This window comes from Hypanus sabinus, chromosome X1 (genome assembly GCF_030144855.1).
Source record: "Hypanus sabinus isolate sHypSab1 chromosome X1, sHypSab1.hap1, whole genome shotgun sequence".
In the NCBI taxonomy this organism is placed as follows: Eukaryota; Metazoa; Chordata; class Chondrichthyes; order Myliobatiformes; family Dasyatidae; genus Hypanus; species Hypanus sabinus.
Genome location: NC_082738.1, coordinates 18,095,943 through 18,240,121, shown reverse-complemented (window position 1 = coordinate 18,240,121; position 144,179 = coordinate 18,095,943). Strand labels below are relative to the sequence as shown.

The window sequence follows — 144,179 nt, the reverse complement described above, 5'->3', positions numbered from 1 at the left end:
TCAAATCGGAACACACATAGGAGATCTTCCTTTTCTCACGTACACAGGACATTGTCCTATCCACACGCACACAGGATAGACTCCTATCGGCACGCACACAGGAGATCCTCCTATCCGCACATACACAGGATATTTTCCTATCTGCACGCACACAGGAGATCCTCCTATCCTCACGTACACAGGACATTTTCCTATCCACACGCACAGAGGATATCCTCCTATCCTCACGTACACAGGACATTCTCCTATCCACACGCACACAGGATAGACTCCTATCGGCACGCACACAGGAGATCCTCCTATCCGCACATACACAGGATATTTTCCTATCTACACGCACACAGGAGATCCTCCTATCCTCACGTACACAGGACATTTTCCTATCCACACGCACACAGGATATCCTCCTATCGGCACGCACACAGGAGATCCTCCTATCGGAACACACACAGGAGATCCACCTATCGGCACTCACAAAGGAGATCCACCTATCGGCACACACACAGGATATCCTTCTATCGGCAAACACACAGGATATCCTCAAATCGGAACACACATAGGAGATCCTCCTATACTCACGTACACAGGACATTTTCCTATCCACACGCACACAGGAGATCCTCCTCTTCTCACGTAATCAGGTTATTTTCCTGTCTACACGCACACAGGGTATCCTCATATTGGCAGGTAAACAGGATATCCTCCTATCCACACGCACACATGAGATCCTCCTATCCTCATGTAGGATATCCTCTTATCCACACACACACAGGAGATCCTCCTATCGGCAAACACACAGGATATCCACCTATCCACACGCACACATGAGATCCTCCTATCCTCATGTAGGACATCGTCTTATCCACACGCACAGAGGAGATCCTCCTATCGGCAAACACACAGGATATCCTCCTATCAGAACACACTCAGGAGATCCTCCTATCGGAACACACACAGGAGATCCAACTATCGGCACACACACAGGAGATCCTCCTATCGGTACGCACACAGGATATCCACAGATCGTCACACACACAGGATATCCTCCTATCGGCAAACACACAGGATATCCTCAAATCGGAACACACATAGGAGATCCTCCTATCCTCACGTACACAGGACATCCTCCTATCGGCACACACACAGGATATCTTCCTATCCACACGCACACATGAGATCCTCGTATCCACACGCACACAAGATATCCTCCAATCCTCACGTACACAGAATATTTCCCTATCCACACGCGCACAGGATATCCTCCTACCAGCTCGCACACGGCATCCGCCTATTGGCATGCACACAGGAGATCCTCCTATACTCACGTACACAGGATATTTTCCTGTTCACACGCAATCAGGGAATCCTCATATTGTCAGGTACACAGGATATCCTCCTATCCACACGCACACAGGAGATCCTCCTATCCTCACGTACACAGGATATTTTCCTATGCACACGCACACAGGGTCTCCTCTTATCAGCACGTACACAGGATATCCTCCTATCAGCACGCACACAGGAGATCCTCCTATACTCACGTAATCAGGTTACTTTCCTGTCTACACGCACACAGGATATCCTCATATTGGCAGCTACACAGGATATCCTCATATTGGCAGGTACACAGGATATCCTCCTATCCACACGCACACAGGAGATCCTCCTATCCTCACGGACACAAGATATCCTCCTATCCTCACGTACACAGGACATTGTCCTATCCACACGCACACAGGATAGACTCCTATCGGCACGCACACAGGAGATCCTCCTATCCGCACATACACAGGATATTTTCCTATCTGCACGCACACAGGAGATCCTCCTATCCTCACGTACACAGGACATTTTCCTATCCACACGCACAGAGGATATCCTCCTATCCTCACGTACACAGGACATTCTCCTATCCACACGCACACAGGATAGACTCCTATCGGCACGCACACAGGAGATCCTCCTATCCGCACATACACAGGATATTTTCCTATCTACACGCACACAGGAGATCCTCCTATCCTCACGTACACAGGACATTTTCCTATCCACACGCACACAGGATATCCTCCTATCGGCACGCACACAGGAGATCCTCCTATCGGAACACACACAGGAGATCCACCTATCGGCACTCACAAAGGAGATCCACCTATCGGCACACACACAGGATATCCTTCTATCGGCAAACACACAGGATATCCTCAAATCGGAACACACATAGGAGATCCTCCTATACTCACGTACACAGGACATTTTCCTATCCACACGCACACAGGAGATCCTCCTCTTCTCACGTAATCAGGTTATTTTCCTGTCTACACGCACACAGGGTATCCTCATATTGGCAGGTAAACAGGATATCCTCCTATCCACACGCACACATGAGATCCTCCTATCCTCATGTAGGATATCCTCTTATCCACACACACACAGGAGATCCTCCTATCGGCAAACACACAGGATATCCACCTATCCACACGCACACATGAGATCCTCCTATCCTCATGTAGGACATCGTCTTATCCACACGCACAGAGGAGATCCTCCTATCGGCAAACACACAGGATATCCTCCTATCAGAACACACTCAGGAGATCCTCCTATCGGAACACACACAGGAGATCCAACTATCGGCACACACACAGGAGATCCTCCTATCGGTACGCACACAGGATATCCACAGATCGTCACACACACAGGATATCCTCCTATCGGCAAACACACAGGATATCCTCAAATCGGAACACACATAGGAGATCCTCCTATCCTCACGTACACAGGACATCCTCCTATCGGCACACACACAGGATATCTTCCTATCCACACGCACACATGAGATCCTCGTATCCACACGCACACAAGATATCCTCCAATCCTCACGTACACAGAATATTTCCCTATCCACACGCGCACAGGATATCCTCCTACCAGCTCGCACACGGCATCCGCCTATTGGCATGCACACAGGAGATCCTCCTATACTCACGTACACAGGATATTTTCCTGTTCACACGCAATCAGGGAATCCTCATATTGTCAGGTACACAGGATATCCTCCTATCCACACGCACACAGGAGATCCTCCTATCCTCACGTACACAGGATATTTTCCTATGCACACGCACACAGGGTCTCCTCTTATCAGCACGTACACAGGATATCCTCCTATCAGCACGCACACAGGAGATCCTCCTATACTCACGTAATCAGGTTACTTTCCTGTCTACACGCACACAGGATATCCTCATATTGGCAGCTACACAGGATATCCTCATATTGGCAGGTACACAGGATATCCTCCTATCCACACGCACACAGGAGATCCTCCTATCCTCACGGACACAAGATATCCTCCTATCCTCACGTACACAGGACATTCTCCTATCCACACGCACACAGGATAGACTCCTATCGGCACGCACACAGGAGATCCTCCTATCCGCACATACACAGGATATTTTCCTATCTACACGCACACAGGAGACCCTCCTATCCTCACGTACACAGGACATTTTCCTATCCACACGCACACAGGATATCCTCCTATCAGCACGTACACAGGATATCCTCCTATTAGCACGCACACAGGAGATCCTCCTATACTCACGTAATCAGGTTACTTTCCTGTCTACACGCACACAGGATATCCTCATATTGGCAGCTACACAGGATATCCTCATATTGGCAGGTACACAGGATATCCTCCTATCCACACGCACACAGGAGATCCTCCTATCCTCACGTACACAGGATATCCTCCTATCAGCTCGCACACGGCATCCGCCTATCGGCATGCACACAGGAGATCCTCCTATACTCACGTACACAGGATATTTTCCTGTTCACACGCAATCAGGGAATCCTCATTTTGGCAGGTACACAGGATATCCTCCTCCCCACACGCACACAGGAGATCCTCCTATCCGCACGTACACAGGATATTTTCCTATGCACACGCACACAGGGTATCCTCCTATTAGCACGTACACAGGAAATCCTCCTATCAGCACGCACACAGGAAATCCTCCTCTTCTCACGTAATCAGGTTATTTTCCTGTCTACACGCACACAGGATATCCTCATATTGGCAGGTACACAGGATATCCTCCTATCCACACGCACACAGGAGATCCTCCTATCCTCATGTAGGATATCCTCTTATCCACACACACACAGGAGATCCTCCTATCAGAACACACTCAGGAGATCCTCCTATCGGAATACACACAGGAGATCCACCTATCGGCACACACACAGGAGATCCTCCTATCGGTACGCACACAGGATATCCACATATCGTCACACACTCAGGATATCCTCCTATCGGCAAACACACAGGACATCCTCAAATCGGAACACACATAGGAGATCCTCCTATCCTCACGTACACAGGACATTTTCCTATCCACACGCACACAGGAGATCCTCCTGTCCGCAAGTACACAGGATATTTTCCTATCCACAGGCACACAGGATATTTTCCTATCCACATGCACACAGGATATCCTCTTATCAGCACATACACAGGATATCCTCCTATCAGCACGCACACAGGAGATACTCCTATACTCACGTAAACAGGATATTCTCCTGTCCACAAGCACACAGGATATCCTCTTATCAGCACATACACAGGCTATCCTCCTATCAGCACGCACACAGGAGATACTCCTATACTCACGTAAACAGGATATTCTCCTGTCCACAAGCACACAGGATATCCTCATATTTGCAGGTACACAGGATATCCACATATTGGCAGGTACACAGGATATCCTCCTATCCACAGGCACACAGGAGATCCTCCTATCCACACGCACACAGGAGATCCTTCTATCGGCAAACACACAGGATATCGTCAAATCGGAACACACATAGGAGATCTTCCTTTTCTCACGTACACAGGACATTGTCCTATCCACACGCACACAGGATAGACTCCTATCGGCACGCACACAGGAGATCCTCCTATCCGCACATACATAGGATATTTTCCTATCTGCACGCACACAGGAGATCCTCCTATCCTCACGTACACAGGACATTTTCCTATCCACACGCACAGAGGATATCCTCCTATCCTCACGTACACAGGACATTCTCCTATCCACACGCACACAGGATAGACTCCTATCGGCACGCACACAGGAGATCCTCCTATCCGCACATACACAGGATATTTTCCTATCTACACGCACACAGGAGATCCTCCTATCCTCACGTACACAGGACATTTTCCTATCCACACGCACACAGGATATCCTCCTATCGGCACGCACACAGGAGATCCTCCTATCGGAACACACACAGGAGATCCACCTATCGGCACTCACAAAGGAGATCCACCTATCGGCACACACACAGGATATCCTCCTATCGGCAAACACACAGGATATCCTCAAATCGGAACACACATAGGAGATCCTCCTATACTCACGTACACAGGACATTTTCCTATCCACACGCACACAGGAGATCCTCCTCTTCTCACGTAATCAGGTTATTTTCCTGTCTACACGCACACAGGGTATCCTCATATTGGCAGGTAAACAGGATATCCTCCTATCCACACGCACACATGAGATCCTCCTATCCTCATGTAGGATATCCTCTTATCCACACACACACAGGAGATCCTCCTATCGGCAAACACACAGGATATCCACCTATCCACACGCACACATGAGATCCTCCTATCCTCATGTAGGACATCGTCTTATCCACACGCACAGAGGAGATCCTCCTATCGGCAAACACACAGGATATCCTCCTATCAGAACACACTCAGGAGATCCTCCTATCGGAACACACACAGGAGATCCAACTATCGGCACACACACAGGAGATCCTCCTATCGGTACGCACACAGGATATCCACAGATCGTCACACACACAGGATATCCTCCTATCGGCAAACACACAGGATATACTCAAATCGGAACACACATAGGAGATCCTCCTATCCTCACGTACACAGGACATCCTCCTATCGGCACACACACAGGATATCTTCCTATCCACACGCACACATGAGATCCTCGTATCCACACGCACACAAGATATCCTCCAATCCTCACGTACACAGAATATTTCCCTATCCACACGCGCACAGGATATCCTCCTACCAGCTCGCACACGGCATCCGCCTATTGGCATGCACACAGGAGATCCTCCTATACTCACGTACACAGGATATTTTCCTGTTCACACGCAATCAGGGAATCCTCATATTGTCAGGTACACAGGATATCCTCCTATCCACACGCACACAGGAGATCCTCCTATCCTCACGTACACAGGATATTTTCCTATGCACACGCACACAGGGTCTCCTCTTATCAGCACGTACACAGGATATCCTCCTATCAGCACGCACACAGGAGATCCTCCTATACTCACGTAATCAGGTTACTTTCCTGTCTACACGCACACAGGATATCCTCATATTGGCAGCTACACAGGATATCCTCATATTGGCAGGTACACAGGATATCCTCCTATCCACACGCACAGAGGATATCCTCCTATCGGCACGCACACAGGAGATCCTCCTATCCGCATATACACAGGATATTTTCCTATCCACATGCACACAGGAGATCCTCCTATCCTCACGTACACAGGATATCCTCCTATCCGCACACACACAGGATATCCTGACCACACGCACACAGGTTATCCTCCTATCCACACGCACACAGGAGATCCTCCTATCCTCACGTACACAGGATATCCTCCTATCCACACGCACAGAGGATATCCTCCTATCGGCACGCACACAGGAGATCCTCCTATCCGCATATACACAGGATACTTTCCTATCCACATGCACACAGGATATCCTCGTATCAGCACGCACACAGGATATCCTCCTATTGGCAGGTGCACAGGATGTTCTCCAATCAGCACGTACACATGACATCCTCCTATCGGCACGGACGCAGGAGATCCTCCTATCCACACGCACACAGTATATCATGACCACACGCACACAGGAGATCCTACTATCCTCACGTGCACAGGATATCCTCCTATCCGCACACACACAGTGTATCCTCCTATCAGCACACACACAGGAGATACTCCTATACTCACGTAAACAGGATATTTTCCTGTCTACATGCACACAGGATATCCTCATATTGGCAGTTACACAGGATATCCACCTATCCACACGCACACATGAGATCCTCCTATCCTCATGTAGGACATCGTCTTATCCACACGCACAGAGGAGATCCTCCTATCGGCAAACACACAGGATATCCTCCTATCAGAACACACTCAGGAGATCCTCCTATCGGAACACACACAGGAGATCCAACTATCGGCACACACACAGGAGATCCTCCTATCGGTACGCACACAGGATATCCACATATCGTCACACACACAGGATATCCTCCTATCGGCAAACACACAGGATATCCTCAAATCGGAACACACATAGGAGATCCCCCTATCCTCACGTACACAAGACATTTTACTATCCACACGCACACAGGAGATCCTCCTATCCTCACGTACACAGGATATTTTCCTATGCACACGCACACAGGGTCTCCTCTTATCAGCACGTACACAGGATATCCTCCTATCAGCACGCACACAGGAGATCCTCCTATACTCACGTAATCAGTTTACTTTCCTGTCTACACGCACACAGGATATCCTCATATTGGCAGCTACACAGGATATCCTCATATTGGCAGGTACACAGGATATCCTCCTATCCACACGCACACAGAAGATCCTCCTATCCTCACGTACACAGGATATCCTCCTATCCACACGCACAGAGGATATCCTCCTATCGGCACGCACACAGGAGATCCTCCTATCCGCATATACACAGGATATTTTCCTATCCACATGCACACAGGAGATCCTCCTATCCTCACGTACACAGGATATCCTCCTATCCGCACACACACAGGATATCCTGACCACACCCACACAGGATATCCTCCTATCCACACGCACACAGGAGATCCTCCTATCCTCACGTACACAGGATATCCTCCTATCCACACGCACAGAGGATATCCTCCTATCGGCACGCACACAGGAGATCCTCCTATCCGCATATACACAGGATACTTTCCTATCCACATGCACACAGGAGATCCTCCTATCCTCACGTACACAGGATATTTTCCTATCCACGTGCACACAGGATATCCTCGTATCAGCACGCACACAGGATATCCTCCTATTGGCAGGTGCACAGGATGTTCTCCAATCAGCACGTACACATGACATCCTCCTATCGGCACGGACGCAGGAGATCCTCCTATCCACACGCACACAGTATATCATGACCACACGCACACAGGAGATCCTCCTATCCTCACGTGCACAGGATATCCTCCTATCTGCACACACACAGTGTATCCTCCTATCAGCACACACACAGGAGATACTCCTATACTCACGTAAACAGGATATTTTCCTGTCTACACGCACACAGGATATCCTCATATAGGCAGTTACACAGGATATCCACCTATCCACACGCACACATGAGATCCTCCTATCCTCATGTAGGACATCGTCTTATCCACACGCACAGAGGAGATCCTCCTATCGGCAAACACACAGGATATCCTCCTATCAGAACACACTCAGGAGATCCTCCTATCGGAACACACACAGGAGATCCAACTATCGGCACACACACAGGAGATCCTCCTATCGGTACGCACACAGGATATCCACATATCGTCACACACACAGGATATCCTCCTATCGGCAAACACACAGGATATCCTCAAATCGGAACACACATAGGAGATCCTCCTATCCTCACGTACACAGGACATCCTCCTATCGGCACACACACAGGATATTTTCCTATCCACACGCACACATGAGATCCTCGTATCCACACGCACACAAGATATCCTCCAATCCTCACGTACACAGAATATTTCCCTATCCACACGCGCACAGGATATCCTCCTACCAGCTCGCACACGGCATCCGCCTATTGGCAAGCACACAGGAGATCCTCCTATACTCACGTACACAGGATATTTTCCTGTTCACACGCAATCAGGGAATCCTCATATTGTCAGGTACACAGGATATCCTCCTATCCACACGCACACAGGAGATCCTCCTATCCTCACGTACACAGGATATTTTCCTATGCACACGCACACAGGGTCTCCTCTTATCAGCACGCACACAGGAGATCCTCCTATACTCACGTAATCAGGTTACTTTCCTGTCTACACGCACACAGGATATCCTCATATTGGCAGCTACACAGGATATCCTCATATTGGCAGGTACACAGGATATCCTCCTATCCACACGCACACAGGAGATCCTCCTATCCTCACGTACACAGGATATCCTCCTATCCACACGCACAGAGGATATCCTCCTATCGGCACGCACACAGGAGATCCTCCTATCCGCATATACACAGGATACTTTCCTATCCACATGCACACAGGAGATCCTCCTATCCTCACGTACACAGGATATTTTCCTATCCACATGCACACAGGATATCCTCGTATCAGCACACACACAGGATATCCTCCTATTGGCAGGTGCACAGGATGTTCTCCAATCAGCACGTACACATGACATCCTCCTATCGGCACGGACGCAGGAGATCCTCCTATCCACACGCACACAGTATAGCATGACCACACGCACACAGGAGATCCTCCTATCCTCACGTGCACAGGATATCCTCCTATCCGCACACACACAGTGTATCCTCCTATCAGCACACACACAGGAGATACTCCTATACTCACGTAAACAGGATATTTTCCTGTCTACACGCACACAGGATATCCTCATATTGGCAGTTACACAGGATATCCTCCTATCCACACGCACACAGGAGATCCTCCTATCCTCATGTAGGATATCCTCTTATCCACACACACACAGGAGATCCTCCTATCAGAACACACTCAGGAGATCCTCCTATCGGAATACACACAGGAGATCCACCTATCGGCACACACACAGGAGATCCTCCTATCGGTACGCACACAGGATATCCACATATCGTCACACACTCAGGATATCCTCCTATCGGCAAACACACAGGATATCCTCAAATCGGAACACACATAGGAGATCCTCCTATACTCACGTACACAGGACATTTTCCTATCCACACGCACACAGGAGATCCTCCTGTCCGCACATACACAGGATATTTTCCTATCCACAGGCACACAGGATATTTTCCTATCCACATGCACACAGGATATCCTCTTATCCACAGGCACACAGGAGATCCTCCTATCCACACGCACACAGGAGATCCTTCTATCGGCAAACACACAGGATATCGTCAAATCGGAACACACATAGGAGATCTTCCTTTTCTCACGTACACAGGACATTGTCCTATCCACACGCACACAGGATAGACTCCTATCGGCACGCACACAGGAGATCCTCCTATCCGCACATACACAGGATATTTTCCTATCTACACGCACACAGGAGATCCTCCTATCCTCACGTACACAGGACATTTTCCTATCCACACGCACACAGGATATCCTCCTATCCTCACGTACACAGGACATTCTCCTATCTACACGCACACAGGATAGACTCCTATCGGCACGCACACAGGAGATCCTCGTATCCACACGCACACAAGATATCCTCCAATCCTCACGTACACAGAATATTTCCCTATCCACACGCGCACAGGATATCCTCCTATCAGCTCGCACACGGCATCCACCTATCCACACGCACACAGGAGATCCTCCTATCCTCATGTAGGATATCCTCTTATCCACACGCACAGAGGAGATCCTCCTATCGGCAAACACACAGGATATCCTCCTATCAGCACACACACAGGAGATCCAACTATCGGCACACACACAGGAGATCCACCTATCGGCACACACACAGGAGATCTTCCTATCGGTACGCACACAGGATATCCACATATCGGCACACACACAGGATATCCTCCTATCGGCAAACACACAGGATATCCTCAAATCGGAACACACATAGGAGATCCTCCTATCCTCACGTACACAGGGCATTGTCCTATCCACACGCACACAGGATATCCTCCTATCACTACACACATAGGAGATCCTCCTATCCTCACGTACACAGGATATTTTCCTATCCACACGCACACAGGCTATCCTCCTATCGGCACGCACACAGGATATCCTCCTATCGGCACGCACACAGGATATCCTCCTATTGCCACACACACAGGAGATCCTCCTATCCTCACGTACACAGGATATTCTCCTATTCACACGCACACAGGATATCCTCCTATTCTCATGTATACAGGATATTTTCCTATCCACACGCACACAGGATATCCTCCTATCAGCTCGCACACGGCATCCGCCTATCGGCATGCACACAGGAGATCCTCCTATACTCACGTACACAGGATATTTTCCTGTTCACACGCAATCAGGGAATCCTCATATTGTCAGGTACACAGGATATCCTCCTATCCACACGCACACAGGAGATCCTCCTATCCTCACGTACACAGGATATTTTCCTATGCACACGCACACAGGGTCTCCTCTTATCAGCACGTACACAGGATATCCTCCTATCAGCACGCACACAGGAGATCCTCCTATACTCACGTAATCAGGTTACTTACCTGTCCACACGCACACAGGATATCCTCATATTGGCAGCTACACAGGATATCCTCATATTGGCAGGTACACAGGATATCCTCCTATCCACACGCACACAGGAGATCCTCCTATCCTCACGTACACAGGATATCCTCCTATCCACACGCACAGAGGATATCCTCCTATCGGCACGCACACAGGAGATCCTCCTATCCGCATATACACAGGATATTTTCCTATCCACATGCACACAGGAGATCCTCCTATCCTCACGTACACAGGATATTTTCCTATCCACATGCACACAGGATATCCTCGTATCAGCACGCACACAGGATATCCTCCTATTGGCAGGTGCACAGGATGTTCTCCAATCAGCACGTACACATGACATCCTCCTATCGGCACGGACACAGGATATTCTCCTATTCACACGCACACAGGATATCCTCCTATTCTCATGTATACAGGATATTTTCCTATCCACACGCACACAGGATATCCTCCTATCAGCTCGCACACGGCATCCGCCTATCGGCATGCACACAGGAGATCCTCCTATACTCACGTACACAGGATATTTTCCTGCTCACACGCAATCAGGGAATCCTCATTTTGGCAGGTACACAGGATATCGTCCTATCCACATGCACACAGGAGATCCTCCTATCCGCACGTACACAGGATATTTTCCTATGCACACGCACACAGGGTATCCTCCTATTAGCACGTACACAAGAAATCCTCCTATCAGCACGCACACAGGAAATCCTCCTCTTCTCACGTAATCAGGTTATTTTCCTGTCTACACGCACACAGGATATCCTCATATTGGCAGGTACACAGGATATCCTCCTATCCACACGCACACAGGAGATCCTCCTATCCTCCTGTAGGATATCCTCTTATCCGCACACACACAGGAGATCCTCCTATCAGAACACACTCAGGAGATCCTCCTATCGGAACACACACAGGAGATCCACCTATCGGCACACACACAGGAGATCCTCCTATCGGTACGCACACAGGATATCCACATATCGTCACACACTCAGGATATCCTCCTATCGGTACGCACACAGGATATCCACATATCGTCACACACTCAGGATATCCTCCTATCCTCACGTACACAGGACATTTTCCTATCCACACGCACACAGGAGATCCTCCTGTCCGCACGTACACAGGATATTTTCCTATCCACAGGCACACAGGATATTTTCCTATCCACATGCACACAGGATATCCTCTTATCAGCACATACACAGGATATCCTCCTATCAGCACGCACACAGGAGATACTCCTATACTCACGTAAACAGGATATTCTCCTGTCCACAAGCACACAGGATATCCTCATATTGGCAGGTACACAGGATATCCACATATTGGCAGGTACACAGGATATCCTCCTATCCACAGGTACACAGGAGATCCTCCTATCTACACGCACACAGGAGATCCTCCTATCGGCACGCACACAGGAGATCCTCCTATCGGAACACACACAGGAGATCCACCTATCGGCACTCACAAAGGAGATCCACCTATCGGCACACACACAGGATATCCTCCTATCGGTACGCACACAGGATATCCTCAAATCGGAACACACATAGGAGATCCTCCTATACTCACGTACACAGGACATTTTACTATCCACACGCACACAGGATATCCTTCTATGCACACGCACACAGGGTATCCTCTTATCAGCACGTACACAGGAGATCCTCCTATACTCACGTAATCAGGTTACTTTCCTGTCTACACGCACACAGGATATCCTCCTATCGGCACGCACACAGGAGATCCTCCTATCCGCATATACACAGGATACTTTCCTATCCACATGCACACAGGAGATCCTCCTATCCTCACGTACACAGGATATTTTCCTATCCACATGCACACAGGATATCCTCGTATCAGCACGCACACAGGATATCCTCCTATTGGCAGGTGCACAGGATGTTCTCCAATCAGCACGTACACATGACATCCTCCTATCGGCACGGACGCAGGAGATCCTCCTATCCACACGCACACAGTATAGCATGACCACACGCACACAGGAGATCCTCCTATCCTCACGTGCACAGGATATCCTCCTATCCGCACACACACAGTGTATCCTCCTATCAGCACACACACAGGAGATACTCCTATACTCACGTAAACAGGATATTTTCCTGTCTACACGCACACAGGATATCCTCATATTGGCAGTTACACAGGATATCCTCCTATCCACACGCACACAGGAGATCCTCCTATCCTCATGTAGGATATCCTCTTATCCACACACACACAGGAGATCCTCCTATCAGAACACACTCAGGAGATCCTCCTATCGGAATACACACAGGAGATCCACCTATCGGCACACACACAGGAGATCCTCCTATCGGTACGCACACAGGATATCCACATATCGTCACACACTCAGGATATCCTCCTATCGGCAAACACACAGGATATCCTCAAATCGGAACACACATAGGAGATCCTCCTATCCTCACGTACACAGGACATTTTCCTATCCACACGCACACAGGAGATCCTCCTGTCCGCAAGTACACAGGATATTTTCCTATCCACAGGCACACAGGATATTTTCCTATCCACATGCACACAGGATATCCTCTTATCCACAGGCACACAGGAGATCCTCCTATCCACACGCACACAGGAGATCCTTCTATCGGCAAACACACAGGATATCGTCAAATCGGAACACACATAGGAGATCTTCCTTTTCTCACGTACACAGGACATTGTCCTATCCACACGCACACAGGATAGACTCCTATCGGCACGCACACAGGAGATCCTCCTATCCGCACATACACAGGATATTTTCCTATCTACACGCACACAGGAGATCCTCCTATCCTCACGTACACAGGACATTTTCCTATCCACACGCACACAGGATATCCTCCTATCCTCACGTACACAGGACATTCTCCTATCTACACGCACACAGGATAGACTCCTATCGGCACGCACACAGGAGATCCTCGTATCCACACGCACACAAGATATCCTCCAATCCTCACGTACACAGAATATTTCCCTATCCACACGCGCACAGGATATCCTCCTATCAGCTCGCACACGGCATCCACCTATCCACACGCACACAGGAGATCCTCCTATCCTCATGTAGGATATCCTCTTATCCACACGCACAGAGGAGATCCTCCTATCGGCAAACACACAGGATATCCTCCTATCAGCACACACACAGGAGATCCAACTATCGGCACACACACAGGAGATCCACCTATCGGCACACACACAGGAGATCTTCCTATCGGTACGCACACAGGATATCCTCAAATCGGAACACACATAGGAGATCCTCCTATCCTCACGTACACAGGGCATTGTCCTATCCACACGCACACAGGATATCCTCCTATCACTACACACATAGGAGATCCTCCTATCCTCACGTACACAGGATATTTTCCTATCCACACGCACACAGGCTATCCTCCTATCGGCACGCACACAGGATATCCTCCTATCGGCACGCACACAGGATATCCTCCTATTGCCACACATACAGGAGATCCTCCTATCCTCACGTACACAGGATATTCTCCTATTCACACGCACACAGGATATCCTCCTATTCTCATGTATACAGGATATTTTCCTATCCACACGCACACAGGATATCCTCCTATCAGCTCGCACACGGCATCCGCCTATCGGCATGCACACAGGAGATCCTCCTATACTCACGTACACAGGATATTTTCCTGTTCACACGCAATCAGGGAATCCTCATATTGTCAGGTACACAGGATATCCTCCTATCCACACGCACACAGGAGATCCTCCTATCCTCACGTACACAGGATATTTTCCTATGCACACGCACACAGGGTCTCCTCTTATCAGCACGTACACAGGATATCCTCCTATCAGCACGCACACAGGAGATCCTCCTATACTCACGTAATCAGGTTACTTACCTGTCCACACGCACACAGGATATCCTCATATTGGCAGCTACACAGGATATCCTCATATTGGCAGGTACACAGGATATCCTCCTATCCACACGCACACAGGAGATCCTCCTATCCTCACGTACACAGGATATCCTCCTATCCACACGCACAGAGGATATCCTCCTATCGGCACGCACACAGGAGATCCTCCTATCCGCATATACACAGGATATTTTCCTATCCACATGCACACAGGAGATCCTCCTATCCTCACGTACACAGGATATCCTCCTATCCGCACACACACAGGATATCCTGACCACACGCACACAGGATATCCTCCTATCCACACGCACACAGGAGATCCTCCTATCCTCACGTACACAGGATATCCTCCTATCCACACGCACAGAGGATATCCTCCTATCGGCACGCACACAGGAGATCCTCCTATCCGCATATACACAGGATATTTTCCTATCCACATGCACACAGGAGATCCTCCTATCCTCACGTACACAGGATATTTTCCTATCCACATGCACACAGGATATCCTCGTATCAGCACGCACACAGGATATCCTCCTATTGGCAGGTGCACAGGATGTTCTCCAATCAGCACGTACACATGACATCCTCCTATCGGCACGGACACAGGATATTCTCCTATTCACACGCACACAGGATATCCTCCTATTCTCATGTATACAGGATATTTTCCTATCCACACGCACACAGGATATCCTCCTATCAGCTCGCACACGGCATCCGCCTATCGGCATGCACACAGGAGATCCTCCTATACTCACGTACACAGGATATTTTCCTGCTCACACGCAATCAGGGAATCCTCATTTTGGCAGGTACACAGGATATCGTCCTATCCACATGCACACAGGAGATCCTCCTATCCGCACGTACACAGGATATTTTCCTATGCACACGCACACAGGGTATCCTCCTATTAGCACGTACACAAGAAATCCTCCTATCAGCACGCACACAGGAAATCCTCCTCTTCTCACGTAATCAGGTTATTTTCCTGTCTACACGCACACAGGATATCCTCATATTGGCAGGTACACAGGATATCCTCCTATCCACACGCACACAGGAGATCCTCCTATCCTCCTGTAGGATATCCTCTTATCCGCACACACACAGGAGATCCTCCTATCAGAACACACTCAGGAGATCCTCCTATCGGAACACACACAGGAGATCCACCTATCGGCACACACACAGGAGATCCTCCTATCGGTACGCACACAGGATATCCACATATCGTCACACACTCAGGATATCCTCCTATCGGCAAACACACAGGATATCCTCAAATCGGAACACACATAGGAGATCCTCCTATCCTCACGTACACAGGACATTTTCCTATCCACACGCACACAGGAGATCCTCCTGTCCGCACGTACACAGGATATTTTCCTATCCACAGGCACACAGGATATTTTCCTATCCACATGCACACAGGATATCCTCTTATCAGCACATACACAGGATATCCTCCTATCAGCACGCACACAGGAGATACTCCTATACTCACGTAAACAGGATATTCTCCTGTCCACAAGCACACAGGATATCCTCATATTGGCAGGTACACAGGATATCCACATATTGGCAGGTACACAGGATATCCTCCTATCCACAGGTACACAGGAGATCCTCCTATCTACACGCACACAGGAGATCCTCCTATCGGCACGCACACAGGAGATCCTCCTATCGGAACACACACAGGAGATCCACCTATCGGCACTCACAAAGGAGATCCACCTATCGGCACACACACAGGATATCCTCCTATCGGTACGCACACAGGATATCCTCAAATCGGAACACACATAGGAGATCCTCCTATACTCACGTACACAGGACATTTTACTATCCACACGCACACAGGATATCCTTCTATGCACACGCACACAGGGTATCCTCTTATCAGCACGTACACAGGAGATCCTCCTATACTCACGTAATCAGGTTACTTTCCTGTCTACACGCACACAGGATATCCTCCTATCGGCACGCACACAGGAGATCCTCCTATCCGCATATACACAGGATACTTTCCTATCCACATGCACACAGGAGATCCTCCTATCCTCACGTACACAGGATATTTTCCTATCCACATGCACACAGGATATCCTCGTATCAGCACGCACACAGGATATCCTCCTATTGGCAGGTGCACAGGATGTTCTCCAATCAGCACGTACACATGACATCCTCCTATCGGCACGGACGCAGGAGATCCTCCTATCCACACGCACACAGTATAGCATGACCACACGCACACAGGAGATCCTCCTATCCTCACGTGCACAGGATATCCTCCTATCCGCACACACACAGTGTATCCTCCTATCAGCACACACACAGGAGATACTCCTATACTCACGTAAACAGGATATTTTCCTGTCTACACGCACACAGGATATCCTCATATTGGCAGTTACACAGGATATCCTCCTATCCACACGCACACAGGAGATCCTCCTATCCTCATGTAGGATATCCTCTTATCCACACACACACAGGAGATCCTCCTATCAGAACACACTCAGGAGATCCTCCTATCGGAATACACACAGGAGATCCACCTATCGGCACACACACAGGAGATCCTCCTATCGGTACGCACACAGGATATCCACATATCGTCACACACTCAGGATATCCTCCTATCGGCAAACACACAGGATATCCTCAAATCGGAACACACATAGGAGATCCTCCTATCCTCACGTACACAGGACATTTTCCTATCCACACGCACACAGGAGATCCTCCTGTCCGCAAGTACACAGGATATTTTCCTATCCACAGGCACACAGGATATTTTCCTATCCACATGCACACAGGATATCCTCTTATCCACAGGCACACAGGAGATCCTCCTATCCACACGCACACAGGAGATCCTTCTATCGGCAAACACACAGGATATCGTCAAATCGGAACACACATAGGAGATCTTCCTTTTCTCACGTACACAGGACATTGTCCTATCCACACGCACACAGGATAGACTCCTATCGGCACGCACACAGGAGATCCTCCTATCCGCACATACACAGGATATTTTCCTATCTACACGCACACAGGAGATCCTCCTATCCTCACGTACACAGGACATTTTCCTATCCACACGCACACAGGATATCCTCCTATCCTCACGTACACAGGACATTCTCCTATCTACACGCACACAGGATAGACTCCTATCGGCACGCACACAGGAGATCCTCGTATCCACACGCACACAAGATATCCTCCAATCCTCACGTACACAGAATATTTCCCTATCCACACGCGCACAGGATATCCTCCTATCAGCTCGCACACGGCATCCACCTATCCACACGCACACAGGAGATCCTCCTATCCTCATGTAGGATATCCTCTTATCCACACGCACAGAGGAGATCCTCCTATCGGCAAACACACAGGATATCCTCCTATCAGCACACACACAGGAGATCCAACTATCGGCACACACACAGGAGATCCACCTATCGGCACACACACAGGAGATCTTCCTATCGGTACGCACACAGGATATCCTCAAATCGGAACACACATAGGAGATCCTCCTATCCTCACGTACACAGGGCATTGTCCTATCCACACGCACACAGGATATCCTCCTATCACTACACACATAGGAGATCCTCCTATCCTCACGTACACAGGATATTTTCCTATCCACACGCACACAGGCTATCCTCCTATCGGCACGCACACAGGATATCCTCCTATCGGCACGCACACAGGATATCCTCCTATTGCCACACATACAGGAGATCCTCCTATCCTCACGTACACAGGATATTCTCCTATTCACACGCACACAGGATATCCTCCTATTCTCATGTATACAGGATATTTTCCTATCCACACGCACACAGGATATCCTCCTATCAGCTCGCACACGGCATCCGCCTATCGGCATGCACACAGGAGATCCTCCTATACTCACGTACACAGGATATTTTCCTGTTCACACGCAATCAGGGAATCCTCATATTGTCAGGTACACAGGATATCCTCCTATCCACACGCACACAGGAGATCCTCCTATCCTCACGTACACAGGATATTTTCCTATGCACACGCACACAGGGTCTCCTCTTATCAGCACGTACACAGGATATCCTCCTATCAGCACGCACACAGGAGATCCTCCTATACTCACGTAATCAGGTTACTTACCTGTCCACACGCACACAGGATATCCTCATATTGGCAGCTACACAGGATATCCTCATATTGGCAGGTACACAGGATATCCTCCTATCCACACGCACACAGGAGATCCTCCTATCCTCACGTACACAGGATATCCTCCTATCCACACGCACAGAGGATATCCTCCTATCGGCACGCACACAGGAGATCCTCCTATCCGCATATACACAGGATATTTTCCTATCCACATGCACACAGGAGATCCTCCTATCCTCACGTACACAGGATATCCTCCTATCCGCACACACACAGGATATCCTGACCACACGCACACAGGATATCCTCCTATCCACACGCACACAGGAGATCCTCCTATCCTCACGTACACAGGATATCCTCCTATCCACACGCACAGAGGATATCCTCCTATCGGCACGCACACAGGAGATCCTCCTATCCGCATATACACAGGATATTTTCCTATCCACATGCACACAGGAGATCCTCCTATCCTCACGTACACAGGATATTTTCCTATCCACATGCACACAGGATATCCTCGTATCAGCACGCACACAGGATATCCTCCTATTGGCAGGTGCACAGGATGTTCTCCAATCAGCACGTACACATGACATCCTCCTATCGGCACGGACACAGGATATTCTCCTATTCACACGCACACAGGATATCCTCCTATTCTCATGTATACAGGATATTTTCCTATCCACACGCACACAGGATATCCTCCTATCAGCTCGCACACGGCATCCGCCTATCGGCATGCACACAGGAGATCCTCCTATACTCACGTACACAGGATATTTTCCTGCTCACACGCAATCAGGGAATCCTCATTTTGGCAGGTACACAGGATATCGTCCTATCCACATGCACACAGGAGATCCTCCTATCCGCACGTACACAGGATATTTTCCTATGCACACGCACACAGGGTATCCTCCTATTAGCACGTACACAAGAAATCCTCCTATCAGCACGCACACAGGAAATCCTCCTCTTCTCACGTAATCAGGTTATTTTCCTGTCTACACGCACACAGGATATCCTCATATTGGCAGGTACACAGGATATCCTCCTATCCACACGCACACAGGAGATCCTCCTATCCTCCTGTAGGATATCCTCTTATCCGCACACACACAGGAGATCCTCCTATCAGAACACACTCAGGAGATCCTCCTATCGGAACACACACAGGAGATCCACCTATCGGCACACACACAGGAGATCCTCCTATCGGTACGCACACAGGATATCCACATATCGTCACACACTCAGGATATCCTCCTATCGGCAAACACACAGGATATCCTCAAATCGGAACACACATAGGAGATCCTCCTATCCTCACGTACACAGGATATTTTCCTGCTCACACGCAATCAGGGAATCCTCATTTTGGCAGGTACACAGGATATCGTCCTATCCACATGCACACAGGAGATCCTCCTATCCGCACGTACACAGGATATTTTCCTATGCACACGCACACAGGGTATCCTCCTATTAGCACGTACACAAGAAATCCTCCTATCAGCACGCACACAGGAAATCCTCCTCTTCTCACGTAATCAGGTTATTTTCCTGTCTACACGCACACAGGATATCCTCATATTGGCAGGTACACAGGATATCCTCCTATCCACACGCACACAGGAGATCCTCCTATCCTCCTGTAGGATATCCTCTTATCCGCACACACACAGGAGATCCTCCTATCAGAACACACTCAGGAGATCCTCCTATCGGAACACACACAGGAGATCCACCTATCGGCACACACACAGGAGATCCTCCTATCGGTACGCACACAGGATATCCACATATCGTCACACACTCAGGATATCCTCCTATCGGCAAACACACAGGATATCCTCAAATCGGAACACACATAGGAGATCCTCCTATCCTCACGTACACAGGACATTTTCCTATCCACACGCACACAGGAGATCCTCCTGTCCGCACGTACACAGGATATTTTCCTATCCACAGGCACACAGGATATTTTCCTATCCACATGCACACAGGATATCCTCTTATCAGCACATACACAGGATATCCTCCTATCAGCACGCACACAGGAGATACTCCTATACTCACGTAAACAGGATATTCTCCTGTCCACAAGCACACAGGATATCCTCATATTGGCAGGTACACAGGATATCCACATATTGGCAGGTACACAGGATATCCTCCTATCCACAGGTACACAGGAGATCCTCCTATCTACACGCACACAGGAGATCCTCCTATCGGCACGCACACAGGAGATCCTCCTATCGGAACACACACAGGAGATCCACCTATCGGCACTCACAAAGGAGATCCACCTATCGGCACACACACAGGATATCCTCCTATCGGTACGCACACAGGATATCCTCAAATCGGAACACACATAGGAGATCCTCCTATACTCACGTACACAGGACATTTTACTATCCACACGCACACAGGATATCCTTCTATGCACACGCACACAGGGTATCCTCTTATCAGCACGTACACAGGAGATCCTCCTATACTCACGTAATCAGGTTACTTTCCTGTCTACACGCACACAGGATATCCTCATATTGGCAGCTGCACAGGATATCCTCATATTGGCAGCTACACAGGATATCCTCCTATCCACACGCACACAGGAGATCCTCCTATCGGCAAACACACAGGATATCATCCTATCACCCATAGGAGATCCTCCTATCCACACGTACAGAGGAGATCCTCCTATCGGCAAACACACAGGATATCCTCCTATCAGAACACACTCAGGAGATCCTCCTGTCGGAACACACACAGGAGATCCACCTATCGGCACACACACAGGAGATCCTCCTATCGGTACGCGCACAGGATATCCACATATCGTCACACACACAGGATATCCTCAAATCGGAACACACACAAGATATCCTCCTATCAGCAAACACACAGGATATCCTCAAATCGGAACACACATAGGAGATCCTCCTATCCTCACGTACACAGGACATTTTCCTATCCACACGCACACAGGAGATCCTCCTATCGGCACGTACACAGGATATTTTCCTATCCACACGCACACATGACATCCTCCTATCGGCACGGACGCAGGAGATCCTCCTATCCACACGCACACAGGAGATCCTGCTATCCTCACGTACACAGGATATTTTCCTATCCACACACACACAGAATATCCTCCTATTGTCAGGTCCACAGGATATCCTCCTATCAGCACGTACACATGACATCCTCCTATCGGCACATACACAGTAGATCCTCCTATCGGCACAGACACAGCAGATCCTCCTATCAGCATGCACACAGGAGATTCTCCTATCCACACGTACACAGGATATTTTCCTATCCACACGCACACAGGAGATCCTCCTATCCTCACGTACACAGGATATCCTCCTATCCGCACACACACAGGATATCATGACCACACGCACACAGGAGATCCTCCTATCCTCATGTACACAGGATATTTTCCTATCCACACACACACAGAATATCCTCCTATTGTCAGGTCCACAGGATATCCTCCTATCAGCACGTACACATGACATCCTCCTATCGGCACACACACAGGAGATCCACCAATCGGCACACACACAGGATATCCTCCTATCGGCAAACACACAGGATATCCTCAAATCGGAACACACATAGGAGATCCTCCTATCCTCACGTACACAGGACATTTTCCTATCCACACGCACACAGGATATCCTCCTATCGGTACGCACACAGGAGATCCTCATATCGGCACGCACACAGGAGATCCTCCTATCCGCACGTACACAGGATATTTTCCTATCCACACGCACACATGACATCCTCCTATCGGCACGGACGCAGGAGATCCTCCTATCCACACGCACACAGGAGATCCTGCTATCCTCACGTATACAGGATATTTTCCTATCCACACACACACAGAATATCCTCCTATTGTCAGGTCCACAGGATATCCTCCTATCAGCACGTACACATGACATCCTCCTATCGGCACATACACAGTAGATCCTCCTATCGGCACAGACACAGCAGATCCTCCTATCAGCATGCACACAGGAGATTCTCCTATCCACACGTACACAGGATATTCTCCTATCCGCACACACACAGGATATCATGACCACACGCACACAGGAGATCCTGCTACCCACACGCACACAGGAGATCCTCCTATCCTCACGTACACAGGATCTTTTCCTATCCACATGCACACAGTAGATCCTCCTATCCGCACACACAGAGGAGATCCTCCTATCCTTATGTACACAGGATATCCTCCTATCGGGACACGCACAGGAGATCCTGCTATCAGCTCACACACAGGAGATCCCCCTATCCTCACATACAAAGGATATCCTCCAATACACACGCACACAAGATATCCTCCTATCCTCACGTACACAGGGTATTTTCCTATCCACAAGCACACAGGATATCCTCATATTGGCAGGTACACAGGATATTCTCCTATCAGCACGTACACATGACATCCTCCTATCGGCACGTACACAGTAGATCCTCCTATCCGCACACACAGAGGAGATCCTCCTATCCTTATGTACACAGGATATCCTCCTATCAGCACGTACGCATGTCATCCTCCTATCTGCATGCACACCAGAGATCCTCCAATCAGCACGCACACAGGAGGTCCTCCTATCCTCATGTACACAGGATATTTTCCTATCCACACGCACACAGAATATCCTCCTATTGGCAGGTACACAGGATATCCTCCTATCAGCACGTACACATGACATCCTCCTATCGGCATGCACACAGGAGATCCTCCTATCGGCACAGACACAGCAGATCCTCCTATCAGCATGCACACAGGAGATCCTCCTATCGACACTCACACAGGAGATCCTCCTATCAGCACGCACACAGGATAACCTCCTATCGGAATGCACACAAGATATCCTCCTATCCTCACGTACACAGCAGATCCTCCTATTCGCATGCACACACTATATCCTCCTAACGGAACACACACAGGAGATCCACCTATCGGTACGCACACAAGATATCCTCCTATCCTCACTGACACAGGAGATCCTCCAACGGCACGGAACCAAGTGTTCTTCCCATCTATAAGTTGATCCTCCCATCTAGAAGGTAAAAGCCAGGATGTAATGTTGAGGCTTTATAAAGCACTTTATTGTGAGCAGTTTTGGGCCCGTTACCTTAGAAACTGGAGAGGGTTCATAGGAGGTTCATGTTTGAACGGCTTGTCATATGAAGAGCGTTTGGTGTCCCTGGGCACGTAGTCACTGTCATTCAGTAGAACGATGGGTGAGCTCATTGAAACCTACCAAAAGTGAAAGGTCTTGATAGGGGGGATGTCGAGGGGTTGATTCCTCTGAAGGGAGAGTTTAAGACCAGAGGACACATCTAGAGGGTGGTGAATCTATGGAATTCGCTACTACAAGCACCTGTGGAGGCCAAGTCTTTTTTGTATATTTAAGATGGAGGTTGATAGAGTTTTGATTGGTCAGGGTATGAATGGATACGGAGAGAATGCAGGAGATTGGGGCTGAGAGAAAAAAATTGAATCAGCCATGATGAAATGTCAGAGCAGACTCGATGGGCTAAACAGCCTAATTCTGCTCTTATGTCCTATGGCCTTACGATATCACTGCGTACACAAGTGCACAGGAGAAATCGGTGCCCACATGAACATAGCAGACTGCCACGTGCACAGGAGGTTGCCATGTCCACATACACAGGATCATCATGACAACACACACAGGAGATCGTCCTGTCAGCAGTCACAGAGATCACCACGTCCTCAAATCTACAGGATCGCCCTGCCCACGCACCGAAAGAAGAGTACTGCGTCCACGCATGCACACAAGAGGTTGCAGTGTCCACACACACACAGGCGGTCGCTGCGTCCTAACTGAAGGAGATCGCCATGTCCTCAAACGCACATGAGATTACTTTCTCCACATAGATACAGCAGAATGCCTCACCCAGAAATCGCTGCGTACACCAGTACAACCTAGAAATCATGTCTGCAAACACACATACCGACCCCGCCCCCCCCCACACACACACGCCATGTCCGTGTAAGTGCCATGTCTTCACTTACATAGGAGATTGTCGAGCCTGCACACACACACGCACGTGCACACACACACAGATCACCATACACACACGCACACACCCACACAGATCACCATACACACATGTGCGCGCGCACACACACACACACACACACACACACTCAGATCACCACATACACACAGGAGATCACCATACACATGAGCGCGCGCACACACAAACACACACACACGCACGCGCGCACACACACACACACACACACACACACACACACACAAGACGTCCCAGTGTCCGCAGACACAGAGGATATTGCAGCGTCCACAACAACAGGAGATCACCATCACCACACTCAAGGACAGCGCCGCGTCCACACGTTTATACCAGTAGATGCGCACACACAGATCACCGGGGTCACACATGCAGAGGAGATTGTTGTGTCCACACACACTGGAGATCGCTGTGTCAACATGCACACAGGGGATCACACACAAAAAGATTACCGCATCCAGAAACGCACAAGAGTTCACTGCGTCCACACACACAGGGTATCACGGCGTCCACAATTGCACAGGAGATCACCATGTCCGCGCACACGCAGGTGATTGCCTTCTCCACACACACATCAGGTCTCCGCGTCCACAGGCACATAAAACCCTGTATGCCACGCTCGCGCTCAGACATGGATAGCTGTGTCTGCACGCACACGGTAGATCACCAGACACACAGAGCAGATTCTCATGACCAGACACACAGACAGGAGATCCTCGTATCCACACTAAAATATATCCACAAGTGCACAGGAGATCACTGAGTCCAAACACCACAGCAAACTGCCACATCCACAAACACAAGAGACCACTGTGTCCACACTCAAGGAAGTTGCCACATCCATAAACACATGGAGATCACAGCATCCGCGCACGCACACAGACAGAAGACTGCTGTGTCCACACTCAAGGAGATCGTGATGTCCACAAACGCACAGCTGAACGTCATGTCCACACACATAGGATATCGGGTATCCACACTCAAGGAGATCGCCACATCCACAAACACACAGAAGATTCCCATGTTCACCCACGTAGAAGATAATGATGTCCACAGACACACAGGAGATCGTTGTGTACACATATACAGAGGAGATCACCGTGTCCTCACCCACATAACAGAGCATCGCATCCACACAGTCATGCAACCTTCTCTGCCATGTCCGCGCACGCACAATATGTAGGCTCGTCTAAGCACACACTGTTGCATGAGCGTGGCGGTGGATAAACCCAAGTGCAGAACACTGGCGCGGAGGCAGAGTTGGGTGGCGTTCTTGACATAACGAGTATAGAATCGGTATCCAGGAGCGATGCTAGACTTAGAACTGGCAGTCCTAAGAACCATGAAATGAGGTTACTCACACCTGAGTCAACCAACGAACTGGCAGCTCCTTGTTGTGATCACAGGGTTTTTATCCTGCATTTTCTGATGCAAAGCAGGTGTTTGTAGTTAATGGAACGTGGGAATGATTGGAAACTAAACAAGGGGATTGAGGCCCAATTCCTGAGGTAAATACCAAGGTGGGAGATTGTCAGGAGGGACTGTTACACACACAGGAGATCACCGCAGCTGCACATACAGACGGGACTTTCGTGAACACACGCATAGGAGATCGAGCTGTCGACATGTACACAGGGGATCACTGTGTCCGGGCACACGCACAGATGATCGCAGTTTCTTCACACACAGAGGCACCATGTCCACATTCAAGGAGATCACTGTTCACAAATACAGTAAAGCACCTTGTCCAGAGCAACACAGAATATCACATAAATACAACTAATCGCTGAGGGCACACACACAGAGAAGGTCAGCCGGTACACACATACACTAGTGGTAGCCATATCCACACACTCACAGATGCAGAAGGTCATCATGTCCACACAGACGGGAGATTGACATCTCCACACTCAATACAGATATGGCCACCTCTTCTGTGTGTGTGGATCGGACAACCCCGTGCACCTGTGTAGACTCTGTGATCTCTGTTATGTGTCCAGCAACAATGAATATAAAATTGAATCAGTTTTTATAAACAAACATAAACATTTATTAAACTCTGCTCAACAAAAGTGAAAAGTAAACAAATGACTAACTTAACCAGAAGTTAACTGCTATACGGCAATTTAACAAACAGCCAAACTCTGAAATAGTTCTTAAAGTGATAAATTCGAAAACTGTCTAAAAGTGGTTTATCCAGTCAGTAAGGAGACACTTTACTGCAACAATTCCTCCAAAGAAAATGATGAATCTGCCGATTGCAGCCGTGAGATGCCTTGTCCAAAGGATTCACAACGAAGGAAATGCCATTTAGGGAAGCAAGAATAGGTGAAAAGGAATTGAATTTACTGAAGAGGGTGGAACGCTGTTGAGAGGCCAACCAGCGGTCCTGGCGTCAGGAATGAAATCACTTGGCACTCTTAACGGCTGCCCGTATACCAGGTCTGCAACGGACCTCGAGCCGATCCTCTTTGGAGGCAGTTCTGAGCCCCAGCAGGACCCATGGGAGACGATCATGCCAACACTCATTGGTCAGGAAAGCCCTCGGGGCAGCCTATAAGGAGCGGTGAAACATCCCGCATAGATCATTGGACTGTAGGTGATACGCCGTGGTGTGATGTAACCTAACACCGAAGTTCTGGACCATGGCAGCCCAGAGGTCTGATATGAATTGGGGATCGTGGTCAGAGGATATATCAGGTGGGGTGTCAAACCGAGCAACTCAGGTGCTGATCAATGCCCGAACCCGTCCGTGTCTGTGGCTGTCATCCAACCACAAGCCTGTGACTGCTGTTCGATTAGCCTGGACCTCTGGGTCAGTAACCTGGTTGCCTGCTATTTCGGCATGGTCAATCCCTATGTGTACGGCCTTAACGGCTGGCTCGTCCAGATGAGTGCTGACACGTCCTGACGGCAGCGGCATAGTTGTGGAACCCACCAATTCTTGGTGAGCTGGATTAAGGTGATCTACTGAAATACATTCAGGTCTACCCTTCTTACTTATGATAAAAGTCTTTTCGCCCAGTTCCAAAATGTGGAACGGGCCATCGTAAGGGGGCCTAAGGGGATGTTGGTGTACATCATGGCAGACGAAAACAAACGAGGTGGCATGTAGGTCAACCGGAACCCAGGAGTGTTGTACGCCATGATGAGAGGTAGGAATAGGTGCAAAGGAATTCAATTTACTGAGGAGGAGGGAGTTGAGAGGCCGACCAGGCAGATGTGGCATCAAGAATTAAATCACCTGGCACTCTCAATGGCTGCCTGGTTACCAACTCAGCCACAGACGACTGTTCTGAGCCCCAGCAGGACCCATGGGAGACGATCATGCCAACACTCATTGGTCAGGAAAGCCCTCGGGGCAGCCTATAAAGAGCGGTGAAACATCCCACATAGATCATTGGACTGTAGGTGATACGCCGTGGTGTGATGTAACCTAACACCGAAGTTCTGGACCATCGCAGCCCAGAGGTCTGATATGAATTGGGGATCGTGGTCAGAGGATATATCAGGTGGGGTGTCAAACCGAGCAACTCAGGTGCTGATCAATGCCCGAGCTACGTTTGCGACTGTCGTCAATGCTAGAGGGACGACATCTAGGCACCTGGTGGTACCCGTAGCGAGCATGCGTTTGTGTGCGCCAAAACGCGAGTTGGCGGTGGGGTTTCTATACCACTGTGCTGAGTTTCTTCGTGAGAGACATGGACGAGGAAACGCATTTCAAACATTTTCGCATGTCGGCAGGTAGATTTGACGATTTGGTTCATCTATTTCGTATCGGTGTACACACAGCCTACAAACATGGCGGACAGTTGTTGCGGTCTGCGTCGCCGCGACGCGTGAGTAACTTTGGAATAATTTCCCAGCAACCTATTACATTTTTATTGCAATATATTGATTCTTTTAGGTCGCGGTCAAAGTAATTTAAAGTGCCTACAAATTAATATCAAATCAAAATAAATGGCCAAAGGCCTGAAACATGCGATATTTTGTTACCATAGTAAAACACGTCAGTTTGGGGAAAAAATTTAAAATGAAATCTTATACGAAATGTACCAATTTTTGTAGCTAAGCACTGAGGAAACACCCTCAACATCGAGCAGTCGCCCCAAATTAACGACACCACCCGAACTCCGAAGAATTAAAGCCTACATGGGACAGTTCCGGAGACAGCGACACCATCGGAGCTCCCAAGAAGTACAGCCTACTTCGGACAGTCCTCCAATACAGCGACACCATCCGAACTCCCAGAAATTACAGCCTAGTTTGAACAGGTTCTCGAGACAGCGTCACCATCTGAGACTCCAAGGAACTACAGGACGGGCATGACACGGACTCTACAGCGGACTCCAGCGAGTCAGGTGAGAATAACAACGATGAAACAACAACATTTATTTATTGGGTGATACAGCAGAGACTAGGCCCTTCCGACCCTTCAAGTCATGCTGCCCCAGCAAACCGCGGCAAATTTGATCATGGGACACTAACCTAATCGTGGAACAATTTACAATGACCTATTAACCTACTAGGTACACCTTTGGACTGTACGAGAAAACTGGAGCACCCATGGGGAAACCCACGCATTCCCGACAGCAATGCTTGGCCATTGCTGCAACAAAATTTGATATGGCAGAACTGAGGCGAGATGAGGCGGAGCCTAGGCCTAGGGAAAAAGCCAAGGTAATGAGGGTCCTTAATGACAGTGATGCAGCCTGTCAGGATTCTCTCCACAGTACATCTATAGACGTTTTTGAGTGTTTTAGGTGACACCCAAATCTCTTCAAACTCCTAATGAAATATAGCCATAGTCTTGCCTCCTTTATAGCTGCATCAATATGTTGGGACCAGGTTAGATCCTCAGAGATCTTGACACCCAGGAACTTGAAGCTGCTCACTCTCTCCACTTCTGATCCCTCCATGAGGATTGTTTCATGTTTCCTCATCTTACCTTTCCTGAGGTCCACAATCTTTGTTCTTTGTCTTACTCGGTGGTCCCCAACCTTTATTAATCAGGGCATGATTTCCTCACTAATAAAGCGAGGAAACGATATGATTTGGTGATATGAAACATTATGAGTCAGCTGCACCTTTCCTCATTCCCTGTCACACCCACTGTTGGACTTGAACACACGCGAGGTCATCATTCGGCTAAACGCAGTGACACCCTAGTGCCTGGGGTCACTGGTTGGCCTCGGGTAACCGGCCAGTGAGAAGTACCGATGCTACTGGCCTGGAGCGTGGACAGATGGGCGCCGCCTCTAAACCTGTTTAGCACACCGAATGTTCGTGGGGAGCTTAGTGCTAAAATATTTGCAGACAACCTAATTAGGCTCAGGGTTTCGTAAGTAGCAAAGCAGCTATCTCGCTGCAATCTACTGAAAGTCATCCCTCGAGCCAAACTTTTGTTGGCTGATAGATTCTACCTACCTACAAGGGGGGCAGGCACATGCCCTGTCGCACTCCTTGCTCAGTTGGTCACTTTCTCCAGACTGCGACCGCGGCGGCCCTGGTACGGGGACCTCGGGCCTTGACCTTGTCCTCCTCTCACTGGTGTGTTGCAATGATTTTATATGTTCATACGAGGAAAATATGTGCTGTGTGTTTAATATCCAAACATTACTTAAAATGTTATGATGCTATTGACTTATAAGTGAGTTATAATTGACTTACCACTATATTCATGCGAGGAAAATGTGCGCTGTGTGTTTAATATTAAATTCATTAGATAAACCCTTTTAGAAACAAAATTGAGTGTATTAGCCACTTTTAAGTGACTTATAGTTGACTTGTCATCTATATTATGGTCGTGATTACCACCCCCCCCCCCCCCCCACTGTTGGCCGGTCCGCTGTGCAAAAAAGGTTGGTGACCCCTGGTCTTACTGACATTGAGTGCCAGGCTGTTGCTGCGGCACCACTCAACTAGCTGGCATATCTCACTCCTCTCGTCACCACCTGAGACTCTACCAACGATGGTTGTATCGTCAGCAAATTTATAGATGGTGTTTGAACTATGCCTAGCCACACAATCTTGTGTATAGAGAGAGTAGAACAGTGGGCTAAGCACACACCCCTGAGGTGCGCCAGTGTTGATTGTCAGCGAGGAGGATATGTTATCACCAATCCACACAGACTGTGATCTTCCAGTTAGGAAGTCGAATATCCAATTGCAGAGGGAAGTACAAAGGCCCAGCTTCTGCAACTTCTCAGTTAGGATTGTGGGAATGATGGTGTTAAATGCTGAGCTATAATCTATCAACTGCACCCTGACATAGGTGTTCGTGTGGTGCCGGTGGTCTAAAGCCATGTGAAGGGCCATTAAGATTGTGTCTGCCATTGACCTATTGTAGTTATAGGCAAATTGCAGTGGGTCCAGGTCCTTGCTGAGGCAGGATTTCAGTCTGGTCATGACCAGACTCTCACGGTATTTCATCACTGTCGATGTGAGTGCTACGAGGCGATAGTCATTAAGGCAGCTCACATTATTCTTCTTAGGCACTGGTATAATTGTTGTCTCTTTGAAATAGGTGGGAACTTCTGACTGTAGCAGTGAGGTTGAAAATGGGCCAAATGTCCTAATTTTACTCCTATATCATATAAGCTTATACAGACAATAAAAAATCTAATGAGAAAATCCCTGCATTAATTAAACAAGTGAAAAAACTCCATGATAGTTGAATTGCAGTGCAGTTAATGCAGTTTCCAAGTGGTCTGATCCATTTCAAAAAGCCAAACAGGGACCGATACTCTTCTGAAGCTCCTCCCTGTGAAACACCCACTGGTTCAGCCAGTCAGCCAAGAAAGCGACACCATCCAAATTCCGAAGAATTGCATCCTATATCGGACAGCCTCTGAGACAGCGCCACCATTGGAGCTCACTAGAATTGCAGCCTACTTTGGTCAACCTCCTGATGCAGTGACACCACCCACACTCCGAGAAATTACAGTCTAGGTTGAACAGGCTCCGCAGCCAGTGCCACCATCCGAACTCCGAGGCACTGCAGGATGCTCATGGTGTGGACTCTACAGCGGGCTCTAGCGGCTCAAGCCAGAATGACAGCCATTTTTTAAAAAATGATGTATTTACTTAGTGATACAGCGCCGAGTAGGCCCCTCCAGCCCTCGAGCCAAGCTGCCCCAGCACACCCTGGCACACCCGATTAACCCTAACCGACTCAGAAGATAATTTACAATGACCAATTAACCTATTCAGTATGTTTGGACAGTGGGAAGAAACCGGAGCCCTGGGGAAAACCCATTCCTTCCACGTGGAGAATGCACAGATTCCTTACAGAACTTAACTCCAAACTCTCCAAGCTGTAAAAGCATTGCACAATACACTATGCTATCAAGATTGAAAGCGATATCACAGCTTGTTCTCCTGCTTTAATATGGTCCTGGTGAAGCTCAGCACCTACTTGCCAGTGGCAAACAAAACAAAAGCAACTAAATACTTTATTAATCACACACTTTCTAGTAAATGATCACTGCAATCAATAGTCTGTAACTTCCCTTTTGGAACTTTGCTTTTGACCTGCCAGTTTTTCAGTGTGAGCTGACGGCTCAAAGGTGCCCAACAGATGCAGTGTGTATGGGCTGTGTCTGGGCCCAAGAGTGGTATTGAGCCAATGTTTGGCCATTGCTACAGTGGAGTTGCAGGCAATCTGATGTGGCAGAACTGAGGCAAGGTAGAGTCAAGGCAGACCCTCGGCCTGAGAGCGGGGAAATACTCGAGGTTTGATCGATTTAACCGCTTTACCAAATGGAAAAGGTCAGGTGTGGGCTGAATCGAGGTAGTGGACTTGGGCCAGAGACTCCAGGTCCAAGAGCAAGGATCAGTCCAAGGATTCGACGATTTAAGGTCAGAGCGTCAGGGCTGGAGGCGTAGGACGGCCAGTGTTCAGCTCGGTGCTCGCAAAGTTTACTTGTCTCTCCGCTGAACTGAGACTGGCCCCTGCAACTAACAGGCTCCTGAATCAGCCACCTGTCTTCATGGTGTGTCTGTGGCCTCACGTTCATGAACTTCCCTTCTGAGGGCTGTTTGCTTTTATTGTTTGTACAATTTGTTTTGTTCTCTGCACCACAGGTGTTTTAAGGCTCTGCTGTTTTAAATGGATTCTATTGTGTTTCTTTGTTTTGTGGTTGCCTGTAAGGAGACGAATCCCAAAATTGTTTAAAGTATACATACTGCTATAATAATAAATACACTGTGAAATATTTAACTTTCAACTTTAAGAACAAAGGGGGCAAAGACGTGTAGGACTGAAGATGAAACCATTGTTAATGAATGTGTTGACAAACTAACCTATGCAATGACATATCCATCAACTTTTGCCCAATTACTCAACGATCGGCTGAAGGGCTGTAAGTGCTCAGATGGCCCTGAGACATTTAATGAAGAACAACTAAAAGTGCCTCACCTGATACAGGTAAACCGTTTACCATGTATAACAACGAGAAACACATGATGGCAGTCTTAACAACATGAACACCAATGGCATCCTGTTGGTTCTTACTCTGCCAAAGGTCTGCACACTGATGGCTCCTTACGACTGAGAGGAAATCGAATGGCTGGATGGATTGTTGTTTCTGACACAGAAGTGCTTGTATCAGGAACCATGGCTCCTGGCATCTCTGTGCAACAGACAAAACGGAAAGCTTTGACTGAAGCCTACAAATTGGCGGAAGACCAGTAAATTCAGGTAATTCTCAACTGACACTGATTCTCAATGTGCCATTGGAGTTGTTCTTGATTTTGTAAACTTATGGAGACAAAGAGGATTTCTTACACCTGGAGGAACCCCAACCAAGAATGAACAAGCAATACTTATGGATGTCGTACACCTGCCGTCAGAACTTGTGTAATAAAATGTACAAGCTGCTCCAAAATGACTGCAATGGAAAGTGGTGGAAATGTACTTGAGGATGAAATTTCAAAAATGGCAGCACGAGAGGAAATAAAGGAAATACCAAGAACAAACGCAGTGAACCCGACAATTGGAATTACGGCTGTGTCCACACGCACACAAGAGATTGCTGTGTCCACACACACATCACCAAGTCCACCATTTCTGCACTGATAGAGTACTGCGTCCCCTCCCTCACCACCCCCCCCACACACACACACACACGGGAGAGCGCCATGTTCACACAGACACAGGAGATTTCAACGACCACAAACACAGATCACCGTGCCCAAACCCATAGGGGATCAACATGGCTACACACACACACACACACACGGGAGAGCACCATGTTCACACAGACACAGGAGATTTCAACGACCACAAACGCAGATCACCGTGCCCAAACCCATAGGGGATCAACATGGCTACACACACACACGTGAAATAATTTTTTTCAGACACACAGAAGATCACCATCTCCACACATGGGAGAGTGCTATTCACACCCACGCGCACCACTGAGGTTGTCATTTCTGCAAAGACTGCCGCAAACAGCCCCCACTAGATATCAGCATGACCATGCATGTGCCAGATATCGATACGACTGCGCACACAGGTTGTCACTACAACTGCACACTCAGCGAGCATCACATACACAAAGAAGCGCACCGTTATCACACACACACGTGCGGGTGGTTGGAGCATCTGCGCACACACATCACCATATCTGCCTTGTCGCCACACACACACACACACACACACACACACACACACACACACGAGATTAGTGTGTCCGCACACGCATGCTGGAGATCACCGTACCTTCACATGCACATGCAAAATTACCATGACCATATACATGAGGTGAGCATCACATCAACACACACACACACATCATGTATATGCACACACACAAAAGAGATTGCTGTACCCACAGATGCAGAACACCACATCCACTACAGACGTGCACACACTCACACACAAAATAATGCAGGGACCATGGGCAACTGACAGAATCTACTTGGATGACTCCCAATATATTGAACATGCAGGGAGGCATGTTCCCAACTGCACAGGGAATGTGTGGATTCTACATGAATAAATCTCCATAGTACCGTGGAGTACACATGGGCAGCATGGATAGAGTCTTGAAATAAAGAAAAGTTGTAGGCATTGGTGCATGCTGGCTATGGATAAAGCATGCAAAGGGAGGGGGGGGAGAGAAGGGGAGGGGGAGAGAGGAGGTGAAAGAGGGTGAGGGGTGAGAGAGAGTGGGAAGTGATAAAGAGGGTGGGTGAGAGAATGGGTAGTGAGGGGGGTGAGAGAGAGAGGAGGGGTGTGAGAGATGGGGTGAGGGAGAAGGGGGTGGGGGTGAGAGGGAGAAGGGGATGAGAGAGAGTTGTGAGAGAAAAAAGAATGGGGTGAGGGGTGAAAGAGGGGGATGAGAGAGAGGGAGCGGGGAAAGGGAGGGGATGAGAGAGGGAGCGGGGAAAGGGAGGGGGTGAGAGAGTGAGGGGTGGGGAAGAGAGGGATTTTCAGAGAAGGGGAGAGAGGGGGTGTGGGGAGTGGAGGGGATGAGGGGTTAGAGAGGGTGTGTGTGTGTGTGTGTGTGTGTGTGTGTGTGTGTGTGTGTGTATATATACACACACACACACACACCAGGGCTCAAGAAGTAGCTTGAATGGTGCCTTCTGGTATTACACTGAGACTCACAGACTTTGAGCAGAGACATAGAAAACGTACAGCACAAAGTTGTGCTGAACATGTCCCTACCTTAGAAATTACCTAGGGTTACCCATAGCCCTCTATTTTTCTAAGCTCCATGTACCTATCCAAAAGCCTCCGAAAAGACCCTATTGTATCCGCCTCCACCACCGTTGCCAGCAGCCCATTCCACGCACTCACCACTCTTTGAGTAAAAAAAAAATTTACCCGACATCTCCTCTGTACCTACTTCCAAGCACCTGAAAACTGTATCCTCTCGTGTTAGCCATTTCGCCCTGGGAAAAAGCCTCTGACTATCCACATGATCAATGCCTCTCCTCATCTTATACACCGTGGCGTGCTGTCCTTCTGTAGTACATACAGTGTGGAAAATACTCAGACATACACTCCTCTTTGCATGAGTACCTCCACCCTCAGCAAGTCAGCTACAGTTAAGATAGCATAAAATGGCCACCCTTCTTGCCCATGGTGGTGGTCAAATAGAACAGAGTTAATGCATTTTCATTTCACTGTGGAATTATATATTTTCTGCCAGCATTTACCTCCGTCACCTGATTTTTGCATTGACCTGTACAGACATCAATGAAAATCAGTATCAGATTCCTGCATTGACTTTGCTCTGGCTCATAAGGAGCTGCCCTCATCATTGAGTGCTAGTAAGCTGCCGCTAGCTGTGGTTCAGGATGTGTGGTCCATCTTAGCAGTTAAGGGGTGCAGAAAACACTTACACGACTTGAAACACCAATAGCAGAACCTATCCTTTTGTGTGGCAACTTCCGTCCTATGTTTATTCATTCATAGAGATCTGGAATCCATGCAAGCTTTGGAAATTGTGAAGTCCTCATCATAAACAAGAGGTCTGTTTATCAGACCCTGAGCTATCTTAGCAAAAAGCCAAAGAACAAGAATGAAGTGAGCATTCCTTTAATATAGAATATTTGGCCGTTTACTTTGCTGGATTATACTTCAAGGGACAGGTTTAGTTGCACAGAATTAAAGTGAGACAATTTTATGCTTTAAAATTGGACTGAACAACAATAGACTTAAGCTGATATATAGGCTTAGAAGGGAATTAAGTCCTTCTGGGTTTAAAAGCAAACAGCTGAATTGATTATACATGAAATGGCACATTCACTAGAATCAGTTGAAGATGAGCTTTGGCTCTGTACAAAAGCCACACTAATGGCCCGTGGATGACAGCTACAGCTGTGAGAAGTGACAAGCTAATCAGAAAACACAGCGAGAGCACAGCCCCGAAAGAGGCTAGAGTTCATCATCCCAAGAAACGAGCTGTACACGTCTTGGTTATTCTTCATGTACGGGTACATCTCCCATGACGGAGGATGAGGTGGAGCGGTTTGCATTAGGTTCTGTGCCCGTTTGTTCATCAGATGCATTGTTTCTTCTGGCCTGCAAGCCCGCTCAGTCAAGTCACTGAAGTGATACACAGGTAGGCAACAAACTAGAAGACTCAAAGGAGAAAGAAAGATGCACTGTTTCATAGTTGCTGGAACTGTGATTCAGAGAGGGAGACATGCAAACAGTTCATGGTGTGCGGAGACTTCAGAGTAGAATGCCACATATTAAATACTAGTCACCTGGTAGGATCTATATAAACCGGCTGTTCACTAACAGCCTTGAGCAGCACTTGCTGTGTAATAGTGCCTAGCTCACGCTGTGACGACGGGGGTTGTGGCTGTGAGTGGGACTGTCGATCCACAGTCATAATCCAGATCCACGATGGTGTGAATATTTGTGTTCAGACTGCTCATGGATGTTCCTGTCTGCCGATCCCGGATACTCTGGATGTAGCTCTGGACAAACAAGAAGCAGGAATTTTAGTGGAATCTTGCAGCAAAAGTGGCCATTTGGTCCATCTAGCCTACGGTAGCTCTTTCTGATCAGTCACACTTGGTCTTTACCCACTGTCCTGCACCTTCTCTCCCTTCAAGTATTAATTCAAATTCAAGACCAACAGCTCTAACCTATGCCCTTTCATTGTCCATAAGCCTTCTGGGATGCTCTGATAGAAATGGCAGTAAAAACACAACCTCCTGAATATTTAGCATAACAAGCATAAATTTGGATATTGAAAACAAGCTTTGAAAAATCAAAAGGTCAAGATATTTGGTGAGATTAAGGTCATTGGGTAATTAGGCACTTGCAAATGGCCAACAAAAAGAAGTTTAAGCAGAGTGGCCATTGTTGGAGTGGGACAATGTTAGGGTAGTTTGAGGCTTTGGCTCAAGAGGCTTCAGCAAGGAGAGGTGGAGGCAAAGGTAAATTTCTGGCAAGTTTCCTTCATTCTGTGTGCTATTAGTGCCTAGCTAGTGTAGTGAGAATGTGTCCAGAGTTAGTGAGGGGTTCTTCATGTCATCCTTGAAAACTACACCTGCATAATGTGCACCCAGCTTACAGACAGTGTTTGGGAAATGGAGCTGCAGTTCAAAAACCTTCAGCTCATTTGGGAGAATGAGGAGATGATAGATTAGAACTACAAGGAGATAATCACCCCCTTGTTGCAGGAGGCAGGTAGCTGAGTGACTGTCAGGAGAGGGAAAGGAATAGGCAGCCAGTGCAGAGTACCCCTGTGGCCTTTGTCCTCAATAACCAGTATACAGCTTTGGATACTGTTGGGAAGGTGGGGTATGGTGGGAGAACGACCTACCAGAAGAAAGCCACAGCAACCAAGGCTGTTGGCTCTGTGGATCAGAAGGGAAGTGGGGAGTGCAGTGGTCATAGGGGATCTAATAGAGGAGCAGACAAGTGACTCTGTGGACATGGAAGAGACACCTGGGTGATACATTGCCTCCCAGGTGCCAGGGTCAGGGACATCTCAAATTGTGTCCATGACATTCTAAAGGAGGGTGAGCAGCCAGAAGTCATGGATCAAATTGGTACCAATGTCATAGGTAGGAAAAGGGATGAGGTCCTAAAGAGACAATATGGGGAGTTAGGTAGGAAACTGAAAAACAGAACCCCAAGCGTATTAATATTAATATATGCTGCCTGTTCCACATGTCATTGAGAACAAGAATAGGATGATTTTGCCAACGAATGCGTGGCTGAGGTTTGGTGCAGGGGCTCAGATTTGTGGATCATTGTGATCCCTTCTTGAAAATGTATGACTTGCACAAAAATACCAAATTACACCAGAACTTAAGGGGGACCAATATCCTTGCAGGCAGAATTGCTGGAGCTATTGGGGAAAGTTTAAACTTGCTTGGCCAGGAGGATGGGAGCCAGAGTGATAGGGCAGAGGAAGTAAGACTAAAGAGCTGATTGTAGACTTCAGAAAGGGCAAACCAAGGGAACATGAACCAATCCTCATAGAGAAGTGGAGAGAGTGACCTGTTTCAAGTTCCTGGGTGTCAAGCTCTGAGGATCTAACCTGGCCCCAACATATCGATGCAACTATAAAGGTGGCAAAACAGTGGCTATATTTCATTAGGAGATTGAAGAGATTTAGTATGTCAACTAAAACACTCAAAAATTTCTATAGATGTACCATGGAGAGCATTCTGACAAGCTGCATCACTGTCTGGTATGGAGGGGCTACTGCACAGGACCGAAAGAAGCTGCAGAAATTAGTCAGCTCCATCTTGAGTACTAGCCTCTGTAGTATCCAATATACCTTCAAGAAGTGGTGTCTCAGAAAGACAGCGTCCATTATTAAGGACCCCCATCACCCAGGACATGCCCTTTTCTCACTGTTACCATCAGGTAGGAGGTACAGAAGCCTGAAGGCACACACTCAGTGATTCAGGAACAGCTTCTTCCTCTCTGCCATCTGATTCCTAAATGGACATTGATCCTGTGAACACTACCTCAATTTTTTTTCAATATTATTTGTCTTTGCACTACTATTCTTAACTTAACTATTTAATATACATACTGTAATTCATTTTTTAATATATTTATCATGGATTTCATTGTACTGCTACCGCTAAGTTAACAAATTTCATGACATAGGCCAGTGATGTTAATCCTGATCCTGATTCTGAAGGGACAGTTGTTATATAGATAGATGAAGCTCTGAGGAAGAATACGCAATTTTCAGTCAATGGGATGGGGTGAAGAGTGTTATGAACAGAGACCATGAACAATTGAGCCCCTTAACTAAGAAAAGATGTGCTGGCACTGGAGAGGGTCCAGAGGAGGTTCACAAGGATGATTCTGGGAAAGAAAGGGTTAATGCATGAGGTGTGTTTGATGGCTCTGGGCCTGTACTTGCTGCAAATTAAGAGAATTGATTGGGGGAGGGAGGGGAAGATCTCATTGAAACCTATTGAGTGTTGAAAGGTCTAGACAGAGGTTGTGGAGAGGATGTTTCACAGCCTCAGAATACAGGAACAAAGATGTGGAGGAATTTCCTTAGATAGAGGTTAGATCGAGGGTGCTGAATCTGCAGAATTCATTGCCGAAGATGACTCTGGAGGTCAAGTTAAAGTGGAGATTGATAGGTTCTTGATTAGAAAGGGGGTCAAAGGTTACAGGGAGAAGGCAGGAAAATGGGGTTGAGAGGGATAATAAATCAGCCATGATGGAATGATGGAACAGACTCAATGGACAGAATGGCCTAATTATAGACAATAGGTGCAGAAGTAGATCATTTGGTCCTTCGAGCCTGCACCGCCATTCTGAGATCATGGCTGATCATCTACCATCAATACCCGGTTCCTGCCTTGTCCCCATATCCCTTGATTCCCCTATCCATAAGATACCTATCTAGCTCCTTCTTGAAAGCATCCAGAGAATTGGCCTCCACTGCCTTCCGAGGCAGTGCATTCCAGACCCCCACAACTCTCTGGGAGAAGAAGTTTTTCCTTAACTCTGTCCTAAATGACCTACCCCTTATTCTCAAACCATGCCCTCTGGTACTGGACTCTCCCAGCATCTGGAACATATTTCCTGCCTCTATCTTGTCCAATCCCTTAATAATTTTATATGTTGCAATCAGATCCCCTCTCAATGTCCTTAAATCCAGCGTGTACAAGCCCAGTCTCTCTAACCTCTCTGCATGACAGTCCAGACATCCCAGGAATTAACCTCGTGAATCTACGCTGCACTTTCTCTACAGCCAGGATGTCCTTCCTTAACCCTGGAGACCAAAACTGTACACAATACTCCAGGTGTGGTCTCACCAGGGCTCTGTACAAATGCAAGAGGATTTCCTTGCTCTTGTACTCAATTCCCTTTGTAATAAAGGCCAACATTCCATTAGCCTTCTTCACTGCCTGCTGCACTTGCTCATTCACCTTCAGTGACTGATGAACAAGGACTCCTAGATCTCTTTGTATTTCTCCCTTACCTAACTCTACACCGTTCAGATAATAATCTGCCTTCCTGTTCTTACTCTCAAAGTGGATAACCTCAAACTTATTCATCATTAAACATTAAACATCATCTGCCAAGTATTTGCCCACTCACCCAACCTATCCAAGTCATCCTGAATTCTCCAAACATCCTCATCACGTCACACTGCCACCCAGCTTAGTATCATCAGCAAACTTGCTGATGTTATTCTCAATGCCTTCATCTAAATCGTTGACGTAAATTCTGCTGCTATGTCTTCTAATAGACAATAGGTGCAGGAGTAGGCCATTCGGCCCTTCGAACCAGCACCGCCATTCACTGTGATCATGGCTGATCATCCACAATCAGTACCCCGTTCCTGCCTTCTCCCCATATCCCTTGACTCCGCTATCTATAAGAGCTCTATCTAACTCTTTCTTGAAAGCATCCAGAGAATTGGCCTCCACTGCCTTCTGGGGCAGAGCGTTCCACAGATCCACAACTCTCTGGGTGAAAAAGTTTTTCCTCAACTCAGTTCTAAATGGCCTACCCCTTATTCTTAAACTGTGGCCTCTGGTTCTGGTTCGAAATGAATACTTTGCTTCAGTATTCTCCAGTGAGAGGGACCTTGACGTTTGTGACAACAACATAAAACAGGTTGATATGCCAGAACATGGCGACTTTAAGAAAGAGGATGTGCTGAAACACTGAAAAACATTTGGATAGATAAGTCCCCATGGCCCAATGGGATACACCCCAGGTTACTACGAGAAATAAAGGGAAGAGATTGCTGTGCCTATGGCAATGATTTTTGCATCCTAACTGGGCAAAGAAGTAGTGTCAGATGACTGGAGGCTGGCAAATATGATTCCATTGTCAAAGAAAGGTAATAGGGATAATCCTGGGAATTATAGACCAATGGGTCTTATGTTGGTGTTGGGCAAACTACTGGAGAGAATTCTTAGAGACAGGATTTATAGGCATTTGGCGAAGCACAGTCTGACAGATAGTGGCTTTGTGATGGGTTACAAATGTTGCTGGCTTTGTGGATAGTTTCGAAGGTCGTCACAGGTTATAACGGGCCATTGACAGGATGCAGAGCTGGGTTGAGCAATGGCAGATGGAGTTCAGGCTGGAGAACAGTGAAATGATTCACTTCGGAAGGCTTCAGCAGCAGAGAGGGAGGGGTACAGACGGGGGTAGAGAGAGAAAGAGATGCGGAAGAGAGAGAGGGGAAGAGAGAAAGAGGTGGAAGGAGATAGAGGGAAAGAGAGAGGGGTAGAGACAGAGAGAGAGGGGAGAGGGAGGGGGCAAGGGGGAGGAGGGGAGAGGGAGGTAGAGTGATGGGTAGATAGAGAGGGTAGACAGAAAAAGGGGTGGTGAAAGAGGGCGAGAGAGGGGTAGAGAGGGGTAGAGGGGTAGAGAGAGAGGGTAGAGAGAGAGGGAGAGAGACAGGGGTGGTGAGAGAGGGGAGAAGGAGAGGGAGAGGGGTAGAGACAGAGAGAGGGGAAGAGAGGTACAGAGAGAAGTAGAGAGAGGGGTAGAGAGAGAGGCTGGTAGAGGGGTGTGGACAGAGAAAGGGGGAAGAGAGAGAGCGGTGGAAAGGGAGAGTGGTAGAGAGGTAAGAGAAAGAGATAGAGAGAGAGGGGCAGAGGGGTACACAGGTATACAGAGAGAGCGAGAACAAGAGAGAGAGGTTGAGCGATAGGTATAGAGGAAGAGAAAGCGAGGGGTAGAGACAGGGTGGAAGCGAGAGGGGCAGCAGAGAGAGAGGGGTAGAGAGACAGGATAGAGTGGGGTCGACAGAGGGAATGGAGAGAGAGGGATAGAGAAAGGGGGATCGAGGGGGGGACGAGAGAGAGGGGGGACAGAGAGGGGGGAGCACAGGGGGGAGTCAGAGAGAGAGGGGACAGATGGGGGAACAGAGAGAGGGGGTCGGGGGGGGTTGGAGAGAGGGCGGGATCAAGAGGGGGGAACAGAGAGAGGGGGACAGAAAGAGAAGGGGGATGGGGGGACAGAGAGAGAGTGGAGATAGAGAGAGAAAGAGTGAACAGCGAGATGGGGGGACAGAGAGGCAGGGGATAGATAGAGGGGAGGGAGAGAGAGGGGGAGGGAGAGAAAGAGGGGACAGAGAGGAGGGAAGAGAGAGGGGGACAGATGGGGGAACAGAGAGAGAGGGCGGACAGAGAGGGGGGAGCACAGGGGGGAGTCAGAGAGAGAACAGAGAGAAGGGGACAGAAAGAAAAGGGGGACGGGGGGACAGAGAGAGGGTGGGGACAGAGAGAGAGTGGAGATAGAGAGAGAAAGAGTGGACAGCGAGATGGGGGGACAGAGAGGCAGGGGATAGATAGAGGGGAGGGAGAGAGAGGGGGTGGAGGGAGAGAGAGAGGGGGGGAGGGTGAGAAAGAGGGGACAGAGAGGAGGGAAGAGAGAGGGGGACAGATGGGGGAACAGAGAGAGAGGGCGGACAGAGGGGGGGACAGAGGGTGGGATAGAGAGAAAGAGGGGACAGAGAGAAAGAAGGGACAGAGAGGGGGGGACGAGGGGCAGAGAGAGGGAGGGGAGAGAGGGGGGAATAGATAGGGGGAAAGAAGGAAAAAGAGAGGGGGATAGAGATAGGGGAGAGAGATGGGGATAGAAGGGGGAAGAAGGAGGGGTGGACAGAGGGGGATAGAGAGGGGAGACAGATGGGGGAACAGAGAGAGGCGGGACAGAGAGAGAGGGGATAGAGGGGGGAAGAGAGAGAGGAGGGGAAGAGACAGAGGGGATAGAGAAAGAGAGGGGACAGAGAGAGGGAGTGTCAAAGGGGGGGACAGAGAGGGGATAGAGAGGGGGGGATAGAGAGAGGGGAAAGAAGGGGGAAGTGAGGGGGGACAGAGTTGGGTGTATAGAGGGAGGGAGGGGATACAGAGGGGGGATCGAGAGGGAGGGCTGGGAAGGGGGGCTGGGACAGAGGGGAGGGGAGAGAGGGGGGCAGAGAGAGAGAGGATCGAGAGGGAGTGGCTAGAGAGGGGGATAAAAGGGTTAGAGAGGGAGATACAGAGGGGGAAGAGAGAGGGGACAGCGAGATGGGGGTCAGAGAGGGAGGGGGATAGAGAGGGGGCAAAGAAGGAGGGGGAAAGAGAGAGGTGGGGACAGTGAGATGGGGGGACAGAGAGAGGGGATAGAGGAGGGACAGAGGGGGAGGGAATAGAGAGGGGGGACAGAGAGGGGAGACAGTTGGGGGGGACAGAGTTGGGGGGAGATAGGGAGGGGATAGAGAGAGGGGGCTGGGACAGGGGGGGACAGAGGGTGGGACAGAGAGAGGGGGGGACAGAGAGAGGGGATGGAGGGGTGGAAAGAGGGGGGATAAAATGGGGTTAGAGAGGGGAGATACAGAGGGGGGACAGAGAGAGGGGGTTAGAGAGAGGGGGGAAAGAAGAAGGGGGAAAGAGAGAGGGGGACAGCGAAATGAGGGGGACAGAGTTGGGGGTATAGAGGGAGGGAGGGGTCAGATGGGGGGCTGGGACAGAGAGGGGAGAAAGAGTGGGGGCAGTGAGAGGGGGAACAGAGAGAGCTATTTCTACGATTCAAGACTCGCTGAAAAACTTGGACTCTCAACTTCAAACGCTTCAGCAGACTACAACCCGAATCGAGTGTGAGCATGATCTATTCAAGCAAACTATTAAAGATCAAGGAATGAAAATATCTTCAATGGAAAAGAAAATTAATGAAATTACCTCGGAACTATCTAAAACGAAGAAAAGAATGGTTGATTTAGATAGTAAATCTAAATCGGAGGAATCTGCATATTCCGGGACTGCCTGAAAATACTGAAGCTGGCGATCTGTTAAAATTCTTTTCAGGTATGCTGTATTCACTTTCCAATGAGTCCCTCGAAACTAGCCCCTTAATCGACAGAGTTTACAGAATTCCATTCTCTCAGCGTACACCCGAATTACGTCCTCGAGCAGTTGTACTTTCTTTACATTATTACACGACTAAAGAAGCTATTCTCCGAGAAGCCAGAAAGGAACGGAAATTACTTTTTAATTAAACACAGATTCGTATAGTTCAAGACTATCCTCCTGAAATCTTTGCCGAAAGAAAGAAATATCAAGAAGTTATGAGTGAAATGTATAAATTAGATTTACATCCTCCCTTCGCTTTCCAGCAAAGCTGACAATTTTTCCTGAAAAATCTCAACCATTGAGAATTTACTCTCCTCAGGTGGGATGGGAGTATATTAAAAACCTTAAAGTTAATCCCACTGAATAAAATATAAAAGTTACACCGATTATTCAAATGGCAATTTTGAAGTATCTGCTGTTTGTGTTGTTTTTTTGGAGATTTTGAGTTAAGTACATGCTATGCCTTTTCATTCTCTGGTATATATATATATATATATAAAACTGTTTTGTAGGGAACCTTTATAGTATTGTATTTTAGTGGTCCGTGTAGGACCTGTTTTGTATTAATCTTTTTATTTCTTTTATTTGTTTCAATACTTATAGTTTTAGGTCTCTTATATACATATACTCATTTACTTTTCTTTTTTGAGAGCAAGAATATTGTTTGTAACATTATTTGCTCGGATTTATTCCTTCTTTTGAATATGTGTTTAAGCTACTTTAGCAGATTCTAAGATGGCCGTTGTTGATTATGTTTTTATTAATGTTAGACACAACATTATAGTAGCTGAATTCTGTTCGTGCCTTTTATTATGGCTATTTGCCGTGGGATTTTTGCTTTTTTTTAAATATATGGAGCTGCAAGTTGGAGAACAGGGTCAAAGGTGATTAGTTAGCATGGGACCAGCCTATTGGTTCCTTCCTTTTTATCTATTGGGCGGGGGGACGGGTCTACTAGAGTAGGTTCCTTTCTTGATTGGGCAGTTCTTTTGATGGATTTCTCTTTCGTAAATGCGTCATTCCTTCTGGTTGTACCTGCGCCTTTTGGTTTAATCTGTATTTGCGTAACATTTCTTTTATATAATATTAAACTCAACTTTAAACATGGATGTTAATAAAATTAATATAATATCTTGGAATTGGAATGGTGTCAATCATCCCATTAAGTGTAAAAAGATATTTAAGAAATTAAAAACACTTAATGTTGGTATTATTTTTGCGCAAGAAAATCATATACGAAAACAGGATGGGGATAGATTTTTCACTTTTGGAGAGGGCCTCTTTTTCACTCACTGTCGGATAGTAAAACAAGAGGCGTTTCTATATTTCTTAGTCCCAAAACCCCTTTTGTACACCTTAATACTACTACTGATTTGATTGGAAGGTATTTAATTGTTACTGGTTTATTATGCGAGCGAAAGGTAGTTCTGGTGTGTGTATACACACCTAATGTGGATAATTCTGATGTTTTTAAGAAACTTTTTTCAGAGTTACCGAATCTCAATGAATATAAGCTGATCATGGGTGGTGACTTCAACTGTTGCTTAAATCCGGCGATTGACAGGTCATCAACCAATCTGTCGCTTCCTAATAAAGCAACAGCTTGTATTAACTCTTTTTTATTAGAATATGGCCTTGTCGACATTTTTGGAGATATAAACACCCCAATGATAAAGATTTCTCCTTTTTTTAACACGTCCATCACAAATATTCCCAAATTGATTACTTTTTTTTTTAGATACATGTCCGTCAAACTCCATTGTTGAATGTGCGTATGACATCATCGCGCTTTCAGATCACGCGCCTTTAAAGTTAACCCTTAAGCTCCCAGATAGATTTTTGAAAATCTCACAGTGGAGATTGAACCCCGTTTTGGTACAGGATCCAGCTTTTGTTACTTTTATTAAGGAGCAAATTTCTATATTTTTTGAATTTAATACAACCGAAGGAATGTCAAATCTGGTTATATGGGACACTTTGAAATCTTTTCTTAGGGGACAGATAATCTCATATTCAGCAGCCTTGAGAAAGAAAACTAAAGCGGAATTGTCAGTGCTTATTAATAAAATTAAACAGATAGATAAAGCGTATTCAGTTAAACCTACTGAAGACCTATATAAAGAAAGGGTCGAACTTCAATCACAGTATGATTTTACTTCTGACCTTTCCCATTGAACAGCAAATTTTTAAATCTAAAAGTTTATTTTATATACATGGGGAAAAATCTGCTAAACTTTTAGCGGGTCAGTTAAAGGCTGGGATGGTCAGAAGACAGATTTTAAAAATTTGCCAACCAGATAGAACAGAAACTTTAGATCCTTATGAAATTAATAAGATATTTATGGACTTTTATTCTAATCTTTATAAATCTGAATTCTCTGATAGTAATATCACTATGAATAGATTTTTGCAAAGGTTAAACATACCTCAAATTTCGATTCAAGATGTCAATATGTTAGATGCACCTATTAAACAAGAGGAGATAGCCAAGGCTATATCCTCTATGCAATTAGTAGAGCTCCGGGACCTGATAGTTATACAGTAGAATTTTATAAGACCTTTCACGAAACGCTTATACCACATCTTCATCAATCGTTTACCGATTCTACATCTTCTGGGAACCTTCCGAAAACTTTTTATGAAGCACTAATTTCATTGATTTCAAAAAAGGGTAAGACCCACTGGAATGTGTATCCTATAGACCTATTTCTTTACTGAATGTAGATTTTAAAATCCTCTCTAAGATTCTAGCAAATAGGCTTGAGAGTATCTTGCCTAATGTTATCTCAAATGATCAAACAGGATTTATTAAAAATAGGTACTCACATTTTAATATTCGAAGACTATTAAATATCATTTATTCCCCCTCAACCAAAGAATCTGAATGTATTGTATCTTTGGATGCAGAGAAAGCCTTTGATAGGGTGGGGTGGCCTTATCTATTTCAGGTTTTGAAGAGGTTCAATTTTGGTCCAGGATTTATCTCCTGGATTAAATTGATTTATCATGCCCGGGTAGCTGCGGTTCTCACTAATAACCAATAATTAATAATTAATAACTAATAACCACTAATTACTTTAGATTATATAGAGGTACCTGTCAGGGCTGTCCCCTTTGCCCTTTATTATTTAATTTGGCTTTAGAACCACTTGCTATTGCTCTTAGGGATTCTAATTCTGTGCAGGGTATTAGGCGAGGCGATAAATTACATAAAGTTTCGTTATATGCGGATGATTTATTTACATTTCAAATCCTAAGGAATCTATTCCTTCTATGTTATCTATATTTATAGAATTTGGTACTTTTTCTGGATATAAACTTAATTTACATAAAAGTGAATTATTTCCTATTAATAATTATTTTGATTATTATGATCAAATACCTTTTAATATTGCCAAAACCATTTTACTTACCTTGGTATCAAAATTACAAAAAATTTTAAAGATCTATATAGGTATAATTTCTTCACTTTAGTTGAATATACTCAACAGGCGCTTTCCAAATGGTCACCTATGTCGATGTCATTGATAGGTCAAATAAATGCTATAAAAATGGTTATTCTACTGAAATTTTTATATATATTTCAAGCAGTTCCCTCTTTTGTTCCAAAAACATTTTTTGATAAAAGAGACTCTCTGATTTTGTCTTATGTTTGGAATAATAAAAGCTCTAGAGTGAATAAACTTTTATTGCAAAAGTCAAAAAAAGATCGAGGACTGGCTTTACCAAACTTTAGGTTTTATTATTGGGCAATTAATATTCGCTATATTATTTTTTGGATTTATGATATAGACGATCAAGATCGCCCTTCATGGTTACAGCTGGAGGAAAATTCAGTAATGGGGTTTTCGTTAGCTTCTTTATCAGGAGCTCCTCTTCCCTTTTCATTCTCCAGAATAGGTAAACAAGCTCTTAACCCTATTGTTAAACATACTTTAAAAATTTGGTTTCAATTTCGTAGATTTTTTGAATTAAATGATTTTTTACTTTCTAGTAATATTTATTCTAATTTCTTTTTTAAACCAACCTTGGATAAGGCTTTTCTAACATGGAAAATTAAGGGAATAAAAACTTTTTCAGATTTATTTTTACAAGACTGTTTAATGTCTTTTTCACAGTTAATGGATAAATATGATATCTCTAATACACATTTTTTCAGGTATTTACAGGTTAGGAATTTCCTATGTGATTTTTTACCAAATTACCCCTTGATCTGCTCTTCAAATTTGGCTTATGTTGTTTTTCAGTTTAAACCTTTTCAAAAATGATTAATAGCTATCATTTATAAACAGTTAATGAATGCTCGCACATCGCCTAATGATAGGGTTCAATGCTCCTGGGAGGTGGAACTTCAACATTCACTCTCAGATAACCAATGGAGTAAAATTTATTATTTAGTCAATAATTCATCTATCTGCGCTCACCATATCTAAATTCAGTTTAAGATGGTACACAGGGCCCATATGTCCAAAGATAAATTGGCACATATTTTTCCTAATATAAGCCCTATTTGTGACAAATGTAACGCAGAAGTGGCTACTCTAACCTATATGTTTTGGTCATGTGTAAGTTTAAATGATTTTTGGAGGGATGTGTTTGGAATATTATCTAAAGTTATAGATGTGGATGTTCAACTTAGTCCACTTACAGCAATTTTTGGGATTTTCCCAGAGGAAGCAAGCAAAGTGTCTGCTTCCGCCCAACATGTGATAGCTTTTTCAACTTTACTGGCTAGGAGAGCTATTTTGCTGCACTGGAAAGAGTCTAACTCACCTACTGTTTTTTATTGGCTCTCCTCCATTATGTCATGTCTAAGCTTGGAGAAAATTAGAAGCCGGACATTTGATACATCTTTTTGATTTTGAACAAGTCTGGCGACCCTTTATTCAATATCTTCACATGATTTAATTTATCTTTATTTATTTATTTTTCTTTATTCTCTTTGGAGAATATCCTTGTCCACGAAGGTTCGGAGATGACTGGAAGGATGTTTTTTTTCCTCTCTCTTTTTTTTAAAGTTTATCCTCAATTGGACTGCCCAATCTTTCTTTTTCTTTCTTTTCTTTCTCTTTTTTTGTTTCAGTTTAGTTAGTGGGGTTCTTCTTTCTCTATTAATAAAATTTCCCATTTTTTTTATGATTGCCATGAGGAGTTGTAATTTCTTTCTGACTGTTGTATGTATAACAGCATAATATATTACCTATTTGATTTTGATATTATATACTTCCTGTTTTTACTATTGCTGTTTATATGTCTTTCATATTATCTATTTGTTAAACGCCTCTTTCGATTTGTATATTCTTTATTTCAATTAAAAAATTGAAAACTGAAAGAGGGGATAGTGGGGGGGGGATAGAGAGAGGGGGGACGGGGAGGGGATAGAGAGAGGGGGGACAGAGGGGGGACAGATTTGGGGGGGATAGGTGGGGGTATAGAGGGAGGGGATAGAGAGGAGGCTGGGACAGAGGGGGGTACAGAGAGAGGGGGACAGGAAGGGAAGAGAGAGAGGGGGGGAACAGCGAGATGAGGGGGATAGAGAGGGCTGGGATGGGGGGTACAGAGAGGGGGCACAGAGAGAAAGGAGACAGAGAGGGGGTAAAGGAGGGGGAAGAGAGGGGGTAAAGGAGGGGGAAGAGAGGGGGGGACAGAGAGGGGAGGGACAGAGAGAAGGGGACAGAGTTGGGGGTATAGAGGGTCGGAGGGGATAGAGAGGGGAAAGAAGCAGGGAAGAGAGAGGGGACAGAGAGACAAGGTGGGGACAGAGAGAGGGGGTACAGAGGGAGGGAGGGGATACAGAGAGAGGGGGATCGAGAGGGAGGGGATAGAGAGAGAGGGGGGGAGAGAGGGGGAGAGAGAGGGGGGAGAGAGAGGGGGGAGAGAGAGGGGGGAGAGAGAGGGGGGAGAGAGAGGGGGGAGAGAGAGGGGGGAGAGAGAGAGGGGGGGAGAGAGAGGGGGGGAGAGAGGGGGAGAGGAGGGGGATCAAGAGGAAGAGGGAGAGAGAGGGGGACAGAGAGAGGGGGATCGAGAGGGAGGGGGAGAGGGGGATTGAGAGGTTGGGAGAGAGGGGAGAGGGGGAGAGAGAGGAGAATGAAGCGGGGAGGGGGGACAGCAAGACGGGGACAGAGAGAGGGGGATCGAGAAGTAGGGGAGGGGGTACAGAGAGTGGGATCGAGGGGGAGAGGGGGAGAGAGAAGGGAACAGGGGGAACAGATTTGGGGGTATAGAGGGAGGGAAGGGATAGAGGGGGGGACGGGACAGAGGGGGGGACAGAGAGGGGGAGAAGGGGAGAGGGGGGAGAGAGGAGAAAGAAGCAGGGAAGAGAGGGGGACAGCGAGACGAGGGGGCACAGAGAGAGGGGGATCGAGAGGGGAGGGGGGAGAGACAGGGAAAGGAGGGGGGAAGAGAGAGAGAACAGAGGGGGGACAGATTTGGGGGTATAGAGGGAGGGAGGGGATAGAGAGGGAGGGGAGAAGAGAGAGGGGACAGCGAGACAGTGGGTCAGAAAGGGGTGGACAGAGAGGGGGTATAGAGAGAGGGGGACAGAGTTTGGGGTATAGAGGGAGGGAGGGGATAGAGAGGGAGGTATGGGACAGAGGGGGGACAGGACAGAGAGGGGGGACAGAGGGGGGACAGATTTGGGGGGGATAGGTGGGGGTATAGAGGGAGGAGATAGAGAGAGGGGGCTGGGACAGAGGGGGGTACAGAGAGAGGGGGACAGGTGGGGGAAGAGAGAGAGAGGGGGGACAGCGAGATGAGGGGGACAGAGAGGGCTGGGACGGGGGGTACAGAGAGGGGGCACAGAGAGAAAGGAGACAGGGAGCAAAGGAGGAGGGGGAAGAGAGAAGAGGGACAGAGTGAAGGGGACAGATGGGGGACAGAGTTGGGGGATAGAGAGAGGGAGGGAACAGAAGGGGGAGAGATAGTGGGGACAGAGAGAGGGGGAAAGGAGGGGGCAAAGAGAGAGGGGACAGAGGGAGGACAGTTGGGGGGACAGAGAGACGAGGGGGACAGAGTTGGGGTATAGAGGGTCGGAGGGGATAGAGAAGGGAAAGAAGCGGGGAAGAGAGGGGGGACAGAGAGACAAGTTGGGGACAGAGAGGGGGTATAGAGGGTCGGAGGGGATAGAGAGGGGAAAGAAGCGGGGAAGAGAGGGGGGACAGAGAGACGAGGTGGGGACAGAGAGAGGTGGTATAGAGGGAGGGAGGGGATACAGAGAGAGGGGGATCGAGAGGGAGGGGATAGACAGAGGGTGGGGGAGAGGGGGAGAGAGAGAGGGGGAGGGAGAGAGGGGGAGGGAGGGGGGAGAGAGGGGGGAGAGAGGTGGGAGAGAGGGGGAGAGAGGGGGGTGAGGGGGGAGAGAGGGAAAGGAGGGGGGAAGAGAGAGAGAAGGGAACAGAGGGGGAACAGATTTGGGGGTATAGAGGGAGGGAGGGAGGGGATAGAGAGAGGGGGACAGGGAGGGGGGGACAGAGTTGGGGGATAGAGAGAGGGAGGGGACAGGGGAGAGATAGTGGGGACAGAGAAAGGGGAAAGGAGGGGGCAAAGAGAGAGAGGGGACAGAGAGGGAGACAGTTGGGGGTACAGAGAGGGGAGACAGTGAGAGAGGGGGGCAGAGAGGGGGGGACAGAGAGGGGAGACAGTGAGAGAGGGGCAGAGGGGGGGGGACAGAGAGACGAGGGGGATGGGGGGACAGAGTGGGGGGGATAGAGGGACAGAGGGGATAGAGAGAGGGGAAGGAAGCGGGGAAGAGAGAGGGGGGACAGTGAGACGAGGCGGGGACAGAGAAAGGGGAGAGAGGGGGGACAGAGAGAGGGGGACCGAAAGGGAGGGGATAGAGAGAGGGCTGGGAGGGGGGGAGAGAGGGGGAAAGGAGGGGGAAGAGAGAGAGAGAACAGAGAGGGGGGACAGATTTGAGGGTATAGAGGGAGGAAGGGGATAGAGAGTGGGGGGATTGAGATAGGGAGGGGATAGAGAGGGGGATAGAGAGAGGGCTGGGACAGAGGGGGTTACAGAGGGGGGTACAGAGAGAGAGGAAGAGAGAGATGGGGCAGCGAGACGGTCAGAAAGAGGCGATAGAGGGAGGGGATAGGGAGAGGGAGGGGTTAGGGAGAGGGGGAGGGGGAGAGGGAGGGGGACAGATTTGGGGGTATAGAGGGAGGGAGGGGATAGAGAGTGGGGGGATCGAGATAGAGAGGGGATAGAGAGGGCTGAGACGGGGCACAGAGAGGGGGAAGAGAGAGATGGGACAGCGAGACGGAGGTCAAAGAGAGGTGATAGGGGGAGAGGATAGAGCGGGGAAAGAGAGGCGGGACAGCGAGACGAGGGGGACAGATTTGGGGGTTTAGGGAGAGGGAGGCAGATGGGGGATAGAGGGAGGGGATAGTGAGAGGGGGAGAGAGATGGGGGAACAGTGAGACAGGGATAGGGGGCAGATGGGGGAACAGGGAGAGGTGGAGGGGAGAGAGGGAGGGGAGAGATGGGGGATAGAGATGGGGGATGGAGGGGAGGGGGAGAGAGGGGGTAGAGAGAGGGGAGGGGTGAGAGAGGGGGAGGAGGAAAGATGGGGAACAGAGAGGTGGGACAGAGATGGGGGGACAGATGGAGAAATGGGGAGAGGGGCAACAGAGAGAGGGGGACAGAGTGGGGGGGACAGAGAAGGGTGGATAGAGAGAGGGATGGACAGAGGGGGGACAGTGAGAATGGGGTTCAGAGAGAGGGAGGGGACAGCGAGACGGGTGGGACAGCGAGGGAGGGGTTAGAGGGGGAGGACAGAGAGGGGGGAACAGGGAGACGCGGGGACACAGAGAGTGAGGGGACAGGGAGAGTGAGGGGACAGGGAGAGGGGGGACAGAGATGGGGGGATATGGGGAAACAGCAGGGGGGAGGGGGGGAACAGAGAGAGGGGGACAGTGAGAGGGAGGGGACAGAGAGGGACGGGGGGACAGAGGGGGACAGAAAGAGAGGTGATAGAGAGAGGGAGGTATAGAGGGGATAGAGGGAGAGGGGGACAGCAAAACGGGGGGACAGTGAGAAGAGGCTCCAGAGAGAGGGGGGACAGAGTGAGGGGATATAGAGGGGATAGAGGGAGAGGGGGACAATGAGACGAGTGGACAGCGAGAAGAGGGTCCAGAGAGAGGGGGGACAGTGAGACGAGGGAGAGGGGGGAACAGAGAGAATGGGAGGGAAGAGGGGTGGGGAAGAGTGGGGAGGGGGAAGAGGAGGCAACAGAGAGATGGGGGAATAGTGGGGGCAGTGGGGGTACAGAGAGAGGGGGTCAGATGGTGAAACAGAGAGGGGGGATAGAGAGAGGGGGTCAGATGGGAGAACAGAGAAGGGGGACAGAGAGAGAGTGGGACGGGGGACAGAGATAGAGGGGAATAGAGAGAGAGGATGGGGGGACAGAGAGAGGGGGACAATGAGGGGGTCTGATGGGGGACAGAGAGAGTGGGATATGGGGGGACAGAGAGGGGGGACAGAGAGAGGTTGGAAAGAGGGAGAGGGGACAGAGGGAGGGGACAACGAGACGGGGTGGGGGGGACAGAGAGGGAGGGGATATAGCGAGGGGGACAGAGAGAGGGGACAGCGAGACGGGGGACAGAGGGGGTGGGACAGAGAGAGGGGGGTCAGCGAGAGAAGGGAAGACGGGGGGGTGAGACAGAGGGGGGGACAGAAAGAGGGGATATAGAGGGGATAGAGGGAGAGGGGGACAATGAGACGGGTGGACAGTGAGATGTGGGGGACAGAGAGGGGGAGAGAGAGAGGGGACATAGAGGGGATAGAGGGAGAGGGGGACAATGAGACGGGTGGACAGCGAGAAGAGGGTCCAGAGAGAGGGGGGACAGAGAGACTGGGAGGGAAGATGGGCGGGGAAGGGGGGGGAAGATGGGGGGTTCAGAGAGGGAGGGGAGAGTGGGCAACAGAGAGATGGGGGAATAGTGGGGGGCAGTGGGGGTACATAGAGAGGGGGTCAGATGGTGAAACAGAGGGGGGATAGAGAGGGTGGGACGAGGGGAAAGAGATAGAGGGTAATAGAAAGAGAGAGAAAGGATAGAGAGGGGGGACAGAGAGCGGGGAGAGAGGAGGGACAGAGAGAGGGGAGGACAGAGAGAGAGGGGGATAGAGAAGGGTGAGGACAGAGAGAGGGGGGATAGAGAGGGGACAGAGGGAGGGGACAGCGAGATGGGGGGGTCGGAGGGACAGAGAGAGGGAGGGGTTAGCGAGGTGGACAGAGGTGGCGACAGAGAGGGGGGGACAGAGTGGGGGGCAGAGAGGGGGGATATAGAGGGGATAGAGGGAGAGGGGGACAATGAGACGGGTTGACAGTGAGACGGGGGGACAGAGAGAGGGATACAGAGGGGATAGAGGGAGAGGGGGGACAATGAGACGGGTTGACAGCGAGAAGGGGGGAGGGGGTAACAGAGGGGGAGGGGGAAGAGGGGGAGGGGGAAGAGGGGGAGGGGGAAGAGGGGAGGGGGGAAGAGGGGAGGGGGAAGAGGGGAGGGGGAAGAGGGGAGGGGGAAGAGGGGAGGGGGGAGGGGGAAGGGGGAGGGGGAAGGGGGAGGGGGAAGAGGGGAGGGGGAAGAGGGGAGGGGGAAGGGAGAAGGTGGAGGGTTCAGTGAGGGAGGGGTGAGAGGGCAACAGAGAGACGGGAACAGAGAGATGGGGGAATAGTGGGAGGCAGTGGGGGTACAGAGAGAGGGGGTCAGATGGTGAAACAGAGAGGGGGATAGAGAGAAGGGGTCAGATGGGAGAACAGAGAAGGGGGATAGAGAGAGAGTGAGACGGGGGACAGAGATAGAGGGGAATAGAGAGAGAGAGAGGATAGAGAGGGGGGACAGAGAGTGGGGACAGCGAGATGGGGGGGTGGGAGGACAGAGAGAGGGGGAACAGTGAGGGGGTCAGATGGGGGGACAGAGAAAGTGGGGACAGCGAGACAGGGGGACGGGGGGACAGAGAGAGGGGGATTTAGAGGGGATAGAGGGAGATGGGGATAGATAGGGGTTAGAGAGAGAGGGGGATAGAGAGAGAGAGGAGAGATACAGAGGGGAGAAGAGAGAGAGGGGACAGTGAGACGGGGAGTCAGAGAAGGGTGGACAGAGAGAGGGGGGTATAGAGAGAGGGGGACAGAGTTGGGGGTATAGAGGGAGGGGATAGAGAGAGGGGAGATTGAGAGGGAGGGAATAGAGAGAGAGGGCTGGGACAGGGGGGACAGAGAGGGGGTATAGAGGGGGGTATAGAGAGAGGGGGAAAGGAGGGAGGGAAAGCGAGAGAGAAGGGGACAGAGAGGGGGACAGATGGGGGACATAGTTGGGGGGTCAGATTTGGGGGTATAGAGGGAGGGAGGGGATAGAGAGTGGGGGGATTGAGATAGAGAGGGCTGGGACAAGGGGTACAGAGAGGGGGAAGAGAGAGGCGGGACAGTGAGCTGAGGGGGGCAGAGGGTGGGGCTGGGACAGAGAGGGGGGCAGATGGGGATAGAGAGGGAGGGGATAGCGAGAGGGGGAAGAGAGGGGGAAGAGAGAGAGAGGGGAAGAGAGAGGGGGGAAGAGAGAGGGGGGGAAGTGAGAGAGGGGGCAAGTGAGAGAGGGGGAAGAGAGAGAGGGGGAAGAGAGAGAGGGGAGGGGGGAGAGAGAGGGGAGGAGGAAAGATGGGGAACAGAGAGGTGGGACAGAGATGAGGGGACAGATGGAGAAACGGGGGAGGGGGACAGAGAGGGGATAGAGGGAGAGGGGGACAATGAGACGGGTGGACTGAGATGGGGGGACAGCGAGAAGAGGGTCCAGAGAGAGGGGGGGCAGCAAGACTGGGGGGGGAACAGAGAGAGTGGGAGGGAAGAGGGGTGGGGAAGGGGGAGACGGGGGATTCAGCGAGAGAGAGGGGAGACAGAGGGAGGGGGAATAGTGGGGGGCAGTGGGGATACAGAGAGAGGGGGTCAGATGGTGAAACAGAGAGGGGGATAGAGAGAGGGTCAGATGGGAGAACAAAGAAGGGGGACAGAGAGAGGGTGGGATGGGGGGACAGATATAAAGGGGAATAGAGAGAGAGAGGGGGGACAGAGAGAGGGGGGCAGTGGGGGGGACAGTGAGGGGGTCAGATGGGGAGACAGAGAGAGGGGGGATTTAGGGAGGACAGGGGGGGCAGAGAGAGAGCTGATAGAGAGAGGGGGATATAGAGGGGACAGAGAGAGGTGGGGACAGAGAGGTGGGGGTACAGAGAGAGGGGGATGCAGAGGGGACAGAGGGAGGGGACAGAGAGGGGGTCAGATGGGAGAACAGAGAAGGGGGACAGAGGAGGGGACAGCGAGACGGGGGGACAGAGAGAGGGAGTGGGGCAGGGAGGGGTGGGACAGAGAGAGGGGGCAAAGAGGGGGGGACAATGAGATGGGTGGACAGCGAGACGGGGGACAGAGAGAGGGGTAACAGAGAGAAGGGGACAGAGAGAGTGGGAGGGAGAGGGGCGATAGAGGTGCAATAGAGGGGCAGGAAGAGGGGGGTTCAGCGAGAGAGAGGGGAGACAGAGAGGGAGGGGTCAGAGATAGGGGGCACAGAGAGAGAGGGGCACAGAAAGAGAGGTGATAGAGAGAGTGGGTATAGAGGGGATAGAGGGAGAGTTGGACAGCAAGACAGGGGGGACAGAGAGAAGAGGGTCCAGAGAGAGAGGGGGGACAGAGTGAGGGGGGGATATAGAGGGGATAGAGGGAGAGGGGGACAATGAGACGAGTGGACAGCGAGAAGAGGGTCCAGAGAGAGAGGGGGGACAGAGAGACGAGGGACAGAGAGGGGGGGTTCAGAGAGAGGGGGGGACAGAGGGAGGGTACAGCGAGATGGGGGGACAGAGAGAGGGATATATAGAGGGGATAGAGGGAGAGGGGGACAATGAGACTGGTGGACAGCGAGAGGGGGTGGGACAGCGAGAGGGGGGACAGAGAGAGGGGGATAGAGAGGGGGGAAGGAGGGAGGGAAAGAGAGAGGGGGACAGAGGGCGGGGACAGCGAGACGGGGTGTCAGGGGACAGAGAGGGAGGGGTTATAGTGAGGGGGAGAGGGGTGGGACAGAGAGAGGGGGGACAGCGAGAGACGAGAAGACGGGGGGACATAAAGGGGGGATATAGAGGGAGAGGGGGACAATGAAACGTGTGGACAGTGAGACAGGGGGACAGAGAGGGGGAGAGTGAGGGGGGGATATAGAGAGGATAGAGGGAGAGGGGGACAATGAGACGGGTGGACAGCGAGAAGAGGGTCCAGAGAGAGGGGGGACAGAGACTGGGAAGGAAGAGCGGCTGGGTAGAGGGGGGGAAGATGGGGGGTTCAGAGAGGGAGGGGGAGAGTGGGCAACAGAGAGATGGGGGAATAGTGGGGGGCAGTGGGGGTACAGAGAGAGGGGGTCAGATGGTGAAACAGAGGGGGGACAGAGAGAGGGGTTCAGATGGGAGAACAGAGATAGAGGGGAAGAGAGAGAGAGAGAGAGAGAGAGAGAAAGGATAGAGGGGGGACAGTGAGGGGGTCAGATGGGGGACAGAGAGAGTGGGGGGACAGAGAGCAGGGGAGAGAGGAGGGACAGAGAGAGGAGGGGACAGAGAAAGTGAGGGACAGAGAGAGAGGGGGGATAGAGAGGGGACAGAGGGAGGGGACAGCAAGATGGGGGGTCAGGAGGACAGAGAGAGGGACGGGTTATGGCGAGGTGGACAGAGGGGGCAACAGAGGGTGGGGGGGACAGAGTGGGGGATAGAGAGGGGATAGAGGGAGAGAAGAACAATGAGATGGGTGGACAGTGAGACGGGGGGACAGAGAGAGGGGGGACAGAGGGGGGGACAGAGAGGGGGGAACAGAGGGGGAGGGGAAGAGGGGAAGGGGAGGGGGAAGGTGGAGGGTTCAGAGAGGGAGGGGAGAGTGGGCAACAGAGAGACGGGAACAGAGAGATGGGGGAATAATGGGGGGCAGTGGGGGTACAGAGAGAGGGGGTCAGATGGTGAAATAGAGAGGGGATAGAGAGAAGGGGTCAGATGGGAGAACAGAGAAGGGGGACAGAGAGAGAGTGAGATGAGGGGACAGAGATAGAGGGGAATAGAGAGAGAGAGAGAGAGAGAGAGGATAGAGAGGGGGGCACAGAGAGGGGTCAGATGGGGGGGCAGAGAGAGTGGGAAATGGGGGAGGGGGGACAGAGAGAGGGGGAAAGAGGGAGAGGGGACAGCGAGACGGGGGGGGCCGGGGGGACAGCGAGAGACGGGAAGACGGGGGTTGAGACAGTGGGGGAAAAAGGGGGATATAGAGGGGGACAATGAGACGGAGGAGAGATAGGGGGATAGAGGGAGAGGGGGACAATGAGACGGGTGGACAGCGAGAAGAGGGTCCAGAGAGAGGGGGGACAGAGAGACGGGGGACAGTGAGACAGGGGGAGGGGGGAACAGAGACTGGGAGGGAAGAGGGGCGGGGAAGAGGGGGGAGGGGGAGAGGGGGGAAGATGGGGGGTTCAGAGAGGGAGGGGGAGAGTGGGCAACAGAGAGGTGGGGGAATAGTGGGTGGCAGTGGGGTATAGAGAGGGGGTCAGATGGTGAAACAGAAGTGGGGTAGAGAGAGGGTGGGACGGGGACAGAGATAGAGAGAGAGAAAGGATAGAGAGAGTGGGGACAGTGAGGGGGTCAGATGAGGGGACAGAGAGAGGGGGGGACAGAGTGGGGGGCAGAGAGGGGGGATATAGAGGGGATAGAGGGAGAGGGGGACAATGAGACGGGTGGACAGTGAGACGGGGGGACAAGAGGGTCCAGAGAGAGGGGGGACAGCGAGACAGGGGGGAGGGGGGAACAGAGGGGGAGGGGGAAGAGGGGGAGGGGGAAGAGGGGGAGGGGGAAGTGGGGAAGAGGGGGAAGGTGGAGGGTTCAGAGAGAGAGGGGAGAGAGGGCAACAGAGAGACGGGAACAGAGAGATGGAATAGTGGGGGGCAGTGGGGGTACAGAGAAAGGGGGTCAGATGGTGAAACAGAGGGGGGATAGAGAGGGGTCAGATCGGAGAACAGAGAGGGGGATAGACAGAAGGGGTCAGATTGGAGAACAGAGAGGGGAGACAGATAGAGGGGAATAGAGAGAGAAAGAGAGGATAGAGAGGGGGGCACAGAGAGAGGGGGGACAGTGAGAGGATCAGATGGGGGACAGAGAGAGTGGGGGGAGAGAGAGAGGGGAGAGAGAGAGGGGGAGAGAGAGGGGGGAGAGAGAGGGGGGAGAGAGAGGGGGGAGAGAGAGGGGGGAGAGAGAGGGGGGGAGAGAGAGGGGGATAGAGGGGGGATAGAGATTGGGGGATATAGGGGGGAAGAGAGGTGACAGTGAGATGGGGACAGCAAGAGGGGGTTCAGCAAGGGGGCAGAGATAGAGGGATAGAGGGTGTGGATAGAGAGTGGGGGGATAGACAGTGGGGGGACAGCGAGGGAGGGTGGACAGAGGTGGGGACAGGAGGGGGGACAGAGAGGGGGGCACAGAGAGAGGTGATAGAGAGAGGGGGGTATAGAGGGGATAGAGGGAGAGTTGGACAGCGAGATGGGGGGACAGCGAGAAGAGGGTCCAGAGAGAGGGGGACAGATAGAGAGGGAGGGGACAGAGAGAGTGGGACAATGAGAAGGGGGTTACAGGGAGGGGGAATAGAGAGAGGGGGGATAGAGAGATGGGGATAGAGAGAGAGTGGGGATAGGGAGAGTGGGGATAGGGAGAGGGGGGATAGGGAGGGGGGATAGGGAGAGGGGTGATAGGGAGAGGGGTGATAGGGAGAGGGGGGATAGGGAGAGGGGGATAGGGAGAGGGGGGATAGGGAGGGGGGATAGGGAGAGGGGGGATAGAGAAAGGGGGATAGAGAGAGAAAGGGGGGGATAGAGAGAGAGGGGGGATAGAGTGAGAGGGGGTGTTAGAGAGAGAGGGGATACAGAGGGGGGTAGAGAGAAAGGGGGGCAGAGAAAGGGGGCAGAGAGAGAGGGGGACAGATAGAGAGGGAGGGGACAGAGAGAGTGGGGCAATGAGAAGGGGGATACAGGGAGGGGGAATAGAGAGAGGGGGGGATAGAGAGATGGGGATAGAGAGAGAGTGGGGATAGAGAGAGAGTGGGGATAGGGAGAGTGGGGATAGGGAGAGTGGGGATAGGGAGAGTGGGGATAGGGAGAGTGGGGATAGGGAGAGGGGGGATAGGGAGAGGGGGGATAGGGAGAGGGGGGATAGGGAGGGGGGGATAGGGAGAGGGGTGATAGGGAGAGGGGTGATAGGGAGAGGGGTGATAGGGAGAGGGGGGATAGGGAGAGGGGGGATAGGGAGAGGGGGGATAGGGAGGGGGGGTTAGGGAGAGGGGGGATAGGGAGAGGGGGGATAGGGAGAGGGGGGATAGGGAGAGGGGGGTTAGGGAGAGGGGGGATAGGGAGGGGGGGATAGGGAGAGGGGGTTAGAGAAAGGGGGATAGAGAGAGAAAGGGGGGGATAGAGAGAGAGAGGGGATAGAGTGAGAGGGGGTGTTAGAGAGGGGATACAGAGGGGGTAGAGAGAAAGGGGGCAGAGAGAGAGGGAGGGTAGAGAGGGGGGGACAGAGAGAGGGGGGACAGAGAGAGGGGGATAGAGAGTGGGGGATACAGGGAGGGGGCAGAAAGTGGAGGGAAAGAGAGAGGGGGGGACAGTGAGGGGGGAACAAAGAGGGGTTGGACAGCGAGAGGGGGACAGAGAGGGGGGGACAGAGAGAGGGGGGCAGAGAGAGGGGGGATACAGAGGGGGGTAGAGAGAAAGGGGGGCAGAGAAAGGGGGGTAGAGAGAGGGGGGGACAGAGAGAGGGGGGACAGGGGGGGGACAGAGAGAGGGGGAAGAGAGGGGGGGAAGAGAGAGAGGGGATAGAGAGAGGGGGATAGAGAGTGGGGGATACAGGGAGGGTGCAGAAAGTGGAGGGATAGAGAGCGGGGAAAGAGAGAGGGGGGACAGTGAGGGGGGAACAAAGAGGGGTTGGACAGTGAGGGGGGACAGAGGTGGGACAGAGAGAGGGGGATATGGGGGGTACAGAGAGAGAGAGGGGGAAAGAGAGAAATATCGAGAAGTTATGAGTGAAATGTATAAATTAGATTTAAATCCCTCCTTTCGCTTTCCAGCAAAGCTGACAATTTTTCCAGAAAAATCTCAACCATTGAGAAATTACTCTCCTCAGGTGGGATGTGAGTATATTCAAAACCTTAAAGTTAATCCTACTGAATAAAATATTAAAGTTACGCCAATTATTCAAATGGCAATTTTGAAGTATCTGCTGTATGTGTTGTTTTTTTGAAGCTTTTGAGTTAAGTACATGCTATGCCTTTTCATTCTCTGGTCTGGGACGTGGTCGATTTAATTTTTTTTACCTTATTAATAATATATAACTGTTTTGTAGGGAACCTTTATAGTATTGTATTTTAGTGGTCTGTGTAGGACCTGTTTTGTATTAATCTTTTTATTTCTTTTATTTGTTTCAATACTTATAGTTTTAGGTCTCTTATATACATATACTCATTTACTTTTATTTTAGAGAGAGAGAGAGAGAGGGGGGGGGACAGCGAGAGAGGGGGGGGGACAGAGAGAGAGGGGGTCAGATGGGGGAATGGGGGGACAGAAGGAGCGGTAGAGAGAAGGAGGCAGGCAGAGATAGAGAGTGGTAGACAGAGCAGGCAGTATACAGAGAGAGAGGTAGAGAAAGATGGAGGCATAGAGAGGGAGGGGTGGGGAGAGGGAGGGGAGATGTTTTGACCTTGCTTTACTTTTATTTGCTCCAGCATGTATTGATCTTCCCACTGCTGAGGCGCCAAGCACCGTTCTCTGTCTCTCTAAGGTGGGTACAGCATCGCAGGCCACTGTAGTGTCGTGTTCTATGTAAATATTTCTGATCATTTGTGTTCTAATAACAAAGAGCAGAAGAAGGACCTGAAGTCGAAGCATCCACCTGAACAAGTGGCAAAGCCTGGGATGAGAAGACTGGCTAAGCAGCAGGCATTCTGGTGGTAATCAAATTTCTTTCCTTTAGTTCCGTCCCATTGATCCAGAACTGGGGATTTATTTTAGAATGGTTTATTATCACTGACATATGTTGTGAAATCTGTGGTTTTGTGGCACAATGCAAGACATAAAAATTTACTATGAGTTACAATAAGTAATATTTTTAAAAGTGCATAAAAGAGTTAATGGCCATTCAGAAGTCTGATGGCAAAGGGGAAGAAGCTGATCCTAAAATGTCTGTTTAATTCTGTGTTATGTTGCTCTGGGATTTGTTAAAGGGAATCTGGGCGTAAACAAGGTAGAAAGAAATGGCAGGCGTTGTCTGGGGCAGAAACAGCGAAGCAGACATGTGAAGTTGAACTGCCTGTCCCAACTGCAAGTGAGGGAATCCAGTGTGGCACTGAGGAATGCTAGAATCATTCTTCAGCCTTCCCACCTCATGCTACGGGGAGAAGTGTTCAGCTGCGTGTGCATTACCGGTGAAAGGATGTCTCCAGCGTAGCGCTTGACTGGGTATGGCTTCCTGCGATACGTGCCCTCCGCCTGAGAAACTCTGCGTCGCTTCTTAGCTTCTTTCTGTCGTATTCTCATCAACTGCACACGCTTTTGTCGTTTACTGATGATAACTAACACAAAGTACATGCAATGAGTTTTTCAGCATTCCAGGTTTCTTCTCTCCCCCCCCCCCCAACCATTCCTCCCCTTTAACAAGTTGCTTACATCATGACTTGAATCGTGGAGCACTGCAGCACAGAAACAAGCCCTTTGAGCTATCTAGTCCGTGCCAAACTGTTATTCTGCTTAGTCCCATTGACCTGCACCTGGACCATAGCCCTCCTGTCCATGTTCTTATCTAAATTTGCCTTAAATGCTGGAACTGAACCTGCATCCACTCCACAGTCGCACAACCTTTTGAGTGAAAAGTTCCCCGCCCACCATGTTCTCCTTAAATATTTCACCTTTCACCCTTAAACTATGAGCTCGAGTTCTAGTCTCAGTGGAAGAAGTCTGCTTTTAATTTACCCTGTTGAAACCCCTCAATTTTATATACCACTATCTAAACTCCCCTCAGTCTCCTACACTCCAAGGGTTAAAGTCCTAACCTTTGCAAACTTTCCCAATAACTCAGATCCTCAACTCCCAGCAACATTCTTGCACATTTTCCCCATACTTTCTCAATCTTGATATCTTTCCTCTAGGTAGCCGACCAGAACTGCACAGAGAACTTGAAATTTGGCCTCATCAACATCTTGTACAACTTCAACATAACATTCCAATTCCTGTACTCAATACTCTGATTTACGAAGGCCAATGTGCCATAAAATCTCTTTGGAACCCTATCTAGGCCACCTTGAAGTAATTATGGACCTGTATTCCCAGATCACTCTGTTTTACTGCATTTCTCAGTGCCCTACTGTTCACTGTGTAAGACCTAACCTGATTGATCTTCCCAAAGTGCAACACCTCATACTTTCTGCATTAAATTTTATCTGCCAGTTTTAGCCCATTGATCCAGACCCCACTGCAAACTCTGATAGTCTCCTTTGCTTTCCACTATGTCCCCAATCTTGGTGTAATCCACAAATTTGTTGATCCAGTTATTCACATCATCATCCAGATCATTGATTTAGATGACAAAGGACCCAGCACCACTCCCTGTGGCATTACACTAGTCACAGGCCTCCAGGCAGAGAGGCAACCCTCTACTACCACTCCTTGGCTTCTCCCACAAAGCCAATGTCTCATCCAATTGACTACTTCATCTTGAATCTCAGTGACTGAACCTTTGTGACCAGCCTCCCACGTGGGACCTTGTCAGAGGCCTTGCTAAGGTCCATGTAGACAACATCCACTGACTTGCCTTCATCAACTTTCCTGGTAACTTCCATGAAAAAATCTAGATTGGTTAAACACGACCTACCGTGCTCAAAGCAATGTTGACTCTCCCTAATCAGGCCCCGCTTATCCAAATACTTATGCAGTATATCTAGTCCCTTTGAATACCTTCTAATAAGTTACCCACTACTGACATCAGTTTCACCAGCCTATAATTTCCCGGCTTATTCTTAGAGTCTTTCTGGAACAACATAACATATTATCAATCCTCCAGCCCTCCGGCACCTCACCTATGGCTAAGAATGTTTCAAATATCTCCGCCAGGGCCCCTGCAATTTCTGACCAGCGTTCCACAGGGTTTGAGGAGACAATTTGTTAGGCCCTGGGAACTTATCCACCCTAATTTGCCTTTAGACAACAAGCACCACCTCTTTTGTAATCCGGATACAGTCTATGACCTCACTACTGTTTTGCCTCAGTTCTATAGACCCTGTGTCTGTCTTGCAAGGAAATACAGATACAAAAAAAAATTCACTAAACATCTCCCCCATCTCTTTCAGCTCCATGCACAGATGAGCAAGCTTCATGGACCCATTTTGTCCCTCGCTGTCTTTTTGCTATTAATGTAGGAGTTCTTGGGTTTGCTTTCACCTTATGTCATCTTTTGCTTTTATTATACTGCTAAAGTACCTCATTTGTTCCTTCCTGCACCTCCTTCTAACCAGGGTCTCAATATTTCTCCAAAACCAAGCTTCCCTAAGATCATAAGACATAGGAGAAGAATTAGGCCATTCAGCCCATCGAGACTGTGCCTCCATTTCATCATAGCTGATCCCGGATTCCATTCAACCCCATACACCTGACCTCTTACTATATTCCTTGATGCCCCAACCAATCAGGAACTTCAGCTTTAAATATTCCCATGGACTTGGCTTCCACCACAGTCTGTGGCAGAGCCTTCCACAGATTCACTACTTTTTGGCTAAAAAAAAACCAACTCCTCCTTACTTCTGTTCTAAAAGGTCGCCCCTCAATTTTGAGGCTGTGTCCTCTAGTTCTGGATACCCCCACCAGAGGAAACATTCCCTCCACATCCACCTTATCTAGTCCTTTCGACATTCAGTAATTTCAGTGAGATCCCCCCCCACCGCATTCATATGTTAACCCCTTCATTCCCGGAATAATCCTTGTGAACCACCTCTGGACTCTCTCCAATGACAACACATCCTTTCTGAGATAAGGGGCCCAAAACATTTTTTTTTATTCATTCACAGGATGAGGGTGTTGCCAGCAAATTTATTACCCATCCCTAGTTGCCCTTGAGAAGGTGGTGATGAGCTGCCTTCTTGAACCACTGCAGTCCCTGAGGTGTAGGTACACCCACAGTACTGGTGGGTACTACAGTAGGAAGGATATTCTATGATTTTTGACCCGGCGACAATGAAGGAATGGTGATGTGTTTCCAAGTCAGGATGGTGAGTGACTTGGAGGGGAATTTCCAAGTGGTGGTGTTCCCAGGTATCTGCTGTTCTCGTCCTTCTAGATGGTAGTGGTCGTGGGTCTCGAAGGTGTTGCCTTAGGAACTTTGGTGTGTTGTTGTTGCCTTGTACTGGATGGTGTCAAGCTTCTTGAGTGTTGATGGGGCTACGCTCATCCAGGCGAGTGGCGGGTATTCCGTTACACTCCTGGCCTGAGCCTTGTAGATGGTGGACTGGCTTTGGGAAGTCGGGAGGTGAGTTATATGCCGCAGGATTCCTAGTCTTTGACCTGCTCTGGTAGCCACAGTGTTTATATATGGATAGACCAGTGCAGTTTCCTGTCAATGGTAACCCTCGGGATGTTGATAGTAGGTGATTCAGTGGTGGTGATGCCACTGAATGTCAAGGGACGATGGTTACAGCCTCTCTTGTTGGAGACAGTCATTGCCTGGCGCTTGCATGGCTCGAATGTTACTTGCCACTTGTCAGTCCAACTCTGGATATTGTCCAGGTCCTGCTGCATTTCAGTATGACCTGCTTCACTATCTGAGGAGTCACGAATGTTGCAGAACATTGCAGTCACCTGTGAACATCCCCACTTCTGACCTTCTGACGGAAGGGAGGTCATTGATGAAGCAGCTGAAGATGGTTGGTCCTAGGACACTTCCCTGAGGATCTCTTGCAATGATGTCCTGAGGATGAGATGACTGACCTCCTACCACCACAATCATCTTCCTCTGTGTCAGGTGTGATTCCAACCAGCAGAGGGTTTTCTCCCTAATTCCCATTGACTCCATTTTAGCTAGGGCACCTTGATGCCACACTTGGTCAAATGCTGCCTTGATGTCGAGGGCTATCACTCTCACCTCACCTCTGGCACTTAGCTCTTCGGTCCGTGTTTGGACCAAGGAGATGATGATGTCAGGAGCTGAGTGGCCTTGACAGAACTCAAACTGGGCATCCGTAACCAGGTAATTGCTGAGTAGGTGCTGCATGATGACCCCTTCCATTGCTTTGCTGTTGACTGATAGGGCGGGAATTGGCTGGGTTGTACTTGTCCTGTTTCTTGTGTACAGGAAATATCTGGGCAGTTTCCACATTGCCAGGTAACAGCTTGGCTAGTGGTGCGGCAAGTTCTGGAGCACAAGTTTGTCAGGACTTCAGGACTGTTGCTGGGATTTTGTCTGGGCCTATAGTCCATTTTATCCTGTTGATACTCCAAGTGCAGCCTGACTAGTGTATTAGTGTATCAGCATCATCTCCTTGCTTTTGCAGTCTATTCCCTTTGAAATAAATTGCATTTGCCTTCTTTACCACAGACTCAACCTGTAAATTAACCTCTGGGAGTCTTGCGCGAGGACTCCCAAGTCCCTCTGCACCTGATGTTTGAACCTTCTCCCCATTTAGATAATATCCGCACTATTGTTGCTTTTATCAAAATGCATTATCATACATTTCCCAACACTCCATCTGCCACTTTTTTTGCCCATTCTTCCAATTTGCCCAAGTCCTTCTGCAATTGCATTGCTTCCTCAGCACTACCTACCCCTCCACCTATCTTCATATCATCCACAAACTTTGCAACAAAGCCATCAATTCCGCTATCTAAATCATGACAAACAATGTGAAAACTAGCGGTCCCAATACTGACCTGAGGAACACCATTAGTCACTGGCAGCCAAAGAGAAAAGGCCTACTTTATTCCCACTCGCTGCCTCCTGCCCATCAGCCATTCCTCTATCCATGCCAGTATATTTCCTGTAACACCACAGGACTTTACCTTGTTAAGTAGCCTCATGTGAGGCACCTTATCAAATGCCTTCTGAAAATTTGAGTAAATGACATCCACTGCCTCTCCTTTGTCCATCCTGCTTATTACTTCCTCGAAGAACTCTAACAGATTTGTCAGGCAAGATTTTCCTTCACAGAAACCATGCAGACTTTGACATTTTATCATTAGTCTCCAAGTACCCTGAAACCTCATTCTTAATAATAGACTCCAACATTCCCCAACCACTAACTGGCTGATAATTTCCTCTCTTTTGTCTTCCTCCCTTCTTAAAAAGTGGAGTGATATTCACAATCTTCCAGTCCTCTGGACCACGCCAGACACTTCGATTCTTGAAAGATCATAACTAATGCATCTGTTTTCTCTTCAGCAACCTCTCTCAGGACTCTGGGATGTCGTCCATCTGGTCCAGGTGACTTGTCCACCTTATGACCTTTCAGTTTACCTGGCACTTTTTCCTTTGTAATAGCAATGGCACTCACTCCTGCTCCCTGACACGCACAGACCTCTGGCACACTGCTAGTGTCTTCCACAGTACTTATTAAACTCATCTGTCATTTCTTTGTCCCGATTACTACCTCACCAGCATCATTTTCCAGTGGTCCAATATCGACTCTCACCTCCCCTTTACTCCCTATTGAACTGAAAAAACCTTTGGTATCCTGCTTTATATTATTGGCTGGTTTGCCCTCATATTTCACCTTTTCCCTTCTTATCACTTTTTGACTGCCTTTTGTTGGATTTTAAAAGCTTCCCAATCACTTTCACTACTTTATCTGCCTTTTCCTTGGGTATGATGCAGTCCCTAACTCCCTTTGTCAGCCACGTTTGCCTAGCCCTGCCATTTGAGAACTTCTTCCTCTGTGGGACATATCTATCCTGTGCCTTGTGAACTGTTCCTAGAAACTTCAGCCACCTCTGTTCTACCGTTATCCCTGCCAGTTACCCCCTCCAACCCACCTGGGAAAGCTCCTCTCTCGTGCCTCTGTAATTCCCTTTTATTCCATTGCGATACTGATGCTTGTGACTTAGGCTTCTCCCTCTCAAACTGCAGTATGAATTCAATCATATTATGACCACTGCCTCCTAGGAGTTCCTTTGCCTTAAGCCTCATAAGATCTGGGTTATTACACAACACCTGATCTAAGATAGCCTTTCCCCGAGTAGGCTCAAGCACAAGCTGCTCTAAAATTCCCTCTCTTGCAATCTGGCAACAATCTAATTTTCCCAATCCCCTTGCATATTTAAGTCCTCCATTGCATTTGTGACATTATCCTTATAACATGCCCTTTCCAGCTCCCTTTTGCAATCTCAACCCCACATCTTGGCTACTATTTGGAGATCTATATACATGATTCCCATAATGTTTTTTTTTCACCCTTGCAGTTTCTTAACGCCACCTACAAAGATTCAACATTGTCTGACCCTAAGTCACCTTTTTCTAAAGGTGTAATTCTCTTACCAATAGAGCCTAAAGCTGTTAGCCTTGCCTTTTATTCTAACAGCAACATACAAACTCTGTAATCTCAATATTTCACTTTTGAAGATGAGAATAACAAGTTGGGGTCGCTCCCCATTGCATCCCTCAACTCCTCCAAAGTACTGGCTGCTTTTCATTCAGTTGGCGCAAATGATCAAAGGCATTGCCCAGTGTGTCCCAAATCATACCAACTGGCAACATGCCAGGTTTGATAGCTGCTCTGTACTCCATCCAGTCTTTAATAATACTGGAGACACAGCCATCAGTGCTCCTGACCTCAATCCAGTGACCCCTGGATGGCATTTACTTGCTTGGGATTTTCCAAGAAGAATGGCAAGTTGACAAAAGGAATCAGAGGGCCTTTAATATTCTTGGAACTACACATTAGAAGAAAAGGGAGGGGGAAAGTGAGCTCCTTTTGACAGAAGCTTTCCAAATACCTTTAAATATTAAAAGGAAACATCTTCCCATTCCATTTTCATGGAGGTGATGTTCACAGTAGAGAGACACCCTCAAAGGTGACCTTACCTTCAGTATGCGAGTAGCCCTCTGCTGTTAGTTTCCACTGGACCAAGATTCCCAACATACTCATCACAGGCCAGATTCCAAGGATTACCCAACTGTACCAACAAATGGGCAGTGAGGGAGCAATCTTAAGCCTCTCGTAGACATACTGTACCAACAGAAACAGCTCAATGAAATAGTCCACAGTCAGCGTAATGATGACACCACCAAAGACTGCAGTGGAGATAATGGTGAAAAGCTTTTGCCATTGTAAAGTTAGGACAGCAAACAGCATTCCAAGGCCAATGAGAAGCCCCACTGGAATCCAGATGGTGTGTGGGTGATAGAACTGTTCCATCACGATAAGGGTGACAATTGCTACCAGAAGGCCAAGTATGAGGCCAATCATGAAGAGGCCAACACTGCGGACAAGCATGGTGACCAGTCCGCACAGGATTCCAATGCCGAGACCAATGCCTGCACTGGCCTCCACGCTCAGCTGAATGTCCAGAACACGCTCCTTGTAACACAACAGGAAAATGATGATGGAACCAAACATCAGCCCACAGAGGAACATGACAGCCTTGAAACAGCGATAACCTGCAAAGATTTCAGAAAGTTACATTACAGTAGAAGAAACAGTGATTGTCATGTGATCAGATACATTAACTCTATCATTAAAGCAGTGGAGAGCGGAATAACCACAACAAATTCATTTGCCATTTCTACCGACAATAATATCTTAAAATTGTGGGACAAATGCGCTTACATACAAACGCATCTTCTTGTTTTGCACAAATTCTGTAAACTCTATAATAGTGGAGATAGGGTTATAGTTATTTAATCATTACAATGCGACAAGTTTAACAAAAAATTAAAAGATAGTCAATATGTTGGTGACAGAACTCATGTCCAACAAATGTTTGCCAGTCACAATTCTGTTTCGCTCAGCCAAGTACCTCTGATTCAGAATTATTTAAATCCCAGATCCATCCGAAACATCTCTTAATCATCTTGGACAAATTCAGGTTAAAAAGGAGAAACGATTTGCAGCAACTTAGGAAGCCTTCAGCTCAAAAACAAGCCTGGGACACTTTGCACACTGGTGTTTGGAAATCATTGCCAGAGGATTGAAATGTAGGTGCCTCCGAAGTGGAAGCAAATCACCCTCTGCAAATACACAGGAACAGATCACTAGGCTTTCCTCACCACAATTCCTTAGACAGTGTAAAATTCCTTACAGACAGTGGCAAAAAATGAACCCCAATCAGTGATCACTGGTGCTCTATAGCAATTGCAGTAACCATGACACTACTGTGCCACTCTCAAATGTTCCTTCAAGCTATACCTCATTAGGAGTTTGAAGAGATTTGGTATGTCAACAAATACACTCAAAAACTTCTATAGATCTACCGTGGAGAGCATTCTGACAGGCTGCATCACTGTCTGGTATGGAGGGGTTACTACACAGGACCGAAAGAAGCTGCAGTCAGCTCTGCTGCTCATTAAGATCTTGGCCATCGTTAATCATTTTCCTTGACTCCAAACAAACTATCGATCACTCCCAATAAATAACCATCCACCGTTAATCCACCTGGACAACACAAACACCTACGTCAGGATGCTGTTCATCAACTATAACTCAGCATTTAATACCATCATTCCCAAAATCCTGACTGAGAAGTTGCAGAACCTGGGCCTCTGTACTTCCCTCTGCAATTGGATCCTCGACTTCCTAACCAGAAGACCACAGTCTGTGCGGACTGGTGATAACATCTCCTCCTCGCTGACGATCAACACTGGCACACCTCAGGGTGTGTGCTTATCCCACTGCTCTACTCTCTCTATACACATGTCTGTGTGGCTAGGCACAGCTCAAATACCATCTGTGAAAAATTTGCGACAAGAGGGTGTACAGGAGGGAGATATGCCAACTAGTGGAGTGGTGTCACAGCAACAACCTGGCACTCAACGTCAGTAAGACGAAAGAGCTGATTGTGGACTTCAGGAAGGGTAAAATGAAGGAACACATACCAATCCTCATAGAGGGATCAGAAGTGGGGAGAGTGAGCAGTTTCAAGATCCTGGGTGTCAAGATCTCTGAGGATCTAACCTGGTCCCAACATATCAATGCAGTTATAAAGAAAGCAAGACAGCAGCTATACTTCATTAGGAGTTTGAAGAGAATTGGTATGTCAACAAATACATTCAAAAACTTCCATAGATGTACCGTGGAGAGCATTCTGACAAGCTGCATCACTGTCTGGTATGGAGGGGGGGGGGGGGGGTAGCTGCTGCACAGGACTGAAAGAAGCTGCAGAGGATTGTAAATCTAGTCAGCTCCATCTTGGGTACTAGCATACAAAGTACCTAGGACACCTTCAGGGAACGGTTTCTCAGAAAGGCAGCGTCCACTATTAAGGACCTCCAGCACCCAGGACATGCCCTTTTCTCACTGTTACCATCAGGTAGGAGGTACAGGAGCCTGAAGGCACACACTCAGCGATTCAGGAACAGCTTCTTCCCCTCTGCCATCCGATTCCTAAATGGACTTTGAAGCTTTGGACACTAACTCACTTTTTTAATATACAGTATTTCTGTTTTTGCACATTTTTTAAAAAATCTATTCAATATATGTAATTGATTTACTTGTTTATTTATTATGTTTTATTTTTTTTCTCTCTCTCTCTCTGCTAGATTATGTATTGCATTGAACTGCTGCTGCTAAATTAACAAATTTCACGTCACATGCCGGTGATAATAAATCTGATAATAAAGTTCCAAAGATTTCAAACTCTGTCAAAAGCTGACATTACCAAACTCCACCACCAGAGGGAGCCAATGTGCCTAGGTAGAAGTCAACTAACCATACTGATGAGCTGACTAAAACAATATTGAAAAGATCACACTGTATTTCACTTTGTATACTGTCTTGTCATTTTTCCACCTTTTATTAGGTGCTGTGGGTGTGATATTTGCAGCTAGGATAAAATGCAAGGCATCTGTTAAGAGACGGGAAAAAATTTCCAGTTTCTGCTTACAGATAATTCTTAACACAACAGATTTCTCTGCAGCTGTACACACTAAACACTTCCCCTGTTAAGGTTCCACATTTTTTCCCACTTCCCTTCTACAATGTTCACATTAATTGGCAACCCAGTAGATTTGATTCAGGATTGGAGGCAGACACAAGGGCTCAGAAGGCCCTGGAGTTTAGAGCTCAGTTAGGGATCTTCTTGAATTGGAATAATCTTAACTAATTTCTTGTTCAATTCCATGAAGAAAACAACTTAATCCTCCCCTGTCTTGGAGCAAAGTTCTTGTGTCATAAGTTTGTCCAGACCAGCCAGTTTGTAAAACCATAGCTTTAAAACAGAGGCTGTGAAATCTACCAATGAAGTCTGTTCATAATTAAGTGTTAATAATTCTTACAGTGATCGATGAAACTGCTATTTAAGGTGTTCAGATGCTTACTATTCAGTAGTTAGTCCTCATTTATGGCAATAAAATAAGTTAAAGGTTGATAGTGTTGTGGATAGTGTAGACAGTTGTCTTAGAGTAAAACAGGACATTGGACATCACGTGGGTGCTGGGCAAGATGTTAGTGGAGCTCCAACAACCCACCATGAAATTCTATCAATTAGAGCATATTTATCCCACCTTATCCCACCACATCTGTTCCACAGTTAAAAACCGTTTGTTTTTTTTCCACTAAAAAATAGCAACTTTGCGAGATAATTCGGTAGTATGCCAAGACCTTCGAAGAGTGCTACAGCGAGTCATGAGGCTACAAGACAGGGCCCGCAATCCGAAGCTCAGGGCACACTAACGACACAGACGGACCGAGGCTCCAACATGTAGAATTTACTGGCTGAGGTTAGTCGTATAAGTTCCATTCTGCTCGGGATGGCTACCAATGTATCTACAATTAAAGAAACGACAACGGAGTTGAAGAACTCAGTCAATGCCATTCAAGAGAGGCTGACGGAAGCCGAGGGTTGCCTCTCCAGTGTGGAGGTCACCACTGTGCAACTGGTGGGTGCCAGCGAGCAGAATAATAAACGCTCGGACTTGCTGTGGAACCGTGTCGAGGAGCTTGAGAACAGGAGCAGACGCAACAACGTCAGGCTGATTGGTCTAAAGGAGGGTGCGGAAACGGGCGGTCTGATGAAGTGTGTGCAAAGAATCATGTCCGAGGGATTTGGCATCAAACTGAACGCAGAGTTTAAGATTGAGAGGGCGCACCGGTCCGGGCTCCGAGGCCGGGCGAGGATTCCCCCCCAGGCTGGTCCTAACACGATGCTTGCACTCTTCGGCCAGAGAGAAAGTGCTGCAAGCGGCCAAAGCAAAAAGAGGAGTTGAGTGGGAGGGATGCAAAGTCTCCTTCTTTCCGGATATGTCCAGAGAATTGGCTGAAAACCAGAGGGAAATTACTACGGCTCTGAAAGTGCTGCAAAGAGTCAACATGAGGTATATACTCGCTTATCCAGCAGTGCTACGCTTCACGTGGAAAGGAAAGAACAAGTTCTTTACTACTGCTGCAGAAGCAGAGAAATTCATTCAGGAAAAGTGTGGCGCTGGCATTGACTGAGAGACAGTAATAGGTGGAGAAAACGTTTTAGGTACAACAGGGTGGGTGGGGAGCTGGATAAAGCGGTCTGTTTAGTGCGAGGCTTACTAGCTGGCACGGTACTTCACGGACCATGTCATGTGTCTGTTTCTTTGTAGAGTTTATCCTGCCTATTTGTTTTTATTTGTTAGTTAATCTGGCAGGAATATATTATCGCTATGTTTTTGGGTTATGTTGGTTGTTTAATTGTTTGAAAGCGCAGCATTGGCAGTGTTTGTTGGTAATAACTGAGCATGGGGATAGAGTACAGCAGGTTTTTTTTTTGGAGTTATTGCATTCCAGACTCAGCCATCCGGGAAAATGTATATTTTTGCAGATGTGTGTATGAAGTTTAGGACATGAGAATGGTTAATTTCATATCATGGAACATTAATGGGTGTGGAAACCCAATCAAGAGGAAAAAAGATTTTATCATACTTTAAAAGGTAAACAAATTGATGTTGCATTTGTCCAGGAAACACATTTTACAGATGTTGAAGCACTGAAATTGAGAAGAGATTGGGTGGGCCAGGTATTCTATTCATCATTTAATAGCAAACAAAATGGGACAATGATTTTAGTTAACAAAAAACTTAATTTTGTATTGCTTGGAGAATTTAAGGACAAGGAAGGCAGGATAGTTTGTATAGATGCACTTATTAATGGGGTGAAGGTAGTACTTTGTAACATATATGCACCTAATAAGGAGGACCCAGACTTTCTTAACAAGGTGAACGAAATTTTAGGTACCAAGGAAGGAAAAACAATTTTAGCAGGAGATTTTAATCGAGTAATGGACCCTGTTATTGATAAAAGCAAATTTCAGACTTTACTTTTACCTAGGGACAGGGCAGCCCTACATCAACTTATTGAGGATATCGGTCTGGTGGATATATGGCGATGGGTGAATCCATCCGGAAAAGAATATAACGTTTTTCTCTCATCGGCATAAATCCTACTCTAGAATAGATTTTTTTCTAATATCCAACTCCATTGTTGAACAGGTGATAGACTGTAAAATTGGCCCAATAGCATTATCAGACCGTGCACCGGTTGAAATTCAAATTGATTTAAATACTGAAAGGGGGAGAAGGGGTAGGTGGCGATGGATAGTATGCTGTTAAAAGATGAGGATTTCAGTGAAAAGCTGGCTGAAGATCTGACTTAGTTTTTTGAATTGAACGTAGGGAGCACAGTAAAGCTATCCTTGGTTTGGGAGGCATCCAAGGCGTATATAAGAGGGAAATTAATAGCACAAGCATCCAAAAAGAAAAAAGAAAGTATGGAGCAAATAAAAAATCTGGAGGCAGAACTAACCACATTGGAAAAGGTCTTACCAAGACAATATACCGATGTCTTATACAAAGATCTGTGCAATTTGAAATTCCAGCTAAATAACATATATAACAAAGAAGCAGAATATGCATTATTTAGATTAAAAGCAAGTTTCTGTGAAGGTGGTGACAAAGCTGGTAAGCTGCTGGCATGATATTTAAAACAGCAGAACACGAATAGTGTTATACCTGTAATTAAGAAAGGGGATACATTAGTGTCAAATGAACGAAGTCTTTCAACAGTTCTGTGAACATCCATATGCATCACCATTTAACCATGACCAGGAGGAGCTGAATCAGTTTTTTTGCTAATATAAAATTGCCTACATTATCCCCACAACAAGCTGAGTCCTTGGATGCCCCAATTACTGAGGATGAGGTCAGACGGGCTATTGTGGCTATGAAAGTGGGGAAATCTCCAGGTATGGATGGCTTCCCAGTTGAATATTATAAGAAATTTCTGGACATATTGGCTCCTATTCTAACAAAAGTCTATTCAGAAGCATTTAATTTGGAATCTTTACCTAATACATTTAATAAAGCATTAATACCGTTGATCCCAAAAAAAGACAGGGATGCAATAGACCCTTCCAGTTATAGACCTATAAGCTTAATTAATGTGGACTGTAAGATACTGACTAAAATACTGGCTTCGCGATTAGAGAAAGTATTGCCACCAATAATTAACACTGACCAGGTTGGCTTCATTAAAGGCAGATCCCCAACTGACAATTTAAGGAGATTACTGCACTTAACATGGCTGAACTCCCCAAGTAGTATCCCAGTTACTGGCATCTCTCTGGACGCTGAAAAGGCCTTTGACAGGGTTGAGTGGAGATTTTTAACCACGGCCTTGTCATTCTTTGGGTTTGGCTCTATCTTTAATCATGGATTAGAATTTTGTGTAAAAACCCTAAGGCTGCAGTTATTACAAATGGTATCATATCCCCATTTTTCAACATTTCATGGGGTACACGCCAAGGCTGCCCCCTCTCCCCACTGTTATTTACGATTCTTTTGGAACCATTGGCAGTCATGATTAGAGCAGATCCAAACATTAGAGGGGTGAAGGGAGGCAGAAAGGAGCATAAGTTGATGGTATATGCTGACGATATTTTATTACTGATTAGTGACCCTCCTAATTCCTTACCCCCACTAATGAAAACAATTCAATTATATTCTGAAGTGTCTGGTTATAAAATCAACTGCAGTAAACCTGAGGCTATGCCAATGTCAAAATTATGTTACTCAAATTCAGTATCTCAGTTTAATTTCAGATGGGTGCCAGTTGGAAATGAAGTATCTAGGGGTCAAACTCAGTCAGAATTTGGATGAAATAATTACTTTATATTACGATCCATTATTGAGTAGGATAAGAAATAATCTGGATAAGTGGGGGACGCTGAGACTGTCACTCTGGGGTAAAGTCAATGTAGGTAAAATGGTCATAGTTTATGAACGATCTTTCTATGATGCTTCCTTTAAATATTTCAGATTTGATCTACAAGCAATACAACAAAATTATTAGTGATTTTCTATGGGATAAGAAGAAGCCCAGAATTAAAATGAGTAAGATGTGTATGTCCAGGGACATGGGTGGGCTCAGTCTACAAGATGTCAGGGCATATAAATTATCCTTTGAAATGACCAAGTTAGCTAAACATTGGGACAGGGCTGATGTTGATTTAGACTGGGTAGTTATAGAATGAAGCATGGCTGCACCACTTTCTCCCCTTAACATTCTCTCACAACATGTGGAAAACAAGACTAATCTAAATCCTATACCGGGGGTCGGCAACCTGCGGCTCCCGAGCCATTTGTGGCTCTTTCACCTCTGTGCTGCGGCTCCCTGTGGCTTTGGGAAATAATTGGTCAGTATTTAATTAAAATGTATTTTATGTTAGTTTGTTAGCTTTTGAAATGTAATTATGGTGATCTTGTACAACCTAAGTGTAGCGACACATTTCCTGCCACATCCGAAACGGCTCACAATTAGCCAGCATTCCGGCTAAGGGAGATAGCCTACGGGGGTTTGTGAGTACGCGTCTTTTGCAGCATCTGCGTCCATGGGGGCTGGGTTGAGGGAGGTTTAAAAGCAAGGCTGTTTAGTTCGAATAAAGCTATCTTTGACTGCAGTTTACTGACACCGCTACAACGTGTTTTTATCGCTGGCTGTCCAGACGGAAGGTGCTGAAACGCTTTGTCGCGTGTCTGGAAGAAGTGAAAACTTTCCTGGGCAGCAAAGGGCTCACCTTTCCTGAGCTGGAACAGCCAGAGTGGCTGGAAAAGCTACACTTCATGGTAGACATGACAGCGCACCTGAACACGCTGAACACAGCTCTTCAGGGGAAAGGACGTACAGCCCTGCACATGTTGGAGGATGTTTTGGCATTCGAGCGCAAGTTGACAGTGCTTGCCAGAGATTTACAGAAAGGCACATTGTCTCACTTCCCCAATTTGAGAGAGTTCAAACAAGGTCACGACATGATAATTTCGGAGTATTTACATTCTGCAATCATCGCAATGCAAACATCGTTTGGGAAACGCTTCTGTGAGTTCAGAGAGGAAAAAAACACATTATCCTTCCCGGTCACTCCCTTAAGCATCGATCCTTCCCTACTGAATACGACTGCATTGGCAGGTGTGAGTCAACCTGATCTTGAGATGGAACTGGCCGACATACCCGACAAAGACATATGGGTGTCCAAGTTTAGACGCTTGACAGCAGACCTTGAAGATGTTGCCCTTCAGAAGGCCGTTCTTGCTCAGAAACACAAATGGAGTGATATTGAAAACCTCACAGATGACAGCTTGCGATCCTGTGTAAAGATGAAGGTGACATCATACAGCCCTGATGTGCAGACGCTGTGCGCCGAGGTCCAGGAGCAGAAATCCCATTAACCAAGTATGATAAATATTTTAATTGCCTATTATTTTACTTATATTCATATTTTTTCATTGTTCAGTGAAATAGTCCTTTCATTTTTCAGGATGACAGCTGGCTGACGTTATTTTTGGTTTGCTGCTGGCGGAAAATTTAAGTTCGGCGTTTTTCATAAATACAAGAAGGACTCAAATAGACATTGAATATTTTACTTAAAAGTAACTTTCAACCCAACGTCTTTTTTTCGGAGTTCAAAATGTTTTTGTTGCATGCAGAAATGTAATTTCGTTTTCTCTGCAGGAGTTCATCAATTTCATAAATGCAACACATTATAGTTTGTTTATACATAGCATAAAGGCAAAAAAAACGTTGTATGCAGTGTTATTTCATTTTAAATGTCAAACGGGTTTTGCGGCTCCCAGTGTTTTCTTTTCTGTGGGAAACGGGTCCAAGTGGCTCTTTCAGTGGTAAAGGTTGCTGACCCCTGTCCTATACTATTTCACTCAAGGAGTGGGTGGAGTACAATTGATAAAGCTTGTAGAATGTCACATTTAAATCAGTTATACTCCTTGCTCTTGAATAACCCTGAGATATGCATTGGGAAAAGGATGGTGTACTGGAAAGAATGGAGGATGAAAGTTGTAAATGCAGCAGGTGATCTCTATGAGAATGGGATTTTTATGTTGTATGTGGATTTGCAGAGGAAATATAACTTTGTAGATAAAGGGAATTTCTGGAAGTACTTACAAATAAGATACTGTGTTAGTAGCATATTCAAGAATGGTGGCCCACAAAGTAACCCTTTAACTGAATACTTTACACTACCACAGGAAGTTCATAAAGCATCAGTGTTTTATAAAATGTTCAAGCACTCTGTGGGTGAACCGTGTAACAATCTCAAAGCAATATGGCAGAAGGATCTTGGAAGCGATATTGAAGATAATGAGTGGTCATATATTTTATCAAATGTGGGTAGACATATCAGGGAAGCGAGAGGGAAATTTATTCAATATCAGATAGTACACAGATATTATTGGACACCAACTAGACTCTACAAAATGGGGATTGTTGATAATAATTTATGCTGGAAATGTAAAAATGAGGTGGGCACATATTTTCACATGATTTGGGAGTGTTCCATGGTTCGTCCATTTTGGTGTAAAGTTCTTGATTTGTTGGGGAATTGGTCGAGTTCTGCACTGCCCTTGTGCCCACGGCTTTGTCTCCTGGGTGACAGGACAATGATACCTAATGTAAACAATGACAAATTTACTATTTTAAAGGTGGGTCTCATCACAGCTGCAAGAATTATATTGCAAAACTGGAAAAATCCAAATGTCCCACTGTGAGGGAATGGTTCAGATTTCATCAAATGAACACATGTTGGGAAGAATTAACAGTGAGGGAAAAGTGCAAGACTCGTGGGATCAATTTTGGTTGTATGTTTATTTAAACTTAAATTAGAAGTTTTTTTCTGTTTCTTAGTTTTATATGTTTTCCTGTCATGGGATGGCTGTGTAAATATGCTGTACTGCATCTGCTCTATGATATGCTGTGCTGCTTTGTAAAATAATAATAAAAATTTGAATTACAAAATAAAAAGGACATTGATATGATGCAGAGCTGGGCTGAGAAGTTGCAGATGGAAGTCAACCCAGAAAAGTGTGAAGTGATTCATTTTGGAAGGTCAAACTTGATAGCAAAATTATTTAATTCTGCTAATTAATTAGTTAATTGCAGTGTGGAGGAACAGGGGGATCTTGGGTCCACACCCATAGATCGCTCAAAATTGCCATGCAAGTTAATAGAGTTGTTAAAGTGTATGGTGTGTTGGCCTTCATTAGGTCGGGATTGAGTTCAAGAGCTGCACGGTAATGTTGCAGGTCTATGAAACACTGGCCAGACCACACTTGGAAAACTGGGTTCAGTTCTGGTCATAGTTATTTCAGGTAACTGTCAAGAATTCACACAGAAGATCCATATGAATTTTCAACTGAAGAAACATACAAGCTATTGACCAAAAAGTCAGCTCTTGCAAATGCTCAGAAAAATTCCCAGTCAGGGAATTACACAAATAGGAGAGCAAGACTTGGACGGGAGTATAGAGGTAGCCCGGCCCACACTGAATCAGAGTAAGGCACAAGTAAAGACTGGCATAACTGTGGCAGCCTTGGGTCATCCCAAAGCACTTTGTGGTCAGTGGAGTTTAATGACTGCAATACTGTAAATAACTCTGGGGCTAATTTGACACAAGAGCAGGAAAATATCAGCCAGGCTCTGTTGAACCTCCTACTCTCATCCAAACTTGTGCTCTGAGATCAACTGCATTCATCTGAGCCAACCCTCAGTTTAACAACTCACCTGCCAGTCTGCGCATCCAAACAGACCAAATTTCTGTCAGAAAAGACCTCTTGCTTAAAATGATAGTCACTTTCACTGCCCCAGGGTACCCACTATGCATTTATACCAACACCAACAATTAAGTTCCCATGCAGAGCATCTGTTGTACTGCTTTTTCTTCAGGCAGAAACAATTCTCCCCACCTAGTCCATGCCAAACTATTAATCTGCCTAGTCCTCTCAACCTACACGTCAACTATAGCCCTCCATACCCCTCCCACCCACGTACCAATCCAAATTTCTCTTAAATATTGAAGTCGACCCTGTATCCAGCACTTCTGCTGGCAACTCGTTCCACATTCACACCACTCTCTGAGAGAAGACTTTTTCCCTCATGTTCTCTTAAACTTTTCACCTTTCACCCTTAACCCATGACCCAACCTCAATAGAAAAGCCTGTTTGTATTTACCTTATCTATACCCCTCATAATTTTGTATACCACTGTCAAATCTCCTCCCATTTTTCTACATTTTAGGGAATAAAGTCCTAACCTATTCAACCTTTCCCTATAACTCAAGTCCTGGCAACATCCTTAAAAATTTTCTCTGTACTCTTTCAACTTTATTTACATCTTTCATGTAGGTAGGTGACCAAAACTGCACACAATACTACCCATTAGGCCTCACCAGTGTCTCATACAAATTCAACATCCCAACTCCTGTACAGTATTTTGATTTGTGAAGGCCAATGTGCTAAAGCCTTCTTTACAACCCAATCTACCCGTGACACCACTTTCAAAGAATTACCTGTTTTCCCAGATCCCTCTGTTCTACCACACTCCTCAGTGCCCTACTGCTCACCATATGAGACCTACCCTGGTTTGTCCTCCCAAACTCCAACACCTTGCACTTGTCTGCATTAAATTCCATCTGCCATTTTTCAGGCCATTTCTCCAGCTGGTCCAGATTCCTGTGCAAGCCTTGATAGTTTCCTCACTGTCCACTACACCCCCAATCTTGGTATCATCCGCAAATTTGCTGATCCAATATGTCACATCATCATCCAGATCGTTGATATAGATGACAAACAACAATGGACGCAGCACCAATCTCCATGGCACTCCACTAGTCACAGGCCTCCACTCAGAGAAGCAATCCTCCACTACCACTCTCTGGCTTCTCCCACAAAGACAATGCCTAATCTAATTTACTATTTCATCCTGAATGTCGAGTGACAGAACCTTTCTGACCAACCACCCATACAGGACCTTCTTATAAAATACCTTGCTTAAGTCCACATCGACAACATCCACCACCTTGCCTTCGTCAACATCACTGGTAACTTCCTTGATGGGTTCGACATAAAGCCACGTTGACTATGCCCGTATATCCAAATACTGAAATACCTTCCAATAACTTTCCCACGACTGATGCCAATAATTTCCTGGCTTATTCTTCAAATCTTTTTTAAACAACTGAACAACATTAGTTATCACTCAACGTTCCGGCACCTCACCCATAGCTAAAAATGTTTTAAATATCTCTGCCAGGGCCCCTGCAATTTCTAAACTTACCTCCCACAGGGTTTGAGGACACACCTCGTCAGGCCCTGGGGATTTATCCACCCTGGTTTGTCTCAGGACAGCACTGTTTTCTAACCACCAGAGTTTGGCGCTCATTGAACAATCATTTTATGATCATCAGGATTAAGTTCTCTCAGCGTCACCCAAATTTAGCATTCTGCCAAAGTTTCTGTTCCAGTGTTTTATGATGCATTGTCACGTGGGGGCGTTGGTTTATTTGCCGGTCGAAAGCTGCTTCTATCGTGCCAGTCATCAATTGGCACATTTGAAGGATGCAGCAGCTCTTTCCCATTGGTAGCCTTGTTCGCCACGGCGCCAGTGCCCAGCTTCAAGCACCTCAGCAGTGTGAGAATAGCACATGTGGGAGGCTTGGCCTCTTTCCTTTTGTCTCCAGGGGTCAAGTGCTGAAGAACCACTGGGAAAGTATGCTCCAGACTCGTACTCTTAGCTAGCTATCTGTTTGTTGAATATTTAGTTTCGTTGTTTGTGTAACTTGGCGGGACTTAGATGTGTGGTCAAGTCTTTTACTGTTTGTAAATAAATGATTAATATGCTTATTCGTAGTCAGTGTCTTCTGTCTCTCTCACTTAACCCGTGAACCTGCTTTAAACTGCAGATTAGGACTCTTGTTGTTTAGTGGGTCAGTATTCAATATCCTTATCGAAGTTACAACGTCTGCTATCACTGGGTTGTTAATGCAATCCATCTGTTAAACCAGCAAACAAAAATACAAGGGACCACGAAAAAATGTCAACGGATACCTTAATGAAATCTCCTGAAAGTTAAGTGGTCTACAGACTATTGATGGGTAAAGGTTTTGTTGACTGACAATGTTTTAAAGTTCAAAGTAAGTTTATTATCAAAGAACATATCCCACCATGTACAACCCTGAGATTCATTTTCTTGTGGGCATACTCAGTAAATCCAAGAAACACAATCGAATAAATGAAAGACCACACCCAACAGGACAAACATCCAGAGTGCAAAAGACAACAAACTGTGCAAATACAAAAAAGAAATAATAATAATAATAAGCAAGGAATAAATATCCAGAACATGATATGAAGAGTACTTGAAAGTGAGTGCATAGCTTGTGGGAACAGCTCAGCGATGGGGCGAATGAAGACAGTGAAGTTATCCCCTCTGGTGTAACAGCCTGATGGTTGAGGGGTAATAACTGTCCCTGAACCTGGTGATGTGAGTCCTGAGACTCCTGTACCTCCATCCTTCCTGATGGCAACAGCAGTGAGGAGAGAGCATGACCTGGGTGGTGGGGATCCCTGAAGATGGATGCTGCTTTCCTGTGACTGTGTTTCATGTAGACGTGCTCACTGGTGGGGAGGGCTTTACCTGTGATGGACTGGGCTGTATCCACTACATTTTGTAGGATTTTCCATTCAAGGGCATTGGTATTTCCATAACAGGCCATGATGCAACTTGTCAGTATACTCTCCACTGTGCATCTATATACCCTCACAAGAATAAAGTGAGTAGAACAGGTTTGGGTCCTGAGACTCCTGTACCTTCTTTCTGATGTCAGCAGTGAGAAGAGAGCATGACCTGGGTGGTGGGGGTCCCTGATGGTGGATGCTGTTTTCCTACGACAGTGTTTCGTGTAGATGTGCTCACTGGTGGGGAGGGCTTTACCTGTGATGGACTGGGCTGTATCCATTACTTTTTGTAGGATTTTCCATTCAAGGGCATTGGTGTTTCCATACCAGACCGTGATGAACTAGTCAATACACTCTCCACCACACATCTATAGAAGTTTGTCAAAGTGTTAGATGTCATGCCGAATCTATACAAACTCCTAAGGAAGTAGAGGTGCTGGTGTGCTTTCTTTGTAATTGCATTTACATGCTGGGCCCAGACAGGGTCCTCTGAAATAATAATACCACTGAGGAATTTAAAGTTGCTGACCCTCTCCATCTCTGATATCACGATGAGGACTGGCTCATGTACCTCTGGTTTCCTCCTCCTGAAGTCAATAATCAGCTCTGTGGTCTTGCTGACATTGAGTGAGAGGTTGTTGTTGTGGCACCACTCAGCCAGACTTTCAATCTCCCTCCTGTATACTGATTCATCATCACCTTTGATTCAGCCAACAACAGTGCTGACATCAGCAAACTTGAAAATGGCATCGGAACTGTGCTTAGCTACACAGTCACAAGTGTAAAGTGAGTAGAGCAGGGCATTAACCCTGTGCTGATGGAGATCGTGGAGGAGATGCTGTTGCCAATCTAAACTGACTGGGGTCTACAAGTGAGGAAATCCAGGATCCAATTGCACAAAGAGATAGTGAGGCCCAGGTCTTGAAGGTTATTGATTAGCTTTGAGGAGATGATAGTTTTAAATGCTGAGCTGTTGCCTTAAAGAGCATCCTAATGTATGCATCTTTTCTGTCCAGATGTTCCAGGGTTGAGTGAAGAGCCAATGAAATGGCATCTGCTGTGGATCTATTGTGCTGGGAGGCAAACTGGAGTGGATCCAAGTCACTTTTCAGGCAGGAGTTAATATATTTAGTCACCAACCCCTCAAAACACTTTGTCACTGTGGATATCCGGGGGTCCCGGATGGTAATTTGCCTCCCTGGTGCCAGGGTTCGGGACGTTTCTGATCGCGTCCAAGATATCCTGAAGTGGGAGGGTGAAGAGCCAGAGGTCGTGGTACATGTAGGTACCAATGACATAGGTAGGAAAGGGGAAGAGGTCCTGAAACGAGAATATAGGGAGTTAGGAAGGCAGTTAAGAAGAAGGACCGCAAAGGTAGTAATCTCGGGATTACTGCCTGTGCCACGCGACAGTGAGAGTAGGAATAGAATTAGGTGGAGGATGAATGCATGGCTGTGGGATTGGAGCAGGGGGCAGGGATTCAAGTTTCTGGATCATTGGGACCTCTTCTGGGGCAGGAGTGACCTGTTCAAGAAGGACGGGTTACACTTGAATCGTGGGGGGACCAATATCCTAGCGGGGAGGTTTGCTAGGGCTACAGGGCGGACTTTAAACTAGTAAGATGGGGGGGCGGGAGACTATTTGAGGAGACTATGGGAAAGGAGGTTAGTTCACCAGTGGAGCAAGTAAATAGACAGTGTGTGAGGGAGGAAAGGCAGGTGATGGAGAAGGGATGCGCTCAGCCCGAAGATGTAGGGGAGAAGAAAGAAAAGGATAATAAATTTGAATGCATTGTTAGGGATGGAAAGAGAGGAGGAGATGGAGAGAATCTTAAATGTATCTATTTTAATGCTAGGAGCATTGTAAGAAAGGTGGATGAGCTTAAAGCGTGGATTGATACCTGGAATTATGATGTTGTAGCTATTAGTGAAACATGGTTGCAGGAAGGGTGTGATTGGCAACTAAATATTCCTGGATTTAGTTGCTTCAGGTGTGATAGAGTAGGAGGGGCCAGAGGAGGAGGTGTTGCATTGCTTGTCCGAGAAAATCTTATGGCGGTGCTTTGGAAGGATAGATTAGAGAGCTCCTCTAGGGAGGCCATTTGTGTGGAATTGAAGAATGGGAAAGGTGCAGTAACACTGATAGGAGTGTATTATAGGCCACCTAATGGGGCGCGTGAGTTGGAAGAGCAAATGTGTAAGGAGATAGCAGATATTTGTAGTAAACACAAGGTGGTGATTGTGGGAGATTTTAATTTTCCACACATAGACTGGGAAGCTCATTCTGTAAAAGGGCTGGATGGTTTAGAGTTTGTGAAATGTGTGCAGGATAGTTTTTTGCAACAATACATAGAAGTACCGACTAGAGATGGGGCAGTGTTGGATCTCCTGTTAGGGAATGCAATAGGTCAGCTGACAGATCTATGTGTTGGGGAGCACTTCGGGTCCAGTGATCACAATAGCATTAGCTTCAATATAATTATGGAGAAGGACAGGACTGGACCTAGAGTTGAGATTTTTGATTGGAGAAAGGCTAACTTTGAGGGGATGCGAAGGGATTTAGAGAGAGTGGATTGGGTCAAGTTGTTTTATGGGAAGGATGTAATAGAGAAATGGAGGTCATTTAAGGGTGAAATTATGAGGGTACAGAATCTTTATGTTCCTGTTAGGGTGAAAGGAAAGGTTAAAGGTTTGAGAGCACCATGGTTTTCAAGGGATATTAGAAATTTGGTTCAGAAAAAGAGGGATGTCTACAATAGATATAGGCAGCATGGAGTAAAGGAATTGCTCGAGGAATATAAAGAATGTAAAAGGAATCTTAAGAAAGAGATTAGAAAAGCTAAAAGAAGATACGAGGTTGGTTTGGCAAATAAGGTGAAAGTAAATCCGAAAGGTTTCTACAGTTATATTAAAAGCAAGAGGATAGTGAGGGATAAAATTGGCCCCTTAGAGAATCAGAGTGGTCAGCTATGTGTGGAACCGAAGGAGATGGGAGAGATTTTGAATGATTTCTTCTCTTCGGTATTCACTAAGGAGAAGGATATTGAATTGTCTAAGGTGTGGGAAACAAGTAAGGAAGTTATGGAACCTATGACAATTAAAGAGGTGGAGGTACTGGCGCTTTTAAGAAATTTAAAAGTGGATAAATCTCCGGGTCCTGACAGGATATTCCCCAGGACCTTGAGGGAAGTTTGTGTAGAAATAGCAGGAGCTCTGACGGAGATCTTTAATATGTCATTAGAAACGGGGATTGTGCCGGAGGATTGGCGTATTGCTCATGTGGTTCCATTGTTTAAAAAGGGTTCTAGAAGGAAGCCTAGCAATTATAGACCTGTCAGTTTGACATCAGTTGTGGGTAAATTAATGGAAAGTATTCTTAGAGATAGTATTTATAATTATCTGGATAGACGGGATCTGATTAGAAGTAGCCAGCATGGATTTGTGCGTGGAAGGTCATGTTTGACAAACCTTATTGAATTTTTTGAAGAAGTTACGAGGAATGTTGACGAGGGTAAGGCAGTGGATGTAGTCTATATGGACTTCAGCAAAGCCTTTGACAAAGTTCCACATGGAAGGTTAGTTAAGAAGGTTCAGTCATTAGGTATTAATGCTGGAGTAATAAAATGGATTCAACAGTGGCTAGATGGGAGATGCCAGAGAGTAGTGGTGGATAATTGTTTATCGGGATGGAGGCCGGTGACTAGCGGGGTGCCTCAGGGATCTGTTTTGGGCCCAATGTTGTTTGTAATATACATAAATGATCTGGATGATGGGGTGGTAAATTGGATTAGTAAGTATGCCGATGATACTAAGGTAGGAGGTGTTGTGGATAATGAGGTGGATTTTCAAAGCTTGCAGGGAGACTTATGCCGGTTAGAAGAATGGGCTGAACGTTGGCAGATGGAGTTTAATGCTGAGAAGTGTGAGGTTCTACATTTTGGCAGGAATAATCAAATAGAACATATAGAGTAAATGGTAGGGCATTGAGGAATGCAGAGGAACAGAGAGATCTAGGAATAACTGTGCATAGTTCCCTGAAAGTGGAGTCTCATGTAGATAGGGTGGTGAAGAGGGCTTTTGGAACGCTGGCCTTTATAAATCAAAGCATTGAGTACAGAAGTTGGGATGTAATGCTAAAGTTGTACAAGGCATTGTTAAGGCCAAATTTGGAATATTGTGTGCAGTTCTGGTCACCGAATTATAGGAAAGATATCAATAAATTAGAGAGAGTGCAGAGATGATTTACTAGGATGTTACCTGGGTTTCAGCAATTAAGTTACAGAGAAAGGTTGAACAAGTTAGGTCTCTATTCATTGGAGCGTAGAAGGTTGAGGGGGGATTTGATCGAGGTATTTAAAATTTTGAGAGGGATAGAGTTGACGTGAACAGGCTGTTTCCATTGAGAGTAGGGGAGATTCAAACTAGAGGACATGATTTGAGAGTTAGGGGGCAGAAGTTTAAGGGAAACACGAGGGGGTATTTCTTTACTCAAAGAGTGATAGCTGTGTGGAATGAGCTTCCTGTAGAAGTAGTAGAGGCCAGTTCAGTTGTGTCATTTAAGGTAAAATTGGATAGGTATATGGACAGGAAAGGAGTGGAGGGTTATGGGCTGAGTGCGGGTAGGTGGGACTAGGTGAGATTAAGAGTTCGGCACGGACTAGGAGGGCCAAGATGGCCTGTTTCCGTGCTGTGATTGTTATATGGTTATATAAGTGCGACTGGATGACAGTCATTGTGACAGGTCACCACGTTCTTCTTAAACACTGATAAAACTGAAACCTGCTTGAAACAGGTGGGTACCACAGACTGTCGAAGCGAGAGGTTAAAGATATCAGTGACACTCCAGCCAGTTGACCAGCGCAAAGCAATGGAGGTTATTATCATCAATGTCACAGGAACAGGTTTATCGTTACAAGATGAGTGACACAAAGGAAAGAGCCAGTGAATTGGTTTTATGTACATGAGGAGCAAGATTTTATAATTACATGCATGTGCCTCCACAGCCACAGGAAGCCATCCTACCCTTCATCAGAGGCAAGCAATGTTTAGATAGCAAAGAAGTCAGATAAAGAGATGGCTTTTTCAAGCAGGTTGTGCTTGAGCCCACTATAGAAAAGGCAATTCTGGATTTGGTGTTGTGTAATGAACCAGAATTGATTAGGGGGCTTAAATTAAAGGAACCCTTAGGAGGCAATGATCATAATATGATAAAATTCACCCTGTAGCTTGAGAGAAAGTATCAGTATTATAGTGGAGTAAAGGAAATTACAGAGGCTTGCAAGAGGAGCTGGTCAAAGCTAATTGCAAGGGAATACTTGCAGGGATGACAGCAGAACAGCAATGGCTGGAGTTTCTGGGAATAACATGGAAGGCGTAGACAGATACAACCCAAAGTAGTAGTATTCTAAAGGGAGGATGAGGCAACTGTAGCTGACAAGTCAAAGACAGCATAAAAGCAAAAGACAGGGCATATAATATGGCAAAAATTAATGTGAAGCTAGAGGATTAGGAAGCTTTTAAAAACCAACAGAAAAAAGCAATAAGGGGAGAAAAGATGAAATACAAAGTTAAGCTAACCAATAATATACAAAAGATTCAAAAAGTTTTTTTCAGATATAAAGGGTAAAAGAAGAGGAGAGAAAGGAAAGTGGACCACTGGTATCGGGACAAAAAAATGGCGTACAAACTTAAGTTTTTTGCATCAGTGGAAAACATTGAGGAAAACACCAGCTGTATGCCAGAAATTCAAGAGTGTCAGGTGGCAGAAGTGAATGTTGTTGCTATTACTAAGGAGAAGGTGCTTGGGAAGCTGACAGGTCTGAAGGTAGAGAAGTCACCTGGACTAAATGGTGCTGAAAGAAGTATCTGAAGAGATTGTGGAGGCATTAGTAGCAATCTTTCAAGAATCACGAGATTCTAGAATGTTTTCAGAGGACTAGAAAACAGCCAATGTCACGCCACTCTTTAAAAAGACAGGGAGGCAAATGACAGGAAACTACTGGCCAGTTAGCCTGACTTCAGTGGTTGGGAAGATGTTGAAGTCCATTATTATGGATGAGGTTTCAATGTACTTGGAGTCACAGGATAAAATTGACTGAAGTCAGCATAGTTTCCTCAAGGGGAAATCTGTTGGAAAAAATGGATAGGATAGACAAAGAAGAGTCAGTGAATGTTGTTTGTTTGAATCTTCAGGCCTTTGACAAGGTGTCACATATGAGGTTGCTAAACAAGATAAGAGCCCATGGTATTACAGAAAAGAGTCTAGCATGGATAGAAGATAGGCTGACTGACAGAAGGTAAAGAGTGGGAATGAAGGGAGCCTTTCCTGGTTGGTTGCCGGTAACTAGTGGTGTTCTACAGGGGCCAGTATTGGGACCACTTCAATGATCAGGATGAAGGAATTGATGGCTTTGTGGCCAAGTCTGCCCACAATACAAAGATAGGTGGAGGGGCAGGTAGTGTTGAGGAAGCAGGGAGTCTGCAGAACAACTTGGACAGATTGGGAGAATGGGCAAAGAAGTGGCAGATGGAATATGGTGCAAGGAAGTGTATGGTCATGAACTTTGGTAGAAGCAATAAAGGCGTAGACTTATTTTCTAAATGGGAGAAAACTCAAAAATCGGAGGTGCAAAGGGACTTAGGAGTCCTTGTGCAGGATTCCCTGCCTAAAGGCTAACTTTAGGGAATCCTGAAGTCAATGGTGAGGATGGCAAATTCAATGTTAGCATTCATTTTGAGAGGACCAGAATATAAAAGCAATGATGTAACTCTGAGGCTTCACAAGGTATTGGTCAAACTGAAAGCAACTACACAATCTTGATGCCACCCTATCATAGACAACTCCACCACTCTATCCCCCTCTCTGCAATCTAAATACACCCGTTTCCTCATTTCTCCAGTTCTTACAGAGGATCTTTAGCTTGAAACAGACACTGCCTAATCCGCCAAGCATTACCAACGGTTTCTTTTTTATTTCGGGTTTTCAACATCTGCAGTTTCCTAGTTTTCCTTAAGGGTCTTAAGCTTAATGGGTCTTTCAAAATACTTAGTTGGCTGAAATAAACAATGTTAAAAACAAGATAATTGGGCCACTGAGATTAGACATAAATCTCCTTCAACCAAAATAGCAAATAAGCAAAATGGGAACACAAGTGATGAGCTCCAGGCTGGTCAGCGAGAGATTGTCCTTACACACACCTTCTGCTGACCCCCAGACCCTGCTAATGGGATTGCCATATAACTTCCTTTCTGTGAGCGAATTATAGCATGGAAACAGGCCCTCGGGATCATCTCCAAAGAATATTCTTGTGCAGGTTTTAAACAGTTATACAGTACCAACGCAGGGCTTTTGGCTCACTGAGTCCATGCCAAACATTTACACAATCCTTCACAAATCACGGTTTTCTCTCCCTATATTCCCATCAACTCCCAAGATTCATAATACACCAGAGGCAAATTACAAGCAGCCAGTTAACCAACCTACCAACAAACCTGCACGTCTTTAACATGCGATGGGAAACTGGAGAATCCGAGGAGACCCACACAGTCACAAAGAGAATGTGCAAACTCCACACGGGCAGTGCCAAAGGTTGAACCTGTGTCTCAGGAGCTGTGCCCACTGCACCTCCTAGGAAACTTCTCTTTCTCAGTGATATGGTACTCCACCTTAATGTTCCTCCATTTACTGATACTGTCTAAATCTTTCTAACAAACCATGCTCTCTAACATTCAGTTCAATCCCCCAAGCCTCTCTCGACATCCCCACAAGGTAGCCACTTCTTTTTCCAGGGAGAAAGGACTGCAAAGATTATTGCAATTCAGATTTTTTTTAACAATTGCATCTTAAACATGACAGAACAAGAGAAAGAGGACTTGCATTTTAAATAATTTGAACTAATTGAACGGTAGCAATACGTTTGGGATTTCTCTCATCATGGTTTGCCTAGAAAAACCAATTTTAAAATGCGCTATCCTTCAAAATTTAGCACCTTCCTCATACTCCTCAAAGAGTCGGTGAATACTTTTTTGAAATCAGGGGAGGCAGGGTGAGAGCATTAGTAGGAAAAACAGAAGGGGTATGAGATCGGACTCTGTCAACCACAGCAGAAGAGAAGGCACAGAAAAGCCTCATCTTGAGAGCAGATATGGTGGAGATGGAGAAACTGAGAGCATCCTTACTCACCTCTCCTCTAATGAACCCCATTCCCACTTCCTTTACTTACCAGAGTCCAGCAAGGGTAGCACTTCGTGTTCCTGCTGCTCTCCCTCCAGCAGCTATCTCCACCCTCCTCTGTCCTCACCTTGCTCCATCTGGTTTACTTTACTCTCTCTCTCCATCAATCATCCATCTGCCACCATCTCTCTTCTCTACCTCTGCTGCCCTCCCCTCCTCAGCACAACCTGCCCACCTTTTAATCCTTCCGCCAACCACACTCTCACCCCACCCTGCTTTCCCTCTCAGTCCTTGTGCAGGATTTTGACCAGAAATGTCAACAGATTCTGCTCGACCTGTGAGTTCCTCTAGCAGATGTTTGTTTCTCTGTGAATACTTCACTTACCGAAGAAGCAGTAGATGATCCCAAAAAGGCAGCACATAGCACAGATAATGGATGGAATGAGTTGATATTTTCTTTCCAACTCCAGGTCACAGTGGTTCACATCAACAGCCTCCTGGCCAGTGTCCATGATGTTAACGTTAAACAGTGCAGACGCCATGGCTGCTCAGAGTGCACAGGAAAGCTAGGGGAGTCTGTCCATTCAAATGGACACCTCAAGCTCTATAAGGGAATGAAGCAAAACATACAGAATTAGATCCAGTGGAAATGGCCATGGATGCTAGAAAACCAGAGTGTATTAATTTTCACTAAACCAGTGGTCTTGGGAAATCAGGGCAGAACCACACAAATTCTCCTCCATGCATTTGTTTTGTTTTAGGTGTGGGGCTTCACAGCTTCTGGAATCTATCTAACCACAAGGCAAATCCAATTGAATCATCTTAAACTGATGAACTACTTACACAAGCTCAGCCAAATCCTGGTTTGGCTACGTTGGCCATTAACAAATGCACCAGAACATGTAAAAATATCTGTCAGCAAATAAATAGCCTGTGGCAATTTTTTTTCCTTGCTGGCAGCTCAAGCCATGCTTTGTGGTAACGTAAAACTACCTCTGACACAACAGCACTTGTCCTAAAACTTTCCACATTTTTGATGTTTGAAACAGCACAGAAATAAACACCCAGTTCCTAAAATATCACACACCCAAGGAGGCAAGAAGTTTGACAAAAGCAAATTGGCAACAGAGGACATCAGATGCAAGTGTACAGCACTGCACAATTAAATGATGCAAAGGAGCTGAAGTCCTTTGTAACTGGTTTTACTATGGTTCTATAAATATACGAAGAGGCAAATGTTATTAAAGATGTATGCATTGGAAAGGAAGACTGGGGCACAGTCTGGTAATTAAAGTTAAATTCAATGACTAATAGCTCATGTTCAAAGCTTTAATTCTCAATATTAGAAAAAGGGATTAAGAACTTTAATTGTTTGTTGAATAACACACTTATTGACAGAACCTCAGAAATAAGTCAGCACATTGAGTAGTTAATACGTGAGGTATAAAAGTCTATCCCCATTGTAACCTAGCCTTGCCCTATCAGGGTAAGTCCCTTTGTCCTATCCGTCCCTTCCTCACTCTCTCTGGAACTTAACCTAACTTGTTTTCTCCCTTTCCAGTTCTGACAAAGGGTCTTTGACCCCAGTTTCCCAATCCACAGATGTTGTCAGCATATTCTGTTTTATTTCTGATTTCCGACATCTATGGGTTGTTAATGTTTACTTAATACCTGTGGCACACAGCTGAATCTTAGCTTTCAGGAAGTTGAGGGATATAGCACCATTTCCTGTTTAGCTGCTAAACCGTCATCTGTCTGGTTTGCTTGGCTCACTGATGTACCTTGCTGCTTTTGAACAAAACAAGCCCATTTCAATTGTCTCAACTGAATCATCTTGCTGACCCGTCAGGATGGTTCACCTAGTAGCACCTTCATCGTTGAATCTTGATGATTGTGGATCCAAAAGTACAGACTCAAAGCTCTATGGCTGCCACCTTCTGAGCTTTAAAACAAGATGCCCTGGAACTGATGAGGAAAATTCGAGACAACATGCCAATAAATATTTATTCAGACCGTTGTTGCTCAGGTAAAGCATTTGCCAACAGATTTATGGGAAAATAATACTTAATGAACGAGATTGGAGAGGTTTCAGAGACACAAGTGTGATGAGGGACTGGTTAAAAGCAAGTTCTAACTTCCTGGCTGGAATCATTTCCTCCCCTTTAACTTGCTCACGTTGAGCTGAGAGCAATCTCAGAATGTGGGGTAGATTTGCTGCAGAGCGGGTACACGTTCAGTCCAGATTGGAGAGTCACTCAAGGCAGGAATGGCAATTGCAGCACCACAGTTGATGCAAACTACAACATAACGCAAAATCATCAGCAGGAATTCAAACAGAAACTGCTGCAAACACCCAGCGAACTAGGCAGCATCTATAGAGAGAACCAGTGTTAATATTTCAGGTTCCTCTCTCCGGTTGCTGCCTGGCCTGTTGAGTGTCTCTGATGCTTCTTGTTTTTATGTAAGACTCGCAGTGTCTTACACCATCTTGATTTTCAAATTGGCAGGAACAGGTCATTCGCCCCACCCCCCACACAAGTTTGCTCTACTTGGCTGATCTCAGTGTCACTTCCTTGTTCCAACTGCCTTTTACTCTATTACATTCATATCTAAAATTATATCTAAAATGGTCTAAAATATCTAAAAAAATATCTAAAATGGTCTAAAATATCTAAAAAAAAATATCTAAAATGGTCTAAGGTCCTGAAGATACTCAATGCACAAGCCTCCACAGCCCCTTGGATACATGTGAAATTATGCGTTAGAGCTGAAGTAAAGCACTCAGCCACTCCAGCCTGCTTTGCCCTTTAATTGTAACCAGCTCTGCATTCCTACCTAGCCTTAACAAAAATCTACCTTTGCCTTAGAAATATTCGAAGACTTTGTTCCCACCACCCTTTGAAGAAGAGTTGCAAAGTCTCTCAATCCTCGTTGAACTTGAAGTCATGACCCAGCAAAGTGGAACGAACAACCCATAAAATGGGTTTGGGTTCTCTGATGAGTCCTCCCAGTTCTATCCCTAGTGACAGCATTGCCAAATGGTCAACGGAATACCCAAAAGATTGTGTTAATACAGCATTTCTGTTACAAATTTCACATTCAGCCTTGTAACCTTGACTCCAGAAGAGTGCATTTCTGATTCCCAATTCATGACTTGCCTTTAACCAAGAAAATAGGGCAGTGGGGTGAGAGATGTTAGGCCACAGATTGCTCGAGTTGCCTTATCCTTACACAGACTTGTAAACACATTTGCCCAATGTGTAGGTGACTGGAAGAGTCTAGAAGGGAGTTGATAGGAACATGGAAGGAATGAAATGGGATTAGTGTAAATGGGTGAGTGAAGGTCAGCATGGATTCAGTGGGCTGAATTACAGACATTTACACCACACGCTGCACCCGCAAAAGCAAACAGCATTGTGAAGGACCCCATGCACCTCTCATACAAACCCTTCTCCCTCCTGCCATCTGGCAAAAGGTTTCGAAGCATTCGGGCTCTCACGACCAGACTGTGCAACAGTTTGTTCCCCCAAGCCATCGGACTCCTCAATACTCAGAGCCTAGACTGACATCTACATCATTTATTATTATATTGTAATTTGTCCTCTACTATGCCTATTGTCTTGTTTATTAATTATTGTACTGCCCTGCACTATTTTGTGCACTTTATGTAGTCCTGTCTAGGTCTGTAGTCTAGTGTAGTTTTTGTGTTGTTTCATGTAGCACCAGGGTCCTGGAGGAATGTTGTTTTGTTTTCACTGTGTACTGTACCAGCAGTTTATGGTCGAAATGACAATAAAAAGCAACTTGACTTGAAGAGCTTGCATGTCCCGATAATTCAAATTCTAATCCTGTCTATAGCCACTGGGGGGCATCAGAGTCAAGCTTACAAGTCTTCACCTATTTGCATGCACACGCTGGGTCACTTAATGCAAAGTTTGCACTTTTTACTCTGAATCCACGGTACACTGATCCAGCAGCCAACCAGATTTATCCAAGGCTTTATGTAGCTTGGCAACAGGCCTGGCTGGTTGTATTCCAATGAAATATTCCCACACAATGATTCCTTGCACTATTCTCAAAGGCCTTCCAGTGGCACCACCTCCAACACAAGAAATCCGAATTCCATCGGCAGGCATCACAAATTCCATGATTTTTAAATGTTCCATTTCATCAACAAACAATAACATGCAATGCCAGAGGGCTTTCCTGTGTTCTAAATAAGTTAATTCAAAGACAAATAAGATTTTATTTCATTAAAAAAAATGCCAAACATGGTATTTATTGATGGGATTCTGAGCATCACTGTCAAGGCCGGCATTTATTTCCCACCCCTACTTACCCTTAGGAAGGTGGGGCTGAATGGCATTCTTGAACTGCTTCTGAATCCGCATAGCCTAAGTTCCTGGATCCCATGCCTCATGACTTTCCGAATGTGTCTACCATGGGGAACCTTGTCAAATGCTATATATTACACACACACTGTACATCAGATCCACTGTACAACCTTCATCAATTTGTTTGTCACTGCCTCAAAGAATTCAATCAGGCTCATGAGGCATGGCCAACACCTCACAAAGCCATGCTGACTATCCGTCATCAGACCATCTTCTCCAAATACTCAAACCCTAAGAATCCTCTCTGATAATTTTCCCACCACTGACGCAAAACGTACTGGTTTAAAATTCCTAGGATTATCTTCATTACCTCTCTTGAGCAAAGGAATAACATTTACCACCCCCCAATCTTCTGATACTACAGCTATGGCCAGTGAGGACACAAGGCTTATCCCCAAAGATGCAGCAAACTCTTCTCTTGCTTCCTGGATGGATCTATCCCATCCAGCCCCAGGAACTGAAAAGTTCCAGCACAACTTCTTTTTAACATCGACATGCTCCAGCGTATTAGCCTGTTCTGCATTGATCTCACATTAGTCAATGTCCTTCTCACTGGTGAATCCTGAAGCAAAGTATTCATTAAGGACCCCCCCTACCTCCAACTCCAGGCACATGTTTGCTGTTCTATCTTTGATCAATCCTACCCTCACTCTAGTCATCCTGCTTCATGTACAGTATGTGTAAAACACTTTAGGTTTTCCTTAATCCTAGTTGCCAAGGCCTTCTCGAATCCCCTTCTTAAGTTCCTTCCTGGCTACCTTGCAACTCTCTAGCAAAAGGTTAAGGATTCATGGTCACTTAGAGAGATCTGTCAGCTGACCAGGTTTATGGCTAGATCCAGTATGGCCTCTCCTCTAGTCTGCCCATCCAGATATTGTGTCAGGAATCCTTCCTGGACTCATGTAACAAACGCTGCTCCATCCAAACATTTTGCACCAAGGAGGTACCAATCAATATTAAGCAAGTTGAAGTCACCCATGACAACAACCCTGTTAAATCTGCCTCCCAATCTGCTCCTCAGTGAGGAGGCTATAGAATACTCCCAAAAAAGTAATTGCTCCCTTCCTGTTTCACCCACACTGACTGGGGATTTCATTTTAATAGCTTTTGAATGTCAGAGACATTCAGAAATACTTAAAGCTCTTTACAACATCAACAGCTGACAAAGGTTGTAGGGGAGATTTTGGGGACAGGACTGAAGTTTGGGGCTGGACTTTCAGGGCCAGGTAAGTTGACCCTCCAAATCAGGATTTGGTGCGCTCGAACCCAAATTGGAGGCAGGCAGCGAGCACACGCATTCGAGGCGAAATTGAGCAACTTCTCATATCTGGGTGAACAGCCTGAAAATCAAGCTGCTTTTCTAGCACTTGTACTGATCCATTTCCTGGACCCTGATTCAATCCAGTACTTCCTGCTGGAAAGTATACGTGTGTACACGTGGAATTTGGATTGCAACCAGATCACATGAAGAATGGATTGAAAGTATACCTGGCATCTGTTCAACACAATCCCAATGCCAAGCCACACCTACAGGGGTTAAAGGTTTAAACCCAAGCTTCTAATGGATTTTATATAGAATTTAAAACCTTACTGAGAGTTTGAATTTGTAAAGTACACGGCGATTTGAAAACAACATTCAGCATCAATATTTCAAAAGAGAACTCCACAGTCTGCCATGAAGATTTTCCTTGATAAATTGTCTTTTTGCTTTAACTGTTCATTAAGAATAGAAGATTGCATCAGAATGGTCCAAAATGGATGTACAGAAATGCCTCAGAGATTGGGGAACAGTGAAAATTCTCTGAATACTCAGTCTGTGCTCTTTTCTGAATTGGCCTCAGCGAGCTGCCTGTTGTAGTTCATGCAAGGCAACACACTGGTACAGCGGGTAGTACTGCTGCTTAACAGCTCCAGGAATTTCCGCTGCTGTCCATGTGGAGTTTGCAGGTTCTCCCGATAACTACATGGGTTTCCCCAGGTGCTCCAGTTTCCTCCCACACCCTAATGATGTGAGGTTTGGTGGTTTAATTGGCTGTGGTGAATTGCCCCAAGGGGGTAGAATTGGAGGGGGCTGTTGATGCCAATGCAAGAGAAAAGTAAAATGGAGTTATTATAGATGGACTTAATGGTCAGCAAGGATGAAGTGAGCCAAAGTGCCTTTTTCTGTAAGCTCAATTAAGAGCATAACAGTTCATGGGTTCATAAGACCATAAGAAATAGGAGCAGGAGTGGACCATCTGGCCCGTTGAGCCTGCTCCACCATTCAACAAGATCATGGCTGATCTGGCCACGGTCTCAGCTCCACCTACCTGCCTTTTCCTCATAACCCTGAATTTCCCCACTATGCAAAAATCTATCTACTGTATATCTTAAATACATTTAATGAGGTAGCCTCTACTTCTTCACTGGGCAGAGGATTCAAGTCCCACACCTGACAATTAAGCACAAAAACATAGCAAGACCCTCCAGTGAAGCACTGAGGCAGCTCTATACAGGAGGTGCTCGGCTGCAGATAAGATGTTAAACCTGTGTGTTCCCTCTGACAGATCGATGCAAAAGACTCTGTGATCCCATTCCAAAGTAGAGCTGGCTGCTCTGCCAGACATTTATTCCCACCCCCCCCCCCCCCCCCCCACAAGCAACATCACTGAAGCCCGTTTTCTGCCCTTTACTACAGTCTGGCTAGTGCCATGCACAAATTGGGATGCTGCATTTTCTACAGTGACCACAGCTCACAGGTGATCCAGGACACTTTGAGATCCTTGAACAGGAGGGAGGGAGCCGCACTGAAATGTGGATCTTTAAAGTGAATCCTGCAGGAAAAGTCATATCCAAGTGAGCCCCACCAAACTCATCTCAACCCAGCAACTTGCCGTCACCTATTCTTCCCACTTCCCCCAGTGGTCCTGCAAAGGATTACTTGACAATGTTCCGCAGATCACATGACACTCCGTATCAGGAGAGACAAATACACTGCTTCCGGACTAAGCTAAAGGAGGTTTCCTTTGGCAACCATGTCGCTTTCCTTCTGAGGGTGTTTTCACATGGGCTGTGAGATCTCTGCACCCAGCCAAGTGAGTCACTGCAGAAACATCCTCCCCTCCACATCTGCAGCAGTAACAGGACGGGGAAGGCAGGCTGGAACGCTTGGCATCCGTCCAGACACCATGTGGGAGACGAGCAGTTTTCACAACTGCTTTTCAGCAGATAGCATTACAGACCATCTGCCTTCCTTTTCCCATTTGAAACTTGTGTGTCACGGAAGGGATAGAGGACAAAAAGCCCAACAGACTGAATGCAAGCACTCCAGCACAGCCCTTTCTCTAGTCATTAAGGACCTCCACCATACAGGACATGCCCGCTTCTCATTACTACCACTGGGAAGAGTTACAGACCCACACAGATTTCTGAACTCAAACACTACCTCACTACTTTGCTCTCTTTTTATACAAATATATTCATATAATTCTTAATTTATAGTGTTTTTTCTTGCATTGCATCAGACTCACTGCTGTTATAAAACAATGAAATTCAAAACATACAGTGCCTATAAAAAGTATTCACCCCCCCCCCCCTCAGAAATTTTCATGTTTTATTGTTTTACAACATTGAATCGCAGTGGATTTAGTTTGGCTTTTTCTGACACTGGTCAACAGAAAAAGACGCTTTCGTTTGTAAGTGAAAGCAGATCTTTACAAAGTGATCTAGATTAATTACAAATATAAAACACAAAATAATTGATTGCATAAGTGTTCATTCCCATTAATATGGCACACCAAATCATCACTGGTGCAGCCATTTGGTTTTAGAAATCACATAATTGGTTAAATGGAGATCTGTGGGTAGTCAAGGTGTCTCAATTGATTGTAGTAAAAATACACCTGCATCTGGAAGGTCCAACTACTGACCAGTCAGTATCCTGGCAAAAACGACACCATGGAGACAAAAGAACACTCTAAGCAACTCCGTAAAAAGCTTATTGAAAAGTACAAGTCAGGAGATGGATACAAGAAAATTTCCAAGCCACTGAATATCCCTTGGAATACGGTTAATTCAATCATCAAGAAATGGAAAGAATATGGCACAGCTGTAAATCTGCCCAGGGCAGGCCGTCCTCAAAAACTGAGTGACCTATGGCAACTCTGGAGGAGTGACAAGCTTCAGTGGCTGAGATGGGAGAGACTGAGCATACAACAACTGTTGCCCGGGTGTTTCACCGGTCACAGCTTTATGGGAGAGTGGCAAAGAGAAAGTCACTGTTGGAAAAAAACTCACACAAAATCTTGGCTAGAGTTTGCCAGAATGCATGTGGGAGACTCTGAAGTCAGATGGAAGAAAGTTCTATGATCTGATGAAATCAACATTGAGCTTTTTGGCCATCAGACTAAACATATTTGGCGTAAGCCAAACACCACACATCATCAGAAACAAACCTTCCCCACTGTGAAGCGTGGTGGTGGCTGCATCATGCTGTGGGGATGTTTCACTGCAGCAGGCCCTGGAAGGCTTGTGATGGTCGAGGGTAAAATAAATGCAGCAAAACACAGGGAAATCCTGGAGGAAAACCTGATGCAGTCTGCAAGAGAACTGTGACTTGGGAGAAGATCTGTTTTCCCAGTGAGACAATGACACCAAGCGCAAAACCAAAGCTACACAGAAATAGCTTAAAAATAACACAGTTACTGTCCTGAAGTGGCCAAGTCAGAGACCAGACCTCAATCCAATTGAGAATTTGTGGCTGGACTTGAAAAGGGCTGTTTGCTAATGATCCCCATGCAATCTGGCAGAGCTTGAGCAGTTTTGTAAAGAAGAATGGGGAAAAATTGCAGTGTCCAGATGTGCAAAGCTGATGGAGACCTATCCCCACAGACTCAAGGCTGTAATTGCTGCCAAAGGTACATCTTCCGAATTGAATTGACTTTATTTTTTACATCCTTCACATAGAGTAAAAATCTTTACATAACACCTCCAGCTAAAATGTGCAATCATAGTAACTTATAATCATTCCTAATAAATAGAACAGTCAATGTAACATAGAATACACTCGAGTCAGCATAAGTTCATCAGTCTGATGGCCTGGTGGAAGAAACTGTCCCAGAGCCTGTTAGTCCTGGCTTGTATGCTATGGTACAGTTTCTCAGATGGTAGCAGCTAGAATAGACTGTGTTTGGCGTGACTCGGGTCCTTAATGATCCTACAGGTCCTTTTTACACACGTGTCCTTGTAAATGTCCTGAATCATGGGAAGTTTAAAATTACAGATGTGCTGTGCTGTCCGCACCACTCTCTGCAGAGTCCTGCGATTGAAGGAGGTACAGTTCCCATACCAGCAGTGATGCAGCCAGTCAGGATGCTCTCAATTGTGCCCCTGTAAAAAGTTGTTAGGATTTGGGGGCCCATATCAAACTTCTTCAACCAGCTGAGGTGAAAGAGGTGCTATTGTGCCTTTGTCACCACACAGCCGGTACGTACAAGCCATGTGAGATCTTCGGTGATTTGTATACTGAGGAACTTAAAGCTGTTCACCCTCTCAACCCCAGATCCATTGATGTCTATAGGAGTTAGCCTGTCTCTCTTCCTCCTGTAATCCACAACCAGCTCCTTTGTTTTCACGACATTGAGGGAGGGGTTGTTTTCTTGACACCACTGTGTCAGGGTGATGACTTCCTCCCCGTAGGCTGCCTCATTATTATTTGAGATTAGGCCAATCAATGTAGTGACTTAGTACACAGCCTTGAGGGGCTCCTGTGTTGAGAGTCAGAGGGTTGGAGGCGAGGGAGCCCACTCTTACCACCGGCTGGCAATCTGACAGGAAGGGGGTGAATACTTATGCAATCAATTGTGTTTTTATATTTGTAATTAATTTAGATCACTTTGTAGAGCTCTGTTTTCACTTGACACAAAAAAGTCTTTTTCTGTTGATCAGTGTCAAAAAACCAAATTAAATCCATTTTGATTCAATGGTGTAAAACAATAAAACATGAAAACTTCCAAGTGGGGAGGTGAATACTTTTTACAGTGATAATAAATCTGATTCTGATAACCCTTCTACCAGGTTAACATTGGTGCAGGACATCTGGGAAATCAAACTCTGGTTTCACAGGCCAAGTTGTCATGGTACTTTCAATGTCAGCTACTCATTGGGGTAACTGATAGCGACCAGCCTGCATACCATTGAGATGCAAGAGAAAACCAGAGCACTCACGCAGTCAGTGGACAGGATCATCCCAGAGTCAGTGTTACATCTGTGCAGCGTGTACTCAGTATGGCACTGGGAGCATCAACCCAGGATCAGGCATTCAAGATTCCAGAGTCTTCACAATGATCCACATCTCTGGAATGTGGGAGGAAACCCACAGTTATAGGGAGGAAATGCAAACTCCACACAGGCAATGCCAGAGGTCTGGCTCACTGAGATCCCAATAGCACCGACACAGAAACTGTGTACAAGGGCCAGCGTCGCCTCTACTTCCCAAGGAGACTCTGCATACTTTGGAGTGTGCAGGCCTCTCCTTCACACGTTCTACCAGCCCGTCATCACCAGTACAATCTTTTATGTGATGGTGTTCTGGGGCAATGACATCAGCACGGGTGATGCCAACAGGCCCAATAAACTGATTAGAAAGGCTGGCTCTGTTATCGGAGTCAAACTGGACACACTGGAGGCTGTGGTAGAACAAAGGGCCCTGTGGAAAATCCTGGCAATTCCAGACAATGTTTCTCACCCTCTGCGTGCCACCTTGGCTGAACAGAGGAGCACTTTCAGGTCCTTCTTACCCTCGGCCATTGGGCTCTATAATGAGTCAAACTATAGCCGGGGAAGTGATGACCCCCCTCCTGTTTGAGGTGACTTATTTTTTTTAATTCTTTCTACTTCTTCCCTAATATTTTTATATGTGTATATCTGTGCACTTGTAATGCTACTGTGACACGTCAATTTCCTTTGGGATCAATGAAGTATCTACCTTTCTAGCTACAGGAAAGATGCCATTAAGCTGAAAAGAATCTGCATTTATAAAGAGATTTTATGAGGATATTGCTGGGACTGAGTTATGGACAGAATAAGTGGTGATAATATAGAAGGGTATTAAACTGGGAGGGTGGATGCAGATGGGGAGTGTGTAGAATCTTCTCCACCTCCCCCACCCCCCAAGAGTCAGGGAGTTGGGAGCTGCAGGTTATGGGTTTGATGCGAAAAGGGAGAGACTTCAGTGGGATTTGAAGGCACTTTTTTCATCTACACGCTGGTCATTTTATAGAATGGGCTGCAGAAGAAGCAGTGAGACAGGTATGTTAACAACATTTAAAAGATATTTCAACAGATACATGAATAGGAGAAGTTTAGAGGGATATGGACCAAATGCAGACAAATGGGACCAGCTGGATGGGAATCTGGGTTGGCATGGACTGGTTGGGCCAAAGTGCCTGTTCTCATGCTGTGTGACTATGAATCTAACTCAACGGTACATATCCAAGGGGTTTCCAAAGGGGCTCTGGAGTCAGTGGATGCATTGGTTGACATCTTCCAAAACTCCAGAAATTCTGAGTATATTATTTACCGGTGGTAAATGGACTGGGAGCAGGGAAGCAGAGCATTAATGTCGCACCTTTAACATTTAAAAAAATCCTCCAGAATGCTTCAGATGCAAAGTAGCAAGAGGTCAAGTGAACCTGTACAGCCCATCACTGGACCCATTTATTTCAATGTGCCTAAACATAATGAGGGCTATGTGTACCCTTCCAAAATCACTGCTGTATATTATTGAAGAATTGAGCACTGCTTACACCTGCCCACAAGGTTCCTTCCTTCTTCCACAGCCTGCCTTTCTAAACTTTTCAACATCTCTTTCATCCCAGCTATTTTATTCCAAAATCTTTTGTGACGTACACTTGCATGTTACCTTCAGGGATGTTTGTTCAGTGCTAATTTGTTCAATTCCATTGTCTTATGCCAGAGAGAGTTTAACATAGCACATTGTATTAGCCTTGATGAATTCAGCCAGTACAAAAACAGATAGTATCACACCAGACCAGCAAGAATTTCCTATTTCATGCATCGAGAATTCCTCACAAGTCAAGGCAGGACAAAGCTCGGTAATAATTAGAAAGGATAAACATGGGATTCTGCTTGTTAAAAAAGCTTGGCATTCCCATCAAGGCACATACTGAAGCCCACACGTTTTACATAGGCCCATTAAGCAATATTAGGCCATCAATGAGTCCCACTAAATCACAGGCTATGAATTAGTTCAAACTTGCTTGCTGCTCATTCATATTCAATAGATGATCTGGTCAGCAGTCAGGTCAGACAAAGAGGGCTCTGCTGTAGTTTCTGCCCGTTTTGATGGGAAGAATCTCACATCTTCCTTCCTTATTAGGACACCATCTCCATCCATGACCTGAGAGACGACAAACATACAGTATGACACGCCATATCCTTTACCCATCTATGTCCAGTGTGGCAATCACTCACTAAGCACCCCGGTCGCTTGCACACAATGCAAGTTCTCAGTGTCCTCGCAGCAGCTGCATTCACCACTGCCAGCTTACACCAGTCCACTTCTGCTTCTCAACATTTCCACAGGAGTTGGATCTTTCCAGTGTGGTGTTCTTCAGGAGCACTCACTCTTTGCCCAAGTGATCATTTCCCCCAACACCACCAAACAGTCCCACATATCCCAAAGTCTGCAGGTCCTGCTTCACTTTTCCTCCACCAGATTTATCTATTTATGGCTTTATGCTACTATATTGCCTGTTCAGACAATTTAAATGCCAGCCCAGATAAAAGAAGAGAGCCTATTTCTCTCAGTCACTGCAATCTTTACTCCTCTCTCCAGGGCATAGAACTTTCACTGTTCCATTGTTTGGTCAGTTTAAACGTCGACTCGGATAGACTGAAAAGACTGTCAGCCAGGATGAGAGCTGATTTCGCTCGTTCTCCTCGATGGTCATCTCCATAGTGCTAAGGCTATGAAGACTGCCCCAGCGGACTCGGTTTTGGTTCAGAATGCTGGTGTTGGCTTTAATTCTTTGCATGATTTGTACTTTTTTCTTTCTCTTGCACACTGAGGGTTGCTCTTTTATTTTTTTTTCTTTAATTGGGTTCTTTCACGTTTCTTACTTTGTGGCTACCTGTGAGCAAGCAAATTTCAAGGTTGCATCATATATAAGTTTTAATAATAAAAGTACTTGAATCTTATTTTCCCCAATGAGCACATCCATATATCTGGAATAAATAGAAGTTTGTAGAAGCGTGATTGAAAGAACCTCTGCTCCATTAAATCTCACTTTTGTGCAAACATTTACCATCATAAATTGCAATGTCAACAGTCATAGCATAACCTGCCATTCAGCTCACTAATCTAAGACATCAACCCTGTTTCTCTCTCCACAGTCGCTGCCTGATCTACTGAGTGTTTTGAGCATTATTCTCACTGCAATTTCCAGTAGATGCAGTTTATTGCTTTATAATTGCCCTCAATGTATGAGCTTGCAATGGACAATTTCACTGTGTGTGTTACGAGGCAGGGTCTGAAACTAGCCAGGAATGATAGGTTGGGAAGCAGTTCATGAAAACAGACACTACAAAATTTCAGGGCCAATTCTGTCACAGATTCCAGACAAACAGAATGAAACACTAGGGATTAAGAGGCATTGGGCTCAGTCTATAATCAGTATGCCAGTTGCCACTGAACAACAAATGATATCAGCAATCTATATTAAACTCAATATCAGCAGAGGCAGCAGTGGTAAAAAAAAAGGGAACCTTTAACAAATAGGTTATGAATGCTAAAGCTAAGTGTAGATTTCCAAAGTGCAGTTATTTCAAGCCTATTCTGGCATCACTATGGTCCAATGCCAGCACTGTCTGTGCTGCAGATTTCAGCTGTATTAATCCTGAATGGGAATATTTGATGATCCACTTGGGAGCTGCACACAAAAGGGCACCACTTGCAAGCGTCATCTCAACTAAACTCATCGAGTCCTCATTGAGGGATCAGCGGTAGAAAGGTGAGCAGTTTCAAGTTGCTGGGTGTCAACGTCTCTGAAGATTTATCCTGGGCCCAGCATATCAATTCAATTACAAAGGCGGCACACCAGCAGATGCTTGAGGATTAGGATTTTGAGGAGATTTGGTCTGTCACCAAGGACTCCAGCACATTTCTACAGATGTTCTGTGGAGACCATTCTGACTGGTTGCATCACCGTCTAGTATGAATGCCCAGGATTGAAAGAGCTTCCAGAGGGTTGTAGACTCAGCCAGCTCCATCATGGGCACAAGCCTCCACACCATCAAGGACATCTTGAAAAGGCAATGCCTCAAGAAGGTGGCATCGATCTTTAAAGACCCTCACCATCTGGGATGTGCCCTCTTCTTATTACTACCATCAAGGAAGAGGTACAGGCAACTGAGGACACACACTATGTTTTAAGAACAGCTTCTTCCCTTCTACCATCAGATTTTTGAATGGTCCAGGAACATTATGAGAGAAATGTCCTCCTCAGCTCTGTTCTAGAGGGACACACTTCTACTCTGAGGCTGTACCCACTGGCCCTAGACTTTCCCATTGCTGGAAACATCCTTTGCATGTCCATTCTATCCAGACCTTTCAATATTCAATAGGTTTCAGTGAGATCCCTCTCAATCTTCTAAAGCTCCAGCGAGTACAGGACCAGAGCCATCAAACACACCTCTTCATTTTCAGAAACACTCTGTGGACCCTCTCCAATACCAGCATATTCTTTCTTAGATATGGAGCCCAAAATGGCCCACAATACCCCAAATGTGGTGCGAAGCCCTCATCTTCACACCTGCAGAATAAAAATGTCTGACCTTACACAAACAAGGACAAGCCATAAAACGAGACTGCTCGTACTTCTGAGCTGGGCAGCTGGCCAAGGTTTTCACCTCCAGAGATTCATGGTCACCATTTCTAACAGTACCTTTATAAATGGGAAGGCCTCAAATCCTTTTCTTGCAGGGATCACAGTCAAGCTTTCCATTAATTCCTTGAGCAAATTAGAAGGAAAAGCCAAAATGGCAGCTGTGAAATGACAGCAAGAATGAGAGAGATTCAAAGAGTCACACAGCGTGGAACTAGGCCCTTCAGCCCAAATGATCCATGCTGACCAAGATTCCATCTAAGCTAGTCCCCTTTGCCAATATCCCTTTAAACCTTTCCTATCTATGTACCTGTTCAAGTACCTTTGGTATACATATATAGATTTTTAAAAGATTAGCTTAATTTGTCACATGTACATCAAAACAGAGTGAAATGCTTTATTTTGCTTCAGTGGCCAACACAGTACTAGAGGCAGCAGCAGCATAACATGCCCACAGCTTACTGGCCTTATCCATACACCTTTGGACTGTGGGAGGAAACCCACGTGGTCACGGAGAGAACAGACAAACTCCTTACAGACAATGGCAAAATTGAACTCGGGTCGCTGACGCTCTAATAGCATTACATTGAGCCCTAAACTACTGTGACACAGGTTATTAATGTGTCTGCCTCAGCCATTTCGGCTGGCAACTTGCTCCATGTACAGACCACCTTCCAGGTGAAAAAGTTGCCCTTCAAGTTTCTATTAAAGCTTTCCCCTCTCACCTTAAACATGTGCCCCCTAGTTCTTGATTCCCCAACCCTAGGGGAAAAGGCTGCGTACATTCACCCAGTCTGTGTCCCATATACACCTCTCATTCTCCTGTGATCCAATGAAACATGTCCCAAACTGGTCAATCTCAATTCAAAGGCTCAAATCCAAGTGCTCAGAGTTTCTAATTTTCATAGCACTCCTGCAAGCCCCTAAAATCTGAAAAAGATTGGAAAATGTGACAGATGCTACCTGCATTATGTATTTTTAAGTTCAAATTTCCAACAGCTATGGCTCTTTACACCTTGGTTGCCTCGAGGGGCAGAAATCTTCTTTACACAAGTAGAGTTGATCTAGAAGACACTGCTCAATAAGTTGACGGGAACAGTTCCAACAGGAACTTACAAAAAGGAAGTTGGACCTCTACTTGAAAATGAAACAAACTTGCTGAGCCGGAGAGAAGGATCAAGGGCCAGCACAACACAATGGGCCAAATGGTCTCCCCTTTACGTTCGGATTCTCAGCGCGTCTGACTTCAGGAAATGTGGTTGGATCAAAAGGTTGATCCATTGCCCACTTGGAAGAGAGGACCATTGTTGCGTTCCCCTCCCCCAACCCAACACAGCCCTCTCAACAAAACCATACTTCTGACTTTGGACAGTATGTGAAGCCTTTGTTGAGGGAACTGTATTCCCTTTGTCAGAGCTGGCTCCAGTCTAAAGTGACTGAGTTGAATACTCACTTCTGAAGTCCTTTACAATTTTTTTTTATTTATCTTATTTATAGTCTTTGAAAGATCCCCTTCAAATGGAGCAATGTTTACTGAGGCATTTTGTTTAGCCTAGCATATTTTGCCAGAAATAAGGCTGCATTTGAAATTTATCCATTAATGTTTATTATAAAATGAATATTGCAAAATGCATTTGGCCTGTAAACACTGTGACCAAATTAGCAATTTAATTGAAGTTAATGTCAACCGTCAAAAATGTCGATTGTTTGTTTACTCTTTTCCATAGATGCTGCCCGGCCTGCTGAGTTCCTCCAGCATTTTGAGTGTGTTGCTTTGGATTTCCAGCATCTGCAGATTTTCTCATGTTTATGCCCCCCTCTGTCCTTTCTCTCTCCTCCTGGTCTATCCAGTTGCTTCTACACCCATCACTGTCTCTTCCTCTCTCTCTCTCCCCCCCCCCCCCACTGTTCCCACCTGCCCTCCTCACCTCCCTTATTTGGTTCCATGCTCTACTTTCCTCTGCTACCAGCCCTTTGTCACCCTCGCCTTCCAGCCTCTTTTGCTATCTTCACCCTCCCCCCTCCTCCATCTGCTATTATGGATCCACCTATCACCTACCACCTCTTCCCTTCACCTCTTTATACTGTCCATCTCCCCACTACCCTTTCAAACCTTGACCTGAAACGTTCACTGTCCTTGCCCCCCCCACAAACCCCCCGCAGATGCTGTCTGACAGCTTGATTTTTCTGCTTCAGATCGGTCTGTCCAGTGCTCAGATCCCCAACCACTGGATTACTCAAGCAACACACACAAAACGCTGGTGGAACACAGCATCTATAAGGAGAAGCACTGTCGACGTTTCGGGCCAAGACCCTTCGTCAGGACTACTCATGCAGGTTACAAGGTTGGGACACTGATTGATTGTATTTGGTTCGAAGGTTGAGCCACACTTGGGTGGGACTCTGCAACTTTTAAGGAATCCAAAGCAGATTTGTCGTATCGTTGGGAAACGGGAGAATGCAGGCGCCTGGAGTGTTTCACAGCAGTGAGGCTTGGCAGGCTGAACTGTTCAATCTCCTGTCAACACCAGCAGAGTCGGGAACCTCAGCAGCTCTTGGCCATACCAAAGATTAGACAGAGTAAAAAAAAATCTAACATTTTTGTCTCTTGCATTGGTGGATCATTAACTTTGCTTTCGGACGACCTCAAATCCTTCTCATTTGCATACGCACAAGGGAACACTGTGAAAGGGACAAAAGATAAATCAAGGAGAAAGTGAGTGGGCCAGAAACCAGAGCCAATTCCAAGTGGGTCACTCACGCTGTGCCAAAACAACGCTCCACTCACTTAAGGCTCATACTCACTGCTCTCAGAAGAATATTTTTTCCACCCTTTCCTTCCCAAAGCTCTTCTCTTTCATACAAGGCATCGATTTCAGTCTGAGTTCGAGGGCTGGAGATACCATCTCTCCCAAGGGAGTGCTACAGTATCAAGGCATCATCTCCTGGATGGGACATTGTACCAAATTCTGCTCTGTTAGGTGGGTGTAGATCTTTGCTATAAAGAGGGGTTGGGGAGACCTTGATGAACAATTATCCCTCAACTAAATGGTACCTAAAAGAACTGACCACCTGGTCTTTCTTCAATCACTACTCACAAAATCTCAGTCTGCCAAAACTGGCTAATCTGTTTCCTACAGTGACTACATTTCAAAACTATTTCATGACAGCACAGTCCTCTTCCCCAGAAATACATCTTTGGACTGTGGGAGGAAACCAGAGCACCCAGAGGAAACCCATGCGGTCACAGCAGAACATACAAGCTCCTTACAGGCAACGGCAGGAATTGAACCCAGGTCATTTGTGTTTCGAGAGGTGACCACACATAGTTTGAAGACGGTGTATGAGGGAAAGGCCATAGCAAGAACATTTCCACACGTGCAAACGCCACTCGGGAAGAGAACGGAGAGTTCAGAAGGAACGTCTGCGTCCAAAGAGCGGAAGGACTGAGGAATTCCTTCCCATACACAGAGCTGGTTGAGGTGAATGCTGCAGGCGCGATTAAGGCATGGCTGGACAAATGCACAAGGGCAAAGGGGTGGTGCAGCAGGTTGTGCTGCTTCTTGCCGCCCCTGAAACCTGGGTTCAACCCCAACCTCGCAGGCTGTCTGTGTGATCGTGCACGTTCTCCCTGTGATTGTATGGGCTTCCCCAGGTGCTCCGGTTTCCCCCCACATCCAAATCATGTGCAGGTTGGTGGGTTAATTGGCCACTGTAAAATCGTAGGTGAGTGGTACACTCTGGGGAACACTGATGGGAATGTGAATGAGGAGAAATGGGACTGATGGGATGGCTCCAACGGGAGCTAGCAGAGATGATTGACAGAACAGCTTCCTTTAGGTTCTGAGTGAGGAAGTAGAATGTTACATTGACAGATATAGGCAACAAAAAGATGGGTGGGATTCAAGTGGGGCATAAATGCTGGCAATGGACTGGTTGGGCTGAAAGGCTCATTTCTGCTGTAAATCCCATTTAACCCTTGGTGTGTGCTGATCTTTAACCAGCCTGCCAAAAAGGTTCACTGGGAAAACAGAGCTGTGGAACTAGCCTAATGAGAGTCTGAGCCAAGAGAGAAGGAAACATGAAAACCCCTGATCAACAAACTCCAGTGATTAGCTTGCAGGGATATTACATCAACACATTCCATTTGTGGCTGTGACATAATTGGAACATTGAGAGTGACAAGGGTTAAAAACTGTAAAAATTGAAACCATGCTTTATATATATGGAAAAAAATTCAATCTGCCTTGTTTTCCTAAAGCTTGGTCGAAAAGCAAGTCATCAAGTAGAATAATTATAAACAAATTTTCATTTTACGCTATGTATCAAGTTACTCAGTGTAAACGCACCATAGTTGACCCCCCCAACCCCTTAAGTTCTTCTCACACTAAGAAGATGGCGAACAGACTGATACAGCATCAGCTAATAACCAGGATATCCAGATAGAATTTTTAAAGTTGCAGATCTGGTCCTTATAGGCATAAGAGGAGCCATTCAGCTAACTCAAATCTGTGCCACTACTGATCTGCATTTTAACCCCATGCTCCCTCCACGTGACTGAAAATTGGGCAGCATCAATGTAGGAGTAGAAGCAATTTTGGGCCGAGACAAGGATTCTGGTGCCCCTCTCTTACCCTTTCTCTTCTCACCTGCCCATCACCATCATCTGATTCCCCTCCCTCCCTTTCTCCCATGGTCCACCGTCCTTTCCTTTCGGCTTCCTCTTTCAACCCTTTACTTCTTTCACCCATCAACTCCCAGCTTCTTTCTTCATCCCCCCCCCCCCCGTACCCTACACACCCACCTCCCCCCTCATCTGCCAGCTTGTACTCCTTCCCTCCACTTTCTTGTTCTGGCTTCTGACCCCTTCTGTTCCAGTCCTGATGAAGGGACTCAGCCTAAAATGTGACTGTCAAATTCCCCTCAATAGATACTGAGCTGCTGAGTTTCTCCAGCATTTTGTATGTTGCTCAAGATTTCCATCATCTGCAGAATCTCTTGTGCAATTATTTGACCCAAATTTTGACAACTCCAGTTCACCCCCAGCATCCACGACTTTATTTGAGGTGGGGGGGGGGGGGGTCCATGTGAAAATTACAGCCTGAGGACATGCTGCTCGTGCATCACTTCAGAAAAGTTTAGGGACGATTTAAAGATGACTCCTCCCCCTCTCCCAACCATGGTCCCTTCACCAAGTGAAAAATCTCTCGGGGTTAATGCTATCAAATCCTTTAAACAATACTGCAAGGTCCACATGTAGAGTGAAAGCTAACTGCAGAAATTTGTCAGGCCACACTTAAGCTCTGTGAAGGCACAGAACCACAGTTCCAATTGGGCATCCAACAGGAACCAATAGCAGAGTGAGCCCCAAACCATGAGGCTCCACTACAGCACTACTGCTGCCCCAATGTGAATATAAAAGAGATCTCAGCCAGTTATAGTCAGTTTAGTGTTGGCACAACAAACGCACACCCAGTTCTTCGAAGCAGGAGGAGATTTATCGAAATTGGATGCAAACTGACATAACTGGACTCTTTTACATGGCATGAAGGACTTGTAATAGCATTTGAGGACTTGGTAATCCTGGGAGTTGGCCAAGAACACAAATCCCCATGTACTGTTTTCAATCCTAATGGGATGTTGGTAAGTTCCAATGCTTTACTATCCTTAAGCAGTCTGAGCCAGCCTCGTGGTCAATGGGCACAGTCCGGTCATATTGGGCAGCATGAAGGGGCTGCTGGGCGGGTTGGACAGAATTAGGTTCAATATTAGTGGCATATATTGTGAAAATGCAATTCATAATACTGTAGAGGAAAAAACAATTAAAGTGTATATATATTAGATAGTTTAATTAAACAATAGTGCAAAAATAGAAATAAGAAAGAAGTAGTGAGGTAGTGTTCATGGACTCAATGTCCATTCAGAACTCAGATAGCAGAGGGGAAGAAGCTGTTCCTGAATCATTGAGTTTGTGCCTTCAGGCTTCTGTATCTCCTTCCTGATGGTATCAATGAGAACAAGGCATAACCTGGGCAATGGGCCCCTAAATGATGGATGTCACTTTTCTGAGGCATTGCTTCTTGAAGATGACCTGGATACTAGGAGGCTGGGTGTTTTCAACTCTCTGCAGCTTATTTCAATGCTGTGCAGTAGCCAACACCACCCGCCCCCCCCCCCCCCATACCAGAGAGTGATGCAGCCAGTTAGAATGCTCTCCACAGTGCACCTGTAGAAATTTGCAACAGTTGTTAGTGACATACCAAATATCCTCAAACTCCTAATGAAATATAGCTGCTGTTGTGCCTTCTTTATAGCTACATCAATATGTCAGATTCTCGTATATGTTGACACTCAGAAACTTGAAATTGTTCATCCTTTCCACTCCGATTCCTCTATGAGGATTGGTGTGTGTTCCTTCACCTTGCCCCTTCTGAAGTCCACAATCAGTTCTTTGACCTTATTGATGTTGAGTGCAAGGTTGTTACTGTGACACCACTCATTGAGCTGATCTATCTCACTCCTGCACACCTTCTCATCCCTATCTGAAATCCTGCTAACAATAGTTGCATCACAGCAGACAGGAGAATGTCTGCTATGACTGATTTATATTTTGTGGTCAATGTTATATTATTCATTTATATCTCTGACCCTCATTATTAAATTGTTAAACAGCATCTGAAACCCAAAGAGCCAAGTATGTCAAACTCCACAATGGCCATTTACACTTGGAGAACAGCCCGTGTATTTGTTCAAAGTTTCCACAAAATACATTGCTTTAAAAAGCATGTGACTAAGCTCCTGGAATTTCAAAGATTTCCTCAAGGTCTTTGGAATTCACATTATATATTGCTTTTGAAAGTATAGAGACTTCCAGGGAAGTGCAGCAACAGCCTCCTTTACCAACCTTACTAAAGACTCTGATCTAGTGACTCTATCTTCTGGTTGACGGAGGAATGACCTCAAACGGGACACAAAGCTCATAACTTACTGTGCAGCAGTGACCTCTGCCTTCCTGAATGCTTCTGGGATCGGTTGCATCGGGGCCCGGTATGGGAACGCCAGTACAGAGGGATGCAACAGATGCTGGACTCAGCCCGTTCCATCGTGGCTACAGCTCTCTCCCCATCAGAAGACTTCTGCAAGTTGAGGCACCAGGAAGGCGACACCCACAATCCAGATCATGACCACTTCTCGATGCGACCATCAGGCCTCAGGAAGCATAGCAGCCGGAAGTCCCACAACACTGCCATCAGGTTCTTGAACCCCCTCTGAAAAGCCCCAACACTGCCTTACACTACATTACTTTTCACAGGCAAGGATTCAAGGTCACATTCAAAGTCTATAAAAAATAATGCAACTTTTCACTCTTCTCCACCCCCTCCCCCCCAACTCCTAGGAAACTCTGTTCCGGTCACTCACCATGAAAGAGGAGCATTGCCATTCCACACATTAAAAGTGGATGAACTCCGGATCATTGGGAAGGGAGTTACACCCAGGGTGCAGGAAGGGGAAAGGGGTTAAAGAGCCAGTGCAGAATACCCCCGTGGCCATCCCCCTCAGCAACAGGTATATCACTTTGAATGCTGTTGGTGGGAGGGCGAAGGTCCGAGCAGAGAAAAGTCACAAGGTCCTGTGGTGCAGAAAGGAAAGTGGGGAGAAGAACAGGCCTGTAACAGGGGATTCATTAGATCGGGGTACAGAAAGGAGGCTCTGTGGACAAGAATGAGATTCCTAGACATTATGTTACCTATTGGGTGCCAGGGTCTGGGACATCTCAGATTGAGTCCTCAATTCTTTGAGTGGGAGGGTGAGCAGCCCGAGGGTGTGATCCACACAGGTACCAATAACATGAGTAGAAAGACTGATAAGGTTCTGCAAAGTGAGTTCAGGGAGTTAGGAGCCAATTTGAAGGGGTGACCTCCAGGGTTGTGATCTCAGATTTGCTACCCATACCACGTGCTAGTGAGGCCAGAAATAGGAAGATCATACAGCTTTACACGTGGCTAAAGAGTTGGTGCAGGAGGGGGGGACTTCAGATTTTTGGATCATTGGGACTCTCCCAGGGAAGGTGGGACCTGTTCAGAAGAGACAGTTTGCACCTGAACTGGAGGTGGACTAATATCCGAGCAGGAAGGTATGTTAATGCTGCACAGTGGGGTTTAAACTAGAGTTGCAGGGGATGGAAACCAGAGTGCCAGAACAGTTAGTGGAGAGGCTGTGAAGGCAGATGTTGGCAAGACCACGAAGTCAGGAATCAAAAGGTTGAGCATGGTGCAATGAGTGTCCTGAGCTGCGTATATCAAGCAAGAAATATCGTAGGAAAGGCAGACGAGCTCAGAGTATGGATCAACACCTAGAATTATGTAGCCACTAGTGAGATTTGGTTGCAGGAGGAGCAGGACTGGCAGCTCAATGTTCTGGGGTTCTGTTGTTTTAGACGTGACAGAGCAGGAGGGATTAAAGGAGGAGGGGTGGTGTTACTAGTCAGGGAAAACGTCACAGCAGTGCTCTGTCAGGACAGACTGGAGAACTTGACTAGGTATGACCACGGCAATGGGGCATATTACAGACCACCCAACAGGATTTAGGGGAACAAATTTGTGGAGAGATTGCAGACTGTTGCAAGAAACACAAGGTTGTTATAGTAGGTGATTTTAGCATTCCACATATTGACTGGGACTCCAATTCTGTAAAAGGACTAGATGGGATAGAGCTTGTCAAATGTGTTCAGGAAATTTTCCTTCACCAGTACACAAAAGTCCCAACAAGAGAGCGTGTGACCTGCAATTAGGGAATGAGACAGGGCAGTTGTCAGAAGTTTGTGTCGGGGAATACTTTGTATCTGGTGACCACAATGCCATTAGTTTCAAAAGTAAGTATGATAAAAGATGGGTCTGGTCCGTGGGTTTAAGATTATGAATTGGAGTAAGGCCAGTTTTGATGATATCAGGAAGGATCTGGCGAGTGTGGATTGGAACAGGCTGCTTTCTGGCAAGGGTGTACATGGTAAGTGGGATGCCTTCAAAAACTAAACTTTTGATACAAAGCTTGTATGTGCCTGTCAGAATAAAAGGCAAAGTTAACAAGTGGAGAGGACCTTAGTTTTCAAGAAATATTAGGCTCTGGTTCAGTGAAAAGGAGGTGCATAGTAGGCATTGGTAAGTAGGAACAAATTAGGCGTTTATGGAGTACCAGAAATGCAAGAGAACACTTAAGAAATCGGGAAGGCCAAAAGGATGCATGAAGTTGCTATAGCGGACAAGGTGAAGGAGACTCTCAAGAGATTCTACAGATATGTTAAGAGCAAAAGGTTTGCAAGGGAAAAACTGGTCCTCTAGAAGACCAGAATGATAATCCATGTGTGGAGCCAAAAGAGATGGGGGACATCTTAAACAAATTAGTTGCATCTGTATTTATTAATGTGCAGTGAGGCAAAATGGCATCAACTTCATGGACCCTATACCGATTACAGAGGAGGTGTTTGCTACTCTGAGGCAAATTAGCATAGATAAATCCCCAGGGCCCGACAAGGTGTTCCCTCAGACCCTACAGGAAGGAAGTGCAGAAATTGCAGAGACATTTAAATCATCCTCAGCGACAAGGGAGGTACCAGAGGATTGGAGGATAGCCAATGTTATTCCGCTGTCTAAGAAAGGCTGTAGACATAAACCAGAAAATTATAGCCAGCGAGTCTGACATCAGTAGTGGGGAAGTTACTGGAAGGTGTTCTAAGGGGCCAGATATATAAGTATTTGGGGAGACATGAACACAGTAGGTCACTTCTAACCAATCTTATAGAGTTTTTTGAGGAAGTTACCAGACAGTGGATGTTGTCTACATGGACTTTAGTAAGGCATTTGACAAGGTCCCACATGGGAGGCTGGTCAAGAACGTTCAGTCGTTCAGCATTCAGGATGAGGTAGTAAATTGGATTAGACATTGACTTTGTGGGAGAAGGCAGAGAGTGGTAGTAGAGGGTTGCCTCTCTGAATGGAGACCTGTGACTGGTGGTGTGCCACAGAGATCGGTGCTGGGTCTGTTGTTGTCTGTCATCTATATCAATGGTCTGGATGATAATGTGGTTAAGTGGATCAGCAAATTTGTGATGACAGTGTAATGGACAGCAAGGAAAGCTATCAAAGCTTGCAGTGGGATCTGGACCAGCTAGAAAAATGGGCTGAGAAATGGCAGATGGAATTTAATGCAGACAAGTGTGAGGTTTTGCACTTTGGGAGGATGAAGGGTGTGGTAGATCAGAGGGATCTTGGAATACAGATATGTAATTCCTTGAAATTGTCATCACAGGTTAGACAGGGATGTAAAAAAAAAAGCTTTTGGCACATTGGCCATAAATCAAAGTATTGAGTACAGGAGCTGGGGTGTTATGTTGAAATTGTATAAGACATTGGTGAGGCTAAATTTGCAGTATTGCATGTAGTTTTGGTCACCTACCTGCAGGAACAATGTAAGTGAGATTGAAAGAGTGCAGAGAAACTTCATAAGGAATTCACAAGGATGTTTCCAGGACCAAGTTATCAGGAAAGATTCAATAGACTCGGACTTTATTCCTTGGAACGTAGAAGATTGAGATGAGATTTGAAACAGGCATACAAAATTGCAAGGGCAAATGCAAGCAGGCTTTTTCCACTGAGGTTGGGTGAGACTAGAACCAGAGGTCATGGGTTAAGGTTGAAAGGTGAAATGTTTAAGGGGAACATGAGGGAGAAATTCTTCACTCAGAGTGTGGAACGAGCTGCCAGTGTAACTGGTGGATGCAGGTTCAATTTCAACATTTAAAAGAAATTTGGATAGGTAAATGAATGGGAGGGGTATGGTCCAGGTGCGGGTCAATGGAGTAGGCAGATTCATGGTTCAGCATGGATTAGATGTGGCAAAAGGCCCATTTCTGTGCTATAGTGTTATATGACTCTGTAAGCAAACACTTAATAATTCACCACTTCAGCTTGTGCGAGGGCATCCCATTTTTCATCTCTCCAACAGACCTCACTGTGGGATGAATACAGCAGCAACAATGGCCAACTAGCAGCCAACAGACTTTGGCAACATCTGGTTTTGACCGCACAGGCACTCTCCAAAAACTCGGTGCAACCCTCGCTCGCCTCACTGACAGGGTTGTGGAGTTCTGGCCAGACTAAAGAAATGTTTCCCGCCCTCCAGATCAAGCTGCTCCGCTCACACTAAACCTGCTGACTGGATTCAGTAGGCAATGGTCACTTGGCCTCACCTTTGCAAGCCCATTCCCTGATCAGATCAAATTAGTTTATTGTCACGGGCTCCAGGGTGCAATGAAATTCCCTGATCAAAGTTAATTTATTATCAAAGTACATTTATGTCATCATATACTATCCTGAGATTCATTTTCCTGCGGGCATTCACAGTCGATACAAAGAAATACAATAGAATCAAACAGAAACTGACCAAAAAAACAATGTGCAAAAGAGAAACTGTCCAAATTGAAAAACCAGATAACAATAAATGAATACGGAGAACATGTGAAACTCAACAAACTGTGTGCATAATAGAAAATCAACAATGAGCACAGGCAGCAGCAGATTGCACTGCAAACTAAAGTAGTGCAAGAAATGGCAAAGTGACATTGACAGAATAACCAAGAGAGGTAGAGCTAAGAGTCTGAGAACATGGCAGCATCACGAGGAAGGTGATGTGATAGAGGGGTTTGGTTCAAGGGTCAGGCAGCAGTGGGGAAGAAGCTGTTCTGGAGTCTGGTCACCCAGGCTTTCAAGCTCCTGTATCATCTCCCAGAAGATAGGAAAGAGAAAAGGGAATGGCCAGGGTGGCAGACATCCCTGTCCCAAGCCACTCTTCCATTCACGTCCTGTAGAATGAACAACCAGGCTCCTTCTGCCACCAGAGTTAACAGCTGCTTCACTTTATGTGCACTTCCCCCAGGGCGTGCTACACCCGAGACCTAGCTCAGTTGTTAAATGATTCTAAGACAAACCCCCAGCACATCCACCCCCCCCCCCCCCATGCAACCTCGACCCTTTCAGTGTGCTGACCGTGGTGCACTGAGCAGCTGTCACCCATAGTAACTTGAAACTCCCAGGACACCGATTGTAAAACACTCTTTTTAAAACCCAGGAGATGGAGAACAGAAACTTGATGCCAGTCTTCCTTCTCGGAGGTATCGCATTTAAAGTCCTGCTCCTTTTGTACTCCAACCTGCTCCCTCGCCCAACCCATCCTCCAGACAAGACCACTGTACCAACCCCCAAACTCTGCAGTTCCCAGCCCCTCCAATTTCATCCTTGGATCTCTCAGTTTTCCCACACCCTTTAGCCAAACTTTTACTGGGCCTTCCATTCCCTTGTGTAGTGTGGGCCTCCGTTAGTCTCGATAGACCATGGATTTGCACCTTGGAAGGTTTCCTGGGCGCAAGCCTGGGCAAGGTTTATTTTCCCCCTTACCTATACTCAGTAAGATCATGGATCATGCTCGACTTCAACCACTTCCCTTTGCTCCCAATATCTCATTTCTCGGTGTCTGAAACAGCTCAGATAATAGAGCCACAGCCTCCGTTCCAAAAACCCGAGTACAATTAGAGTGAGGTTTATCACTCACATACAGCATTGTGCAAAATTTGCTGTACAGTGCAACACAATCAAAAAAAGTTACAAAAAATATATAAAAAATAATTTGTGCAAAAAGAAAGCAAAATAGTGAGGTGGTGTTCGTGGACCATTCAGAAATCTAACAGCAGAGGAGAAGGTGTTCCTAAAGTATCGAGTGTGGGTCTTCAGGCTCTTATACCCCCTCTCCAATGGCAGTAATGAGAATCCGTATCATCGCAGCCTTTGCATTTGTCTGTCCGCAGTGCACTTTCTTTGCAGTTGGTACACTATAATCCTCACTGTTACCCATTTTACGACTTTAATGTACTAGATAATCTCTCTGGGTGTTGGACAAACAGAAGCTTTTCACTGTATCTTGGGACATGTGAAAATAATACACTGATTACCCAAGCAGGAAGAAGACAACTGAGCCTTCATGACAGGTTTGGTGAGCCCTTTGCCCATGGAGCATCACAACCATGTCAAGATACCTCAGTCAGGGGCTTGGTGGGTGTCACGGGATAACAAATAGGAATAAGGAGCTACACCTTGGGGTCTATGCTCCCCTCTCAGCTCACTATAACTTAAGAGTCCAAAAGAGTTAAAAGATCCTGTCAGGAGGGTTTTGGCATCAAGTATCATTATCTGCAGTGTGCATCCACATCCTGTTCAGCCCACTCTTCACTTGCAAGATCCACTATCCTCTCCCAACAGGTTCCTTCTTCAGACAATTTACCTTTTCCACCTATACCATCCCAGATTCTTATTGCATCCTCCCACCCCACCCACCTGGTCTCACCTGTCACCTTGTACACCTTCCCTTGCCCCCACCTCCTTATTCCGGCTTTTGCTCCCTTCCAAACCATTCCTGATGAAGGGCTCCACCTGAAACGTCGACTGTTTATTCTCCTCCATAGATGCTGCCTGACCTGCTGAGTTCCTCCAGCATTTTGTGTAAGTTGAGCATTTACCCCCCCCCCCCAAGTAAAATTGCCTAAAATATGGCTCCCTGAGCCAGCCAAACATTCTGCCCCCACACCAAGGGCCAACAAGCAGGGAGGATGGTCAACAAACATAACTGAGCAGCCCCATGATCCACCCTGGGTAACTCAGGACAGGCTGGTGACTGAACCAGGGAACTTGCTAGTTAGAGTTGGCCACACTCAGGGTCAAAACTACCGGAAATAGGGAAACAGATCAACTCAGAGTCCTTTAAATCAGAGATTAGCAATCCTTTCCCCTCTTCCCTTCCTCCAGTACCTCTTACAGGAGCAGAATGATGACAGATGCATGTCAGAGCCACAAATTCAAAATGACAGTCTGTTGCTATCAGATTCAGTCAAGGACTTAACTTGCAAAGGACTCCTGGAAGTTAAAAGTAATTTTTCAAGGATGGCAGGTCAGAATCCCTACATTAGCACCAGGAGGCCTGTGATACACACACAAAATGCTGATGGAACTCAGCAGGAAATAATAAACACTCAACATTTCAGGCCAGAACCCTTTTTCAGGACAGCAAAGGAAGGGGGAAGATGCCAGAGTAAAAAGGTGGGATACCCATTGTATCTCAGTAAGATACTAAACCCATTCCAATCTACACAGCAGCTTCTGCAGCAGTGGTGCTTCCCCAGTGCTGAGGTCTCTCTTCAGATGGGACTTCACTACAATGTCATGCATCTTTGACACTAAACCGAATCCTTCACACCAACTCCTTTTTCCTTAACAGACATGACCTATTTTGTCCCAATTATTAGTTTACAAAGAAACATAGGCCATTGCTAGTCGCTGGAAGTTCCTTCCTGAAATCAGAATCACAAGTACCCACACTGTTCTCAGTCGAAGGCCCATTTGCTCTCAGAAACATTGCCTCAGGATCTTCAGATTGCCTCTACTGAAGCATGTCTCATGTCACCTCACTACTCACTGCCTAACACAGGGGTTCAAAGCTGTTCAAAAAGCAAGCTGGGGGTAAGCTTGCAATCTTGGTGTTCACCCTTGGAAGGGCCAGTTGGCTACACTACCAAAGTTTAAACTAAATTTATTATCAAAGTACAGTTTTCACTCATTGGCCACTTTAGTAGGTACACCTGCTCGTTAATGCAAATATCTAATTAGTCAATCATGTGGTAGCACTTCTATGCACAAAAGCATGCAGACATGGTCAAGAGGCTCAGTTGTTGTTCAGACCAAAAATCAGAATGGGGAAAAAACGTGATCCAAGTGACTTTGACCATGGAATTATTGTTAGTGCCAGACGGGGTGGTTTGAGTATCTCAGAAACTGCTGATCTCCTGGGATTTTCACACACAACAGTCTCTAGAGTTTACAGAGAATGGTTTGAGAAATAAAAAACACCTTGTCAGTGAGAGAGGTCAGTGGAAAATGGCCAGATTGGTTCAAGCTGACAGAAAAGCAACAGTAACTCCAATTACCAGGAGTTACAACAGTGGTGTGAAGAAGAGCATCTCTGAATGTTGGATCTTGAAGAGGATGCTACAACTGCAGAAGACCACAATCATACAGAAATACACTGAGTGGCCACTTTGTTAGTTTCCTCCTATACCTAATAAAATGGCCACTGAGTATATTACTATGTACTACCTTGAGATTCTTTTTTTTTGCAGGGATTTACAGGGAAAAAAATGCAATAAAATTAAAAAAATATATACAAAGACCAACAGACACCCAATGTGCAAATTAAAAAGAATACTGAGAACAGGAGTCCTTGAAATCGAGCTTGTAGGTCATAGAATCAGTTTGGAGTTGTGTTCAGTGAAATTATCCACACCATTTCAGGAACCAGATGGTTGTAGGGTAATAACTGTTTCTGAACAAGGTAGTGTGGGATCCAAGGCTTCTGTACCTCCTGCCCAACGGTAATAGCGAGAAGAGGGCATCGTGAAAGAGCAGGCTCACAAAAGTGCAGGTGTTGAAGACATCGCCATGGAAACGCCCTGCCACAAGGGCCTCTTGGACAAGGAAGCAGCCTTCTACATGCTCTACTTTTCAGCCCTGTTTCCTCTGTATCGCCACCTTTCCTGGGAAGGCTCCCCCACCACCCACGCCATGTCCAATGGCAACACTCCCCAGTACCTGGAAGAGTGCTGACTGGATTGCAGCATAACCCTTTCTAAGTTACATCCAGAGGTCTGAGCTCTGATGAAAGGTGCGACTAAATGTAGAAAATTTACCTCCTCAACATCCACAACTCCTACAGGAGACAGCATCAAACAAAAGGGAACCATCAGCTCAGTTTTGGAACTGGACTAACAAATTTTGTGTCTTTTTAGAGCTGTTTAAAAGTCAAGAAAATGGCACAGATAAATTCATTCGCAACATACTGTAATAACTTCAAATGCTGATTCAGGCCCTTTGATGGGACAATGGATAAATCCTTTGGACTGAGTCACTTATTGTCTGAGATGGGAGGAATGACAGGTGCTTCAGTGGGGGGGGGGGGAAACGTGGTCACAAATGCTGCCATGGACCAGATCGGCTGATTGATTGTCACTTCATTACTTGCTGTGGATGGTAGTTCACTGTACGGCTGCTCACCTTGCCAGCAATTCAGTCCAGCGAGATACAGCATGTTCTAGGTTCAATCCCAACTTATCCTGTGGGAATTTCCTTGCACAGCAGAGCTAAAAGCCATTTCCTCATGGAACTCACCGTCGATCTTTGCCTGCAGGATATTCTTCTGTCAACTCTGCTCTTCTTTCAGGATCTGCAAGCCCTTTCAGCACAGGTCTGAAGAGTTACATCAAAGGTGGGGAGGGAAGGAGAAAAGTAAAGGGCTGGACTCACCTATCACCTACCTTTCCCTCCTTCCTTTTCCCCCCACCTTTTAAATCTGGCAGCTTCCCCCTTCCTTTCCAGTCCTGATGAAGGTCCTTGGCCCGAAATGTCGACTGTTTAGAGATGCTGCCTGACCTGCTGAGTTCCTCCAGCATTTTGTATGCTGCTCTGGATGTCCAGCATCTACAGAATCTGTTATGTTCAAGATTTCCCAGGATGTTACCTGAATTAGAGAGCACGTCTTATGAGGAAAGGTCGAGTAAACTAGGGGCTTTTCTCTTTGAAGCAGTGGACAAGAAGCGACTTGATAGAGGTGTACAAGAGTTATTGATAGAGTGGACAGCCAGCACCTTTGTCTCAGGGCAGAAGTGGCTAACGTGAGAGGGTGTAATTTTAAGGTGATTGGAGACAAGAACAGGAGGGATGTCAGGGTTAGGTGTGTTTTTTTTAAATAAAACAGAATGGTGGGTGTGTGGAATACCCTGCCAGAGGTGGCAGTAGAGGCAGATACATTCGGGACATTTAAGAGACTTAGATAGTCACATGGTTGAAAGAGAAATGGAGGGCTATGTGAGAGGGAAAGGTTAGATTGATCCTGGAGTAGGTTAGAAGTTCAACACAACATCATGAGCTGCAGTGTTCTATGTTCATCCATTCACTTTCCAATTAGCTATGGAAGGCTGTGGTAATACAGTGGTGCTGCTGTCTCACAGCTCCAGAGTTCAATCCCCCCCCCCCGCCGCCCCAACCTCTGGTACTGCCTGTGTGGAGCTTGCATGTAACTATGTGGGTTTTCTTTCACATTCGAAAGACGTGTGGGGTGTCAGCCACATGTGCTACTACTGGCCAGGGTACTCACTCAGCTACCAGCCGCCAGCTTTTCCCAAGGCACTAGCAAGACCATCACATTTGAAATGACAATAGCCCATCAGTACATCGCCGTGTTGTATTCAAATTGTGTGTGTAATTGCGGTATATTTTCAGTGAATTTCCAGTAAATATAGTATAGCTGATTTTGTATTTTACCAAAAAAGTTTCTCCGCACCCTATGTCACACCACTGTATCCAATTATTTCACTGGTTCTTATCACTGGAATGTGCTCCACCTAGCTTGTACAAGACAACTATGACCTTTGCTCTTGGTTTTGTGCACAGGACCAGAAGAAGCTGAAGGTTGTAAATCTAGTCAGATCCATCTTGGGTACTACCCTACAAAGTACCCAGGACATCTTCAGGGAGCGGTGTCTCAGAAAGGCAGCGTCCATCATTAAGGACCTCCAACACCCAGGGCATGCCCTTGTCTCATTGTTACCATCAAGTACGAGGTACACAAGCATGAAGACACACACTCAGCAACTCAGGAACGGCTTCTTCCCCTCTGCCATCCAATTCTGAAATGGACATTGAACCCATAAACACTACTTCACTTTATTTTTAAATATACAGTATTTCTGTTTTTGCACTTTTTAAAATCTATTCAATATACTTAATTGATTTACTTTATTATTATAATATTTTTTTTCTCTGCTAGATTATGTATTCCATTGAACTGCTGCTGCTAAGTTAACAAATTTCACATCACATGCCGGTGATAATAAACCTGATTCTGATAATAAAACAGCAGCAATTGGCAAGTTTAATGCCTCATTTTTGACTTCTCAAGAACCTCTGGATCACAGTATCACCAGATCCAACATTAATCGTGGCCAACTTTCTACTTCAGGACCATTTTCTGCACTTAGTCCAGAGCCTAGCTTCAGCTATAATAATGCAGCATCCCCATCCCAAGGCCCTTTACAGAATTATCAAAGACAGCCCTTGGCACCAAGGAGCTATTATTGCAGTTGGCTAAAAGTTTCAACTAAAAGTTGGCGCTAGAAAGGGAGAAGGGTTTAGGGAGATTATTCCAGAGCTCAAGCACCAAACAGCTGCCAGCGGTGGAGCTAGCTAATCTGGGGATGGTCAAGAGGCCAAACTTGGAGGGGGGGGGACGGGGACCATAGATCCAAAGAATATGGAGTAGGAGGACATTCCAGGCATACAGACAGGCCAGGCCAATGAGGGCTTTGAGTCCCATCTGAGGAACTCCAATGTGGCCTCAGCCCTAGCAACTGAGACAGGATGAAAACAGAACCACCCCCCCACCCGTTATCCCACTTGAATCAGAAGACGGCAGGCTTAATCGGTGCTTGTTCACTAGTAGGAAATTCCAAAACTTCATCAAGAAACACTTCAAATTACAAAATTGAGGAACGCATGAAGCAGCCGGTAGATACATTCCACTTTGGGGAGTGAACAGATGGCCTGGGAGATGTCCGATCCCAGCACAGATGCCTGACATATTTGACACTTATCTTCTGCTGGGAACACGGAACAATTTGAGCGTCGAGATAACAAGTGCGCAGGGCTGGGGCTTGCCACTCAAGTTCCAAGTGAATACCTGAAGGCTGGACAGATTCACCAAATGTCAGCGGCACAAGATTTGACTTGGAAATGTAAGAAGCCATTTACTCGAGTCCAATCCAGATCCACTAAGATTGCAGCTCGCGGCACAGAGGCCCAACCAGTGGAGCCACTATCACATGGCTCCAGAGACCCAGGTTCGATCCCGGCTTGACAAACTGTCCGCACACAGAGCGTACAGGTTCCTCCTGTGAGCACACGGGTTTCCCCCATCCTAACAGGTTGGTAAGTTAATTGACCATTGCAAATTGACTCTAGTATGAGAGTTCTGGAACCTGAGGGGATGCAGAGAGTTAATGGGAGTGTGGGGAGAATAACAATACCATCGGTCCAAGTGCTTGGTGGTCAGCACAAACTCTGCGGGCTGAAGGGCCTACGTCTCAGCTCACAGGCTACACCTCAATGTTTGAAAATTTACAACGGACACCCAGTCCTAACGATTCCTTGGAGAAAAGAGTTCCAGATTTCTGACCCCACTCCTGAAAGCTGATGTTGGGGAATTATCGAGTCATAAAGCACTAGAGCGTAGAAACAGGCTTTTCAGCCCATCTAGTCCGTGCCAGCATAACCTGCCTAGTCCCAATGACCTGCACTTGGTCCCAAGCCTTTCAAACTGCTTCCATCCATATACCAGTCTAAATTTCTCTTAAATGTTGCAGTTGAACCCACATCTACCATTTCCACTGGCAGCTCATTCCACACTCTGAGTGAAATCAAATATTTCACCTTAAATGTCATCTTTCCTCTAAACCCATGACCTCCTGTTCTAGTCTCACCCAATCAGAAGGGAAAAAGCCTGCATGCTTTCACTTTCTGTATATCCTTCATAATTTCGTATACCACTACAAGATCTTCCTTCATTCTCTTGCACTCCAGGGAATAAAGTCCTAACTTATGCGCTCCATTGCCACAAGAAAGGCATTCACAGTAAACGCAAAGAAACATAATAGAATCAATGAAAAACCACTTACTAGACAAAACAAATCAATGTGCAAAAGATAGCAAGCTATGCAAAATGCAAAAATGAAAAAGCAAATTAATAATAATATTAAATAAGCAATAAATATTGAGAACATCAGATGAAGAGTCCTTGAAAGTGGGTCCATAGGTTGTGGGAACAGTTCAGTGATGGGGCGAGTGAAGTTATCCCGTGTTGTTCAAGAGCCTGATGGTTGAGGAGTAGTAACTGTTCCTGAACCTGGTGTTGTGAGTCCTGAGGCTCCTGTACCTTCTTCCTGATGGTAGCAGCAAGAAGAGAACCTGGCCTGGGTGGTGGGTGCTGATGGATGCTGCTTTCACGTGACAGTGTTTCATGTAGATATGCTCAATGGTGGGGATGGTGTTTCCTGTGATAGACTGGGCTGTATCCACCACTTCTTGTAGAATTTTCCATTCATGGTGTTATGAATGTACCACAGCTCTGAGGTGTGGGTGAGAATCGCAAGAGCATTATTGGGTTGGGTCAGAGGACCCAGGAAATGAGAGAGAGAGACCTGGCCATTGTCTCCTGGAGACAACGTTTGTGGATTCAGGACGATGCTACGTGCAAGCCCTCGGGCAAAGTGGGCTGGTTGAGAGAGGGATTGCATCACCCCAACCTGATTGACATCTACTACCCTGCGAGTTAAGATAAAAGAGAGGCTGTAGGGTCAGCCCCTCAGACGCACCAGAAGAAACGCTAGCGATCCCGTAATAGCGGGAAGCCATTTGAAGGAAGCCACTTGCGTTCGGTTCCCTTGCCTGGGGGCTGGTGGCTGGTACCACGGAAAATGACTTGGAACTAACAACGGGGAACCAACTCCTCCGACTCAACAGATTGGCCTCATAAAAGACCCGGGCAAGTTTCAAACCGTCTCTCTCTGAAACCCAAAGAGCTGCAGCTTGAAAGGACAGTGACTTTTATCTTACCATCTGACATTACAGTAACCCCTAGACAACGACAGAGTTATTTCTTATCGGTTATTATGATACCCGCGCTTAGATTTAGTATTGACGACGTATATTCTCTGAATGTCTGTATTAATCTTATTTTTGTGCCCCTTTATAAATAAACTTTTAAAAATAGTACCATCAGACTTCAACGGACCTCTCTATCTTTGCTGGTAAGTGATCCAGTCACGGGAATTTCGTAACAATGGGCAGAGAGGTAGTTGGCAAGTGGAAGGAGCACTTCAAAAATCTCCTGAGTTGAGTTGTGCAGAGGGGAGAAGGCAGGAGATTAGGGCTGAGAGGGAAAATGCATCAGCCATGATGAAATGGCAAAGGAGACTCAATGGGCCAAATGGCCTGATTCTGCCCTCTATCATGGCCTTATTCAATCTTTCCCGATAATCCAGGTCCTCAATTCCTGGAAATATCCTTGAAAAATCTCTGCCCTCTTTCAACTTTATTGATATCATCCCTCTAGGTAGGTGACCTGAACTACACATAATACTCCAAATTCAGCCTCATCAACATCTTATACAACTTCAGCATAATATCCTAAGTCCTGTACTCAATACCCTAGTTTATAATGGCCAATGTGCCAGAAGCTCTCTTTTGTGACCCTAACTGTGATGTCACTTTCATGGAGTTACAGATTCACAGATCCCACTGTCCTGCTGCACACACCTCAGAACCCTCCCATTCATTGAACAAGTCTCACCCTGGTTTGTTCTTCCAAAGTGCAATGCCTCACACTTAACTGCCATTTTTCAGACCATTTCCCCTGCTGATTCAGATCCCACTGCAAGTTGAATGTGAAGCAAATATCAAGAGAATTGAGGGGCATGGGTCAGTGCTGGAACATGATAAAGGTCAGCCCTTAATACTAAAGGTGCGACTTACAATGCTTCTATTTCTCATGTTCTTTTTGTCTATCTTATCAGCTTCTGTGATTGTCACAAAACATCCCAAATAATACTTGGCCTATACTAGAGGTTAGCCCATGGTATATTAAAAAACAAAGGGGCAAGTATCAAGCAGAAATTGATAATGGGCCACAGTCTTTTGAGGACAGATGGTAGTGCAGTAAAGTTTAACCCAGAGAATTCCAGAGCATAGCTCCTGCGTGGTGGAAGATGAAAGACTGGGGAAAAGTCTGCTGACTTCTAGTGACTAAAATTTTTGCATCAGAATTTATCAGTTCACATTATCTTCCGAAATCTGAGTGGATTCAACATCAAGGAAGGTGCTGCGTTGTTTTCTGAAAAGTTCTGTGGATGTACACCTTGGTGAAGGAGGGAAAATGTCTTTCAGTTCACATTAGTTTTTTTGGTTAATCTCTGGGTACAAGGTTTCCAAATCTGCAGAGAACAGAAATGGGAAAGAAAAGTCCCAAGGGAAATGTAACATTTTTCCAGCACTGGCAATAATACTTTCCAGCATGTTTACAGCCCTAGAGTTCAATTCGACACAGCCCATAAATTCCCTAACATTGTATGGAATTTGAGATTGGCAGGGGTGGTTGTGAAAGGGGCACATTCAGGAACATGCTGACACACGGATCATCGTTTGCGTTTATGAGCAGTTATCCAGCCGCCAGATGTGATCAGTTCAAACGCCCCTCATGAATTGATGCACCATATGAGGTGGTTATTCGGCCCAAACCTATTCCCAAGGCAGTTACTGATCTGTGCCACAAACTAATTGCTACTGTATATCTCAAGTAAGCTTTGCAAACAGTACAAGTTGCACACCAGTCCTCACCCAAGTCTGAGTTCTTCAAAGACAGGGTGAAACCTATCAGATTGCTCCTCACTTTACCTTCACTACAGCACCAACAATAGTGTACATTCACGTAGCAGCTCTAAGAAAATAGGACAGCATCAAGGAGTGCCTGGTTCGAGAGTCTGGTATTTGACATGTGCCCAACGCAGTATTACTTGGGGGGGGGGGGAGTGCTGAGAGAGGACATCACTGGTTTCCTCATCTGAATTTGGCAGAGGTGGTAGCAAAGTCATCTCCAATACTTTGAGGTCCTTGATGTAGGATGTAGGTAGCCCACACCTTGGAGGCATACAGGAGGACAGAGATCACCACTCCCTAGTGGAGCACATTGGGTTGGAAACCTTGATCTTCCATCTCTCATTTACCAAAGGGCACGCTGAAGGCATTGTGGACTTCCATCATCAATGTCTGCCTTGGCCAAAAGGTGATTCCTCAGACGTGGCAAGCCACTGACATTTTCTGGAGTCTCACAGCTTGTCAAGGACCTTTGCCCTCTGGAACGTTACTGCAAGGAGTCAGCGACTACTCAGCGCTCATGTAACACGCAAGCTCTACCCACATACTGCAGCTCGTGGAGGGGAACTGCTTCTCCATCATCCCACTTGGCTTTTTGCGCGGATTTCAGAGGTCAAGGAAGGTCAGGAACAGTGACCGGTGCTGCTCCCTGCACTCATCTTGGAGCAGTTGCATGGTGAATATCACACCAGGTCTCTGAGACAACAGGATTCACAGCAAATTTCGGTGAGTGTCTCTGACCCCAGGAAGAAGGACTTTCATGACAGATGACTGGGACATCCACTCCGCCCCACTAGTTAGTGCAGTTTGTTTTGTCCTTTATCACAAAGATAATCATGAGTACTACACCCTACTGTGCAGAAAACTGCAGGGGGTTGTAAATGCAGCAATGCAGCCTCCCCTCCACTGACTCCATCTACACTTACTGCTACTTCAGGAAAGGGTTTGAGCAGATTGGATATGTCACCAAAGACTCTAGCAAATTTCTACACACAAGAGGTTCTGCAAGTGCTAGAAATCCAGAGCAACACACACAAAATGCTGGAGAATCTCATCAGGTCAGGCAGCATCCAGGGAAATTAATAAACAGTCAACGTTTCAGGATGAGACCCCTCATCAGGACTCTGCAGATGAGGAGAGGTTTGACTGGTTGCATCAGAGCCTAGTATGGAGCCTCCAGTGCAGAGAATCGAAAGAGACTGCAGAGGGTCACAGACTCAGCCAGCTCCATCAAAGGCACAACCCTCCGCACTATTGAGGAAATCTTCAAAACGCAATGACTCAAGATGGCAACACCCATCATTAAGGGCCATCACCATCCAGGACATGCCCTCTCCTCATTACTACTATCAGGGAGGAGGTACACACATCCAAAATTCAGCAACAGTTTCTTGCCCTCTGCCATCAGACTTCTGAACACAACCTTGCTATTTCTCTTATTATTGTAACTAACAATATTATTTTTATATCTTGCAGTTACTGCTGCCCAAAACAAATTTCACAACATACCAGTGATAATAAATCTGATCTAATTATATTTCCCTGCACACACGTTGCCTGACCCACAGAGCTCCTCCAGCAGATTGTTTGTCGGCTCACATTACTTCATCCCATCAAGTTGTGTTTCTTCTATCCACTACCTTTTCTGCTACAGAAACCAACTCACTTTTCTTGGTTTGGATGAAGGGTTTTGACCTGAAGTGAACAACAGTTGAAGATACTAGAGACTACAGATGATGGAATCTGGAGCAACACAAAGGGATGGAGGACCTCAGCTGGTCAGGCAGCATCTATGGAGGGAAACCATCAGTCAAGATTCTTCACGTGGATTGAAGGGTCTCAACCCAAAATGCTAACTGTCCATTTCCCTCACAGATGCTGAGTTCTTCCAGCAGTTTCTGGTTTTCATGCATTTATAGAGGATTTCCCTCTCAACAATCTGCAACGTTCCTCACCCTCAGTATCACCGGTGTATCTTTTTGGGATCATTTGCAACAACTGATCACAAGAAAACAAGAGAAACAATTGAGGTTAAACACAACACTAAAATCCCAGGCTGAAAGCTCACGTGTTGTCCCTCAGAAGTGGGAGCAGGACAGAGAATTAAAGAACAGGCAACATGAAACAATTACAAACAAGAGAAAATCTGCAGATACTGGAAATCCACACAAAAAAAATGCTGGAAGAGCTCAGCAGACCAGGCAGCATCTATGGAAAAGAGTGAAGTCGACGTTTCAGGCTGACACCCTTCACAGGACTGGGGGGAAAAGATGAGGAGTCAAGAGTAAGGTGGTAGGGGAGGGGAGGAAGAAATACAAATTAGTAGGTGATAGGTGAAACTGGGAGAGGGGAAGGTGTAAAGAGCTGAAGAAAGAGATAAAGGGGTGGAGAAGGGGGAATCTGAAAGAGACAGAAGGCCATGAAGAAAGGGGAGGAGGAGGAACAGAGAGAGGAGATAAGGCAAGAGAGGGAAAGGGGAATGGTGAAGGGGGAGGGAGGGGCACATTACTGGAAGTTTGAGAAATCAATGCTCATGCAATCAGGTTGGAGGCTACCCAGATGGAATACAAGGTGTTGTTCCTCCAACCTGAGTGTGGCCTCATTGCATCAGTAGAGGACTGCCATGTTGGAATGGGCAAGGGAAGTGGAATTAAAATGGGTGGCCACTGGGAAATCCTGCTTTTTCTGCAGACGGAGCATAGATGCTCAGTGAAGTGGTATCCCAATCTACGTCGGGTCTCACCAACATACAGGAGGCCACACCGGGAGCACCAGATACAGTAGATGACCTCAGCAGACTCACAGGTGAAGTGTCGCCTCACCTGGAAATACTGTTTGAGCCCCTGAATGGTGGTGAGGGAAGACATGTGGGGCAGGTGTAGCACTTGTTCCACTTGCAAGGATAAGTGCCAGGAGGGAGATCGGTGGGGAGGGACTAGTGGACAAGGAAGTTGTGTAGGGAACGATCCCCGTGGAAAGCAGAAAGTGGGGCGGGGAGCAGTGGAAGGGAAATATGTGCTTAGTGGTGGGATCCAGTTGGAAATGGCAACATGATGTTTGGGTCCAACCTACAAACTGAAGAGAAGTGTCAGTCAACCTGCCCTTGGCTTCCCTGGTGTGGAACAGCAAATGCAGCGCTGGGTTGGCAGGAGGCAGCAGAGGGGGCTTGGATTGTCAGTGTGATGTTACAGTGTAAATTGTTGCCATTAATTGCAGTGCAGGCAGACAACAGGCTGCAAGGCCATGAGGTAAAATATCCACCTTATTGTCCAAGGGGACCATTGAACAGTCTTACAACAGCAGGGTAGAATGACCTTGAGCTTGGTCACGCGTGCCTCCAGGGTTTTGTATCTTCTGCCCAAAGGGAGTGGGGTGAAGAGATCACGTCCAGGCCGGGTAGGGTCTGGCTGCTTTACCGAGGTAAGCAAGAAATGTAGACAACTGCAACTGCCTCCTGCCGCTAGATAATCCTCCTCCCCCTGATACTATAGGAAAGTAGTCACGTACGCTTGTGAATGCACGGGCAGATTCTGCTGTGACTCCCTCTACAAGTTTGCAGATGATACTGCCGCACAATGAGTCAGAGTACAAGGAGGAAATAGAGAGTTTGATGACATGGTGTCAAAACGACAACCTTTCCCCCAGTGTCAACTAAACAAAGAGGCTGGTCATCAAACTCAATAAGGTGGGCGGGGGGTGTGATGCACATGTTCCTCTCTATATCAACAGCTTCAAGTTCCAAGGAGTGAACATCACAAATAGTCTACCCTGGTCCAAGCATGTAGACGCCACGGCCAAGAAAACTCACCAATGCCTTCACTTCCTCAGGAGGCTAAGAAGTTTGACATGTCCCCATTGACCCTTCCCAATTCTTAAATTGGTGCACTCCTATCACAGCCTGGTTTGGCAACTGTTCTGCATATGACCGCAGGAAACTGCACAGAGAGTTGTGGACACAGTTCAGCACATCACATGAACCAGCCTCCCCTCCACGGACTGTGTACACTTCTCGCTCCCTCAGTAAAGCAGCCAGCATAATCAAAGACCCCACCCACCCTGGTCATTCTCTCTTCTCCACCTCCCCCCCCCCCCCCCAATCAGGCAGATGATACGAAAGCCAGAAAGCACGTACCAACAGACTCAAGGACAGCTTCCACCTCATTGTTATCAGACTATTCCATAGACCTCTTGTACAATAAGATGACTCTTGACCTCACAATCTAAGACAGGTTTATTATCTTGGGCATGTGTTGTGAAATTTGTCAACTTAGCAGCAACATTTCGATGCAATACATAATATAGGAGGGGGAAAAAAAGTAAATCAATTGCAGAAAATGTCTATGTACACTGAAAAGACAAAAATAATAAAACAGAAATAATATTTTTTTTTAATTGAGGCAATGTTCATGGGTTCAATGAACATTTACATTTAAGAATTGTATGGCAGAGGGGGAAGAAGCTGTTCCTGAATTGCTAAGTGTGCGCCTTCAGACTTCTGTACCTCCTACCTGATGGTAACAATGAGAAGGGGACATGTCCTGGGTGATGGGGGTCCTTTGCCTTTCTGAGGCACTGCTCCTTGAAGGTGTCTTGGATGCTATCCTGCACTTTATTGTTTTCCTACAATGCACTTTCTCAATAGGTGTTACTTTATTCTGTTATTGTTGTACCTTATTACACTCAATGCACTGTGCAATTATTTGATCTGCATGAACAATATGCAAGCCGAACTTCTCCACTATACACGTGACATTGTAAACCAATACATCCTGAGCAGTGCCCCTCAGAATCTCATTCTTCTGAACTGCAATGCATTTGGATCTAACTTTTCTTCATAGGTCAACTCCTTTTATCTTGTGTATCACCCTGTAGAGAGGAAAAAACCGTGATTGATACCGGTCGTGGCCATGATGTCTAACAAGGATAGACCGGACTGTATGGATTCATTGGTACATTAGAAGTGTTGACTAGAGGGTCCCCTCAGGATTTTGCCGTATGTCCAGCAGGAATAAAGAAACAGAAAGCTGGGATGCGAGGAAAGAAGAAATGAACACAATTTATCTTCTGGAAAAATGTAAATTTAAGTCAAAGGCTCAAACCAGGACCAATTTTTGTTGCTGTTTTTGAACAATTTTCAGAGATTCAGCAGAATGTTTTGTTCCTTACTCTGCTGACAGAGTAGGATTTCTTAATACCCCGAAAGGTAATTGTTTCCATCCTCGTTGGATGGGTTTAAACAAGTGGCCAAAACAACAAACAGAACACAACTGTTTCACCTGTAATTAATTAAGCAGCATCTTTCACCCCACCAACCTCACTCCAATGCCTGATTTTCATTCCATCCAGAACTAGTCTTGAGGCATTCACAAATTACACTATTCATTGTAAAACCAGGGCACCATTGAAATGGAAGTAAATTACAAATCACAAAAACTAATCATTTACAGGAAAGCAACTTGCATGACAATGAGCTGCATTCACATAGTGCCTTTAACATAGAAAATAGTTGCAAGGTGCTTCACTGCAGTATTATCAAACAAAATTCCACAGAAAACTGCAGATTAAAGCAGGTGACTGAACCATTGACCAACGACAAAGGTTTTAAGAAATGTCTTAGGAGACAAGACCCACCCTGCAAACTGCATTTTCAAAAGATGCAGTTCCAGAAAGCACCATGAGGCTATTAAAACAAAAACTTCATGCCATTTTAAAAGCATCTTTCCCCCAGGCAGTTACTGTGAGCAGCCATTCTCGTTAGCACCCACCCCCACCCGCCTCTATTAATCCCATCACTTCACTGTAAACACTTTAATCCACTTTTTATAATGCTGTTTACGTTGTAACTACATGCCGGTATTTATGCATGATGCACATTTTATACAAATCTGTACTTTAAATTTATTTGTATGATTATTCTTTACAATTATTAAATTTTGCTTTCTGTTACATGTCATACCCTAACCAACACACCACAGCAAATTGCTAATAATGTAAATATGGTGAATAAAGTTGATCCCAGATCCAGGAGAGGGAGGTGAATTTAGGGAGCGAATTCCAGAATTTAGAGCCCAGTAGTGGATCGATTAGATTCCACAGGAAAGAGCCAAGACTATGGAAGGATTTACAGAAAGGTAAATCACAGGAACAGGTCCTTTGGCTCTTGACATCTATGCCAAACAAGATGTCAAATTAAACTAATGCCATCTGTCTGCCTGGACATGGTCTATATCCCTCCATTCTCTGTCTGTTAGTGCAATCCACGCACCGAGAGCAATTTAGCTAAAACAGTGGCAGCAGTCTCTCCTCCCCTCCCACCCCCTGTTTAATCAAACTGTGGCTTGTCACCCTCTGCCCTGCTCACCAGTGACAGCTGACAGATGAAGATGAGGCATGCAGGAGTGAGATAGATTGGCTGGTTGAGTGGCTTAGAAACAACAACCTTCTGCACAATGTGGCTTCAGGAAGGGGAAATCGAGAGAACTCGCACCAGTCCCAGTCCTCATCGAGGGATCAGCAGTGGAGAACGAGAGTTCCTGGACATCAACATCTCTCTTGGGCCCAAAACATTGGTACAATTGCAAAGAAAACACACCAGCAGCTATACTTCATTTAAGCAGATGTGATATGTCACTAAAGAACCTAGCAAATTTCTACAGGTGTATAGTGAAGGCCATTCTGACTGTTTGCATGACAGCCTGGTATGGAGGCTCCAATGCACAGGCTCGGAAAGAGGCTGCAGAGGGTTGTAGATTCCGTGAGCTCCATCATGGGCACAGCCCTCCCCACCAGAGGCCACCTTCAACAGGCAGTGCCTCAGGAAGGCAGTGTCCATCATCAAGGACCCTAACCATCTGGGATATGCCCTCTCTCACTACTACCATGAGGGAGGAGGTACAGGAGCCTGAGCACCCACAACGCGTTTTAGAAAGTTTCTTCCCCTCCGCCATCAGATTTCTGAACAGGCCATGTATAGCATCTTGCTATTCCTTTTTTGCATGACTTATGATTATTGTAACTTTTTAATGTTGTTCACTGTTCTTCTGCCACAAAACAACAAATTTGGCAGGGTCGGCAATAATGAAGCAGATTCTGAAGAATGCCCACCTGGGTAAAGAGTAGGCGGTGCTCCCAGGAAACAGTGACAGGGCCACTTCCCCACAAGCCCCACCCCACCACAATGTAAACACTGCAGATCAGTGACGGGGAATCAGAAACAGCTGCAACTGGCACACAGGAGGGAATACCAGGCTGTAACCCAACCCGCTGCAGGGGGTGCAGCCAGAACATATCTCCAGGCCCATACTGGCCGTCATTTAAAACCTCTCGATTGGATTACTCTTTTGATTTGACAACACTTGACCATTCTCAATTTTTTTTTACCAGAAATTCCACTCATGTCTCTTTTGATGTATTATTTCATATTAAGAGTTAAGATGTTTGCCCTTGAAATATCTAAAGCTAAAACCAACATGCATCCTGCACATGTCCTACCATCCCGTACTAAAACAGATCTGTTTTACCCTCATACATTCTGACTGAATGTGAACAGCCTGTGACTTAATGGATTACATCTCAAGGCCTCACAGCACCCAACTTTCTCTCCCCTGATCAATACCCAACAGTCTTGTGTTAGAAGCTCCAAGTCACCACTTCCCTCCTTGCCGGACAATCCACATGAAGGGCAGCCCTGGCCAAGAGACTGGTACTCATCAGACTCATAACCACACCCCGATAAAGGACAGTTACAGCATTGAAGCACAGGCAACTGAAATACAGAGAAGCAAACAAGACAGCTAGTGAAATTTTGACTGCAGCCAGCATTCAACATTGCAGCTTTCAGGTGGTAACTGGTCCAAGGCACTTTTGCAGACTGAACAACGCTGAGCCTTACACAGACTCTAGGATAGGAAACACCAAGCTTGGGTCAAAGAGTGTCTCAGGGGGTTGAGGAGGGGGAAAAAAAAAGAGAGATGAAGAGAGTTAAGCAGGCAAGACCAGAGACCCAAGACCCATGGCAAAGTTATTTATCATGGTAGGGGAGTCCAGGACAAGAGGGCATGAATCCAGGATTGAAGGACATCCATTTAGAACAGAGATGCGGAAAAATTACTTTAGTCAGAGGGTGGTAAATCTGTGGAATTGGCTGCTACAAGCGGCTGTGGAGGCCAAGCCATTGGGTGCATTTAAGGCAGAGATAGATAGGTTCTTGATTACCTGGGCAACAAAGGGTATGAGGAGAAGGCAGGGGAGTGGGGATGACTGGAAGAATTGGATCAGCCCATGATTGAATGGTGGAGCAAACTCAATGAGCCGAATGGCCTACTTCTGCTCCTATATCTTATGGTCTTATGGACCCAGGCACAGACCCTAATAGATTTTCCAGAACCTGCTTGTCGTTGACAAGGCCAGCATTTATTGTCATCTGTAACTGCCCTTGAGCAGCTGGGATGAAGCTGTAGAGAGAAGGACCAGCAAAGGTTACAAAGTTAGGATAAGTTAGAGGTGCTGATGTCCCCCATGCACCTGCGGCAGAGGTCACGAGTTCAGGGAGGAGCTGTCGGGTGAGTATCCTGCAGTACTTTTGGTAAATGGTGCACACGGCAGCCACTGGTGAAGGAAACAAACACTTTGGGAGGTGGATAGGGTTACAATCAAGTGGGGTGCTATATTCTGCCTTCTTAAGAGTTATTAAAGATGCACTCATCCAAGCAGGTGGAAAGGGTCAAAACCCGGCACTATCGAAACTGCAAACTAGTAACCATGAACCATTTTCTTAACACCACTTCACCCAGCAGGCTGGATATGTTCATTCTCTTTAGGTCATCATGATTTCCCCACCTGGGCTGATGTTCGTCCTTACTCAATGTCTTGGTTCTTTCTCCCTGTTCTTTTGCCTCGGCTTTCCTGCAACATAAATCCATATTAACACAGCTCCCCGAATATCACAAAACATCGCCAGCAAGAGAAAATCTGCAGATGCTGGAAATCCAAGCAACACACACAAAATGCTGAAGGAACTCAACAGGCCAGGCAGCATCTATGGAAAAAGAGTCCAGATTGTACAATTTTTCAGCATTTTGTGTGTGTGTGTTGCAAAAGATCCCCAGGTGCTTAATCAAACAGAATTGAACAGAGTCACATTCTATGGCAGGTTTTCAAAGGTGAGTGTCTTACAGAAGGAAAGAGCCAGAGCTTTGGAGACCCCAGCATTCACCACTTAATAAAGAAAGCGCTCATCAAATGTAGACGGTTTCTAATCTGGCCATTTAGACAAAATAGTGAACATCTTCCAGAAACCAATTAACAGTCATCATTACAACAGCTTCGAAGTTTTTCCAGTTACTCCAATATCCAACCATGTTTTGCTTAATGACGCACCTTTTTCTTAGGAAAGTAGTTGATATTTTAAAAGCATATAGAAAGCAAAGCAGCAATAAATTCTGGTAAGTACACCTGCCTCCTCCCTTCACTACCAAAACGGTCCTTCCAGGTGAGGTGACACTTTACCTGCAAGTCCTGATAAAGGTTCACGGCCCTAAATGTCAAGTGTTTATTCTCCTCCATAAAAGCTGCCTGATCTGCTGAGTTCCTCTCGCATTCTGTGTGTGGCTGAAGATTGCCAGCATCTGCAGAACCTCTTTTGTTAATAAATTCCAGTTAACATTATTTTGTCTCCCATCCATTTAGGCTTGCAAAACTTGCTTTAGGCAACGAGCACACAGCAATCAAGTTACCATGTTTATCCCATTCTGCTCCTCACTGCACAGCTGTAAATATTAATTTAGTTCCACCCCAACTCCCCCACCCCCCACAATCAACATCAGACAGAGCAAAGCTAAACAAACAAAACCTCCCCATCAAACTGTTCACTGGGCCCTTCTGCAAATTGTCATTTCAATTGTGTCCTTGGCTGTGGGACATTTCTCTTCTCAGGCTGAGCTCATACTGCATTGCTAGCACCTCCCGCTCCAAATGCGCCATTGCCCATCATCACCACTACTGGTGACTGACAGCACACCAACTGCTGACTAATGGTGTCAACAATATCAACATGACCAAAACTTCTGATTCATCATTTATCACATGTACATCAAAAAATACAGTGAAATGCACTGCTTGCGTTAACAACCAACTCAACCAAAGATGTGCTGGGGGCACACACACTCTGGTAACCAAAACTTCTGCACCAATATGCATACCCCATTATAGGAAGGATGTCGAGGCTTTGAAGAGGTTGCAGAAGAGGTTTACCAGGATGCTGCCTGGTTTAGAGGGCGTGAGTTATAACAAGAAGTTGGGCAAACTTGAGTTATTTTCCCTGGAGCAGCGAGGCTGAGGAGAGATCTGATAGAGGTTTAAGGATTATGAGAGGCATAGATAGAGTACACAGACAGTATCTATCCCCCATGGTTTAAATGTCTAATACCAGAGGACATACATTCAAGGAGGGAGGGGATCATTTCAAAGGAGATATGATAGGTATTTTTTCCTCTACACACAGAGTATGTAACCAATATCCAACTTAGTTTTGTTTAATGCTGTTCCTTTGTGATAGATGGGACTCTCAACCTCACAATTGACCTTATGACCTTACACCTTATTGTTCACCTGCACCACACTTCCTCTGTAGCTTTTACACTTTATTCTACATTGTTATTGTTCTACCTCAATACATTGCACTGTCAGGCAAGAGGTACAGAAGGCAGGGAGGGCACCACCAAGTTCAGGAGCAGCACCCAACTCAACAACAGAACACTGTGCACTGTGGACTTGTTGCTGATGTGCAGTCTTTTTCTAGTATGTATAGCTTATATTCTGTGTGTTGTCTGTACCTACCTGCCTGTGAAGCTGCTGCAAATTCTTCATTGTACTTGTACTCCACCGTAATTGTGTGCATGACAATAAAGTCGACAGTGAGAAAACAGTGCACAGAACCAGGCCTTGGGCGATGGGACAGAATCTCAGGGTACCGTGGAGGTAAAACAAAACAGTTAACTGCCCTTGAAACGTTACAAAAAGTGGAGCCGATGACCCGAACGATCCCCACCCCCCACCTGTCCTTTGTGAACTTGATTTTAAACCATGCCAGAATTAATCCTCTCGTTAATCTACTCAAACGGACTAGCCGAACAACTGAACGCAATTTAGCATTTACAGTAGTCTCTTTAAAACAGTGTTTCTGGTAAAACCACCCGGGGCTAAAACTATGATCCAAATTCTCTTGGCTAGCAGGAATGTCTGGGAGTTCCAAAGCCTCATTTTATTCTTTGGCGAAAAATGGACTCAATCGCCAAAGTCACTGTGCTTAAAAAGATAACGGTAAGCAGCTTCTCGTTTTCGTTGCATTGCCAACACTTACCGTGCAGCGGGTCGTTCCCAGGAGTCCCCCTCGCTTCAAGCAGGGCCCCGTGAAATGCAGCGAGCAGACCCCGAATGAAGTCGAGACTCTGGGGCTGCGGAAGGAAACAGCAAACACTGAACAGACCTATGTCATCTTCTGCAAACGGCAGACAAAAGCCAGGATACCAGACACCACCCGCTACTCACCCTGAAACCCGTCGATCACTGGGACACTCGTGTGTTGAAGCCCGTTTTCTCTATATCGTGAGGGATCCAAGCAAAGTCCAGGTGTCTGTTGAGTAACAACAGACAACTGCCAAACTCTTCCTGGGAAGCGGACACCAGGTCACTGAAACTTCTACACACAAGCGGAGAGATGGGTAAAGAAATAAACCCCTCACTCTATCAACTGTCCACTCTCCCACAAAATTGAATGTCTGCGCCGCTTCTCCCTCTCTCGCTATTTGAACGTCTGCACCCCCTCAGCTGTACTATCACCGACGAGTCTACCAACTCTCTGCCAGTTACACTTTCACCAACTAACTGTTCCTTCAGATTGAATTTAAATTTTTTTCTCCCTCTCCAACCTCAGCTCGCAATGACCTCACTCTCAGACTCTACCAATTCAGCGCCCCAGTGAAGGGATGTAAAAGGCGAGTTTAATTTATGTGTAACGATCAACGCTGATATTGCCTGTTTAACATTAGCATTGTAATGGGACACTTCTGCAACACAGTTTTTCAAATTTGAATATTTTACACTGACCAGATAACGTCGCTTCCATATCAACTTAAGCTGCTTTCCCACGTCCCGTTTAACACTGATATACTGGACTGCATTTTAATTGCAAGATATTATATGTGGAGCCGTTCAAGTGTTTGGTATGTTGGGACTTCGGCATTAGCGATTTTACAGAGGCAATCCCCTGTTTTCCAGGAGTGGTTTGATACACCGAACCCATTCAGCTCTAGACCAAGCTAATAGTTCGCTGATAATAAGAAAGGTCTCTCATTGCGCATTTTAATCTTAACGCTCTCAATAGGATATCGCGTTTCAACAATGAGTTTGAAAGGAAGACATCTATTTGAATAACACCTACCGCGTCCCATACGTTTCACAATGCGTTTTGGAGTATTGTAGGAGACGCGGCAGCCGATATGTGAACAGTAAGATCCCGCAAACAACAACTATGATAATGCGCGGGTAGTCGGTTAGGAAAATGATAACCGTCCAGGTGCCGTTGAGAAAGCCACGGTCCTTTAAAACCTTTTTTGTCCCTTTGAGGAGAGAGTAAATGGAATCTCCGCACTGTTGAAGGGTTCAAGACCTGAAACATTAACTCTTTCTCCCTCCGCAGATGCTGTCTGGGCTGCTGAGTGTTTCCAATATTTTCTGCTTTTATTTAAGATTTCCAGCTTCAGCAGTTTTTAAAACTTTTCCCCCCAGTTTAACATCCTATTGGGTAAATAGCAACTACAACAGAATCAGATTTTTATCACTGACATATGACATGAATTTAGTTCGTTTTTGTACTCCCTGGGCACTAGTCAGATTTGGCTCTCATGTACAAATCTTTTGTGTGGGATTTGAGCCTCAGATTCAGAAAGAAACATGTTGGCTGATTTGTCACCTCAGGAAGCAAACCAGTTTCAGTTGTCACGTTGACTGAGTGGTGTGCTCTGGGAATGGTCACTGCATGGAAGAGGAACCAGTATAAACTCAACATGAGGAAACAAAGAGAGATAGAGACCGAGGAGCTCGTCATTGACTTCATAAAGGGGAAGAAGTTCCCATTGGTGAGTCAGAGCTCAAGAGAGTGAGCAGCTTCAAATTC

At 46.4% G+C, this 144,179-nt stretch overlaps 1 protein-coding gene across 4 annotated transcripts; it reads right to left on the bottom strand.

Annotated features, from left to right (window-relative positions):
• Positions 1-37,447: 37,447 nt before the first annotated feature.
• Positions 37,448-142,924, bottom strand: LOC132384655 (transmembrane protein 198-like). 4 transcript variants are annotated; one of them, XM_059955980.1, is made up of 7 exons: positions 142,553-142,924; positions 142,365-142,480; positions 139,844-139,909; positions 93,540-93,758; positions 70,868-71,443; positions 64,234-64,382; positions 37,449-38,413 (listed from the first exon to the last, which is right to left on the bottom strand). In XM_059955980.1, the coding sequence occupies exons 4-7, from the start codon at positions 93,694-93,696 to the stop codon at positions 38,270-38,272; spliced, it is 1,026 nt and encodes a 341-aa protein (XP_059811963.1). In that variant the 5' UTR covers positions 93,697-93,758; positions 139,844-139,909; positions 142,365-142,480; positions 142,553-142,924; the 3' UTR covers positions 37,449-38,269. The 4 variants fall into 4 exon arrangements, with proteins under 4 accessions (XP_059811966.1, XP_059811963.1, XP_059811964.1 ...); XM_059955981.1 differs by having other exon boundaries at positions 142,365-142,458; XM_059955983.1 differs by lacking the exon at positions 139,844-139,909 and having other exon boundaries at positions 37,448-38,413.
• Between the last annotated feature and the right edge of the window lie 1,255 nt (positions 142,925-144,179).

What these genes read in the sequence shown, in the direction of transcription:
- LOC132384655 (XM_059955983.1), bottom strand. Translation starts at nt 93,696, where the DNA reads ATGGCGTCTGCACTGTTTAACGTTAACATCATGGACACTGGCCAGGAG. An exon ending in GATCATCTACTGCTTCTTCG is followed by an intron (nt 71,444 to 93,539) that starts GTAAGTGAAGTA and finishes AAATCTTTGCAG; the next exon opens with GTTATCGCTGTTTCAAGGCT. An exon ending in CTGGAGACATCCTTTCACCG is followed by an intron (nt 38,414 to 64,233) that starts GTAATGCACACG and finishes TTGTTTGTCCAG; the next exon opens with AGCTACATCCAGAGTATCCG.